The sequence below is a fragment of the Mytilus trossulus genome, chromosome 7 (genome assembly GCF_036588685.1).
Source record: "Mytilus trossulus isolate FHL-02 chromosome 7, PNRI_Mtr1.1.1.hap1, whole genome shotgun sequence".
NCBI classification, from domain to species: Eukaryota; Metazoa; Mollusca; class Bivalvia; order Mytilida; family Mytilidae; genus Mytilus; species Mytilus trossulus.
The window spans coordinates 82,717,392-82,861,570 of record NC_086379.1 but is presented as its reverse complement, the minus strand read 5'-3'; the positions used below and the strand labels follow the sequence as shown (position 1 = coordinate 82,861,570).

Sequence of the window (144,179 nt, the reverse complement as noted above, 5' to 3'; positions counted from 1 at the left end):
CAAATTATTATCAACTTATCACTAGTGGTTCTCTATAAACTTAACTTATCACAAATTAACACATGAAAACTAAGCAAAAGTTTCAGTCAATAGACCACGACTGAGGGGTCGGGGCCAAATAATCTCCATCGTAATGAGATGTTTCAATATTTATACAACTGCATACCAAATATCTTTGACTTACCACTAGTGATTCACCATAAATACAAAATCACTTGCTAATACATTGTTGACTCCGCATACTAGAAACAGCTTACCTATGTCTCGCTTTTTGACTCCGTCAAGCGACACAACAATGAAAGACCAAAATACATACAACAGTACACAAAACATAAAATAAAGAAAGTTCAAAATTGAGCAAAACGGAACCAAACAAACAACCATAGAGATTTCTGGTGATCCGGAAGGGTAAACATATCTGCTCCTTTATTATCCCTCGTAAACGAGTTTATCATAAAGATATATGGACTATACATACCTAATTATATGACAATCTGCATGCATAATTGTTCCCGATGACGTACCCGATGTATCCTTTAAATCATAAGCATCTAACTTTCATAGGGTAGTTTAGAATTTGCTCAGGTAGATATAGGAATATATGGTATAGTTGTCAAAGGTACCAGGATTATAATTTAGTACGCCAGACGCGCGTTTCGTCTTCATAAGACTCATCAGTGACGCTCATATTAAAATATTTATAAAGCCAAACAATTACAAAGTTGAAAAGCATTGAGGATCCAAAATTCCAAAAAGTTGCGCCAAATACCGCTAAGGAAATCTATCCTTGAAAAAAGAAAATCCTTAGTTTTTCGAAAAATTTAACCTTTTGTTAACGGGGAATTTATAAAAAAAATGACCACATTATTGATATGCATGTCAACACCGAAGTGTTGACTACTAGGCTTGTGATACCCTCGGAGACGAAACGTATGAATGCCAATGAGACCACTCTCCATCCAAGTCACAATTAATAAAAGTAAACCATTATAGTTCAAGGTACGGTCTTTAACACGGACCCTTTGCTTACACCGAACAGCAACCTATAAAGGGCCCAAAACATTACTTGTGTAAAACCATTCAGACGGGAAACCCAACAGTCTTATCTATATAAAAACGAGAAACCTTTAAGAACCGCATAAGTTAATGACAATTACTGAACATCGGATTCCTGACTTTAAACAGGTGCAAACAATTGCAGCGGGATTAAACGTTTTTTAAAATGGTATCAATATACTACAGATCGTTTATCAAATCAGTCATTGACCTATTTGCTGATGCTTTTTTCTTCACCATCTTTATAATTTCAATATGTTCCTTCTCATTTTCTTTAGCTAGAATTCTGTCGATATACTCATCCATATTTCTTACAGCTGGCTGAAGTGCCTCATTTTGCAACTGCTTGATCCAATCGCCTGCTTTCTGAATCATTTTATCCAATTCCAAAAGTGACTCGCGCAAATTAACTTTGTTTTTATTAATCATTTCTTTGTAGCCTTCTGCACCTTGCATTGCAACAGAGTATTGCATCTTAATATCACTTAAAGTTTGCGTTTCACTGACAATTTTTGTTTCGTGTGATAATTTTTCTAGTGCGTGTTTGTCGCTGTAGCAGCTACAACTGGTACACTTTTTCCAAGTCATCATTACACAGGTCAAAATTAAACAGTCTAATACTACTTTACAATCATAATGACACGTCGCATTACAGTGTTTGCAGTTCAGGCAATAAGATTGTCTCGAAACAGTAGTCGGTCTTTGAACTTCTTTCGTAATTGTGAAGTTCTTGTTTTTTTCAATATCTACTTCATGTAATTTTAGAGCATTTTCGTCTCTCTTAATGTGCAATATTTCAACTGCTTGATATCTTATTTTTTTTTGAATGTTGTCTAATTGAATTTCTAGACTTTCTCTTGTATTCAGAACAGTTTTTGTGTTTTCAACCGATATTTTACCGATTGTTTGCAGTTTGTCAAAAAAATTCTTAAAACTTGTATTTCTTGCCTTCCATTCACTTTCATTCGATTCACTGTTGAATAAATTACCATTTTTAAATCGGAAAACCATATCTTCTTTATATGGAACTTTGGCTTCAGTTAGAGCGTCGAGTGCCTGTGGTTTTCCTGCTTCTCCGTCATCATTTGTAAGTAAGACAAAAATGTTATCACTTATATCCTTTGCAAAAATCTCCAAAATACTTGAAAATACATATTGCTGTGAATCGGTGAGTCTTTTATCAGATAATTTCATAACCAAACATAAGGCATCTATATTCTGAATTCCTTTCCTAAAGAGATGTTTCACCATTTCTATAATTGTTTTATCGAAATTTGTCCCTCGTACGTCACCAAATCCTGGAGTATCAACAATACATAACTTGAACCTAACTGTTGATCCGTCTTTTCTTGGAATTCGATAACAGGTAATTTGATCCGTCAAACTCATAGACTAAAACGTAAAAAGATAAAATATAACGAAGGAGCTCTACCGCAAAATGATCCGGAAAATAGCAAGAAAGAAGAGTATTATTTTTTGTCAATTATTATTCTTAATTAGGTCTTTTAATAAGTGGTCTTTATTTAAAAAAAGTTGTTGGCATGACACTGGTGGTGTTCTTCTCAAATATTTTATGTTAGTATGATATTTAACCCCTATCGGGAGGATTGTGTCTTATATTCATATGATGAAGACATAGTCTTTCAATCAGTTCAATTAAGGTCTGAAGCTGACATGTCAGTTAACTGCTAGTAATCTGTTGTTATTTATGTATTACTGTCATTTTGTCTATTTTCTTTTGTTACATCTTCTGACATCGGACTCGGACTTCTCTTGAACTGAATTTTAATGTGCGTGTTGTTATGCGTTTATTTTTCTACATTGGCTAGAGGTATAGGGGGATGGTTGACATCTCATTAACATGTTAAACCCCGCCGCAATTTTGCGCCTGTCCCATGCCAGGAGCCTCTGGCCTTTGTTAGTCTTGTATGGTTTTTAATTTTAGTTTCTTGTGTATAGTTCGATGTTTAGTATGACGTTCATAATCACTGAACTAGTATACATATTTTAAAGGGGCCAGCTGAAAGACGTTTATGGGTGCGGGAGTTTCTAGCTACATTGAAGACCCTTTGGGGGCTTTCGGCTGTTGTCTGCTTTATGGTCGGGATGTTGGCGCTTTGACACATTCCCCATTTCCTTTCTCAGTTTGATTAATTTGGCCCTATCTAACTATTATGATTCTAGTGTCACTGGTGAGTCTTTTGTACACAAAACGCGTGTCTGATGTCCAAAATTCTAATCTTTGAATTGCTGATGAGTTAATTAGATATACATATAAAGTGAACATAAAAATAAGAAGATGTTGTATGCATATGATTTACAATGAGACTCTCCACAAGACACAAAATGATTCAGAAATTTAAAAATATACGTCACCGTAGGTTTACATTCAACAGTGAGTAAATCCAATATAGCATAGTCAAGGAAATGACAAATATTTTAGAAATTCCAAACAGTCACATAAACTAGCATCCTAATTTATGTAAATGATAATAAACGAAAACTGATATGTACATTCAACGACAACAACTAAATTACAGGTTCTTGACTTATGACAGGCACGTACAGGATGTGACGCAGCTAAACTAGTTTGAAGGCCTAACCTGGGACAGTGATGTAACGTACAGATCTGTGACTACTGGCATACCACTTTATTTTTAAAATACACTCCGAGGGTTTGAGAGATTTGCTAGCCGCGATGTAGCATTTCTGTACCGTGGTAGGGTACATTAAATATCGATTAGTCAATCAATCGAATAGTTTTGTAAAACGACGAAATATAAATGCATGTCAACAACCTGTTTTTAATCATTGAAGCAATATCGGTCAATAAGCTTTATTGTCGTTCATCTAGTTGAACTATTAGGTCGTCTTAAATGTTTTGATCAACGATGTTATTTATTTTACGTTATCTGTGATTTATTTGAAACGTTTATGGGCACAAAGTAAGTTTTTATCACATATTTGTGTTCTTTTATTATTTTCAAGACAAGACACAGGGATCAAAACAGAAATAAAGATAGAAAACTGAATAAATTCGATATTTGTCATCGTTTTTGTGAAAACAGTTCATATTATGACGTAATTGAAGAGTCATCAGATACAAATCTTTATGTTTTTTTCATTCATATTTCTTTACCCCGTGCCTTTCTAACCAGTTTGTTTCAGAAATAAAGATAGAAAACTGAATAAATTCGATATTTGTCATCGTTTTTGTGAAAACAGTTCATATTATGACGTAATTGAAGAGTCATCAGATACAAATCTTTATGTTTTTTTCATTCATATTTCTTTACCCCGTGCCTTTCTAACCAGTTTGTGCCAATTATAAATAGTCATCAAACATTTCATTTTATTGGGCCTTCACAAACCTAACATTGTTTGGGCTGATGTTTAGACGAGTTGTATAAAATGCAAGATACAGTCACATAAACAATTATATTTATAAGTACGTCTGAACCAGTGACAACTCTACAACAGATTTATCCATCGGATCACCAGCAGTGATGGTGATACATGGCTATATACATTCTGTGTATATGACTCGTCTAAACATCAGCCCAACAAAGTTAATCTGTAATAAATAAAATTAACGGTACCAATTTTCTTGCACCAGATGCGCATTTCGACAACACATGTCTCTTCAGTGATGCTCGTGGAAAAAACATTTGAAATCCTAAGCTTATATAAAAGATGAAGAGCTATAATCCAAAAGGTCCAAAAAGTATAGCCAAATCTGTGAAAGGAATCAGAGCTTTGCTTGAGGGAGATACATTCCTTAATTTATAATAATTTCTTATATTTTGTAACAGCAAATTTTCATAATTTGCTTACGCATTTTTTGTTCTTCTCTCAACTGATTAACTCGCAGTAGGACAAATAGAATAACTGTACACATTTTAAATCAAATTGACTCCCAAATTTTAAAAAATCAGGCTAAAAATAAGGCGTATCTTCTCTAATTCAGATAAGAACCTACGATGTCGCGGTTATGGTCTGGTCTCGATTACGAACTGCATTAACATTCAATATGTTTATTCTTTACTAATGCTCTTCTGACTAATAGTACCAATTTTGAATTGTATATATATATATTTTAATTTCACCTTAGTACATCCTCGAACAGTTTTTAAAAGGGTGTTGTTTTTTTCAATTGATGCATAATTAAAAAAAAAATCAATATCTGTTATTTCATCTGATGTCCATTTTTTTTAAAATACGCTTTTTTAAAATAATTTATTATGTAGTTAAAATTATTTAATAGATTTCGTTTTTTTTTTATTCTAAACTAAGAATGATCATACAAGAGCTGAGTTTCTTGTTTTTAAAAATAAAAATTTCTCCACTTATGAAAAGATTCCTTTTATTATTAAATTAAACTGCTAACACCTATTTGCCTCTTGTTTGATTTTATACATTATTTTTTTAACGTTACAGTGACTGTTCATATCATTTCGTTTTGTTATGTTCGATTCGTTCCACTTGTCTTACATTCCGTACTTGCAGGTACTCCTCTTTTCACCTCTTTGAATTTTTATTATTTGGTTCAAAACTGATCAAAATTAGAAAAAAAAAATGAAAACTGTTTTCAAATTTTGAATTGATAAGAGTTACACGCACCGAAAATGTTTTATTATGATAACGTTGTATGTAAAAAAAAAACACCCAAAAAAATTCTTATTCGGACCTTTTTAATAAAGAGTAACGATCATCACAGATTTAGTTTACAACCATCCTTAACATTTTTGTTGTTTAGTAACGATCATCATGCTCAAATTTTAGAATGTCTATTTAACGAAAAATTTTATGAATCAAATTTTATTTCAATATCAACGCACTGACGATTAGTATGTAAGAGACAAGCGGTGTGGCTCATATAAACTTGTTACTGCACGAAAATCGTAAAAGAAAAACTGACCCCCATAGTTGTCTCCCATTTTCGGCTTACTGTTAATTTGCGTTACGATCATCCGCTTACCAGCTAACCACCAGTGATAAAATATGTCAATGCTTCTACCTGCAATCGATTTTTTAACGCTTTAGCATCTACATATATTAATAATTTTATCAATTGTAATATATATACATATCAGAAAGATTTGTTTCCTTCGAATCGATAAACGAAATTAAGGCGATGCAAGCATTGGTCAATTACTGATGCTTTATTTTATACAACAATGATTAATAAAAATCTTCAATATGACAGACAATAACCAACAACCATGGCTATGTATTTTAACTTCAAGATATATAATAAACTTTTATAAGATAAAAAAAATAATCTTATATACATTGGAGTTTATAAGATATCTGATATAGTTTATAAGATACCTTATATAGTTTATATGATATTTTATATAGTTTATGAGATATCTAATCTACAAGGAAAACTACATTAGATATCTGATATGTCATATAATATTTCTTATTAAAGAGGGACGAAAGTTACCAAAGGGACAGTCAAACTCATTGATTGAAAATAAACTGACAACTCCTTGGCTAAAAAAAAAAAGAGACAAACAGGCAAACAATAGCACGTAAGACACAACATAGAAACATAAAGACTAAGCAACACGAATCCCACCAAAAACTAGGGGTAATCTCAGGTGCTCTGGAAGTGTAAGCAGATCCTGCTCCACATGTGGCACCCATCGTGATGTGTTATTACAAATCCGGTAAATAGTCTTATTCCTTAGGTCACATTCGTAAAAAAGGAAGGGTTTTGCGATTGGAGAATTTCAACTTCACAATTTGGAACTCTTTGTTTAATAACTTCCTTGTGAGCAGCAATCATCTATCAAGAAAATCATGATAGGAAATACAAGCCCGGGAATATCGTATCGATTGGGAGATATATACCCCGTATGCAGGTCTGCTGAGAAATGAAAAGTTCACAATTGGGAAGCTAAAATCATATCTTTTGTCGTAATAGTTTGTTTTCAACCTAACCTCATTGTCAATTTCTAGATGTAAGTCAATGGTGTGAGGCAGACTTAACTATATCTGTAATATCCTTTACCCCTAATTCGATGGGATAGATTCGTACAACAAAGTCACCAATTTTAGAGAAAACATCATCTATATAGCGAAACTGAAAGTTAAAGGATATTGCTAACTTCTTATATTTCTTCCTTAGAAGTTCCTGTATGAGGTCAGCCTCATAATAATAATAAAAAAATAAGTCGGCAAAAAGAGGGGCACAATTGGTTCTAATTGGAATTCCGACAGACTGTTGAAAAACACGTCCTTTCAATCTTAACAAATATGTTGTCATTCAAGAAATCAAGCATCTTCATAATGTCAGTTTCAGAGAATTTTTAGTTTGAATCAGAGTGATTTTTTACAAAGTAGGATTTATCACTCCCTAAGACAAGATACTTGTATCTACGTTCGCCATTCTTTTTTTTAAATGAAACAAACCAAAACCAACTCTTTCAATTTGTCTTTTAGTATAGAATTGGAAATACTTGTGTAAAGTGTAGAAAAGTCACATGCTTTAATACAATTGCAAGACGAGAGATTCTTAGATTGTATGTACTCTAATGTATGTATTCTTTGGAATTTGTTGTATCCCCATCTAATTCACGTCACCTCTAGAATATGCAGTTTAACAATAGCTTTGGAACCCGACTTTGATTGCTGATAAAATAGCTTTTTAAAAAGATATTCCAAGAAGCACTTGGAAGACCCAGCAATATAGTTAATAAACTATATGAGATATTTTGTAAACTTTAGGAGATATCTTATATTGTTTTCTTTAAAAGATATCTCATTACAGATTATTACATGGCATTTTCCATATTGGCCCTGGTATCAGTCCTAGACTCCCATATCAAGCCAGCGGGCTTTAGTCGGGGGCTGATACCAGGGCCAATATGGAAAATGACATGTAATAATCTATTTATCACATATTTTCATGCTGGGGGAAAAAGAAGGCATATATCACATTATGTTTAATATTTTCAACAAAAATAACATTTGAATAAGAAGAAAAAAAGTGAATCACAGTGAAAAAGTAAAGTGATGTGAATGATTCAACAAATATATAACAATAATCTTATTTTTCAGAGTTGTAAATGTTTATTGTAACGATTCCAATAGGAGCTTGTGGAAGAAAAGATAATGTGGAACATTCTCCACTGTTTATTTTTACATTTTGTTCTGCAGATTCAAAATTTACTATTGTTTTGCATACTTTATTTAGTTCAATACTGTCAAAAATATCATCCTCAGGAAAATCTGCAGGTTTGGCTTCCATACTAGTGGTTGAAGTTGGTTCTTGTGGTATAAATCCTCGGCTTCCTGAACCGATATCAGATAAAATATAAGACATAGTTTGCTGTTGCTGTAATGATGCTGAACTATACTCATTGACTGAAGCAACATTCTTATGGCCTCTCAACTGCATGACTGTAGTAGCAAATACAATGTGCAAAGTATTGTTTAACCATATGGTTTTAAGTAGTGCACCAGGGTTGCCTTAAAGTAAGAATGGGGAGTTAAAATTAGGATAATTAAAAAGGTGCACTAGAATAAAATTGAGAATGGAAATGGGGAATGTGTCAAAGAGACAACAACCCGACCAAATAAAAAAACAACAGCAGAAGGTCACTACTAGAAGATGTTTACATTCAATAATGACACTATATAGAAGATTAAATTACATTTTCCAAAGAATTATACCAGTTCACTGTCTTGAAATTAGGATAATTAAAAAGGTGCACTAGAATAAAATTGAGAATGGAAATGGGGAATGTGTCAAAGAGACAACAACCCGACCAAATAAAAAAACAACAGCAGAAGGTCACTACTAGAAGATGTTTACATTCAATAATGACACTATATAGAAGATTAAACTACATTTTCCAAAGAATTATACCAGTTCACTGTCTTGAAACATGTATGACAAACTTTGTTGATGCTGCTTGACATGTCTTATTCTGTTAAACTAAAAGATATTTTTTTTGTATGTACATGCGCAGTTGTTGAAATTCCTTATCTTGAAGAATATTTAGTCCATTCTTTTCCATCAAGTGCCTCTTAATCGATGACTGAGTTTACTTCAGGCTGTCCGGCTCATACTTCTCATTTTTTCGAGACCGGACAGACATATAAAATCTGGCTAAGTACTGATTAAATTCAGGTACAGATATATCCTGTATTGTCAGTAATTCGGTTTTCTATTTTAAACATTCAGTTAATAATTTTACGTCACTTCTAGAATTTCTCTTTGTGTTGTCATTTTTCATTTCTTCAATAAAATTACTGGTATCATCATTTGATACTGTGATAAACCTCCCATCGTCTGCTTCAGTTGCCATCTTGTTTACAAATAGTATTTGATTGAATGGTTACTTGAAGTCAAACTCGGGGGCATGATCCTGGTTTTCGGGGGCTGATAACCAACCTTGACATCTGGCTATTATTTGTCATGCAAAAACGTACATATTAGTACGAAATATGTGATAATAAACTATATCAAGTTTATAAGATGTCTTATATAGTTTATAAGATATCTTATATAGTTAATAAGATATCTTATATAGTTAATAAGATATCTTATATAGTTCTGATAGTTAATAAGATACCGTATACATTTTATACGATATCTTATATAGTTTATCAGATATCTTATATATTTCATAAAATATCGTATATCTTAAAACGATATCTCTCAGACTATATAAATAAAGGCAACAGTAGTATACCGCTGTTCAAAACTCATAAATCCATTGACAAAAAAACAAAATCGGAGTAACAAACTAAAACCGACGGAAATGCATTAAATATAAGAGGAGAACAACGACATAACACTAAAATGTAAGACACATAGAAACAGACCGAGCATCAGACAAAATCCCACGAGAATAACAAATATAACATATATATAACATCAAAACCAAATACATGAATTTGGGATAGACAAGTACCGTGACACGTCTTATCGCAATGTGAATTTACACTCAAAAATAAGAGAAAACAAACAACAATGTAATACACACAGAAACGAACTATAATATTTCAATAGCCATATTCCTGACTTGGTACAGGGCATTTTTAAAGGAAAAAATGGTGGTTGGTCTTTAACCTGGTTTTGTGGCATGCCAAACTTTTAACTTTTATGGCCATGTGAAATAAAACACCAAAATGACAACAAAACACCACAGGACTACAATATAAAAAAATTGACAAAGAATCACACGAACAACAGTCAACAAAAGGCAACAAGTTCAAAATTTTAATACGCCAGAAGTGGATTTTGTCCACACAAGACCTACTAGTGACGCCCAGATATAAAAGTTTGAAAGCCGAACAAGTACAAAGAATAAGATATCTCATAAAGTATATGTATAAGATATCGTATATGATTTTCTTAAAATGATATCTCTCAAACTATATAAGATATCTCATAAAGTATGTGTATAAGATAAATCATATACTTTATGAGATATCTTATAAACTTTAGATGATATCTTATAAAGGTGTTATATTATAAACTGTATGATATATCTAATATAATATATCCTAAATATTTGATATTTGTTATAATTTATGATATAATTATGAAAATTAAATTATATAAGAGATCTTATATATTAAAGGAGATGGATAACTTATATATCAGTATAAATTATATATGAGATATCTTGAAATTCGAATAAATAGTGAAACGACCTGCCATAAACAACAGCCACTGGATAACTGATTTTATGGTCATGGTCAGTTATTTTAAGACCGTAAAGGGATTTAAGGTAGATCATAAGTATTGACTTTTTTTCTTTCTTAAAATTTGCCAAAATGAAGATTTTACTATATAGATATAGAAAGATGTGGTGTGAGTGCCAATGAGACAACTCTCAATCCAAATAACAATTTAAAAAGTAAAACATTATAGGTTAAAGTACGGCCTTCAACACGAAGCCTTGGCTCACACCGAACAACAAGCTATAAATGGCCCCAAAATTACTAGTGTAAAACCGTTCAAACGGGAAAACCAACGGTCTAATACCTTTTTCAAGAATTTAGAAAAAATATGGGTCACCGTGCTACTTTTTTATGCTCGAGTCGTTGAAAATTGCAAATATTTGATTAGATTGTTCATGAGAAAAATTCTAAGAGATGGAATTTGAAATTAATTGTGATGAGATAGGTTTTATTACATGTTTTAATAAAAAAATAAAAATAAAAAATGTTGTCATCAAACCTGTGTTCTTGCTACAGGTAAAATAGAACAAAAAATGCCTATAAGTCGAGTATATTTTTTTTACTAAAAAAGTTATCTCCCCTTAAATGGCTCATTTTGAAAAAATTATTCTAAAAACAAAAAAAGAATAATATTTGTTTAAATCTTTTGAATAATACAATAATTCACCAAGTTTTCTTAATATAGATAAACTGTCTTACCATTTCATTGCAAATTTGTTTCCAAATTTGTAGATTTGGGCAAATAACTAGACCGATTTTGTACTGTGATCGTGCATCAAAGATGGCCGTATACCATCAATCTACCGTAAGTAATTTTTGAATTTTAACTATTAGGGTTTTCCAAGATTGACTTACGGTTTTATGTTCCTTCTTTTTTTCGTCTTCAGTTAGATGAATAAGTTTAAAGCGATAATCATCAACTGGAGATACTCCTGGTATGTAATTAAATATCGCATCAATAAGAGTACTTTTTCCTGAACCAGTCTGGCCTAGAAGCAATATTATTTTTTCTTCGCTATTGTCTTTGTCAAAATCTGAAACTTGAAAAAAAAGTTTGCTTTAATTATGTAAATATATATATGTGATAAAACACAAATAATTTGTTTATAAAAAAGAATTAATCATTTAATCAGTTTATTCCATTGTAAGGATATTCCATTATTTATAAAACATATCGTTTTGAACCTTTCATGGTAAAAATCGACAGTAGAGATAGATATTCAATAGATTTTTAGTGACCCGTATTAAGTATGCATTGTTACTTTTCCATTTGTTACCAAACCGTACCCTAAGTAAGATTCATAGTAAAGTTTATGTCAAACGTTTAAGATACATAGTCCGGTAGTACAGGACATGATTTCAATAACCGTTTAAAATGTATTACAATTACACCCAAAATATTTTTTATTAAGATGAAAATTCAAAAAAATTTCCAACATTTATTCTGTATTGCTTTTAGAGATATTTATAGATTATCGTTGATTATCTCAACGAGATTGATTTTCTCGCTTGAGCTGGTACAGCGAAAGTGAGAAAAGCAATCGAGTTGAGATGACCAATGATAATCTGTTTATAGCTATTTTACCTATAACGACGTTGTCAATTTCAATGTCAATTTCGTTAGCAACGCCAAGTGACCTCCTTAGTTTCTAGTGATAATTTTTCCATATCAAGCGAGAAGCATGATATGAAAATTATCACAAAAAAATATCAAAGGAAAAATGCACAAAATAGCGATAATATCTTATATCATGACTTAGTATAAAGTTTGAACTAATACATGAGAGAGTTTTTAAATATAATTCTATTTGTAATGAAACTTAGTCTAAATTGCACGAAATGTAAAGATCTCCAAAAGCTATTTAAATGTGATTCGAAAGATGTGCATGGGCCACAAATCTAAGCAGTGGTCTATAAAATTTATTGGACACTTTTCGTATAAACCAACACTACCTGCAATCAAATTTAAACTATAACAGTATCTCATAATCTGTATTTTGAAACAACGCAAAATGTTTTTTGCAATTTTTTAAACATGAAAATCCCAATGATCCTGAGTTTTGTTGCTTTCCTATCATATCAGTTATATTTAATTTCAACCAGTTGATTTTTGAATGACATTGACTGAACACTTCTCAATGAATCTAGATGTTGACTATAGTGTTCGAAATACATTATGGTAGAAAAGCTGTTTAGTTAAACAAGTAATTTAAAAACAGCCATTAGAAATACTGCTTACTCATATCACAAAGTCTCACACTATTGCCTAATTGTTGAATGATTTGTGGTTTCATTTGATATATAACAGGATCGCTACCAACTTTATCCGCTGTTAACATCAGCAATTCCGCCATGGACTTGTCTGTTCTTACTTTCGTTTGGAATATTTTTTCGTCGATTCCTTCATGTGAAGCAAACACCAAGATTTCATATTCGGAGTCGGCTTTCAAGCCTTCAAGGACAATAGAACTGTTGGCTTCATTTGTTTCCTTCATTAAAAACCTCCTTGTTTTAGCTTCTTTTAATTTGTACTTGACAGTATAAAAGTCCGCTTCAATTTCTGTGAGTGACTTTGACAATGTTGACCAATCAAGAAATACACTATTGGATGTACATTCTATGTTGAATGGATCTGTGCTTTCAACATTAGAATCCATTTTAGAAGCCATTCTATGTCTTACCTAAAAACAATCTAATAATAAATCATGTCCTGTTGTAAACTATAAAAATATCATAAATGTTTAACTGTATGACAGATATATAATTATATAATACCATAGAAATGCAATTGAACTCCTTATATTACTCAAGATAAATTTCCTAAGTGAATTTAACAATCCAAGGGAGCAGTTGTAATTTAACAATAATACTGGGTAGCAAATGATCATTCTATTCAATGTATCTGTAGCATGTATGCATAGTTTTTAAATACCAAAAAAAATGTTATAAGAATTAATAATTCCACAACTTGTTTCTTAGTCTATAAGTATATCATGCGTTCTTAGAATGTTAAGAAACATCATGTATTTTGTCTGAAAAAAAAGAACCGTTTTACATTTTTTTTTATGTCTAAGATAAGTAAACTGTCTTTAATTAAATTATTCCTAAATTTCAAAAGAGAGGTGAACGATACAAAATGAAGTCATTATATATACCAATGTTGAAATTTTGTATTTGTGTCAGACGTGCGTTTCGTCTACAAAAGACTCCCCAGTGATTCTCTAATCAGAGGGGCATACAATGCAAAATAGAAGCATGACATTTTATAGGCTTGAGCAGTTGAGGTTAGCCTATCGCGTACCTAAGGCAGGTGACGCAAGTCAATTTAGGAGCGCTGTAATTGGATAGAAGGTACAACGTATGTTTTTGTCAATAATTCATGAATAACTGCAGTGTGCATATTTATGATATAAATTTTAAAACCCGTTGCAATATATTCTGGGGAAGTATTCGAAAAGGCTTTTATTTATTTTCAAAATTTGATGTAAGCCCCGTTCGAGGATGATCATGATACTATTTTACTTCAATTTCTAAAACAAAATTATACAGTACTAACAACCACACATTACTGTTTTGTCTAGGTTTTAATTATATAAAGTGGTAAATTTAGAAAATATTAGTGTTGTCGCCAACGGAAGAATAACGTCAACTGTTTTTCATCCAAAATTAAAAGTCGAGAATAAACCAACAACATACAATTTACATACAGTTCAGTGTAATGGGTATACAAAGCTTATCAATTTGTACATGTGTTCGAGCACATACAAACAATTCTATTTTCAAATTCATCATTATTCTTCTAATTATACAGCTTTTTAAAGCCAGCATTTTCAAATGAATTAACGATTAAAACCGAATATCAATTGATAAAATACACAAATAGAACAAAATGCAACGTTTGATTTCTTTTTATAACTTATATCAAGCAATCAACCGATTGTGCGAGCGCTAAGAAAGAACCAACAATTCCTGTTACACTATCGAAATAAATCGTGCTCAGTTCAGTTCAGGTCAGTTTCAGATTATTGAAATATTATCTTGTTCATTGTTGAATCCCGTGTGATGACCTATAGATTCCTAAATTCTCTGTTGTCTAATTGGCAATCATACCACATATCCTTATCTTATATTATCCTGAACCCTGATTTCGGATCTTTCTTTTATAAAGTGTATGGTCATTATATAAGGAATAACCTTAACTGTTCAATTTTGTTGCACCAAATGCTCATTTCGAAATTAATTGTATCTTGAGTGATGGTTCATGCAATTATTATTTGAAAATCGACTTAAAAAGACCAAGTTTGATTTTATACACAAAAGTTTTGTATTTTTTTTTTTTTTTTTTTTTTTTATATTTTCCTTAAGCAGATAACATTTGGATGAAAGGTATTTAAAGGTGAAATCCTAAAAATACCAAACTCCGAGGAAAAATTCAAAACGCGAAGTCTAAACAAACAAATGGCAAAACCATAAGCTCAAATAAAGGCAATAGTATACCGCTGTTCGAAATTAATTAATCGATAGAGAAACAACAAATCCAGGTTACGAACTAAAACTGAGGGAATCGCATCAAATATAAGAGAACTACGACACAACAAAAACATAATATTAAAATGCAACACACAAGAAACGAACTATAATATAAATAAAGGCAACAGTAGTATACCGCTGTTCAAAACTCGTAAATCCATGGACAAAAAAAAAGAAATACATGAATTTGGGATAGGAAAGTACCGTGGCACGTCTGATAGTAATGTGAATTCACACTCAAATATAACAGAAAACAAACGACACAACGGAAACACAACGTTAAAATGTAACACACACAGAAACGAACTATAACAAACATCGTATAAAAATGGCAATGTTAAATAAAACATTAAAATGACAGGACTACAATACAAATAAACGAAAGAAAATATAAGGACAGAGAAACACACAAATAATAGCCAACAAAAGGTACCAATTAAAAAATTTAATACGCCAGACATGCGTTTCGTGCACACAAGACGAACCAGTGACACTCAGATGAAAAACGTTTTAAAGCCGAAATAAGTACAAAAGCTGAAGAGCATTGAGGACCAAAAGTTCCAAAACGTTGTGACCAATACGACCAGGGGTATCCACCTGGGACAAGAACATCCTTATTATTAAAAATGTCATACTTTTGCAAACAGTAAATTTTATAAAATAGATAAACATGATAAAACTGAAGTGGTTACAGCTACAGAATACAAACGGATACATTATAAAAATATGACGTCACATTTCAATTTCTAAAACGATTTCCCAAAATTAAGAAAGATTTTCAATGAAATTCAAAATTAGATTTAGGTATAGGAAAATGTAGTTTGAGTGCCAATGAGACAATTCTCCATCCATAGATTTGTATGCTTTATATAACAATAATTCAATTTTGGATGTAACGCGTCTTTTGATTGGCTGGCGTTATTTTGTTATGAGCCCAGGCATAATTAAGTCACGTGAACATGACGTCATCAACGTTTTTTCATTGTTTTCTACGGTTTAAAATGGAATTTAGAATTAAATTACATGAAATGACTGTAAAAAAAATTCTGTCTATTAGAAATAGGATAAAAAAAAAATGTGGTGCACACTGTTAAATAACCCGTTACGCGCGTTATTCAGTGTGCACTAAGTTTTCTATGTTATTTCTTCATAGACAGAAAAAATATTACAGTCATTCCTTAATTATTTAATAACTGTGAAAATTTATTACTTATTAATACTGGGTAGTAATTAAATAATCAATAGTATTATCTAGCTATTTCGGTGTTTCTTCTGAATCAAACTGTAATATGATATACCGTTGTCCGTCCTTTGTCAACACTTCGGACAATAAACAAAACGCACTCAGTCGAATTTTCTATTGACGTAAATTCCCTTTCGATTTTATAATTTTTAGATTTTTTGTTTCCGAGTTATGGGATTTTATTCATAAAAAGTGGCTGATTTTCCTGTTCTTTTTACTATATAACTCAAAGGTGATTTTAACATTGCCATTTAAGCGGGAGGTTTGGCATGCCACAAAACCAGGTTTAACTCAACATTTTTTCTTTGAATGTACTATACCAAGTCAGGAAATGGCCACTGTTATATTATAGTTCGTTTTTGTGTGTGTTACATTTTAATGTTGTGTTTCTGTTGTGTCGTAGTTCTCCTATATGCGATGCGTTTCCTTCATTTTTAGTTTGTAACCCGGATTTGGTTTTTTTTCTCAATCGATTTATGAATTTCGAACAGCAGTATACTACTGTTGCCTTTCTTTAAACCGTTTTCATGATACTTTAATGAATTGTAAATAAATATATTGGTATGACTTCTTTTTCGATTTAAAAAAAAAAAATCGAAATTTGCTTTTGAAGTATTGATCCATAGAGATGGTTTTCAGGTAGTATTTCAAGTTGATCATTTAAATTCATTTGAAGCCTCATATTTACTTAAACACAATACAAGTTCAGTGCCTAATCGATTTGTGATTTTTAAACAGCGGTATGCCACTGCTGCAATAATTTATGTAAGAGGCTCTGTAAAATAAACTTTAAATTTAGTGCAATCAGTATAAAAGATTATAACAGACTAGTTATGCAATGTACATGTTCCAGACCGTATGAGTATTTGGACTGTATGCGTACGGTCGGACCGTATGTGTATACTTTTACGATCTTGAACGAGCTTGTAGATTTTTTACAATTACATGTTGTGTTCATGCATATTCCTTTCCATTTGCATTTTTCAGTAAAGTTCCTGAATATTAAAAAAAATCTTCCTACATATTAAAATATGTTTACCTCAATGAATTCAATTCCAGCGATTATTCAATGTCATGTATTACTACAGTGACATGTTAAAACAGGAGATTAAACTAACGTGACTATTTTAATAAATAAAACTTTAAGTTTTTATTTCAACCACAATTTAACTTTTTGTAAAAATCGAAGTTATCAGTTATGATTACCAAATGGTGGTGTTGAAATCATCCCTGCGTATATTTTACGGACGCCATCATAAATTGGTTGACTGTTGAATAACCATTTCACAAATGATATTGGAATGTTCCTGACGTCGTCACTACAATCCCCTTCCCTTTCATGTATGTGACCTACCGAATTAGACTATTAACCGGATTATTTTAACATAAGCAACACAACGGATGCCACATGTGGAGCAGGATATGCTTACCCTTCCAGAGCACCTGAGATCAACCCTAGTTTTTCGTGGGGTTCGTGTTTGCTTATTCTTTAGTTTACTATGGTGTGTCATGTGTGCTATTGTTTATATAAAAAAAGAAGATTGCTTGTCTTCTTTCATTTTTAGCCATGGCGTTGTCAGTTTATTTCGATTTATGAGTTTGACTGTCCTTCTGGTATCTTCGTCACCTTTTGTATCTATTAAACTTGACCAACTTTTTAAATTTATGCAGACCATGCGTGAACAGTCGGACCGTATGTATGTTGAAAAAAAGTGAGAATACGGTACGGACCATACGCGTACGGTCCAAATACTTGTACGACTTGAACATGAACACTTACATTTACACAATAAAAAATGTTTAATTAACATACTATATAAGAATAAATCATTTATATCGATCATCCCGGTGGGAAGTAGTCAAGAACACAGTATTATCTTATGTAGGGGTTTCACTCGATAGACGCAATTTTTTATTAGTCTTATCTTCAAGGTTAATCGAGTAAATTTATTTAATAATTGATTTTTACTTCTTTTTTTTTACTTCACACCAAGCTCATGCGGGTCTTATATCTGATCTTATTGCTGTGTCCACAATTGATATTCTACGTATTTCACCTGTATCGGTGTGGACAATTCCATGTTTATATCACATGACATTTCCGCAGGAAGTTCTTCTATTGAGACCATACGAATGGATGTAAATTTAGATTAATGCATATGTATTGTGAAATATAATGTTCTCTGTGTATATATTTTTGATGAATCGATGATGACATTTTCTACAACACAGTTATATGTCAGGTTTATACACATTTAGTCTCTACTCTAGTCTATACTCAAAACTGAAGCCATGTAGTGAACTGGTGAAGACTGAAGGGATACATGTGGTGCATAATCCCATCACATTTCTGAACATTTCAACCAACATAAAACTATTAAATCAGCTGACATATCTATTTTTATTTCATCTAATGTTAGTCATACCAACTGACAAAATCAGCGGAATAATTAAATTAACGGTACCAATTTTCTTGCACCAGATGCGCATTTCGACAATACATGTCTCTTCAGTGATGCTCGTGGCCAAAATATTTGAAACCGTGTATTCGTGAATTCTATGTCTTTGACCAGCTATAGACGATTCTCTATAACAATTAACATTGTATTTTAGGGGTTGTTTACAGTTTGAGTCGTATGGCAAATGTATGTTGGACGATCCATATAACATTGTATTATTCTAAATGACCTACATTTCATCCTTGAAAATGGTACATACCAATTAACTCATGGCATTTACGTGGGAATTCTGCAAATACCATACTGCCATATCGAATTTACAAATTACAAAACAAAGAATCAAGGGCTGTTCGCTCCCAATCATGTTCGCGCCCACTCACGTTCGCCCCCTTTCGCGTTCGCACCCTACACATTTACACCCAAAGTCCGTTGGCACTCTACACGTTCGCGCCCAAATATACTATGAATTATACAAATCGTACAGTGTATCTTCATATCTTTTTTTTGTAAAAATAATAATGATTGGGTCAAAATTGGTTGTGTGTTTAATAATTTGTAAACGAGTTTTTGAAAGTGTATTGCTATAAATATTTAGCTATCATATTATCATACTTGTAGTGTAAAAAAATATATATCTGTTTTTTAACTCGTGAAATTAAACACAAAAACGACTGTACCGTACTATTTTGTACGCCAGGCGCCTGTTTCGTATTAAAATTAGTCAGATGTCCACAAAATTAACTTCATCGAACCAAAGCCTTCTTATATATTGGTTATTTTGTGCTAACTACAATAGGTTTAAAAGCGTATGTTTTACATTTGCATAATAAATGTTGTTAAATTTGAAATAATAAGTTAAGGGAATAACTATGTATTAATGCATTTAGAAAAAAGCAAACGAAAACTCATCAAAAGAACACATTATTATTAGTATTGTATACTATTTAAAAAAGATATACAATCTGAACAATGATTTATAAAATTAAATACTGAAATCATATCGTTTTTTATTCCGAATAAAAGGGAGAATTAAAATGTAAAAAAACAACAAATACTTACCTCTTTGACATAGACACGGCAACACTGTCTGACTTTAAAAATCACTTACAATGCATTATATATGAATGCAAAGATGACGTAAGCCGTAGCTAAGTAATAAATGCACAAGTTGCTGTTTACAATACATACTTAAGACTTTTAATAGATTTTGATATTTGAATATATTGAAGTGATTATTTATTATCTTTCAAAAGAAAATATAAAATAAGCATGCATTATCATGTCGATAGATATATTTTTTGCATAATTATTCAGTGGAACCTTATACCCGTAAACACATAATAACTAATCAGTGTGTTTAATAACATAACGAACGACAGATATAGGAAATAACAAAAGAGAGACGGAAAATATGAAGTTGCCATTCAAAGTCATGAGTCGAGAACTTTCAGTTTGACAACGGCATGGCAAAAAAAAACCAATCAAAGCAATTTACCAAAAAAAGGAACATCTAATGCAAAGTACTTTGCAAAACAAACTCTATCTAATATCGGAGATTATCTCAGGTGGTCCGATAAGATAAACTGAAAACACCACGACAACAAAAAAATAAGACAAAAGATACCAATGACAGTATATAAGACAGAGAAAACTAAAGACTGAGCACGAACCCCACTAAAACACGGGAAGATCTCGTGTTCTTTGGAAAAGTAAGCATAACATACTCCACATTTTGCATGTTCAGACAAAGCCGGTGATAAGTCAGAATGGATTCGATCGGTGAAAAAGGAGACCGGGATTGTAGGTACGACGGTTGGAACATACCAAAGTCGTAATCTGTGAGACGGATATTCAATTACAGTCAACCAAGCCTTAATAGCGTTCATAAATGTTTTGAAATGAAATCAATCCAATAGAACTCTTATTGTGATAGGTTCCTTGTGAGCAACGATCCTCTATGAAGCAAATGCGGATGCGAAAGTTGGTTACTACTGACGTTCAAATATCGTAAATCAATTAAACAAAATAGGGCCATAGTGTTTATATTTATATTTTTGACGTAGAAACAGTCACACTGTCTGATTTAAAGCATGTTAAAGTTCGATTACAATACATTCATATATTCGAATGAAAAGATGACGTAAACCGTAGCTAAGTAATAAATGATCAATCTGATACATATCTTATTTATTCATTGCTAGTGCCTACTTGAGAGTTCAATTTGTTTGTAGTTTGAATTTATTGTAGGGATAATTGATTAGTCCTTCAAGTAGAAAGTTAAGCATTAAGTGCGTATATATCTCATTATCTGTTATGATTATATGGATATTGTAGTATGTCTTATCGGTTGCGGTTAAATGTTTTGATTTTCGGTACACTTTACATGTGTCTTATTTATCAGTATACTTGTCGAGTTAATTTCCATTTTGCATGGATAAAGTATTGTGTTAGTCTAGATAATTATGACGTCGTGACAGCATTAACTTAAGATAACCTTTCAAAACCATCATTAACATGATAACTATTTGTACTAGTATTGTGAAAATTGTAATTTTTGGATCTCATACAATTTAAGGGCATACGATACAGTTTTGATCCCGTATGTACATTTTGATAAATCATCTCCATATAGACTATTTTTTACCGGAATGAATCAAATATGTAAAAAAAAAATGGACCTTCATGCGCGACTTTTTGAGTAAAATAACGTGGAAATTTATTATATTCGCTCAAAATTCGGATTTGTGGCCGAATTTGCCCTTTCAAAAGAAACTCATAACTTTTTAGTTTTATAAGATAAACACAATTTTTTTTTTGTTAGATAATGTGTAATTTTTGTATTTTAGAAGTATTCTAAAAAATTATACATTTTTAATTCAGAAATAACTAATATTTATCAATTGTTCATGAATGAAGGAAAAAAAAACACAACTTTTTGCGGTATATTTATCAAATTTAAAAAAAAAAAGCACTTAATTATAGGAATTTCAAGATTATGTGTGCGTCACTGTGTGTGATGTCCTAGTTGTGGTGTCGTTAAAGTAAGATATGCGGTTTCATATTATTATACTATTATATTTTTTATGTATGCGTTTCTCTCTGTTGAGTGTTCTTGTGTTTGTGTGTACTGTATTCCTGTTATCTTAACATTATCGTGTTTCCCTCGGTTTTAGTTTGTAACCCGACTTTTGAACAGTAGTATGTTACTGTTGCCTTCCTTTACACAGCCAAATATTTGGGGTATTTTAGAAGAGGACTTAAAAGTAATATAGGCAAATATATCGTCCACGTCTTTTTAAACAATATAAATGCAGCACTCTGATAAAATACCATAACACACGGCTGCAATAGGGATTAACAAACCCCAATATTACTGACTTTATAAACTGTACAGTTATGGGAAAGACTTTCATGACAAGCAAAGAGATAAAAATAAGTTAAGCTGTATGGAGCAGTGAATGTATTAGGCATTAAACGAACATATAACAGCTAAACTTTTTGTCACGAGGGGTTTTAACTAAGATTTTTCTGTATCTATAAAAAAAAATAAGAGAATACGGAATCATTAAACGAGAACTTTGCAAGTCATCAAACTTTCTTTTATTGGTACAAACTCAATTCATATCCGATTAGGAAAGATCCTTTGGCTTTTATTAAAAACGCAAACAAATTTATTTATTTTCAATTTACTTTTGGGTTCCGTTTTTTGTATTCTTTTCTTTCGACATGATGAGTTTAAGCCCCATTCCTCCAATGCATGTCCCATGTTAAGAGCATGTAATTCGATGGTTGTGGTTGTGGCTGTTGCTTCATGACTTATTTAATTTTTATTTATTATTGTGCACATATTTTAGGCCGTTAGTTTTTTTCTTGTTTGATTCTTTTTTTGCTCAAGTGATATCGAGCCCATATAGCTTGTTATGCGGTTTTGGGGTTTTGTTCCAAATTGAGGGCTGTACAGTGACATTTAGTGGCTAAAATCTCGTTCATTTAGTTATGGTGTCATTCTTGATCATTCTATACCGTACGTATGTTGCATATTTGCAGTATACTTCGTTAGCATATACCACAGACTTTAAATTGATTTTGTATCTAAATTTATTTAGAGATAATAATTATCCTTCAAATAGAAATATAAAATGTAGTAAAACGTACTTAGTGTTTTGATATATTTGTTTTATAAATGAACAGTGGCCCATTCTTGATTTCAAAAAGGGACAACAAAGTTAACGGAGTTAAAATAGTGAGTGAGTGGCATGAATTCAAGAAGGAACAAGACTAGATGAGTCAACAGGGACCAACAATTCCTAAAAGTTTTGCCGAATAAAGCTAAGGTAATCTATTCCTGAGGTGGAAAAGCCGTAGAATTAAAAAAAAAAATCAAAGTTTTGTTAACAGTAAATTGATAATAATGAACATATCAACGATAAGTCATATCAACACAGAAGTGCTGAAAAAAACATTATAATTAAGCAGGCTGAATACATGAAATAGCGAATGGCTGAAATGGAGATTGAAAAACTCCACCGCAAATTTACATATTACCTGCTTTGCAAAAATTCTTTTATGGCCATTATAATTCAGTTTCTTAGGACTATAATTTTTCAATTTTGCTCATGAAATCATATATATAAGAATTAAATGAATGTCGAAATAAAAAGTTAAGGGAGCTAAATGCTTAAGGGAATTTAGAGTAGCAAATTAACAGTAACTTGATGGAGCATATGCATTGTAAACTTTATCAAGTTGCATAGTATCTTATGTATGTAAGCAACAGAAAGAGGAAATAAACTGAAAAATACTTAAAGAGGCACTAGCTACGAGATGTATAAAAATTAAAAATATAATTTGTTTTTGTTCAATCAATAATAAAAATGAAAAAGTAAAATAATAATTCGCTTTTAGCAGCCAAAATGATTCAATTTTGTCAAATCAAGCTAATTATTATTGATACTGAATTATTCACTTGCAAGTGAATAGGTCGACCTCATTAAATCCGTATTCATTGAAAGTGAAACAAAGGTAAATCATTTGATTACTGATTCGATCCACTAAACATCTTTCTTCTCATTTTAAAAACGATCGACGAGAAACATATATTATTGATCTATAAAATAAAATTAAACAGACCTATAACAATTCAAATGCACGTGTTGGCTTCATCTATTCGTATCTAATCATTAGTGTATTTATGTTTACATCGCTTATAGGGTCATCTGAGGTCAACTCGATATTCAATCAGATGGAGTCTAGACTAAAATACACGCGAAACGAAACTACATATTATTGACCCTATGCTCTGTAAACTGTTTATTTCAAACTTTTGATAGTTTTGATAAACGTTTTACATTTTTATAAATAAAATATTAAAATTTGAGCCAAATCGGTGACCATGAATTTGACAGCTAGTGCCCCTTTAAAACGAATTAAAGTACTAACCTTTTGATGAATTTGGCGCAACGTTTCAGAATTGTATGCTCTTGAACCTCGTTTAGAATCGGCCTCCCTACGGCATTGATTCTAATGTCACTTGTGAGTTTTATGAAGTCGATACATTTGTATAGCGTTTACAATCATTAGCCTGGAATCTTTGATGAGTTTATTTCGGATAATTTTAATTTTCAAAGACCGAAGTTGGAGAGAGGTACCACATACTTTAAAATCATTATAAAAAGCAGATTAATTGAAGAATATAGAATAACAAAGAGTTGTATTCTAAACTAAAACGTACCATGATCCGCCATGTTGGGAATCACAAATGTTTTATTTTAACACAAATAACAATAAATCAAAATCAACCTGCAAAACCATGTTATAACGAGATATTGTCAAAATCTGAAAAATTGGTAAAGTCTTTGCAAATTTTGTTTCATCTTAAATTTATACATTTTCATAGTCTCTATAATTTACTATTTTTTGGTGATTTGATGCATTTGACCAATAGTAAGGTACTCTACTTGAAAGTTGTCGTCGTCAACTAGTGTATAACTGTCGCTAATGTCCCTAAGACTTATAACATTAAAACTGCATTTGCTACCAGTAAATCACATGCTTTGTACTTACATGCGCTACACTCCGGGTGCCAAAATGTGGAGCAGCATCTGATCACCCTTGGGAGCGTTAAGAATGCTATCTTTACTTTATGAATGACTAGAATACTTTAAAAATTTAATTAAATGACAAATATATAGTGTTGATTCGATTAAAAAGAAACTTGAATCTTTTAATTTTGTGCACTGAAACCAAAGAAAGTTTATAGCATATCCTTTTGGATGTTGTATACAGTAAACTATGATTGCACTTCAAAATTCATTATAAAAATGTGGATTTAGCCTGAAACATATTAATGCAGTGGATGGGTATTTTTTGTATTGGGGAATTGTTTTACTCATGTAATGCAGTTCATCATATAATGTTCTAAAATATCTATTTAATATACCTGTATACAGCATAAACCTTCCTTGTCAAGTAGTAGTGTCTATCTAAAATATCGCAAATAAGAATAGAACAACATAATATTAATTACTTATCGCTACACAAATTATATATATATATATATAATAAAGTTCTCATTACAATCTGTCTTCGGTGATTTAAATATTGCATAACTGGTACAACAATTATGTTTGCTAAAGTAATATGAAAATATGTCTGTGTAAAAAAGTAAAATCACCAAAAAAAAACCGAACTCCGAGGAAAATTCAAAACGAAAATGCCTAATCAAATAACAAAATCAAAAGCTCAAACACATCAAACGAATGGATAACAACTGTCATATTCCTGAATTGGTTCAGGCATTTTCTTTTGTAGAAAAAAGTGGATTGAACCTGGTTTGATAGCTAGCTAAACCTCTCACTTGTTTGACAGTCGCATCAAATTCCATTATATTGACAACAATGTGTGAACAAAACAAACAGACATGATAGGTTAAAATGTCAAAAACTAAGAGTACAGCAGTCAACATTATGTTATTATCTTAATCATTTTAAAAACAAAAATAAAATGTAACAAAGCATAAAAGGGCATATAGACATAGCACATTAGCAAAAATGAAAATCGACGGATGCAACATGTAGAGCAGCATCTGCGTAACCTTCCAGACCACCTGATATCCCCCTCAATTTTGGTAGGGTTCATGTTGCTGAGCCTTTATTTTTTCGTGTTGTGTTTTTTCGAACCATTGTGTGTCTGTTGGTCTTTTTTTGCCATGGCGTATTCAGTTTAATTTCGACTTATGAGTTTGAATATCCCTATGATATTTTTTGCTTCTTTTCTCATTCTGATTCCGGCAACTCTAGTTTTATTTATTTTCATTCTCCACTGAAGATTGAAAGAGGGCGAAAGATACCAGAGGGATGTTCAGTATCATAGATCGAAAAACAAACCTGACAACTCCATGGCTAAAATAAGAAAAAGACAAACAGATAACTAATAGTACACAAGATACAACATAGAAAACTAAAGAATTAACAACACGAACTCCAACAAAAAAACTGGGGGTGATTTCAGGTGCGCCGGAAGGATGAGCACATTTTGTTCTATATGTGACACCCTTCGTGTTGCTTATGTTATTACAAACCCGTTAAAAAGTCTAGTTCGGTAGGTCACATTCGTGAAAAGGGAACGGGATTGCAGATACGACACAAGGAATATATCCGATATCATATGTGAAACGGATATTCAACAAATGATGGCGTCCTTAAAATTTATGAATCGATGTGTTCAGATTCACTATTTGTAACTCTTGGATTAATAGCTTCCTTGTGAGCAGCAACCCTTTATCAAGACAATCAAGTACGGGAATATCCTCGTTCAGTATTTTTGTGATTTCACTTTTTAAAATAAGTTTATTCAAATGATCAATAATTTTACCAAGATTGTTTTAAAGGAGTATGTCCGGTAAGGACCGATTTTGGCGTCAAATTTCAAGTTCATCTGACGAAAGATTTTAACCTCTTTTTAAACACTTAAGTGTCTATTTCATTTGTTTCAATTAGTTTATGTGAAAGATTTTAAAAACGATCCGATTCAAACTGAAGTATGAAAAATCTACCAAATATGCCGAAAAATGTCACATTTCAGAGATTTTTGTCAAAGATGAAAGAAGCTGCATCCGTGTTCATCCTCAACCTTTATATATGTTATGTATTATCATCAAATTCAACTTACATTTCAATATTAAGCCATTTTAAGGATGAACACGAATGTGGCCACTTTCGTTTTACACCAAAACCGTGTAAAATTTATCTAAAATGCTAGAATTGTGAGGATTTCAGTAAGTAAGCATGACTTAAAGGTGCTAGTACCCGATACATGTGCATTGAATTGTCAAAAACAGCCCATATTTATGTAGCAGAAGCATTCGTCTGACCAATAAATAGGCTAAAAGTTTATATTTTAATATTTTGTAAAATATTTTGCTATATTTTAGGGTCAAAAAGGGGTCTTACTGGACCTACTTCTTTCTTTGCACGATAAAGAGCATTTCCGTAAAAATGAGGATGTGCTGTTCCGTTTGAAATAAGTTTTCTACAGGTACAATCAAACTTCAAAACCACTGAAATCTTATCTATGGAAGAATTTAGTAAAGGTTATCAGTAGTTTGTTGTAACGAAATCTCTGGCTTAATAATTTACCAGTAATACTAGTACATAGATTGCGTTCGTTAAAATCAAATACATCAGAGAGACGGGCATTGCAAACGAGTTGTGAAATATAAATAAAATTGAGAATGGAAATGGGGAATGTGTCAAAGAGACAACAACCCGACCCAATAAAAAAACCAACAGCAGAAGGTCACCAACAGGTCTTCAGTGTAGCGAGAAATTCCCGCACCCGGAGGCGTCCTTCAGCTGGTCCATAAACAAATATATACTAGTTCAGTGATAATGAACGCCATACTAATTTCCAAATTGTACACAAGAAACTAAAATTAAAATAATACAAGACTAACAAAGGCCCGAGGCTCCTGACTTGGGACAGGCGCAAAAATGCGGCGGGGTTAAACATGTTTGTGAGATCTCAACCCTCCCCCTATACCTCTAACCAATGTAGAAAAGTAAACGCATAACAATACGCACATTAAAATTCAGTCCAAGTCTGATGTCAGAAGATTTAACCAAAGAAAATAAACAAAATGACAATAATACATAAATAACAACAGACTACCGGGGTACTAGCAGTTAACTGACATGCCAGCTCCAGACTTCAATTAAACTGACTGAAAGATTATGATTTCATCATATGAACATCAGGCACAATCCTTCTCGTTAGGGGTTAAGTAACATACCATCATAACATATATGAGAAGAACATAACCCGTGTCATGCCAACAACTGTTTTTAAAATAAATGTGTTTAGTTCCGACGCAAAGACCTTATCAGTGACTCAATATTAACGCCAAAATATGCAATCTTTAATGACTTGACAACAGTATCGTAATTATATCCCTTCTTAATCAGTCTATTCAAAGGTTTTGTAAGTTTCTGAGGTGAATACTGACACCTTTGTGCTTTATAAAGAATATTTCCATACAAAATTGGATGTGAAATACCTGAACGTATAAAAAGTCTGCATGTTGAGCTATATTTACGAATGATGTCTTTATACCGATGATAAAATTTAGTAAATGTTTTGACTAGTTTGTGATATCGAAAACCCTGGTGTAATAATTTTTCAGTAATACATAAATTTCTCTCGTTAAAATCTATAACATTGTTACATACACGAGCGAATCGTACAAGTTGAGATATATAAACACCGTAAGATGGTGACAAGGGAACGTCACCATCTAAAAACGGATAATTAACGATAGGAAATGAAAAATCATCCCTTTTATCACAAATTTTAGTATTCAGCTTTTTCTCTCGTTGAAATCTATAACATTGTTACATACACGAGCGAATCGTACAAGTTGAGATATATAAACACCGTAAGATGGTGACAAGGGAACGTCACCATCTAAAAACGGATAATTAACGATAGGAAATGAAAAATCATCCCTTTTATCACAAATTTTAGTATTCAGCTTTCCGTTAGTGATATAGATATCGAGATCGAGGAAAGGGCAGTGGTAATTGTTAGTATTAGCTTAATTTAAAGTAAGTTCAGAAGGATAAATTTCATTAATATACATACTGAATTCGTCATTATTGAGAGCCAAAATATCATCCAAATATCTAAAAGTATTATTAAATCTGTTTATCAGATGTGGTTTTGATGGGTCTTTGCTTATTTTTGTCATAAATTGTAACTCATAACAATACAAAAAGAGGTCCGCAATAAGTGGTGCACAGTTAGTCCCCATTGGAAATCTGACGATATACGGAATCCCCAAAGCGAACAAAAATGTTATCTAGTTAAAATTCAAGGGCATATATAGTATCAAAGCATGTCTAATTAACATAGTTTTTTTGTTTATTGCTACTAAAAAATGACCTAAAAGAGTTTGAACATATATATTCACATTCTGATTTTTTTGAATGCCCATTCAATTAGGTGTGTGAATTTTTTCTTAATAAGAATGTGAGGCAATGTGGTATACAGGGTAGAAAAATCAAAACTTTGAACAGATTCAAAATCACCAATGTAAGCATGCAATTTATCAAGTACTTCCAACGAGTTCTTGACACTTCAAAAGTAATTTATTCCACTACTTTCGAAGGCCTTATTTGAACAATTTATTATAAGGTTTTTAATTATAAGATGGTGCCAAATGAACATCACCATCCAAAAGGGAAAATGAATACTAGCAATAGAAACAAATAATCGTACCATTTGTCGTACATTTAGTGTGGAATTTCCCGTGTAAAACCGAAATATTATAAAGATGATTTAAGTGTTTAAAAAAATGAAATATCTAAAATTAGGAAAGCACAGTTATTACAGTTTGAATTTGATTTATCTAAAATAAGTGTTTTTGGGTTAATGTCGGTAGAAAATTGAGAAAATTCTTGATTATTAAAGAAAAATAGACATTAAGATAACGGTAAGTGTTGTTAAATTGCCAATTAAAAGCAATTTAGACGCGTCTGTACAGACTTCGGTCATAACATGTGATTCATAACAATACAAAAACGATTGTAGAGGGCAATTGGAGAACCTTCAACCTGTCGATAAACTTTGTAAATATTATGAAGGAGAAAATTAACAGTTTCCATCATCTCATCACACATCCATTAAGTATATTTAGCATATTTACCTTTCCCATTAGAGAAGAAGGCTTTGAATGAGTTGCAACAAATAAATTTGCATTCAGATTTACCAAACGACCATTTAATTAAATAGGAAAATTTGTGTTTAATAAGATTGTGTGGAACTGACTGTAGAGAAATGAGAAGAAAAGTCAAAGCTGAAACATTCAAAAGGACCATCAAAAATGATTAATTTATTCAAAACATCTAAAGAAAGTATTAACTCCAAAAAATAGTTTATTCCACTATTTTCATATTATATTACAATAATTTACGATAATCTCTTTGATAGTAGTTAAGGAACTTTTTAAAAACACTAAAATATTAGTTGTAGAAAACTTACTAGAGGCCGAGATGAAACAATATCCTACTGTTTTTTGTGTGTGTAGTTAAGGTAACAATTACATTGTAAGGATCTTCAGAAGAAGCCTGAAGCTGTGATGTGGTTATGATTTTCGTTAGAGTGTAGATTTTTTTTTAAATTTCATTCTTAAGAACGTCAGTGTAGTATTACAGCATACCACCACCACATTGTTGGGTGCTTTGTATGACGGTAAAACACAAAAAGCTCTTGCAATTTATTTCTTATTCTTATTTTATGGTCAGTTACTGCTCACTGAAGATATCCTGTCTCAAGTGGATAATCTTAAAAGTATAAAAAGTATAAAAAGTACAAACAAGAAGGTGTTGAGATATGAATCTGAAAACGCATCACACACATAGCTGGCATATATAAACCTTGAAATCAATTTCAAGTTTGAATTGTTTTACATGGGTCATATCAGGGCCTTTTATAACCGACTTTGCAGTGTAGGCTTTGCTCATTGTTGAAGGCCATACGGTGACCTATAGTTGTTAATGTCTGTGTCATTTTGGTCTCTTGTGGACAGTTGTCTCATTGGCAATCATACCACATCTTCTTTTTTTATTTTCAGAAATCCTTGTGTAGTTCCTGAGAAAAATGCTACAAAAAATAATTACTGGATGGCAGACTGACGGAGGACAGACAGAAGTAAAACAGTATACCCCCACTTTTTAGAAGCAGGGGTAGAAAAAGATTCAGTAATACAAGATGTGAAAAGGAGAGTTTCCAGTCTACATAATAAATATCTCAAATATCTCAATTCACTATAAACCAGTAAAAGTCTGAAATGGCCTATATCTGTACTAGACTCTACTGATTTTTACTCGACCCAGTCTTAACCATACTCAACTGTACTGATTTATACTTGACCCTTATCTTTATCATTAAAATTAGTCTGAACTTTGTTGTACATAAATTAGTCCGTTATTTTCTCTTTTGAATTGTTTTACATTTGTCATTTCTGAGCCTTTTATAGCGGACTATGGGTTATGGGATTTGCTCATTGTTGAAGGCTGTACAGTGACCTAAAGTTATCAATTTCTGTGTAAATTGGTCTCTTGTGAAGAGTTGTCTCATAAGAAATTATACCATTTCTTTTCTACATTAATCCATTTTTTACCTATACAACTTGCATCACAGGCAAGTTTCTGAGTTAAACAAATGAGCCAGTAATTCAGGAGTTGTTGTTTGTAGCTATAAATGTAATTCTTTTTTTTTATTGTTTTGTATTAAAACCAGGCTGTTTTATTTTCTTGTTCCAATTACTTTATTTTATTTCTGTATTTAATTCTTTTACATTTGTCATGCATGGCTTTTGCAACTTGCTATGCAGTATGGGTTTTGTCATTGCTAAAGACTGTTTCGATACATAATTGGTTAAGGGTGAAAAGTTGTTGCAATGGCATTTAATTTAATTTTTATTTCATTACCTTGAATGTATCAGTCCTATTATTCCATAGCACTTGACTACAACACACAAAATCAACTAATTTAACACAAAACATTACTTTTATTACAATTATTCAGCTGCACATACATACATATCACAATTTAAAAATTTATGGAACAATATGGCTGACATGTATTCAAAATAAGTTGTAAGACTAATTTACCCTAATAATCCAGGATAAGAACAGGTAACCTGTAGAACACATGACATTCCACTTTCTGTGTGAAGACATTTCAGAACATTGTTTTATTAAAATTATTGCACGATTTAATTATTGATTTGTTTGTGTTAGATGTACACCTTTATGTGAATCTGACCCTGAAAAGAATAGAGATTGAATATTGGATGCTTAAAGTCCAGTGGCAAATATTTCATGCATTTCATGACAAGAAAAGAATTGGGCGAGTCTGCTGAAATTATCCTTCCAAAGAAGTCATGTTAAATACATTGACCAACATAAATACTAATAATACAATGACATTAAGAATTTTATCATACTGTACTAGATACTTGACTGAATTTTGTTTTTTTTAATCAAAATTATTTCAACTTGAATAGCATTATTTGCATGAAGGACTAAATCACTTATTTCGTAAAATGTTAGGAGTTTCGTTTAAATATCCTTGATATGCTTAAAAAGGTTTCTGAAAAATGGAACTTTTTAAACAAATACCTATATGAGACAATTATGTTCCATGCTTGATACAGACAAAGCAAAAAATAGTCTGTCAGAGGAAAATATATATAATATATATAACTTCTTCATGTAATTAATGTTTTTATCAAAACAAGTTGTCTCCCTGGAATATCTTCAGATAAATCTATTTTCCATTCCTAATGAACACAATTATCCATGGGGAACTTAAGGCAAAATATGTATTGAGCATAAATCATCCTGAGATTTTGATGCTAATAATTTTAAAACTTTTCACAATTCCTGATATATTTTGGAGAAAACTATAAATAAGTATCTAAAATTTTAAGAGATTGAAAAATCACAAATATAAATGTAGTGCTAAACTGACATACAAAACTATAAAACCAAACTAATTTTTGATGATTGCTTTAAGTAAGTTCAATAATATCATGCTATTGCTGTCAGAGAAGGAAGGTTTCTTCACAATACAAAATATGTAAAAGCAAATAGACGGAGAGTACATTTTTTTTAGCTGACACATGTCAGGTGCGTTATTTTAAACCATTATGGTTACTTTAGATACATCCACAACTACAAAGCGCTTTAATATGCATACAATAGAAAATAAATACAGGCACAACTAACATGGCAGAGGCTCAAATTCTAAATTTGAAGAAATGAGGAGCCAATTTCAAAACAAGTCTATTTTGAACTCCAAAACAAGCCATCTTTTAAATCTTAACTTATTACAAAATTCATTGAACATAAAATAACTGTTTAACAAGGTAACAGTTTAGCAATGATATAAATATGAAATGACGTCAGACATTATGACATGTTTGTTTTGATTTCCTCTAGTTTAGTCAATATTTTCTGTACTTCCTCAGGTTTTATCAGACTAAAGTCAAACAGATTGACCATGTGTAGTATAAAGTTTTGGTAGAGATTTTTCTGTAAGATTTCCTGGCCGTGTAGCGTGACAAACTCCAAGGCTGCAGTCACTATCTGACAATCACTTATGTAGCTGAAATAGACACAATTCATTATTAAATAAATTGAAGTGTACCAATGAAATAAAAATTGCCTTCTAGCATGTAGGAAGAGTTTTAAAGCTATTAAATTAAGTATCTACTAAGGATAATTTTCTTCTATATCCACAAAAAATTACAAATGAGTACTGTAAATTCAGAAATTATTGCGAGGTTTTTATTATTGCGAATAATGCGACTGAGTTGTAAACGCAATGATTAAAACTCGCATTTTGTAATATTTTAACTGAATTAAGCATGACTTTTCTCAAAATTGTAAAAATTTAAATCGCATTCAAGTGTAAAATGACAAAATCGCAATAATAAATGCATGCAATAATTTCTGAATTTAAAGTATCTGATTTTAGAGATTTACATGGAATCATTTTACTCTCAAATTAAAATCATATAAAAGATGTAGCAGGCTAATATAATATGAATATCAACCCTGCTTAGTATCAGCGATACACAAGCTAGATTTTTGAACTTGTAAACAAGAGGCTGTCACAACAACAGCAAACCGGATTTATTAGCATTTATTTGTGTCCTGGCAATTTCACAAGAACCATTACTGATGATTGGTGAAAGTCAAAATCGTCATTATTGAACTTGACCTCTATTTTGTCATCAGTAACAACATATTAAAATTTGAAAAGCTTTGGTTGAATGGTTCATGAGAAAATGCACGGACACGACTGGAAACACCATTTTTCAATCTTTCAAGAACCATAACTCCTGAACGGTAAAAGTCAAAATCGTCATTATTGAACTTGACCTCCATTTTGTCACCAGTAACAACATATTAAAATTTGGGAAGCTTTGGTAGAACAGTTCATGCGTAAATGCGCGGACACGACTGGAAACGCCATTTTTCAATCTTTCAAGAACCATAACTCCTGAACGGTAAAAGTCAAAATGGCCATTATTGTACTTGACCTTCATTTAGTTGTCAGTAACAACATATTAAAATTTTAAAAGCTTTGGTTGAACGGTTCTTAAGTTAATGCACGGACAACATTTGATTGCCGCCCGCCTGCCCGCCCGCCCTGCCGCCCGCCGGCCTAGCATCCCCAATTTAATAACCGACATTTTTGTCACAAAAATCCGGTTAATAAAATGCTAATTGGAAACTGTCATAGGCCTTACTCCTTCATGCTGCATGTTTAGCAGAGAAGCAGCAAATACCAAGTATCAAGTCTAAATGGTTTGCCCTAGCAATAAATTGACCCCACAACCCCCTCACTTGAAGCAACCATCAGTCTGCTGAGATTGTTCTGATGAAACCAACAAGTCATTTTTTCCACTTGTAAAGGGACATAACTGTAGAAACAGTAAAAGTAAAGCCACCAAAATTCATCTTAATCTGTGTTTTGTGGTAATGAGAATTTGATTATATTGTCATACTTGTTTTTCATCACATGAAGATTCCATAACTTCATCAATTCCTTTTCTCCTTCATTCACATCAGTAAATTCGTCAATCATCTACAAAATATATACACAATATTTAACATCAATACATTGTACATAGCATAATTCATCTATCATCTACAAAATATTTACCATCAAAACAGGATCTGATTACATGTCAATCTGAAAAGGTGTGCAACAAAGCAAGTTACAAATGTATTATGTTTTTTTTTATGATTTTAATTCAGTCAAATGCTTGTCTGGTTACTTTTAAGTGTAGTGTTCTTAATTTTTCTATCTGTAATATTGTCTGTTCGTCTTTGACACAATTTATTTATTGTCTACTTACTATCTTCTGATTTTTTTTCTATAATTATTGTCAAAGAAACAGAAATTGTTCTAGATATTCAACAAGTCTTTAATACTAGTAAGCTTGTCAAAATCTGGGATTTCTCCATAATTTCGTGAACCAATTCAACAGCTCCCTTACAAAAGATTCAGACAACAGGCAAATTATTTAAAGACTCATCAACATACTTGTGTTACTAAATCTTTTTCTTAACAAGGAGTAAAGACTGACTTAGATTATCCATTTGTCATCATTCTTAACTAAAGAATAAATGGAAAATGTGTTCTAGGGACATATATGATGCCCCTGCTTGCTTATAATGTTATAAAGGGACATAACTCAAGAACTGTAAAAGTGATTCTACCCAAATTTGTAGTTGATCTGAGTTTTGAGGTAATAAGCATTGTATATATGTTTCATAACAGTAAGTTGAGGCAAACTCAAGTTAGAGAACAGAAACCAACAAGTCATTTTTTTCGACTTGTAAAGGGGCATAACTCTAGAAACAGTAAAAGTGAAATCACCCAAATTCAAACCTGATCTTTGTTTTGTGGTAATGAGCGTTGATAATAAGTTTCATAACAGTTTGTTTACGCAAACTAAATTTGGAGAACGTAAACAAAAATTCAGCAATTTTTCCAATTACAAAGGTGCATAACTCTAGAAAGGTAAAAGCTTAAGTGACGGCATAATAAGCATATTTTAATGTCATTTTTTGTCTGTATTATTAGCTGGAATACAAGATATTTCCCCTCTACCAATGTGATTATTAGCTAACATACTTACGTTTACAGTTTTTTGTCGTAGCCACTGAGGAGTGATTTCGTCTTCCATATCAATCTCTGATGGTTTCACTGGCTGACATGTACCCAGATGGAAATATAACCTGAAGCATACACAAATTACACATGAAGTTAAAGGTTTTATTTCTTTTAATAATCTACGTTTAAATTCACAACTATTGACATGCCATTATAGATTCTCACAGAATCTTAAAATCTCAATTAGCTTTTATATAAGGCTAACAATATACTTTACCTTTAGATCTAATCAAATCTTCTTCTTTATATTGACTGTGGCTAGACAGTCTACATGTTATGACAACTATATATACACCAGTAACAGCCAGACTAGTATATAGAATCATAACGGTGTATTCCACTTATCTTGGAAAGTGGTTTTTCTATTAAAAGTAAACATTTCTTATGTTATAACATTCAAGTTTAGAAATTGTGCACATCCTTCAAGAGATGCACAAGCCTTTAAATTTGTCCTCTTATTCCCACTGGGCCTCATTTCATCAACTTGTTATACTGTATAAACTAAAAAGTTGGACAATTAACGCATTTCAATTTCAAAGGTATCATTATACACTGATGTCCCAAAAATGAGCTCAAGATCTACAGGAATTAAAAAAATAGAAGCCAAAATGAGTCAAAGAGTTTAATTTTCAGGAACAAAACAATAACTCAATCTGAAAGCTGTTGTTATACTCAAGCACTGATAATCAGCCTCTAATCTGCTTGCATTACCAAGAGTATAGACAAATAGAAATGAGTAGAACTTCATTCATGTTTCATAGCTACAAAAGTTTATGCTGGTGAACTAGGATTGAACTTCTCATTGCAAGTTCATTATTTCTCTGCTAATGTGGATTCATTTATTTTCATGGATATCAATTTTCGTGTAATTGCTGAAAACTTGCATATTCATCGATATTTGAATTCAGGGTTTTGTCAATCTGTATACAAAGCCTATTGAAAATATGATATTTGAATTTGTGGTTCATCTGTACCCATGAAACCCATGAAAATTGGACATAATAATGAATCCACAGTATTTGTGTACATAAAAATATCTGTGTGCAAGTGAAATACTTGATTTTTTCTACCAAACCAAACTGAGTGATAAATACCTACTGGAATATATCTGAGTTACTAATAAACAACATTCAGATTTACAAGTTTGTTAATAATCAATCACTACATGTTATAAGTCAAATGTATAATATTTTACAAGTATAGAATGGTGAAATCCACAAAACACCTAGTGCACTCTGAAAAAGAAACCCCCACCAATCCATACAAATTTCAAAACATCTATTTTAATGCACGCCACTTGTTAACAAAACCTGACATCTAATATGTACCTACCTATTATGGCCCTGTGTAATTTGTCTGTTTACTTGATTTTCACATTCCGGTTCCATAAATTCTATCAGAGAATGAGGAGGTCTTTTTGGTCTGAAATCAATCATAGCAATAATATGAAAGGCATTGCCTGAATCACCAGTGAGAAAATAATATTTTATGACACAGTGAATATTAAATTTCAGAAGGTCCTGTGAAAAATAAGACCAAACTTTCTGTTTTTGTGTATCACTTATTGTTAGAGATGCCGTGTCCTGTCTGTTTATGTTACAATGTTTCTTTTGCTTTGTGTTGATCTGATGAGTAAAGCTCTTTTTGACTAAATTCATAGTATTTTCCTAATGTAGTGCTGCCTCACTGTCTCAGGTTAGGTGGACCGTCGTTGCAATTGGTGCATGTTAATCAACTTAATGTGTCATATTTGTTTTTCGTGAATTGTTTTGTTATAAATTTTACCAAAAGTTTTCTCAATTGAACTGATACATGTTTTGTATGCAGTAAGCTTTTAAAACAGACTATATGGTATAGATTTTTGTCATTGAAGTCTTACACTTGCAAGAATTGCATACATTTACATCATTTGAACATTGATGGAAAATTATCTCATTGGCAATCATACCACATCTCCTTATTTTAAAATTTCATGTTGTAGACCAACGGAACATGGATTGACAAGGGAAGAGGGAGATAATTACAAATAGCATATTAATCTTACAAACCTACCTATACACTATAACATGGTGATTGGAGTCCTTCTGACTGGACCCCTCCTACAGAAGGCGTATCCTACATGACTGTAAATCTTATAAACCTACCTATACACTATTACATGGGTGATTGGAGTCCTTTTAACTGGGCCCCTCCTACAGAAGGCATATCCTACATGGCTATGTAAATCTTATAAACCTACCTATACACTATAACATGAGTAATTGGAGTCCTTCTAACTGGACCCCTCCTACAGAAGGCGTATCCTACATGGCTATGTAAATCTTATAAACCTACCTATACACTATTACATGGGTGATTGGAGTCCTTCTTACTGGACCCCTCCTACAGAAGGCGTATCCTACATGACTATGTAAATCCTGAGGATTTCCTACATAAGATCCATCATACTGATCATTTATAGAGACATCTATTCTGGCACCTTTAGGATGTACCTGTAAAGGGACAGAATAATTCAGTTTTACACAATACAAAGATGAGCACCCTTTTTGGTGCATTAAGTAAAAAAAAACTCGTTTTCCAATTTCTTATTTTTTTTATTCATCATACTATTTCATAACTTGTACATAGAATCTAGAATGCTATTTTTTTTGGCCTGAAGCATTATAGATTGCCCCTACATTAATTGTAAAATAACATTTGTCAATAATTTTTTTTACTCCATTCTATAAAGTTAAAAGCATTCTGTTGTTGCATTTTAACTATTCCTTAATTCATTCCTTATTTTATTTTCCTTTGAACTTCAGAAGGTACTCTGCTTTAAAATAAATCTGAAAGAAATTGAAATCATTTAATACATATATATACTTACAACATATATAAAATTAAATCTAGCATGTGACAATCGTAGATGTTTTAATAGACTGTATAAATGAACACAGTTGAGTGAACACCACGGACATTTCATATCGTCCCGTGGATCTGTCTGCTGCCGTGTGTTGTTATTGTATAAAAACTGATAATAAATACGCTGAGTTTTCTTTGGTGTAGTTTGATTGCTCTCTTTAATCTCATTATTCCCTGCAAAGAAAAAATAAACAATTTTTAAATATACAACTGCTTTTTTTTCACAATACTATTAAAGTTCTTATCTATGATTCCTGATGATGTTTAACTTTTAAAAGTAGCTACAAATTAATATTTGATACTATCTCAGTGATTTAGTGCATCTACCAAGAACTATCTTGTGTTGTCGAGACTATCAACATCATGCTAACTAGTAGTTGTGCTTTGTCTATAGACACAAAAGATTGGTAAAGATCTGGCCTATGGTTCACAAGTCAGTAACCTTAAACAATTCTTCTGTTAGAGTGAGGTGCTCATATTCGCCGTGGACACAATTTCGCTGTTTTATGATTTTGAGGTGTAAAAACTTCAAAGGATGGTTGAAATGGAAGAAATAAGCCGTTAAATTATATTTTTATAACAAATATCGATTATTTTTGAAAATAAGACTAGATTTCGGCACTTACGGCAAAGGACCGAAAAATGGACAACGATTTTCAGCCAATTTCCTGAATGACAAAAACGATTTTAAAGAAGCATTCCTTAGTAATTCTTTTGACTGATTGCCCTAAATTTCAGTTTTTTACACCTTTCTAATGGCTGCTATTTGTCTATAGTGAAATTTTTAGATAAATATTGTTTAAAGCTGCAGTTATTTGGTTTTAAATAGATATATAAAAATGGCGAATATGTGTCCCCCGTTGACAAAAAATTAAGAGTTTCAAACACCCTTTAATCCAACTTTTCAGATGATTTTACTCAAATCAAACACGTTTTCAGGCTAAGAATATTTTGCATTTGAAGTTATCTTCATATAGAAATATCAGTATACTTCAAAAACATCAAGACCTGAACATAAACTGAAGAAAACATGGAAAGATATGACGAAAATGAGCACCCCACTGTACCAATATTTCAGTCCATTTATAAGAACTCTAACTTTGACATACTGATTCAAGAAAAGACACATTAGCCAGCAAACTAACATCCCCTGTGTGAAGGAGAAATGCTTATAATGACCTGTTGGTCTAGGTTTTTTGATAACATGCAGTATGAAACATGAATAATTTATTTCTAAATCCGACTGCCATGACCTTGTCCGATTGGTTTCAAATCTTGGATAAGACATTAATACTGGTCCGTAATTGGATATGTCATTACCTGAGTCTGGAGTTGGACTGGAATACTGTTCTGTAAATGGAATGGGTGTCCCTGAGACAGGATCGGACGAACCTGTTTTGTCTGTCCAATGTATATGAAACTCTAATGTTGGACATCTGCTAAAAACTTCAAATGGTTGTAGTGACTGAAAAACAAAAATAATGGATTAAACAATTGTAACTGTTATGCTTTCACCCTTCACAGAAAACAAAATAATCAAGTCTTTTTGTTGTCAGCAATTTAAAATTCTGTGAACAAGAATGTGTCCATAGTACACGGATGCCCCACCCGCACTATCATTTTCTATGTTCAGTGGACCGTGAAATTGGGGTCAAAATTATAATTTGGAATTATAATTAGAAAGATCATATCATCTGGAACATGTGTACTAAGTTTCAAGTTGATGTAACTTCAACTTCATCAAAAACTACCTTGACCAAAAACTTTAACCTGAACATCACTATCATTTTCTATGTTCAGTGGACCATGAAATTGGGGTCAAAACTATAATTTGATATTAAAATTGGAAAGATCATGTCATGGGGAACATGTGTACTAAGTTTCAAGTTGATTGGATTTCAACTTCTTCAAGAACTACCTTGACCAAAAACTTTAACCTGAAGCGAACGGATGCACAGACGGACGCACAGACTGACAAACGAACGGATGCACAGACCATAAAACATAATGCCCCTCTGCTTTCGTAGATGGGCATAAAAATCAAGTTGACAATTCAATAACTTCCCTTGATAGCATGGGTGTATACATGTACCAATGTAGAGTTTCTTCCATTGTCTGACTGCAATTTCAAAATATACCACTCTCAGAAATTATATGCAGTGAGAAATCTTTCTTCACAAATCTCATTTTTTCTACCAAAGGTTTATCAAACAAGAATGTGTCCATAGTACACGGGTGCCCCACTCGCACTATAACTTTCCATGTTCAGTGGACCATGAAATTAGGGTCAATACTTTGATTTGGAATTAAAGAACCTTAGTGAGCACGCTCACATACCCCACATTGTCATTGGAGAAATTAAATAAGTGTAAGAAAAAAAAATTGTATAAGAAAAATTAATGTCCTGCCAATATGCACATCTAAATAGTATGTCCTTATTACTGTTGCAGAAGTACATTAAAGCAAATAAGTTCAAAGGGGCATAACTCCTAGAAAAAAAATTGAATGACAATTTCCCGTCGGTATGCACAACTACATAGTATGTTCTTATTATCTGAAAAGGTTTCGTGAAATCCTGTTGTGTGGTTTGAGAGGAGTTGCGATGACAAACTGTTGCAGTAGTACATTAAAGTAAATAAGTTCAAAGGGGCGTAACTCCTAGAAAAAAATTGAATCGTAATTTCCCGTCAATATGCACAACTACATAGTATGTCCTTATTATCTGAAAAGGTTTCGTGAAATTCTGTTGTGTGGTTTGAGAGGAGTTGGGATGACAAACTGTTGCAGTAGTACATTAAAGTAAATAAGTTCAAAGGGGTGTAACTCCTAGAAAAAAAATTGAATTGTAATTTCCCGTCGATATGCACAACTACATAGTATGTCCTTATTATCTGAAAAGGTTTCGTGAAATTCTGTTGTGTGGTTTGAGAGGAGTTGAGATGACAAACTGTTGCAGAAGTACATTAAAGTAAATAAGTTCAAAGGGGCGTAACTCCTAGAAAAAAAATTGAATCGCAATTTCCTGTCGATATGCACAACTACATAGTATGTCCTTATTATCTGAAAAGGTTTCATGAAATTCTGTTGTGTGGTTTGAGAGGAGTTGCGATGACAAGAAACAGGCCTGACAGACGGACGGACGGGTCAAAAACATTATACCCTCCGCAACTGGTTGCGTGGGGTATAATTAAATTTAGAAAGATCATATCATAAGGAACATGAATACTAAGTTTCAAGTTGATTGGACTTCAACTTCATCAAAAACTACCTTGACCAAAACTTTAACCTGAGCTTCGCACTATCATTTTCTATGTTCAGTGGACCATGAAATTTTGGTCAAAACTATAATTTGGCATTAAAATTAGAAAGATCATATCATGGGGAACATGTGTAGTAAGTTTCAAGTTGATTGAACTTCAACTTCATCAAAAACTACCTCAACTAAAAACTTAAACCTGAGCAGGACGAACGGACTCACAGACGGACGAACGGAGGCACAGACCAGAACACATAATGCCCCTCTACTATCGTAGGTGGGGCATAAAAATATACATTGAAAGTTGATTATGATATCTTTTTTCTCTATATTGGTAACAAAGAAAGTGTAGAATAAACCTAACTGTAGCTAAGGAAAGATAAGGGACAACTGAATGGGCGGAGTCTCATTATCTCATTCATTTAATTAATAACTTTCATCCCAGTCCAAGTGACATTTTGCCAAACTATACTTTGCCTATTAATGGAATAAATGGCAATGAGTTGCTCCTAAGCTTACTTTTCCATCCATGACTGATTCCCATGTAGCCTCCTTCCCATGGTCAGTATGGATCTGATGTAATACGACCTCATACATTCCATCACTTAACTGACACCTTCTCTGTCTGTCATAGATGACAAGATCTGACTCGTAGATATCTAACTCAGTATCAAACCCATTCTTTTGTTTCTTGGATGGAGGTTCATCTATAATAAACATTCAGTACTCATTTTTAAATAATATAAAATTTCAGTCTAGCAATACTGTATTTATGTAGTGCATAGTTGTTGTATTAAATTTCAGGTGACCTTTACTGGGTCAAAATGCAAAATTCATTACAAGAAGATGATAATTTTAGCCTTTTCTTCTATTCTTCAAGACCATATTGTAAACTTAGAAATATACGGTAGCTTGGTTTAAAAGCTAGAACATTTTTACAGATGTTTTTAAAACATATTGTGGTTTCAAAATTTTTTTCCCTCCCGTATTGTAAATTTAATTTGTGCTATATGAGAAGTAATCTTTCTCATCTTAATGTATGCTGAGGTAAAGTTGTGATTCATCATACTGGTTACCTCTGGATAGTTACAAAGCCCTAATACTTCATGCTGACAATTAATGATATACTGACCTTCATCTGATATATCACCATTATGTAAACCATTTGTAATGTTAGGTAATAATTTGACTGAGAGAAGTAATGTAAATGAATGTCCACTGCTGTGAGAGAAATGATGCTGAGGTACTGATATGGTGGACGTCTTTGATAATGACTCGTCTGCGTCAGGGTTTACTGGAATGGTCAGTTTACCAAGGCTGGTCTGTAAAACTGGAGAGGATACATCCTGATTTTAAAAGATAATAATAAAAGGTTACAGTATTATTGGAGATATCAAATAACTTGTCTATGACATTTTGGTGCAACAGGAATAATTTGTAATTTACTTATCATTTGGTAAAAACATTTTGTCCACATATCACCGACAATTTGTTAATATTTTTGAGAGCCATGGGTTACTGATATGGTAACATTGTCAAATCCTAACTAAAGGAAAATAGGATATAATTTTTTCAGTATTCTAAATTCATTCTTAGCTTTCAACAAATCAAACAAATTGTAATGCTTGAGTGGACTAGTAGTAGTACGCATAGCTATAATCAATTTTTTTAATTGTTCTGGTCTTGTTAATTATTTCTCATGCATTTTATCTAATTTTCAATTGCAAGCTGTCTATTGAATGATTAATTTATCTACATACAAGTAATTCTCCTACCTTTCTCTTTTTATGACATATTTTGAGTAATTTAGCTTCAACTTCAGCTTCTTCACAATTCAAGGCTACAATGGATAACACATGTGTGTTAGACAATTTAATCTGACATATGATTGAGATGATTTAAAACAGAGACGTAGCACACAATGTGCATTATGTAATAGTTTATCACCAAACAAAACTTATTTTTTCTATTGTAAATTTTTTTTATTTTGTTTTGTTTTAAAGTTTATGGTATCTATTGAGCTGTATATATATCTTCTTTTCATTGCCGTCACATATTATGACCAACTAGACAAAGTAGAAAGTAAAGTGTTTTTGTTACAATCTGTATATATCAGTTTTAAACATACCACTCTGTGAGAAAAATCCATTGAAGGTCAGATTCAGAAAATGTGATTTGGCTCTGAAATAAGGTTTAGAAAAAGGTTATGAATTAAGACAATGAGTAAAATAAAGTTCAACCTAACTGTATATATAACTGCAATGAGGTCAATTGGATTACTTATCTTTTTGAAATGTCTCTGTTATTTACAGAGTTCATTTTCAAAAAAAACTTTTATGTTGGTTTGGTTATTCAGTCTTTTTTTCTTACATAGGCCTGTATATACAAAGCACATTACTGGTCAAATGATATTGACCCTTTGTCTATTCATAAATGCCTTCTAGGCTTTTTTAGTTTTGTTGTTGGATTGCTGTTTCATTGATACTTCACATCTTCTTTTACTTCTGAACTTTTAAGAATTGGTGTCTGATTGAAATTAACCCCTAAATACCTTAAAAACAAATTAATAAACTGTGTTTTGATCCAATTGGTTTCAATCAATTTTGAGATATGAAATTCTCAGAATAGGTCTGAAAACAACCTATCAGTTTAAAAAAAATTTGGATAAAAAAAACTATGGATTAAACGAACCCTTACACCCCCCCCCAACGCTAATGAAAGAAAAACTTAAGGTGGTACATAACACTACAGGGAGATAACTCTGTTAAATTTAGGTGAACATTTCTTAGAAAAAATATAAAGCGTCTCATTGATGAAATAAGTGTTTGTCAAACTGCTATATATGTCCTATAAAGCGTGTGGTTCAAATATTTGGAAATTTTCATATTTTTTTGTCAAAGGGTCAAATAATAATATTTTGTCCAAATTTTATGAAAAATTAAAAAGACAAGCTAATTCTAATAAATGTGTTTGGTACCACCTTAATCTGTCTTCAATATAATCATGTGTTACAAAAAACTTACTTTTCTTGGCACAATGTCTTTGTCAGTTTCTGTTCTACTGTTGAAAGTAAGGAACTAGATTTAAAATTCTTCCTGAAATTAAGAAACAGTCAAATTATAGGTTAGAGACTACTAATATTTTTATCTTGAAACAGAAAGATTAAAATTGTTCAAATCAACTTGTAACCAAAAATCAGCTGTCATAAAGACAGCAAACCTGGTTTTATGTGTTAAGAAGGTGTCTTGAGGTTAGTTTGTCCTTCTGTGTCTCTTTTTCATCGTTCCAAGGAATTTAACTCTTGGATGGTAATAAAAAGTCAATGTTTTTAAAATTGATATAAAATAAACTAAATTTGTTCCAAAGTTATAAAAGAAATAACAAGCCAACAGTCATGCATAGCAACATATGTTTAACTTCCTTCTAATTCTGTAGATTTGAGAATTTTTCTGGAAATCTATAGCAGTAGATTGAAAAGTCTGATTTTTTTTCAACTTATGCGTTTGAACGTCCCTCTGCCATCTTTTGCCTCTCGTTTCTTGAACTACAAAATTTTAGACACAAAATGTCTTACACTATAAACTCATTGTAAATGACTTTGTATTATTTTTTGTATTGACCTTGACACCTAGCATATTAATTTTGTGTACTCCTGAGCAGGGAACAATTCCCCAAAGTTTTCATGCATATTGGTTAAAGAGTTTTTGAGTTAATGTCTGACATGTTGATGTCGTACTGACATACGGTCAACAGTATATCATAATACAGACATTTAATATCTTATATTCAGAAAAATTTATCCTACTGAAAATTCCATGGGAAATTACAACTGACTTTTTTATATACATTTTATGAAACTGTAAACATGTAAGATAAAACTATTTTAAGATTATTTTACCTTTTAGAGTTGTCTCTTGAACGTCTGTGTTTCATATAATATAATGTTCTTTGTAAAAATAGTGGCTGAAATAAACAATGAAAAATGTAAATATTTATCAGTAATATTAAGATTAAAATAATCATAAATTGTTGAAAATCATATATTATATAAGAACTCTTCAAAAATTTTGTCAAGTCAACTATAATCTTGGTCAAGATTAAAGGGAAATTCCGCGATTTTTTACTTATCATCTAATCATGTTCATCTTAACATAAAAAACACATTTGCAAAGTTTTAAATTTATATTCCTTCTAATAACGGAGAAAATCAAGTATTTGTAACTTTTTTGGTTGAATTCTCGAGTGGGTCGTGACGTATTAGCCCGATTTATTGAATTCTGGGAAAAAATAAAATCTGTTTAACTCTTGTAGCTTATCGACAATATACGTAATTAAAAGCGCACAGCTGACGAATGGTCGAAGTTATTAACCACAATATAAGAATGAACGAAAGTGAATATGCATATATATACCGTTTTGTATTGATTGAATTAAACTCCTATAAAATTATCTCTAGTAAATGTTTTTGAATAAATTTAATTAATTATTGTTGAGATTTTTTTTTTTTAAATATTTATTGAACATTTTTACTGATATTGAACTGAAAATATTTCAATTCTATTTACCGTTATTGTTTTGATAATCATTTCAATGCAACTAATGTGTGAGCAGACTGTGTATATTAGTTTGTAAAGGTCACTGTATATTTCTCGGCTTGAGGTCAATTCGTTTACCTTGTAGCTATTTAGCCGCAGGTGTGAGTTCAAGCGTACACAGGTATAAATGTTGTTATTTGGAAAGGATAAACAGAAAGGATTAGAAAGAGTATATGCTGCCATGATGTTAATACACTAAGATTTAATACACGATGAGAATAAAGATACAATAATTAAATTGTGTAAATTAATTGAAAATAAAATTCTGATTCGTAATTCCGAAAGTGTATAAAAATAAAAGGAAACAATTTTTTATTACTTTCTTAGCGGCAATTGGCGTAAAGATTCAAATATGAAGCAAAAAATAGTAGTTTTAATCTTTAATAAAAACTAAATGCAATATTACCCAATTTAATATACCATTGTACATCTGTTTGATATCATTGAATTTACCGGGGTTTCTTAACTTGTATTCAAATCTGGCTGTGTTTAAATGCTAATAAAACTATTGCAATTTTAAAGTTTTTAATTGACAAAAAAATACAACCTACAACATGCATAATTTTTTTTTAGTTTCTTTTTAACATTTTATTCTTACATAATTAAATTCATTTGACAATCATTTACACGAACTTTTTGTGAAAAGAATACCAATTATCTAAGCTAAGGCATTATTTCTTTTTAGAATTTTTGAGGATTTTTTTAAAAATTCTATGATAATATTTGTGCAATGTTGAATAATCCAAATAAGTAATACAGTAGTTGTAATAAAAGTTATATTTTAGTCATGCATAACAGATATTGACGAATTTATAATAGTTCGTTCATACATCGTTGTTCATGAAACAATCATTATTAGTATACATGTAAGTTTCCTGACGTATAAGAGGATGAGCTCCAGAGAAATCAGACTAGTGGCGTTTCGTTCGTTTGTTTGTTGGGAAAGGAGAGGAAATGCAACCGCTTGTACAGATAAACGACAGAATTACCATACAAGCATTTATAGTAAACACAATCAGAAAGAGTTCCCATCGTTAGACGGGGAATATGAAGGCTTCCAAGAATGAACAAGTGACATGTCTAACTCTGAACAGTTAGAAAACAGGCTATCGACATCGACCGCTTGTTCTTGATATTTGAAACTGCATATATATACGTATACGTTTATGATATAGTGATGAGTTCTTGCGTCTGACAAAAACTAAATTCCTTCATGGTTATATCTTGCCATACGTTTATATTGGTTTGTAAGGTGATTACTCAAAATCGTTATTTGAAAATCCTGTTTGTGAGATGTAGATTCATTTCAATACAGAAATTTCTTCTATATATTTCACAAGTGTATAACACGGAGAAGCTCTGAAGGTTCATTACTCCCATTTTGTTTGGGTGTGAACCATCGATGTTTACAGCAATATCAAAGAATAAGGTGATGATGGCAGAAAGAACTATGGGCATCATGTGGCAAATATTACATGCATATCGGACAATGAGTTGTCAATCTGTATGAAAAGATTTCCAATACAACCATATTATTGAGAAGGAACGTTTACATGCTACACTCTCGTACTAGTATTACAGGGTTCTTGTGGCGTTCACCTTAGACACACATCGTTTAAACGATGTTTTAAAAAAGACAGAACCAATTTAATGTCATATTTCCCTATTTTTTAAATATAACTAAAATTCTTTTATCTGACAAGAATACCCCTATTTAGCGAACAAGTAATTTATTCTTTTTTCTGTTATTGAATACCAAGAAAGAAAATAAATCCCGAAATTAATTTGAAACTTTGATACTCAAAAGTTTCCCAGCAAAATATTCACATCCCCTGGGGATAATTAGTGTTCGTCCAGTGGCATATATAACAATTGTGATGACGAATTCCTTCCTTTGTTTGAGAAAAATATTATTGAAATATAAATCTGTGATTTTCCTAGGACCACAGCTTCAATGAACCAAAGCAAAAGTTATACATCGACCTGTATTTAAATCAAATTGGTTCTCTTCTTCTTTTGGTATACAACTGTAGTCTGATTACATACTGTTGGCATACGTGGACTAGTCTATTTACAACACTTTAACCCCTATTTATTCAAAATATATGTTTTTTTCTTATGTTCAATGTATACACGTATATATTTTAAATTGCGCTATTGTTCCGTAACTTTCTATCCAGTCGTATAAACGAATCGTCGGCAAGTGCGTACATTTTTTTAAATCAATATTTCTGGTTTGTTCCAATCTGTCCTTCACTATTGACAATGACTATATATTACATTTTCCCAAATTCACCCTTGGAAAAAATATTTAAATAGATTTTAATTTCATCAAATCTTATTTTTTGGGTATTATTTATATTTTTATGAATTATATTCTTTACACCAGAAATGTTATTTATAAACAAGCGTATGAGTTTAGTAATGACAAGTAAGACAGAGCTGTATATTATACATCTGATAGTTCAAAATGGAAAGTTATAAGTTATAAGTTATCAGCCGTGTACACTGATCAATACCTGCAGAAGTGAAACGATGCATGAACTTGCAAGCCCGACAGGAAATCGCTTGAATACCTGGACGTGTCACCTCACACCCCTCACAATACCTTTGGAAGTAATACCTTTAGCCATGCTGGTGATCAGATGAGGGAAGATCAAAATATATTTGAAAAAAGTTTATTACTTTAAAGAATTATGAACAAATTAGATTTTCGAAAACAATTTTCACGGAACACTTAATTATGATTTCAACTTTGACTTTTCACCTAATTCCAATATCAACAGTTTAAAAACAACAGACCATGGTATTTTAAAAAAAGTAAGAATATTTTCCGTATCAAGTTAGTTAGTCGGATTAAACAACCGTACGATTGACAAGATATCGACACGCAATTACGACTACATCGGTTACTGTAGTTTTGTTTCTTTGTGGTTTATAGACATATCGGTTTTTTTTCATCGGGAAAGAAGACAAGATGGCGGATCTCGGAGAATTGATACTCTAAATTTAAAACCGATGGTGATCGCTTATCTAGCGGAATAAAACTTTAATATCTATGAATTTGAGCATTTTTATACAGAATGAACATAATATCAATTTTTGATTTTTTTGCGAAGTTTCCCTTTAAGGTATTCCATCATCATGATCATTATGAATATAACTTGTATTTTTTTTACCAAACAATAGTATAGATTATCATATATTTTTATTAATTACTTAAATCTAGATGTTCTTTTAATTTTAGTTTCTTGTTGTGTATAATTTGGACTTTAGTATGACATCCATTATCACTGAATTAGTATACATATTTTTTATGGGGCCAGCTGAAGGACGCCTACAGGTATGGGAGTTTCTAGCTACATTGAAGACCCATTGATGGCCTTCGTCTGTTGTCTGCTCTATGGTCGGGTTATTGTCGCTTTGACACATTCCCCATTTCCTTTCTTAATTTAAGGTGGTACCCAACACTTTCACTAAAATTAATTTGGCTCGTTTAATTTTCATAAAATTTTGTCAAAGTATTTACTTTGACCCTTAAACAAAAATGTAAAAATTTGAAAAAAATTTGAACCAACCGTTTATCAGAAAAATTACACTGGTTATATAGCAGTTTGACAAACATCAATTTTGATCAGTGAGAAGCTTAATATTCCTTCTACAACACAACGTAATTAAAACGTTTAGCTGACTTTACAGAGTTATCTCCCTGTAGTATTAGGTACCACCTTAATTGGTTAAAAATCTGTTCTTAGTGTAATTGGTTTCATTACAAAAAAAAATCTGGATTTAAAAAAAACTGAACAGTTTCAGAATGAAAAAATCCTGAAATATCTATAGACATAATTCAAATTCACTTTATTATTTGTCTAATGTGCATGTCTATACCCACTCTTCTCTTAATATCTGCTAGACTATTTTCTTAGACATCCAATAAAAATACACACTATTTTGCTATAATATCCAACTTCATGATAAGATGTTGTACTGTTGTACTTACAGCAACTAAATGTCTGTTCCTTAAATATCTGTATATCTGTGTTGGCTCTGAAAAAACAATTTATACTTTAACATTTAATTGATTAAAATCCCCGTTAAATGCACTTGACTTAATTGGAAGGATATAGGTACAATACTGTTGTCAAGTCATTAAGGATTGCATATTTTGTTATTAAAATTGACTCACTCATATGGTCTTTGCATTAGAAATAAACACATCGATTCTAAAACCAGTTCATTGGCATGATACTGGTAATGTTCATCTCATATTGTATTATATGATGGATGACACTAGACCCCTAACAGGAGGAATTGTACTTGATTTTCATATGATGAAGACATAATCATTCAATCAGCTTAATTAAGGTCTGGAGCTAGCATGTCAGTAACTGCTAGTAGTTCTTTGTTCATTTATGTACCATTGTCATTTTGCTTAGTTTCTTTTGTCACCTATTCTGACAACTGACTCAAGACTTCTTTTAAACGTAATTTTTTCTGTGTGTATTGCTGTATTCCTTAATTTTACGTATAGGTAAAGGGGGAGGATTGAGACATTTTCAAACCCGTTGTATGTTTGCATCAGTCCCAAGTCAGAAGCCTCTGGCCTTTGTTAGTCTTGTATAATTTCATTTATATTTTTCGAGTTTAGTATGATGTCAATTATCACTGAGCTAGTAAACATTTTTGTTAAGGGGCCAGTTGATACATGCCTCCCATTGCTGTATTTTCTGGCTGCGTTGAAGACCCGTTGATGGGTTTTTTGCATTTGTCCCAATTCAGGAGCCTATGGCCTTTATTAGTCTTGTATGATTTTTTTAAAATTTAGTTTATTTATTTATTTCAGTGTGACGTCCACTTTCACTGAACTAGGGCCTAAAATAAAATATTGTTTGTTTCCCCAAACCCGACCGACCCTGCAAAATTGGTGCTACTCATAAAATTGTCAAAACTAAGTCAAATGTTATTTTATTCATTTTGGATTTTCAGGCTTGCCGGATCGTCCGATAATGTTGAAGCTTTTTGAAAAAATAAAATTATTTCCTACCTACCTACCCACACCTGGCTTGGCAGGGTCTGGATTGGGGAAACAAACAATATTGTAATTAAGGCCTAGTACACACTTTACACCAAATCACTATTTGGTTTGCCATTTCCACATATAATATATATACACTACAAAGGTTATCAAAAAATGTTGATATCATATTAGAAAATATCTGACACCACTTGACAAAGAGATTGTAGTATGACATCAATATACTCTTATCACAGACACTATTTGGAAATCTGTCCTGCTTAACCAACAAATATGTCCGGCTTGAACGTTTGACATCATACAGCCAATACACCTTATTGCTAATCCCGTCCGCTTGAAATTTTCACACATACAACACTCCCTTTTCCATTGTGGCATCAGATATTTTGTTTTATGACGTAAAAACTTTATGGGAACCTGTGTGATATCCAGTAACAGGGTACAAATAGCAATAACAGGGACAAAACTTAAAGGGGGCCCAGTCGCCCATGGCTCCTAGATTTTGAGCTGGGCCCCTAAACTTTCAGTTAAATTTCAGTTCAACATATAGAAACTAATTATGAAATATCTGGTCTGGGCTCCTAGCTTGAAATTCCCAAGTTTAGTCCCTGCAATAAGGTATATTTATACAACAGTCAACAATCACCATTGCAATTGAGGTGTCAGATATTACCTATTTATTGACTTTAAATTTCACTGAAACTATTGTGATGTCCCGTAAGGGTGGACAAATAATGATAAGGTGTATAGCCCCAGTAAGTAAAATACAAACTTGTGCATCTTAATTTCCTCTGGAAATGAGTTTGAAATTATGAAAAATGTATGCTTTATCAATCTAGACTGTTGTCATGGATTTTTTCTGCAAATTATAGTAATATAATTTCTAGCTGTTCAGAATTGCGTCCATAGGTGGCTAAATTGACCCGTAAAATGAGGTAACGCAAATCTTACTAAAGTATCCTATATGGTGAATAGAAAATTATGTGGGATATATATATGATGCAAAATGGAAAGCCTGCACGCATCTTTAATCTATGTTAAAATCACCTCAAGAAAAGTAGTCTACATGTATAATATATTAATCAAATTTCAAAAATTGTTCGTAACTGTGTCCGGTGAGGCTTATTCAAGTGTAGAAGATTACTAATCGCAATACACCTTATCGCTATTTGTCATACCTGTCAACTCACCCGTTTTTTGCGGGTGACACCCGTTATTTTCACCTCTCACCCGGGAGTTTTTCTTTACCATTAACATTACCCGTTTCACCCGGATTTCTGACCGGAATTGTTTCCGGTATTTAGAAGTAATATGACCTTCGGTTTTATCGGTCTTTTTCAATGTAACCAAAAGTCAAAATGTAGGACTTGTTTACCTGAGCTACGTAACGATATTTTCAACAAGCTACAAGATGAGTTCAGTGACTATCAGTTGACTCCATTAGATGAACTTCCACTTTGCACTTCCCCTGAAACTGACATTGGTACATTTTGGGGAGAAATGTCCAAGTTGCATGACATTTTTCTTAACAAGCCAAGATTTTTTGTTTTGTCAAAACTTGCTAAAACATTACTGGTTTTGCCAAACAGCAATGCAGACAGTGAGAGGGCATTTTCTTTAGTAAAGAAAATAGCTACAGAGTTTAGGGCTGATCTTAATAAGGATACACTATGTGCTCTTCTTTCTTGTAAAATGAATACACATTTGCATTGCTATGAACTGAAACCAAGTGCAGTTCTTTTAAAGAATGCCAAGTCTGCTACTATGGAATATAACAATAGTCTGAAATAAACTTGTATACATGTTCTAACTGTTTTATATACATATTGACTATATAAATTATATGTAAACATATTTTTGTTCTTCAATTGAGCCCGCAAAATGTCGTACGCGTTATGACCTGAGATTTTTTTTCTCAATGCAGGTCATGACCTGACTTTTCATTTTCAGAGGTTGACAGGTATGTATTTGTCCACCATTACTGGAAATAAAACAGGTTCCAGTAAAATTTTGACGTCATACAACAAAATATCTGACGCCACAATGGAAAAGTTATTGTTGTATGTGTCAAAAGTTCAAGCGGTCGGGTCAGCCGGGATTAGTATTAAGGTATCCTACCGTAGTCTAAGATCGTTCATCTTGTCAGTTCGTTAGGTATTTGTGTTTGAACTTAACACACGGGGAAACTTCGCATTGATGTCACTACGGTACTTCTGGCGTAGAAAAACAGTGCAAAATACGTTTTTTCTGCACTTTTGAATAAAAAAACATTTCTAAAGGTAAGTTTTCATTGTTGTTCTCAATTATTGCCAAAAAATGCCAATTTTCTTATGCCCGTTTCAATCCCAACTTCCGAATATTTAAAAACATTCTAGAACTTCACAAAATCCCATTTCCGGCCTCCATTGCTTTGAGTACATTCCATTCAGCGTCATCAATCTTGTGGCAGGCAATATAGGTCAAGCAAAACGTATTTTTAGGAATTTAGAAATGACATGCTCCTTACCTCTTTCTCGATTTTCCCGCGAAAAAAGCTCAACCAAAATGAAAGGAAAACTATATGAAAAAACGATGTCCATGCCATAATTTTGAACAGGCATATAGAGTTGGTTAATAAGAAACCATTTACATTTATTTTTCATAGAATTTTCTTTTTATTCATTATAAAAAGATCGATATTCTGACCATCATGACTGTATGTAAATATTCATACAAAATTCCCTTGATGTCAAAAGGGATGGCAAAAAAAGAGTTTTCCTGTTGAATAAAACCCAGAACTATTGCAAACTATTTTGAAGCAATATCCCAGAAAGAAATAACGTAATTGCTGTAGACTGAAAAATCCCCTAATTGACAGTAGAGCAATGTGATTGGATATAACGAACTGACATCACGTGATTTTGACGCCATTGAAATTTTAATGTAAACAAACAAGGTCAGAAGGTTCCGTATGGGACATCATTGTACATTTAGTTACTGACAAACAATTACGAGTTATCAAGCTTGCCAATGCATGGTTATAAAAAATTAAAGCTAAGTCTACAGAAAAAAAAAGAAAAAAATAGCCTTAGTATAACGACTTATCATTACACCTGGATATATATTGGCAGAAAAATGTTTTAATGTGGAAATTAAGTAGCACTCAAAGGGAGATAATTTGAAAAGAACAATAGAGGGATAAAACAGAAACTGTGGATGTACCGATCCTGAAAAATAAAAGCATCAACCGAGCAAATCGTTTTTGGTGATATCATAAATACTAAAATAAAACAGGAAACAAAGAGTGAGAGACAAGAGATTTACACGAGACAATAAAAATGAGCATTTTACACAGAACAATTACGTTAAACAATATTATATACTTTCAAAGGCCTGAAGAAACATCTCCCTATCTGCCTGAGATGCATCTGATTGATTATCTTCATGTTTTTGTTTGTCTTTTTGTCTTTTCTTGGGTCTATTTTGACGCATTGTTGCAGATGTTTCGCGGGAAGGACAAAGCAAATGTAAATGTAAAATTAAAACCTACCCTGGACGGAACAGTTATTTTTCCGGATTTTTTTAAATGAAAAATAGTACTACAGAACTAATATTGTAACATATACACCATTGTATACAGATTGGCTTGTGGTGAATCATATCTTTATGTAATATTCATGATAAATAAATACATATAAGTCTTGTTTGCTGTAATTCAATTTTTACAAATGCAGAAAATAAAATCTTTCTTGTAACTCAGTAAAAAACACATGACTATCATGTGATTATGAATGTACTTTCCCTTTGCTGAAAGACAGGATGGAGATTACACTTACATTTGTTCTGGTTGTGGTATTTTGTTACAGTGTATCTTGTGGTAATAAGTTCATGTATTTTAAAATGTTAAAGATTTGTTAATGTCCGATTTTTATTTTTACAAAAAAATCTTTCATCTTTGATAGTCATGATCAGTCATAAAGGTTCATGTGGATCCTTTGGCTATTAATATGGCTGCATTTTCACCTTACAATTTACTCTGAGTGCAGACACACCTGTGTATCTGCAAAAGTTTTAAGGCATAGCATGCCCTAGATAAATAAATTTCAAACATGTTAGTTTTCTGTTCGAATTGAATTGTTTTACATACTATTAGTCATTTTGTCAGTGGTGTGTCCAAAAATCTATAAGTGGTGGCCCACTGACTACCTAAGAGGGGCCTGCTCCTGTTATGCTTTAGTGATTCCCTATATAACCAACCAAAATTTTTCAAGAAAAGGGGGGCCTGGGCCCTCTAAATCAGCCTCTGTTCAGGGCCTTGTATAGCTGACTATGTGGTATGGGCTTTGTACGTTGTTGAAGGCCATACAGTGACCTATAGTTCTTAATAACTGTGTCACTTTGGTCTCTTGTGGAGAGTTGCATGTCTCATTGGCAATCATACCACATCTTTTATTTTATATTTATGAACAGGATATTGAAGTGCACTTTTTTTTCATTCTTCCAGAAGGTGCCAAAATAAATTTAGTTGGTAAAAAGGTTTGAGAACTTCCCCACAGGTAATAACTGGAGTGAGCTGTTTTGATTCATGGGCAGTAGATGCCTGACAATAATTGATGATTTAAACTAGCTGTGTAAATGAGTGGACCATATCAAGCGAAACTCAACTGTTTGTAAATTTTATCATCTTCTGCAGTGACGAAAAAAAGCTTGTGCACTTCAAAATCCTTTATTTTTTAAAAAGTTATACTTTACTTTCAGGAGAGTACAATTATGGAAGTGTGTACTGTTCAGCCAAAAAGTGTACTTATAAGAAAGGTGTACTGGATTACTCTCATTCAACAGCTGTAGGAGTATACAATGATACATTGATGGAGACAGGATGGGGGATCCTAGATATTATTTCAGGCAATGGAAAACCAGCTGATGATATAGACATAATGTATGCTGCTGGGTTTATAGAGGGAGCACTAACAGCCCCGTAAGTTTATCTTGGACAGGTCATCTCTACCGTTTTATAATATATATGAAGTCACATGTATGATGACACAATGTATTTAGTTATGTACATCACTGTTAACATACAGTATTCACAATAAACTTTTGAATCCATAGGCCTAAAGTTAAATTTACTCTAATTTCAGTTAGAATCTATTGGCCTGCAGACCAGATTTTTACAGGCCTGACATAAATTTTACGAACCTTGGTAGGTGGGCCTGTGGTTCAGCTTTAAGACTGAACATATGTTGGTGTCTTTCAGGCAAATCTACCAACATTATATAAACATTAAGGATATTTGTTGTCTTTCAGGCAAATCTACCAACATTATATAAACATAAGGATATTTGTTGTCTTTCAGACTATTGTACCAACATTACCATAACATTAAGGATATTTGTTGTTTTTCAGGTGAATCTACCAACATTATTTAAACATTAAGGATATTTGTTGATGTGCAGGCGATTCTACCAACATTACCTAAACAGTAATGATATTTGTTGTTTTTCCTGCAAATCCACCAACATTACCTGAATTAAAGACTTTTGTCTTTTTTTAAATTCAGGCGAATCTACCAACATTGCCTATATTAAAAAGTGTTTTTTTTTTCAGGCTAAACTACCAACATTACCTAAATTAAAGATTTTTGTTGTTTTTCAGGCGAATGTACCAACATTACCTCAACATTAAGGATATTTGTTGTTTTTCAAACGAATCCACCAACATTACCTGAATTAAAAAGTTGGGGTTTTTTTCAGGCTAATCTACCAACATTACCTTTACTTAAGGATACTTGTTGGTTTTCAGCAAATCTACCAACATTACCTAAACATTAAGGATATTTGTTGTTTTTCAGGCAAATCTACCAACATTACCTAAACATTAAAGATATTTGTTGTTTATCAGGCGAATCTACCAACATTACCTAAACATTAAGGATATTTGTTGTTTTCTCATGCGAATCCACCAACATTACCTGAATATTAAAAATATTTGTTATTTTTCAGGCGAATCTACCAACATTACCTGAATATTAAAGATATTTGTTGTTTTTCAGGCGAATCAACCAACATTACCTGAATATTAAAGATATTTGTTGTTTTTCAGGCGAATCTACCAACATTACCTAAACATTAAGGATATTTGTTGTTTTTCAGGCAAATCTACCAATATTACCTAAACATTAAGGATATTTGTTGTTTTTCAGACGAATCTACCAACATTACCTGAATATTAAGGATATTTGTTGTTTTTCAGGCGAATCTACCAACATTACCTGAACATCAAGGATATTTTCCTGACTGGTATGTCTACTCAAGCTGTCAATGATCTCAAAGAATTTCTCAAAACTCAAGATAAATGGATGAGAAAGCAGATAGAGAGCAATACACCAAAAGATCCATTATGGAGACATGTTGCCATGATAGTAGCACAGTATGATGGATTGGTTGATGGATATAAAGCTACAGCTGACCAGGTAACATATTCTTTTTGTATGATGTCTCATTTACACAAGCAAAATTTGCTCACATGAATCTAGCATGATCTAGAAATAAGCTTGTACACGAATCTCGCATGAAATTTATCACTTGAATTTCACATGAACTTTTTTGAAAAAAGTTGCTTTCACATGAGTTTCATTTATAAGCTCTTTTGAGGTGAAATCACATGAATTTGAGTCTGAAAAAACGACTTAATTTATCAGACTGAAATTTTTTCCAAAAACAAAACAAAAAAAACAATAAGATATTGGTATTTCTTATGACTTTAAGTTTTAGTTTATTCTGCTTTAGGATTTAGAAGTATTTGCATTCCAAGTATTGAATGGAGCAGGAGATTTGATAGATTTAGTGAAGGCATTAAACCCAGCCTCTGTACCAAACTGGAGAGCTTTTACTCCAGCTGAAGCTAGATCATACGTTCAAAGAACAGGCATGTGCTCAGCCCTTATTAAGGTATAGTATAGAATAGAATAGAAGGAAATCTTAAGTCTTGAAGGTTGACAGAGGTTTAAATGTGCCATTCATAATGAAAAATCATTTCTTACAAAAAAGTTACAATTATCATTTTATATATTCAATTTTTATTTGATGATATTTTTAGAAGTAAAGAATTTTGTTATATAGTTGGTACCAACAAAAATGTATGGTCCTTATCATCAACCAATATTGAACTTGTATCAATTGCTATTCTTAAACCTACTTTATGAATGAGTTTATATGAGCTAGGCTACAATGTGAATAGTTCTAAAATTACTTGATTACAGGTTTTAGGAGCTTATGAAGATATTTTTATGTCGCATTCTAGTTGGTTTGAGTACCAGGCCACAATGAGAATATATAAACATTACAACTTTAATGTAAAGGACTCAGCTTCATCAGCTAAAAAGATCTCATTTTCAAGTTATCCAGGTAAAATATTAAGCTAAAGGAAAATGTGTAGGTTTAAACACATTGATATATGGATCTTGTACCTCCATTTCTTATCATAAAATTTAACCTGACAGCAATCTGTCTAAAATGCCTAGTAATAGTAATGTAACAGAATTACTAGATTAATGAATGTGAACTGGTTGTCTCTGATTGTTTTATCTTCATACCTTTATATAAAGGGCCCGTGATAGATATAGGAAGATGACCCTGTCATAGTTTTCACATCTATCACATTACCATATTGACTTAAATTTATGTACAGTACTCAATATTCTTTTCACAATCTCAAATAAATTCTAAATATGTATGTTCCATTCTCAATTTTATTATTATTGACACTTATTCATAAATTTGCATCTTTAACCATAAGTTGAGGATATTACAGCAAAAAAAAAACACATTGAAAAATATGTTTCTGAGAAACAAATAAATTTTATTTTCATTATATGCCATTTTATTCAAAACTCTGATTTCATTTTAGGTTTTCTGGAGTCATTAGATGATTTTTACTTAATGAGTAGTAATATGGTCATGTTACAGACAACAAATAATGTCTTCAATCAGACTCTGTACAAACTTGTACAGCCACAATCTTTGTTGGCATGGCAACGAGTCAGAGTGGCTAACATGATGGCATCGTCTGGTAAACAATGGGCTGATGTCTTCTCTATGTACAATTCGGGTGAGTTAAATAAGATTCAATTTGTATTAAACTTAGAAACAATCTTAATTTAAACTTTTCAAAAGTTTTAGATCTACATATTAGGGAATATATATATTAAAACACAAAAGTATTGTCATTTTATGTGTATTTTTGGCCAGGTTGAATTAAGTCCAATAGCAACCAGCAAAAGCAGCTCATAGTATGATGATGTTGGTCAGAGGGGTAGAATAGAATAGAATAGAATAGAATATTTTAATATTAAAGTGCAACCTGAATTACAACAAAAATTACATTCATATATACAAGTAATTTTCAGCCAGCCAAATAGCCTTATGATGCACTGTACATAGAGACAGACAATGAGAAACCCAGATCTCTGGAACTTCACTACAATATTGCACATACATTGTAGTTTTGCACCTGCTATAATGTATTTGCTTGAAGAATCTTTTTTTCATTTTTTCCAGACTTTGGAACTAAGTCTTTTTTTCAGAAAAAGTTGTGAAAGAGAATACAAGTTGTGTGTAATCAATTTCTCCTACAGTTGGAGACCAACAGCAATACCATACATTTTTATCAAGACAACCCCATTTATTGACATAAACTGCAATATATTTTGATTAACATTAATGTTCATTACATAATATAGGCCTCATATTCAGGAATAATAAGGATTTTTTAGATAAAAATCATGTTGTAAAGTCTGATTGTATTAATTGTTTTTTTTATATACAGGTACCTATAACAACCAGTACATGATAATTGATATGAAGAAAATATCACTTGGTAAATCTATAGATGATAACGCCCTCTGGGTTGTTGAGCAGATTCCATCCCTAGTCAAATCAGCTGATACTACCAGTATTCTACGAACAGGTAACATCACTTTATCAGATTTATGTAGATACGTGATATTTAAGATCATTATTTAGAATAACAAACTTTCTTTGAATCCTCATGAGTACCACTTAAATGGCTACAAAACTTATTTATTAACAATTAAACTTACTATTGAAACCAAAATTGGTCATGTAGAATTTAATCTTTGAATCATTGAATCATTAGCAAAGAGTGACAACACACAAAAGAAGAAATGCAAGAACTATAAGTAATATCCTACAAATATTGTTGAATCTTCAGTCTGCTCTATTATCAAGTAGTAACATTCTATTTGAACTAGAAAGTTTTTGCAAAACTTTTGTTTACACACATAAGAAATGTTTTAGATTATTGGTCTTTGTTTGGTAGAAGGAAAAGGTATTGATGCAGACTGAATCTACAGAGTGTATACATTTTCTATATCTGTTTAGGTTACTGGCCATCCTACAATGTGCCGTTCTTTGAAGAAATATACAATATGAGTGGGTATCCTGGCTATGTGGCTCAGCATGGAACAGAATTCTCATATCAACTTGCTCCCCGAGCCAAGATTTTCCGTCGAGATGAAGGAAAGGTTGTTGATCTGATGTCAATGAAGAAAATAATGAGATACAATAGTATGTTAAGTCATTCTTACTTCCTCATTCAATGTGTGAAAAATATTTTCATAAAAAAATAATTCACTAAATAAGTAAAAAGAATATTGTGTACCAGAATATTATTAAAGAGGACATGGTATGATTACCAATGAGATAACTCTCCACCAGAGACCAAATGCCAATTATAGGTCACTGTTGCCTTCAACAATGAGAATCAGTCACATATAGAAAGTGGAAGGGTTATACATATATGTCAAAGAAACAGCAAAAATCACAAAAATAATCAAAAGACTTAAGTCTTAAATAAAAGACAAATGCTTATACATTTTGTAAGATCACATATTTTATAAAATTATTAAATTTTGTGATTGTTGCAGAGTTTTAAATTTTTAAATTTTTATTACCATGGTTTTTAATATTTACAGACTACGAGAATGATCCTTACTCTGAAGGTGATTCCTGTAATGCCATCTGTTGCCGTGGTGATCTAAAGAAAGATAATCCTCGTCCAGATGGTTGTTACGATACAAAGGTAATTCTATCAGAATATACAGTTTTTTTCTTCATTGAAGGTTGTATTAAGGTGGTACCCAACACCTTCACTAAAATTAATTTGGCTCCTTTAATTTTCATAAAATTTTTACAAAGTATTTACTTTGACGCTTTGACAAAAATATAAAAATTTCCAAAAATTTGAACCAAGCATTTTATTAGAAAAATTACACTGGTTATATAGCAGTTTGACAAACACGAATATTGATCATTGAGAAGCTTAATATTCCCTTAACAACACAACGTAATTAAAACGTATAGCTGATTTTACAGAGTTATCTCCCTGTAGTGTTAGGTACCACCTTAATGCAGTAGAGAGTGTATAATCTTTTGTAAATGGTCATTTCATAAAGATCGGATTAAAATGAACTTCACTATTTTGCTAAATTGAAGTAAGTTCAAAGATAACTCAATCTAGAGCTATAAATAAACATCTCTCTATATAAATAATTGATTTGGTCGTTTTACAGTAACAGTAAATAAGAGATAACTTTCATTTACTCCTTATTCAGGAATGTTTTTATGCCCCACCTACAATAGTAGAGGGGCATTATGTTTTCTGGTCTGTGCGTCCATTTGTCCTTTCGTTCGTCGTCCGTCTGTTCGTTCGTCCGTCTGTTACACTTCAGGTTAAAGTTTTTGGTCAAGGTAGTTTTTGATGAAGTTAAAGTCCAATCAACTTGAAACTAAGTATACATGTTCCCTTTGATAAGATCATTCTAATTTTAATGCCAAATTAGAGAATTTATTCCAATTGCAGGGTCCAGTAAACATAGAAAATGATAGTGCGAGTGGGGCATCCGTGTACTGTGGACACACTCTTGTTTTTTAGAAGAAACAAGGAACATGATTTTTATGAGTAACTTATCATGTGACATGTTTCACTAATTTTTCTCTGTAAATTGCAGGTTTCAAACCTTGCCATGGCAATGAATTTCACAGCAGACATAATTAATGGACCAACACGTGGAACAGATTTACCTGTGTTTGTTTGGTCAGATATCTATAAACAATCTCATGTTGGTTTACCTGAGAAATATGACTTCAACTTTATTAGAACTGCTCCAAAATGGAATGTTTGAATTTGCTTTATTCAAACAGAGTTTGACCTGAACTTTACATGAACTTCACCTCTTGTCAGTCAAAAAAATAGAATTATCTCCCTTTCTTAATGCCAATTCTTTTTAAGGTTAAATAACATTTACAAAGGTTATATGGTAGAACATTAAACAAATTTTAACTTGTTTCCTTATTTTAAATTAGTATTTCAATGAATAATTTACAAATAAAGAACTTTGAATACACACATAACATCAAAGTTCAGGCAAATAGTCAAACACACTGAAAATGAAAGAGAAAATAGAAATTGCTTGAAAATTAATTAGATTTAATGATCTATGCTTAATGTCCAGCAGCAAATATCACACTCTAGGTCAAAATATAATAAGAATGGTAGAATAATAACAGAATTAGTTGAATTTAAGTGGTCATTTTGTCAGGCTGACTTTGAAAACAGAGCTTCAAGATGTTATTCTTGAGAAGAACATGTTATAGTGTTCTTATGATAATTATGTTATCATGTTAAATAAAATAAAATATAATCAAATCAAGTGTATTGTACAAAACTGGCTTCCATCCTATTGTACATTTATAAGTTCACAATTTATAATGTCAACTACAGTTTTATAGTAACACACACATATATATGTTAATCAATACAACACACACATATATATGTTAATCAATACAACACACACATATATATGTTAATCAATACAACACACACATATATATGTTAATCAATACAACACACACATATATATGTTAATCAATACAACACACACATATTTATGTTATTTTGTAAAATGTTTTTAATAGACTTGCATTTGTAATAAAAAAAAATATTATATAGATTATAATTTTGTTGTAAGTCACATTGATGAAACTTCCTCTCTACAGCATTTAGCATTTTCAAAAATGTAGCAAGATTTTTCAAAGTATTTAAATTATTTGTATAAAATAGGCTCGGGTTGTTGTCTCTTTGACACATTCCCCATTTCCATTCTCAATTTTATTATTAATGTATCTTTTCCCTTTCAGTTCCTTTAGCACCATAATGGTAAAATATTTCTTCCTATATCAGTTATGTTACAAATGTTATAACACTGTCACATGATGTTTTTAATTCCAAGTATGTATTATTCAAATAGCAAACCGACATTTAACAAAGGGATTGGACTAAGACAAAGCTCATACAAAATCTATTCCCATACAAGATGGATTGAACAATCATATCAAATAATATATTTTTTATATTTCACTGAACAGTAGTGATTGCAGCAAGTCAAGGGAGGCAATATCTTCTTCTTAATTTTTTTTAATATATGATAAGTAGATATTAGTGAGTTCTTAGCAATTCTTTGCTTTAAATAATTTATTTTTAATTTGTGATTTTCAATCTGTTAAACAGATTGAAATTTATTATTATATATTATATTTTTGTATTAGAAGAGGATATGCACCTTGATAGGATTTCTGACATATAAGTGAGGGGGGATAGGAGGGATTCTGATCCCGAAATCCTGGACTTAAAAAAAGGGTCAATCCTGAAATCCTCAGCTTAAAAACACCTGATCCGGGAGTCCCAATAAAGGTCCTATCCCCCCTCGTAAGTTCTTGCCTTAAGAATGAGTATGAATTGAATGATTTGATTACGAACTAGACATTGTCTCAGGAACCATCTCATATATATATATATAGGACTGAAACGTCAGGGCTGACTGTTGAAAATGATTATTTTTTTTAACTGTTTTGTTTATTGATATTATTTGTTTTTGTGTGATTCATGATTTGTATTCCACATTCCACAGCATTATGGCCTGAATCTAATTAATGAACATGTGCCACTGTTTCTTATTTGAATAAATTTGTCAGAAAAACATTAATTTATGAATCTGTTCTTTGATGGAGTTAGTTTAATGCAGTGTCAAGTAGAAGAGGATTCTAACTGACGAAGCTTCCTCGTTAAATAAAGATTATTGTTTGTTATTTTTGAAAATTTAATATAAAACACGATGTACTATGTTAGCTTATGAAACAATGTTCCACCAGACACCAAATGATGTAAGTTTTTAAAATAAAAACAACAATAGTATGGTCTTCAACAATGAGTAAATCTAGTAGCATATGGCAAGCTATAAATAGAACGCTAAATTTGTAAGTCATATGTGATATGGATGCTGATAATGCCCTTTTCAATGTAAATTGATTATAATTTGTATTCCTTTTTTTTAGGTTTTTGAGCGTGAGTTCCTTAAGGTTCCACTAAAGTCAAAATATAGGACACTTCATAAACATCTTAACTTTGCCTGTATTTTTCAACCTATAATGAATAAAGTCATAAACTATGAGAACATATGTTCATTTAAACATACTTTATATATACACATTGTGTAAATTGTAAATAAACTTGAAATTGTTATGTTGTGGCCTAACCGGTTGTTGGGGTGAACACTATATTTTCAAAAAAATCTGCAGGCCTGCAAGACGACTTTCTTTGCTTAAAATTGGTATGGACGAATACTGTTACATGTAATGCAGGGCAAGCGGATGCTGATTTGTCACATACATATGTTTTAATGGCATATTTGTCCAATTTCTGTATTGTACCTTCACTTGCCCTGCATTACATGTAATAGTATTCGTTTATACCAATTTTAAGCAAATTAAGTCGTCTTGCAGGCCTCCAGATTTTTTTGTTAAGGCCTATTTATATTCCCAGATTTTGAAAAATTTCTTCACATTATATATTCCTTGGTAAACAGGATTTAAACTATAGGTTATCTTAGCAAAAACAATGGACTGAAATTTGTCCACTTTCACTTTTGCTTACCCTACATTGTATTTATTTGAATGCAATTTATAAATTGGACATATCCCTGTTCAGAGGTATTGATTATAGGTTTTCATAATTTGGATTTGATAAGGACAAGACATTGCTATCAAAACCAAAGGGTAAACTTATATATTATCTTATTATGTCATTTATGGAAACATTAAAAAATAGAAGCCAAAATATTCTCCCAATCATTGATTTCAACACCAATTTTGAAATACTCTTAATAGCTATAGAATTGGTCAGTTAAGAGAAATTGCAGAGTAACCTATACCGAGGCAAACAAAAAGCAAATATAATTAATGAAGAAAACATTCAATACTGTTGACAAATCCATTTAAATGGTGGTCAAGTGCTCATGTCTATGGCCGTTACAAAATCATTAAAATAGCTGTCATATACTAATTTAAATGACTGTCACATACTCATTTAAATGAATGTCACATACTTATTTAAATGACTGTCACATACTCATTTAAATGACTGTCACATACTCAATTAAATGACTGTCACATACTTATTTAAATGACTGTCACATACTCATTTAAATGACTGTCACATACTTATTTTAATGACTGTCGCATACTTATTTAAATGACTGTTACATACTTATTTAAATGAATGTCACATGCTATTTAAATAGCTGTCACTTACTCATTTAAATGGCTGTCCCATACTCATTTGAATGGCTGTCGTATACACATTTAAATGGCTGTCGTATACGCATTTAAATGGCTGTCATATACTCATTTGAATGGCTGTCACATACTCATTTAAATGACTGTCTTATACTCATTTAAATGACTGTCACATACTTATTTTAATGACTGTCGCATACTTATTTAAATGACTGTCGCATACTTATTTAAATGACTGTCACATACTTATTTAAATGAATGTCACATGCTATTTAAATAGCTGTCACTGACTCATTTAAATGTCTGTCACATACTCATTTGAATGGCTGTCACATACTCATATAAATGACTGTCGTAGACGCATTTAAATGGCTGTCGTATACGCATTTAAATGACTGTCATATACTCATTTGAATGGCTGTCACATACTCATTTAAATGACTGTCACATACTCATTTAAATGGCTGTCATATACTCATTTGAATGTCTTTCAAATACTCGTTTAAATGGCTGTCATATACTCATTAAAATAACTGTTACATAATCATTTAAATGAACGCCATAAACTCATCTAAACGGCTGTCACATACTTATTTGAATGACCATCACAAACTCATTTAAATGGCTGTCACAAACTAATTTGAATGACTGTCTCATTCGTTTAAATGGCTGTCACATACTCATTTAAATGGCTGTTAATTACTCGTTCAAACTGATGTCACATACTCATTTAAATAGATGTCAAATACACATGTAAATGGATGACACATACTCATTTAGATGACCGTCACATATTGATTCAAATGGATGTGACATACTCATTTAAATGGCCGTCACATACTTATTTAAATGACCGTCAAATATGAAATTTACTGAAAAAGAAGGTTGTGTTTGGTTTTGGTGGTTATGACCCAGACATGTAGAAAAGGGGGAGAAAACAAATTTTTCTTATTTTTAATGTAAATTGCCTAATTCTTGACCAATTTCAATTGTGTTTATTCAAAGTCTTGAATTCTTGAAGTTCTTGGACACAAAATTGAGAATGAAAATCGGGAATATGTCAAAGAGACAACTATCCTACCAAATACGCTGAATTAATTGTGTATTTTCCTATTATCAATTTGGTCCATATTAAGGTTAAGATTCAGGATCTGAATTTAAATTTAATTTAGAATCTTAGGGTTCTTTGATATGCTTTATCTATACAAGTACAAACATTATTTCGATTTTGAATTTTTGGCCCTGTATTTAAGTTGGTCCACACTTAAGTCAAAAGGATTCTTAATTAAAGTTTGATTTTAACAAAAATGAAAAGTCTTTGGATTTTTTGTTTATCTAATGAATCTCTGAACACGTATTTATTTTATGATTTTGAACTCAGTTTTTAATTGGTCAAAATTGGTCCAAAATTGAATTTAGAATAATTTCAACCGCTAAAGTTGAAAAAACTTTATATTGGGTTCTTTGATATGCTGATTCTGATCATGTATTATTTGGCCAATTAAAAGTAACTTTCTGTCCGAATCTAAAATTTTAAGTTCTTAATACACATTCAATCTGTGTTAGGAATCTATGCTGTGTCAAATATTCAATCATAATCAAAATTATTTTGAGTGAAAATATTGGGAACGTAAGACAGACAGTGCCCGCAGAATTAATGTTAAAAGACTTTATTTCAGATTAAACTATACAATAATTAGCAGAGAATCATACTTCATTGGTACATAGATCAGATAACTTAAGATAGGATTACAAGGTATTAAAAAGCTGGTACCAGGTGTGGTTCTTATATATATCTATGTAGACAAACAAAAACAAGTAATCATCAAATAAATTATGATAAATGAAGTGCATTAATTTGCAACCTGATGTCCAATTGACCAAACCACTTTGTCCTTTTGTTTATGATTACTATACAGAAATTTCAACAGTTTGTAATATTTCTTATAACTTCTGTTAATATAAAGCTAATCCGCCAGTCGGGCCGCCAGTATGATAAAGATAAAGTCATCTGATAAATAAATTTCAAACATTTCTAATTTTCTAATTTAACAACAGTTTTCTTTTAGAATAATGAAAGTTAGCTTTCAATCGACAATAACTAAAATTTATGACATACAACAAAAGTATTCGTGTAGGTGTATTTGTTTGTCTGAATTTAAAATCCCAGTTACTAACAAAATGATATTTATAGTTTAGTGTGTTAACTAAGGTTAACTAAAAATAGACTAACAAGAAAACCTTTTGAATGTGTATTTCCGAAAATCTGTATTAACTGGCATAACATGATAATCATTACAAGACCACGCTACTGATTCAGGTAGGGTTTATAGTTATATATTTTTGACGACAGAAACATTGACAGAGTTTCTAAAATGTAGCCGTAAAGTGCGTTAAGATAACCCCAACATGGTCGATCCTTAGCGACATATACATTTCATTAAAACAGATATGTGACAGCGTTACTACATATCAATCGTTTAAAATCGAAAGTTAGAACTTATATACTTATTTAAAGTTACCAATGTGCCACTTGGCTATAAGTACTACAAGTCAAGTGGCACATTGATAGTAAACATGTATATTTAGAGTATATATGATTGTAAATTGGTATACATGATTATGATACATATAGCGAAGATGCATATAAAGATACATACGAAATCTGGTATTTATAATAATAAAGGAGGAGGGACTATTGGGGATCAACATAGGTCGTGTCCTGAAGAACCGCGCACATATGGTATGCACCTGGGCTTCTTAAAAATGAAGCTTTCAGTGGCCAGTCGTGTGGTCTAGCGGGACGGCTACAGTGCAGGTGATTTGGTGTCATGATATCTTAGTAGCATGGTCTCGAATCCTGGCGAGGGAAGAACAAAAAATTTGCGAAAGCAAATTTACAGATCTAACATTTAAGAGATAACTGTATTGTATTTGAAGCTTTAAGGACGTCCATCGGTAGTTTTACTGTCGCAAATTTAGTTTACCTGGCGACGCGGAGCGGAGAAAGGTAAACGGGTATTTCCGACAGTAAAACTACCGATGGACGTCCGAAAAGCTTCAAATACAATACAGTTATCCCTATTCTAATGCAAAACAAGTTTATAATTAAATTTCAATCATTATTTCACTATAAAATCTTCATTAAAGAAAATTCCGCGAAAAGATGTTATCTTCCTTGGTCCCTACACTAGGTGACGTCATAGGTATGCTTCTGCCGTCAAACATAAACACCGGGCGTTTTCTGGCTTTTGTGCCGCTTCAGAATGTAATAAAATTTGATAAAAAGAAGATTTGTAGGCGCAACAAGTGAGTTTTTTGTTTATTATTGTAGAAATAACATGTCAATACATTCCGAAATTCAAAATGTCGGCTTCCTTAGTTACAGACAAGGAGATAGAGAATTTTACGCTTGCTGTAATCCAATCAGAACAATTGTTACAAAATAATTGCATTAGAATGTTGGGTTGATGTTTAGACGAGTTGTATATAATGAATTGAAGACAATAGTTTTTAGTTTGATTGTTTTCAGTTAGGATTTTCAGAGTAGAAACCGTTTTATTAATTGTACTTTTTGCAAGTTTGATTTTTATCGCTAATTTTCAATATAATTATGTTGAAATAAAGCTACATTTTCGTCTGCTAAAATTAGTTAAATTTAGCATTATTTTCCAAAGAATTTATAACTGTGTAGAAAATAAACTCATCATAGATACCAGGGCTAAATTTAGTATATACGCCAGACGCGCGTTCCGTCTTAAAAAGACTCATCAGTGACGCTCGAATCCAAAAAAGTTTAAAATGCCAAATAAAGTACGCAGATGAAGAGCATTGAGGACCACAATTCCTAATAGTTTTGCCAAATACAGCTAAGGTAATCTATGCCTGAGGTAGAAAAGCCTTAGTATTTCAAAAATTCCAAATTTTTGTAAACAGTTAATTTATAACTATATTAAACCATATCAGTGATAATTCATGTCAGCACAAAAGTTCTAACTACTGCAGTTGCGATACCCTCGCGGAAATAAATCTCCACCAGCAGTTGCATCGACTCAGTGGTAGTAAATAAACTCATCATAGATATCAGAGCTAAATTTAGTATATACGTCAGACGCGCGTTTCGTCTTAAAAAGACTCATCAGTGACGCTCGAATCTTAAAAAGTTTAAAATGCCAAATAAAGTACGCAGTTGAAGAGCATTGAGGACCAAAATTCCCAAAATTTTTGCCAAATACAGCTGCTAAGGTAATCTATGCCTGAGGTAGAAAAGCCTTAGTATTTAAGAAAGTTAATGGCAAATCTTAACGGTAAACATAAAAACCTTCAATAGGTCAGTCTAGTCAATTAGAGTTCAAGTAAAAGTCGTCTGCACGTGCAGGTGTGGCTATTTATTTTACTTACTTTGTTTTAATCATCTCTGAGAATCAGACTCAGATTAAATTAGTGTGAAATTTTATGTCTAATGTTCAGACGTAGACAGATCGTCTTTATCATAAAGTTAACATCGAAAGCAATGTTGTAAAATTGTATTACGAAAATGATTGCATATATTGTAAATATTGGATTAAAACGTATTATTGGTTATTACTGGTTATTAACACACATTCGTTAGTTATATGATATGAATATAATAATGCTATTGGTATACCATTATCGCCGAACTCCCAAATCCCAAATCGTCGAACTTTATGTAAACAATTTATTCCACTGCAAATTTCGAATCGTCTCCGCAACATATACATGATGTACACAGCCATGTATCACCATCACTGCTGGTGATCCGATGGATAAATCTGTTGTAGAGTTATCACTGGCTCAGACGTACTTATAAATATAATTATTTTCTGTGACTGTATCTTACATTAATTTGTAGAATCCTTTACTATAGATGATTAAGCTGATCTGTAAAAGTTACATCTCCATGCCTTATATATATACCATGTACTGTAGTACGACGCTCGATTAAAACTGACGTGGAAAGGTAACACCAGGCCACCAAAAGCTTCATTTTTATGAAGCCCAGGTGGTCTTTTGGTCTAGCCGGACGGCTACAGTGCAGGCAATTTGGTGTCACGATATCTTAGTAGCATGGGTTCGAATCCCGGCGAGGGCTAAAGCAAATATACAGATCTATCATTGTTGGTTTGATGTTTAGACGAGTTGTATATGCATAATGTACACAGCCATGTATCACCATCACTGCTGGTGATCCGATGGATAAATCTGTTGTAGATTTGTCACTGGTTCAGACATACCTATATATAAATATATAAAACGTCTGAATAGTAGTCAACGATTTTCCCCACGAGGGCGCTGGGTCGTTACGAGAAACGATACATGTACACAATAAATAAATTATATAAACGCCTTAAATATATATATATATATTTTGGCCTTTCAATCTTTGATGTCATAGATATAAGACAAACATAATAAAGTTCGCCTCTTTCTCATTTTTGTGGTATGATGAGATCAAATGAAGTAGATGTTAGGACAACTTGTTTAGTGAGAATGTTTCCTATTCAATTACAATGTAAATAACATTTCAATATTTTGTACACGAAACACCGGAAACCAGTCCTTTATCATTAATAAACCTACTTGAAATAGTTCAATTTACTATATAACATTTTATATATTGAGTGAAATTTCACTAGCATTTTATAATTCGTAGATAAATAAAGGCAACAGTAGTATACCGCTGTTTAAAACCCATAAATCCATGGACAAAAAACAAAATCGGGGTAACAAACCAAAACCGAGAGAAACACATTAAATACAAGAGGAGAACAATGACACAACATCAAAATGCAACACACACAGAAACGGACCAAGCACCAGACAAAATCCAACGAGAACAACAAACATAACATTAAAACCAAACACATGAATTTGGAATAGACAAGTACCGTGTCTTACAGTGATGTGAACCAACACTCAAAAATAAGAGAAAACAAACGACACAACGTTAAAATGTAACGTTTATGTTTATCATTGGAGTGAACATGATACATATGAATCAATTGTGTAAACTGAAGATTTTTCTGTAGTAGGTTTTTCTGTGTATTGACGTCATGGCTACAGCAGACGGTTCGTCCATTACTACCTCTCCTGGAGACAGTACATTGATGGTTGTGGCATTAGACTTTGGTACCACATACTCAGGATATGCATTCTCCTTCCGTAAAAATCCTCACATGATTTTTGCTAACCAGCAATGGGATAGTGGAAAATACCACCTTAACTCGTACAAAACACCAACATGTGTTGTTATCCGCAAAGATAATCCAGAAGAGTTCTACTTTGGATATGATGCTGAAAACGAATATGCAGAAATCCAAACAGACAATGAGACGGATAAATATTTCTTCTTTGATAGATTTAAGATGCAGCTTCATTTACGAAAAGTAGGCATCAAATTTATTATCTTCTTTTTCATTCGTGTATATATTTCTGCAAATAATTACAAATAATCTGGTTCTTCATTCATTTCTGTCAATATACTTAGACTAGATAACATATGATTCTACTGCACAATAATAGCATTAAATTAACGTAAATTACATATTTTTCGAATTGATGCTTAGCGGGCTGATATGAAAAGGTTATCACATGCTTCGACTGTTATCACATGCCTTTCCGTAACGTTATCGTATGGCATTCCGGTGATACTCGACAAACTCCGGAAAATACACCTTAATGCTACGTAAAAAACATTTCTAAGTAGAGAACAAAGCAATTATTTGGACACTGGAAAGTATATTGTGTAAAATAGTAAAAAACAAAAAACAAAAACAAAAAAATATTATATAAATGTATTTTTTTACAATTTTAAACATAATTTAGAAAGTTACTTTTCCAGTGTTCATTATGCATATAAATAATTGTTGAATTATTATTTTTGCCGATTCGTTCATATTCAAATGTTTCTCTTTTCTGTTGAGGCATATGATAGAAATATTGCATATCAAATGGACTAAATTTTGGGTCCAACGTCCGTGAACTTTCACTTTTTGAACTTCTGTTTGGGAACCACGTTAAAGGTACAGCGATAAGAAAAATGCAATGTAATAATCTGATAATATCATTGATATTAATGGGGTATAATAAAGGGAAAGGATGAGGACCGAATATCTTGTTTTAAGATATGGTACATATTCATATTTCTATTTTTTTCCGTAAATTAACAAGTGTATATGATATTGATAATCTTATTCCAATACTTCCAGGATGTATCAGAAGGCATGATGATTCATGATATAAGAGGAGGCTCACTTCCGGCTATTGATGTCTTCTCCACGGCAATTCGAGCTCTGAAAGACCACGCTCTTAAACATGTCGAAAAAGGAGGGAATCATATAAAGTTAGAGGAGATTAAATGGGTTCTTACTGTTCCGGCTATATGGACAGACAAGGCAAAAACTTTTATGCGGCTATCAGCAGAAAAGGTATGAAAACATTACAATATATATATATATTGAACCGAAATAATTAATGAAAGGTTGATTTCTTCGTTTTTAATTCCAAACACATAAAACATTTGGTTGTGAGCATCAACCATTATGAACTATAGTAGCATTATTTGTCGGTACCAAAGCGATGTTTATCTGGTGGTCGAACATGAGTATACATCATTCCATGATCTCATGCATCACAAAAAAGCCTACCAGCTGTGGAAGTAAATATAAAGATGTAATGTACTACATCAAAAGATAAATTTCATGCATCCCAAGCATTTTTAGATTTACCATCATCAGAAACACCCAAAACCAAACATTTAAAAGCCAAGAATAAAACCGAATCAGTTGAGAGATATTTGACCAAAAGGACATACAATTATAGTCAAATCCATCCAAGGTAAACTTTTCTGGAGGAAGTGGAAACCTTAGTTTCTTAATATTTTACGGAATTCATTAACGAACGACTTAAGAACAGTTTGTGATCAATCATACCGAAGTATGAATAATGACATGTTTTTTTTTACAATTTTCATTTGTTGTTTGCATTACCTCCAGTCGCAAATATTTGATGCATGTTAAGGACAAGAATGAATTAAAAGTAAATACAATTTGAATAAGGTAGTTCTTGTTATTGGGGTCAACTGGGAGTAACGGCGGGAAATTTGAAAATCTTCTGTAAATAAGGGGGCATAAATTATGACTTGTGAGTATCAACAGGACAACGACGCACCTTTCAAAGTGTTATTGAAATGGTTTTTAACGTGCAGAGAGCGTGGTACTTTTTCTATACGAGGCATCGGATTTTCGTTCTCTTTCTGACCTGACTTGGCAACTTATTTGTAAATCATGCACGTACACACTTATGCCTCACTTTGACAAGAGATTGATGTCAGTCTGAAAAAGACAAAACGTTATCATATTTCTATACCGTAGTCCTCCTTTGGATTCTGACAAGAAAGGAAAGACGTATCTTTTTTATATATATCTTGAGTATGATTTTAAATATTGTATTGTTTTAGGCTGGAATATCTGGCGACAGACTAGGTATTGCTTTAGAACCAGAGGCGGCTTCTATTTATTGTCAGCATATCTATCGTAAAATGGATGACGAGTTGGGGGCCATAACTGGTCCTGTAATTGTTAAACAAGGTGCATCTTACTTAGTAGTTGATATAGGAGGTAAGTTGTCCATATTGGTATTACAATGTTACTATAAAAGTTTTTGCATCTAAGCTGAGTTGTTGAAGTCGAAGGGGATCGAGGTGTTATTATTTGAGTTGTTATTTTTTGAAATCGATATCGGGGTTACATTTGTGCATTTTTGTCGAGCCTTCGACTTTAGTCGAAAAAGCGAGACTAAGCGATCCTACATTCCGTCGTCGTCGGAGGCGTCAACAAATATTCACTCTGTTGTTAAAGTTTTTGAAATTTTAATAACTTTCTTAAACTTTACTGGATTTCTACCAAACTTTGACAGAAGCTTGTTTATGATAATAAGATAGTATCCCGAAGTAAATTTTGTAAAAATAAAATTCCATTTTTTCCGTATTTTACTGTAAATGGACTTGTTTTTTTTCTGCGGGGAAACAAAACATTCTCTCTGTGGTTAAAGTTTTTAGAATTTTAATAACGTTCTCAAACTATCCTGGGTTTGTACCAAACTTGGTAGTTTTTGGGGGGTTCGTGTTGTTTATTCTTTAGTTTTCTATGTTGTGTCATGTGTACTATTGTTTTCTGTTTGTCTTTTTCATTTTTAGCCATGGCGTTGTCAGTTTGTTTTAGATTTACGAGTTTGACAGTCCCTTTGGTATCTTTCGTCCCTCTTTTGGACAGAAGCTTGTTTATGATTATAAGATAATATCCAGAAGTAAATTTTGTAAAAATGAAATTCCATTTTTTCCGTATTTTACTTATAAATGGACGTATTTTTTTTCTGCGGGGAAACATTACATTCACTCTGTGGTTAAAGTTTTTAGAATTTTAATTACTTTCTTAAACTATCCTGGGTTTGTACAAAATTTGGACAGAAGCTTGTTATGATCATAAGATAGTATCCAGAAGAAAATTTTGTAAATAAATAAATCCATTTTTTTCCATATTTTACTTTTAAATGGACTTAGTTTTTCTGCGGGGAACCATTACATTCACTCTGTGGTTAAATTTTTAAAAATTTTAATAACTTTCTTAAACTTCCTGGGTTTGTACCAAACTTGGACAGAAGCTTATTTATGATCATAAGATTGTATCCAGAAGTAAAGTTTGTAAAAAGATTACTCCGTTTTTTCTGTAATTTACTTTTAAATGGACTTAGATTTTCTTACAATCATAAAATAGTAACAAGAGGAATATTTTTTTTGATTTTTCTTCATTGTGGTTGAGCCTGCGATTTACAGCAAAAATAGGCGAGACACTGGGTTCCGCGGAACCCTTACAAATTTTTAATGATGTCGTTGTCATAAGTAATGAAAAGATGTCGATATTAGAGTAAAGTTAATTAAGTTGGAGATATGTTATTTATTCAGGAGCCATATTTGTTCCTGTAATTGCAAAACAAAATGTATCTTTCATAGACGGTTATATAGGAGGTTTTTATCAATATAAAAATTAAGTTATCGTTATCCTACTTAGTTTGCCGATGCTGTAGGTAAGTTTCCGATATCGGAGTTATTGTGTCGATATCGAGACTGTATGGCGTTATCGGAGTTTAGTGTTATGGATATCGAAATTGAATATTGTAAGTTGTCTTTGACAGATGTTGTTTGTTGAACTTGATGGTATTTATCGGAAGTAAGTTGGCAATTGTTAAATCTTCTGACATCAGACTCAGACTTCTCTTAAATTGAATTTTAATGTGCGTATTGTAATGCGTTTACTTTTCTACATTGACTAGAGGTAAAGGGGGAGGGTTGAGATCTCATAAACATGTTTAACCCCGCCACATTTTTGCTCCAGTCCTTAGTCAAAAACCTCTAGCCTTTGTTAGTCTTGTTTTATTTTTATTTTTTGTTTCTTGTGTACAATTTGAAGTTTAGTAAAAAGTAAAATCACAAAAATACTGAACTCAGAGGAAAATCAATTTGGAAAGTCCATAATCACATGGCAAAATCAAAAAAACAAAACGCATCAAAAACGAATGGACAAGAACTGTCATATTCCTGACTTGGTACAGGCATATATGGCGTTTATTATCACGGAACTAGTATATATATTTGTTAGATGGCAAGCCGAAGGACAACTCCGGGTGTGGGAATTTCTCAATGCATGTTGGTGACCTTCTGATGTTATCTGTTCTATGGTCGGGTTGTTTTCCCTTTGACACAGTCTTCCCCATTTCCTTTCTCTATCTTAAAACTTTTAGAAAAACTAAGGATTTTCTTATTCCAGGCATAGATTACCTTAGCCGTATTTGGCACAACTTTTTGGAATTTTGGATCCCCAATGCTCTTCATTTTTGTACTTGTTTGGGTTTATAAATATTTTTGATTTGAGCGTCACTGAGGAGTCTTATGTAGACGAAACGCGCGTCTGGCGTACTAAATTATAATCCTGGTACCTTTGATAACTTTTAATATTGTAGGTAATTGTTAATATGCATAGTGAGTTGTTGATATCGGAGGTTAGTTGTCGATATTAGAGCTACACTTTGGATGTACTTTATTAATATCGGAAATACGTCGCTTGTATCGGAGGTACTTATTTTTGATATCAGTTGTAAGAACATAATAAATCTGGATCATCTACACATTCATTAAACATAAGGTCTTTCATTACCGCATTCATATTGATATCATATAATAGCTTACTTATATTTAGTTTTTACTCTGGTTGATATCTATGTCATTATCTTATCTTATCTCCTTTCTACACTATTTTGGATGATGAAATGTGAATGTATGTTTGTTTTTCTAGGTGGAACACTAGACATCACTGCCCATCAGAAGGAAATTCACAATAAGGTCAGGGAACTTTGTAAGCCATCAGGTGCAGCTTATGGAGGGACTGCTGTAGACAGAGCTTTCATGGAAATTTTCGAGAAAATCGTTGGGCCTACAGTGATAGAAAATCTTAAAAAAGAGTTCACCAGCAATTATTTTGATTTAGTCAGAGGATTTGAAATGCTAAAAAGAAAGATTGGAAATCAGAAGAGCTCTAGACCAAAAATAAACTTTCAAATTCCTTTTGCAGCATTAGATACTTTATGTAAGCGTTTCTTAGAAAAATCTTTCCCTCAGACTTTAGAAGATTCTGAATACAAAGATTCGCTGACTTTAGTTTCAGACAAGTTACAAATGGAAAAAGAACTAGTAAAAGATCTGTTTAAAAATACTACAAATCATATAATAGAAGAAATTAAGATGACATTACGAGAGGCAGAACCCGCCGATGTTACACATTTCCTTCTCGTCGGTGGATTCTCGGAGTCGGATATAGTTCAGAATGCAATAAAGGGAGCATTCCCTGACAAAGAAATAATAATACCCGATGACCCCACCTTAGCAGTTGTTAGAGGGGCGGTTCTATTCGGCCACACTCCAGACTTTGTTTCGTCCAGATTTACCAGATATGCATATGGACGGCGGATACGTCCAAAGTTCGACGAATCAAAACATGACAAGAAACGAAGCGTCAAAACAAATGGACTTTTTAGATGTAAAGACGTATTTGACCTTTTTATGAAGAAGGATACATTCTGTTCTGTAGGGACGATTCGTAATTGCCAGTACCACACGTTTGAAGAGATGCAGAAGAAGATTACTATTGCTGTTTATGTATCTGATCATGATGATACTCAGTATGTCGATGACGAAGGATGTGAGAAACTTGGGGAGCTTGTAGTCGATATTCCAAACCCAACGAGAGAGAGACGATATGTTGATGTAGAGTATCACTTCGGGGGGACAGAACTCACTGTTACAGCTAAGGTAATAGGCACACAGGACGAGCTCAAGGCTGGGTTTCAACTTATCTAATGTCAGAATGCCATACGTATAGCTTCTTCAGCATTATAACATATAGTGATATTAAATTAGCATAATAAAAGCTCTTGTATCTAATCTGTTATTTTGTTTTGACAATATGAGTTTATGGAATCAGTTTTACCCTCCACCCACTAAAATAAAAAATAAACAATACTTATGTTATTAGTAATTTTTTAAGATCACCCTCAAAGAATGAAGTATTGAGTGTTTTATCATTTATAAGAATAATAATGGATTTCATGCAAAGCTCTGATTCCTTGTCTTGCCTTGGCTAGACCCTTTGTCTTAGTTGGTTTATAAGGTCTTTATTTTTAGCACGTCTAACCCCAAGAGATCATAACGAGGAAAACCAAGAAAGGAATCGAATGAAACATCGGTTCATGCGAGGACGAGAACCTGAAATGATAAAAAGAGTGTCTATAGCCCGATAATGTTAGAAAAGAACTCTGCTATCTTTAGAGCTATTGCCGCCCAAAAGATAAATTTTAAGTTTTTTGTTAATTTCCTTGCCTTTTCTCAAAAACTAAGCTAAGTTAAAAGGTTGAATATCAAAAATGATCGTCATGTTCTTAATTATTTCTTTACACCTTTTAAAGATAGTTCTTTTATTTCATTAAAATTTTTGAAATTTAGTGAGTATTTAAAGCGTTTTCCCCAGTTTTAATTTGTTACCCCGATTTTGATTTTTGTCCATAGATTTACGAGTTTTGAACAGCGGTATACTACTGTTTCCTTTATTTACCCTAACGTTCGATTGTTTGGCTCGAAATTTTATTGAAACCATCAGACGACACATCATAGTTCATTTGGAAAACTAGGAAATTGTCGACCAAGATTTCGGGGGCTAAGTTTAAGTCTCGAAATTGTAACTGATTTATTGGCCTACATATTTATATTTATTTAAGGCTGTACCTTACATTACAGGGATATATCTCTTTAAAATAAGCTAAACGTTTTAAAAACGTCATGATGTTAAGGGAATATTAAGCTTCTCCATGATCAAAATTACTGTCGGTCAAACTGCTATATAACCAGTGTAATATGTCTGATCAAATGGTTGGTTCAAATTTTTTAATTTTTTTTATAATTTTGTCAAAGGGTCAATTGAAATACTTTGTCTAAATTTTATGAAAATTGAACAAAAACATGCTATTTTCGTGAAAGTGTTGGGTACCACCTTAATTGTCTTAATTACCACGCCTGTTATACTGCAACATTTTTGTACAACGGAAGTAAAAAAATAAACGGGATAAAAATATATGAGACGCATAAATACAGGCAACAGAAGTATACCAGTGTTCAAAGGTCATAAATCGATTCAGAGAAAACAAAACTAGTTTACAAACTAAAACCGAGGGAAACACATAAATTATAAAAGAAAAACAAACGAACGACAGGAACACTGAAGTGAATAAAACAAAAATACTGCTAACATACTTAGAAACGAACCATTTGATAACATTTGTCATATTCCTGACTTGGTACAAGAAATTTAAGAAAAATTGTGGGTTGGACCTGTTTTAATGGCTAGCCAAACCTATATGACAATTATAATAATTATCGCTGAAATGACACATTACATGACAAAATTACAGCACAAACACACGCAAGAATATTCATCACATTAATCCTTGAATTTAAGTAGCCATTTTTTTCTTCTAAAATCATGGGGCCACTATGATCATAGTGATTAATCCACATCTCTGAAGTTGCAACCCTTATAATAACTGATATCACTATATCATAAAATAAAATTGAGAATGGAAATGGGGAATGTGTCAAAGAGACAACAACCCGACCAAATAAAAAACTACATGACTACTAGTATATCAATATTGTATGTAGGTGTTATATTAGTCCGAGATTGATCTTTAACGCGCAATGGTTGTTTTGTTAAACAAGCTTTGGCCGTGTGACATCAGACCTTTCAATATTTAAGTGAAATAACAAAAATACCGAACTCCTACCAAAATTCAAAAATCTTTAATCAAATGGCCAATTCAAAAGCTCAAACACATCAAACGAATTGATAACAACTGCCATATTCCTGACTTGGTACAGGCATTTTCTTATGTAGAAAATGGTGGATTTAACCTAGTTTTATAGTAAGCTAAACCTTTCACTTGTATGACAGTCGCATTAAATTCAATTTTATTAAAACGATGTGTAAAACAAAACAAACAGACATAATATGTAAAAATGTCAAAATAGGGGTACAGCAGTCAACATTGTGTTATAGTCTAAATCAATATAAAATCATAAAATATGTAACAAAGACACACAATAGTGTAAATAGACCTAGCACAATAGCAAATTTGTAAGACAGGAACACAAAAATGTACCATAACACTATGCCGATATGTACAGAGCCACGACATATGTAACAGAGAAACACAAAACGGCATATAAACAAAGCACATTAACAAACATGTATGGACGGCAGCACAACCTCGGACAAGTGTTATATTTAAATGTCATGTAAAATTCTATATGTTTTAAAGATTTCATTTGTTATATGTTTATCCCCCTGCTTAAAATACTAAAAATGTTCATCTATTATATTGAATAAAGTAATTTCAATAGATTAATAACAATTCAACCACTAAAAACAGACTCATTGTCCGAGAATATATGATGGAAAAACCAACTAAGATTATATATATATCGAATGGAAAGTACTTTTCAACAGAATCACCTATCTCAAAATAAACATTTATTTATAAGTATTGGGAATCAACAGTCTATATATAGTTATACACAAGAAGGAAAAGTGTAATTTCTAGAAGGACAACTACGCACGTCTGTATATTGTAGGTAAGATAAAATACTGCTAGTAAATATGCATTTTCATATAAAAAAAAAGGAATTTCTCAATTGCTGGAAAGGGAGAGTTACAATAGTTAAATAAAAATGTTTGAGCAATGTATGCGATTGATCTATTATTGCAAGTCTGCTGCATTCCAGCTTTTGATTTTTTAATTTTATAAGATACTTTCTGTTTTGAATTTTCCTTGGTGTGTGGTATTTTTTCTATCACTTTTGTTAAGCTATACTCCCAACAGATTGATTAACGATTCTATCTCATTACTCGTAAAGGACCAAATATACACTTATGTCGAATATTTCTATGAACCAAACCGAATGAAAGTCAATCTTGCAGTTTTTACATTGTCGGTTTCCACTTCAAACTTATATATTTTTTTCTGATATTTTCTTCATGAAACTTCCAGCAATAGTACACTTATGTTACTTAATATATGCATTCGAATAAGTAAGTGCAAAATAAGTAATTTACCGAACAAAATAAAAACAATGGTCTACTAATATTACATACGAAATTCAAATTCATCTTTTTTTTTTAGGTATGATTAGCTAAGATAAGATTATCACCCTTTGAATTCAAAACATGACAATGTTAATAAAAAATACATTTATATTATATAAATACAGTGTAACCTGCCTAATCAGACACCTGAGTAATCCAACAGCCTGCTTTAACCGACACATTTTCATGGTCGAAAAATACACCTATCCTTGCAGACAAACCCTGAGTATTCCGACTAACTTCTTAATCCGACCTTTTTTTTTTGTCCTCCATTGTGTCACTGTTACACTGTCCATTATATACTATGCTATTTTGGAGGAGGTGATATACGTGGACGGGTTTTCTATTAACTCGTCCCCTAATTTAGACAATTTTTTATAAAATACAAAGTGGTACACAAGGTGATATAATCATTTAGTATATAATTTAAGTAATATGCGTTTTGTTTTTAACTGCAGCGAGATAAGATAACTGTTTACATATGATTCACATGTGAGACATGTACATAAACAAAGTGCATGTTACATATTGATTTAAGGAAAGGTCGGGAGTATGTCAATAAAACAGAAACACAAAACAATAAAAGGTCAACATAAAGTTTGTTTAACAGATTAAACAACAGGTGTTTACCAAATCACATACCCGATTGAAAAAATAGAATGACATCGAATTTAACAGAATATCAAAAATTTAGCGCAAACACCAAATCTTCCAACCAATATGAACATCGGTAAACAAAAATGTTGTAGTTTCTTTTTTTGCGCACACAATGCTAAGCGTGGAGTCTATAATACATTCATTTTCAACCACATAATCGATTCTACTACTGGTGGAGGTTTTATCGTCGATATACCACCAGACCAGTAGTCAGCACGACTGTGTTGACATGAACTATCATTGAATTGATCATTATTTAAAATTACCTGATAACAAAACTATGAATTTTCGAATTACCATAGCTTATATGGCAAAACATTTCGGAATGTTAGGTCGTCAATACTTTAATTAAATTGGCTTTTGAATCTGTTGTTTTGTTTGCGAAACTAATGAATCTATTTTAGACGAGATGCCCGTCTGACGTACATATTTTTTAGCCTGTATCTATGATGAGTTTATTCATTTTTTTGGACAGACACGTGCACGCATGGTTGTGTTTAGATTATTTTTTTCTGAAACCTTGCCCTGTAGGCTTAAAAAAAGAAGTACAGAAACAGATGGATATTTTAGTCCTTTTAGTATGCTCTTCATCTTGGTACTAAACTGACCTTTTAACTTTTTTTTCGAGCGTCACTTATTGTCGCATGGATACGAAACGAGCGTGTGGCGTACAAAATCAAAAACCCGATATACAATAAACGAGTTTCTCCCAAACCTATGAAACGGGAGAGGGCAAAAGTTAGTTGGTTAAACAGTTGAAATATTGATTGTTGATCTTTTACTCGATTTGAATATCTGTCATATTAAAAACTTTTCAAATTCTTTTTTAGTTCTTTGTTTTTTGCATCACTAGTAAGGAAATGAAGCTATGTTCTTGCTTGTGTTAAATAAAAGTGCCCATAGACTAAAACCTAATTGTAATTTTTACAGATAAAATCAAATACAAAGTATTTCTAAATTTAAGGTATGTGAAACTGTGTCGAGTGGTTAGTGAGGAAGTGTTAAATTATCAATAAACTGTTTGTGTTTCTTTAATTTTAAAGGTAGTGAAATAATGGCGACATCATCCGACAATACTGCACCGGATGCTACTTCGAGACCACTTATTGTAGTAGCATTAGATTTTGGAACAACGTATTCCGGGTATGCTTTTTCTTTTATTGATAAACCTCATGAAATACTAACCAATCAAGTATGGAATAGTCAAAAATACCACCTGGCGTCCATTAAAACACCAACATGTTTGCTGATAAACAAGACACAAAAAGACGATTACCGGTTTGGATACGAAGCTGAAGATGATTATTCAGACATGCAGACAGAGGAAACAGGGGAAGCTGACGAGTATTACTTCTTTGACAGGTTTAAAATGGAACTTCATGTACAACAGGTACTTGTTTAAAAGTTTCTGTTGTCTAGTAAAAGAGGGACGAAAGATACCAGAGTCAAACTCATAAATCGAAAATAAACTGACAACGCCATGGCTGAAATGAAAAGGACGAACAGACCAAAAATAGTATACACGACACAACATAGAAAACTAATGAATAAACAACACGAACCCCACCAACAACTAGAAGTGATTTCAGGTGCTCCGGAAGCGTAAGCAGATCCTGCCCCACATGTGACACCCGTCGTGTTGTTTATGAGAAAACAAATCCGGTAAATAGTCTTATTCGGCAGGTCACATTTATGAAAGGGAAGGAGATTGTAGTTACGGCGTAAGGAACATATCCGATATCATTTGTGAAACGGTTATTACATAACGGTCAACCAACTCGTGATGGCGTCGCTGGTGCTTGTTCACTCATTAGAATTTTATGCCTGTTTACCACAGTTTTTATCAGTTTCAATGACCAAAGTAAAACAAACCACACCCGTTTATTTTTATCGATGATTCTGATGTGTAGCATATGTGTTCTAAGCCTTAATTGGAAATTCAAGTTATTAGTTATACAAGTCAGTAATGGAAATAAAAAAGGTATTTATTTGTAGTAGGGATGCCAAATCATTACTATATATATTTTACGGGGTTCATCCACACTTATATTACAACAAAACGTGTGATTTCATCTAACGTCAAAATTGGAAACTGGCACAAAAACAAGGGAAATCGACATTTAAGTTTGTACAATTTCAAAAAAACTGGGTGGGTAGTTCGAATTGTTCGCCAGAAGCAATATGTATACAAAAGATATCAAACATACCCATCGATATTATAGGACGTTTCAGAGCAAATGTTGTTATACGATGTGAAAGGCCAATCTCTATCAGCGATAGAAGTGTTTTCAACAGCCATAAAAGCACTCAAAGATCATCTAAGGACTAATCATATAGAGAAGAATATGAGGGACATCAAAATGCAAGATATAAAATGGGTATTAACTATTCCAGCAATATGGAGCGCAAAATCAAAGCTCTTTATGAGACGATGCGCAGAAAGGGTAAGAAAAAAAACCCAATTATAATTAAAGTCTATTGCATTGGGATTTTTATGTTATATCTAAACATATCAATTTTATAACTTCACGTTGTACATATGTAAAATATATTTCAAATATTTAGGGCTATTTAAAAAATAACTTTTCTCTTATTCTCGGATATTCATTTATATATATATATCGTTTCATCAAGAAAAAAACGACGATACCTGATGTCTTATACAGAAAGAACACATCTTTTTGCAGATCATTGGTTAATATAGTCTACAAGTCACGTGAGAAACATATTCCACATCGAATCTCGTGCATAACAATATTTCCCAGTAACGGAAGTCAAATGTTAGATAATTTTTGAAAGCGGGCGGTGAGCCTCAAGTTTTTACGTTTGAAAATTTAACAGCCTCGAGTGGAGACATTTGTTCTACATTTGGTTTATAATCTTACATAGATAAGCAATAAACCTAGATGCTTTAGTAAAGATTCGTTTCATGTATCGAGGAAGCTTAGCCATAAAAGAATGAAATTAGCGATTAGGATGAACTTTATAAATATAAACGTCTGCTGTTTGGAACTATTTTCCTCTGTCGTATTTGTTTGTTTAATCAATCGACGATGTAACAATGATAGCTATGTTATTGAGTTACGTAAGATGAACAATTTCTCATAATTAGTAGCTTTTTAGGCTGGTATACAGAGTAACAGACTATGTTTAGCCTTAGAGCCTGAAGCAGCGGCGTTATATTGTCAGCATCAAAAACGCACTATTGACGAATATGAAGTGAGAAGCATTGCAAAGATAGACCAAGGATCAAATTATTTAGTAATTGATATTGGAGGTCAGTATTCTTATACTTGAATTCAACAATAAAAAACTAAGAACAATATATTTCATTTCGTTTGAAACTCGATTTTCTCCCGTTTGCTACTTGTAGGACTTATATAGATTGAAACTATAAAAACAGTTCTTAAACTAGTTCTACAAAAATAAATATTTATAAAGTTTGATGTTAGGTACATACATGTAAGACACGAGAAAAAAAATCGGTGGGTTTTATAGTAATTTATTAAAATTGGAATTTAAATTATAAGTATCGAAAATGCTCACAACGTTTCGAAGTTAGTTACATTGGTTTATTTATAGATGCTGCTATGTTTATTACATAGTATTTATATGTTGTTTGAATTGAAGAAAATCTGTGCAATTAAGTTAACTAATATTGTATTGCAAGAGAAAATTATATGTGAATATGAGCAACTAATCCTATGTCTGTGTTTGTCCTGTTTATAGTCAATTTAATTTAGAGTTGAAATAGTTTAAATTCGGGCATTCAGGAAAAGGGAGAATTAATTTTTATTACCAGACCCCTAAAAAGATCAAACAAAACGAATCATTAAACCACCCAAAGTTTCTGAGATGAAACTCGGGGTAGGGGTCTTTGTTTTTAGTTTCTGAGTGGTATCTTCAATTCGGAATGTTAGCAACCTTGTCGGTTTTTTTAAATTTTATTTTGCCAAGGGGTTGTCACTGTTTACATGACTTTTGGGTTTAAATTTTCACTGTGATATTTTCCACCTTAACTTAGTCAAATTTGTCCTTTAAATAGTATTTGCATTGTAGATAAAAGACAATGTACTCACTTTCACTAATAAGAGTAAAATAATGTCTGTGTTTTTCAGGTGGAACCATAGATATTGTAGCACACAAGAAGTTAATACATGACAAAGTTGAAGAATTATGTTCAGCATCAGGTAACCACTGCGGAGGTACACGTATCGATCGGGAATTTATGGAAATGATGGAAACTATCGTTGGAAAAAATGTGATGGAGGGACTTAAAAAGGAATATACTTTGAATTATTTAGATTTCATGCGAAACCTTGAAATATTTAAAAGAGGTGTTGGTAATGTGAAAAAGTCAACAATCAATATGTCTATACCACTAACGGTATTAAATGATCTCTGTAAAAAATTTGACAAAGGATCATTTTCTGAAGCTGTTAGTCAATCAGCTTATAAAAACGATTTGAAAATCAAAGGCAATGTACTACAGGTCAAAATGACACTTGCAAGAGAAAAATTTAAAAGCATAACTGACGAAATAGTGAAAGAAATTAAAAATGTACTCACACGTGTTGAAGGTTCGACGATTGATACGCTTTATGTTGTTGGCGGATGTTCGGAATCAAGTATAATACAAGAGGCTATAAAGGATTCTTTTAAGGACAAACGAATAGTTACGCCCGAAGAACCGACCCTCGCAGTTTTAAAAGGCGCTGTTTTATTTGGTCATACACCAGACTTTGTTTTATCAAGGGTAACAAGGTTTGCATATGGACGACGTATACGTCCTATTTTCAACGAGTTGGAACATGATACCAATCGAAAAGTAGAAAACGATGGAGAGTTCCGTTGTATAAATGTCTTTGATCTCTTAATGAGAAAGAATACACACTGTGCAGTGGGATGCACACACTCAATAGAATATCACACGTATGAGAGAAACCAGGCTAAGGTAACAGTCGCTGTTTACGTGTCGAAAAATGATGATACTAAGTATATAGATGAGGAAGGTTGTGAGAAACTTGGGGAGCTTGTAGTAGATATACCAAACCCAACAAGTGAAAGACGATATGTTAATGTCGATTTCCAGTTTGGTGGAACGGAACTGGTTGTCACAGCTACTGTGGAAGGAGAAATGACGCCGTGTACTGCACACTTTGAATTGATATAACCAGTTATAAGAAACCATGTTTGAAAGTAAGAATGCAGTCAAGCAATGCTGCCCATTCCATGACAAACATTCTGTTCAAAAATAATATGAACTAGACTCCCAAACTAGGTTCATTTTAGAATATATGATACTTATAGATGATTGTTGATAATCTGAACGAGATTGGTTTTCTCGCTAGAGTCGGTACAGACCAATGATACTCTTTCGATCGCTATTTTATCTACGACACCATTGTAAATTCATGTTAATTGCATCAGCAACGCCAAGTTTCGAGCGATAATTTTCCATCTCAACCGATTAGCATGATATGAAAAATTATCACAAAAAAGATCAAAAGAAAAATGCACAAAATAGCAATAAATTAACTTTCTATTAGTTAATCCTTTAGGCATCTTCTCAACTTTGTCTGATTAAAGGAATTTCAAACTTTGTATTAATACCTTAAAAACGGAACTTGTCAGTTGAAAATTTAGTTTAGGTTAGTATGTGTTTTGTATAATATGAAATGAATTCTTTTAATTAGTTTGTAGAAGATAATGATTATCTCTCTTTAAACGAAGAAAGACATTGTCATCTTTGTACAAACTTAAGATATATAGTTCAGTGTTCAAGGCTCATAAATCAAAGTGATTGGTTTTAATCAACTTGTTTAATAGTCCGTTCATTGTTTATATAAACCGGCACTTATATAAGTTTGATCCTAACAATTATTAATTGATTGCGTGATATGATGTGTCTGTGCCTTAAAGTCATAAGAAACCTCAAATTAAAAAAAAAATGCATATGTTTTTTTATAACTAAATGGAGAGTTTTCATTATACAACTTATGTACATATACTTTTTTCTGAGGGAAATTCTTTAATTTGTCCACATTTTGTAGAAGTTTACTTATTCTTTATTGCTTGCTTCCAGGAAGCAATTCGCCGACATATTTTCCGTGTGCATAGTGACCCGAGCGTAACCCTCCTCGTAAAAATCCGGTGATCGCAATACGCATGGATCTGTCATTGAAATAAACAAATACCTGATTATACATGTTAAACACGTGCTCAATACCCATGCTTTTTTGTGATTTGTTTACTATAATGTGATAATCGATAAAACTCGGCTTCAAAACACGGCATTTAATGAGCAGCCATATTTGTTAAATCATAACAAACAGAGAGAAAACAAATTGACAATTTTATGATATATTTGCGAAAATAATGATCAAATCGTGCACAAAGGACTAAGTTTATGATATATACATACATTGGTTCAAGAATTGGATAAAGATTATTTTTCACAACTCACTCGTTTAATATGACTTTAACTAACTAGCGACATGTTTTTACAGTCTTAGATCTTTAAACACTTTAACAGTCGTATTATTATCGATAATATTACCGATTTACTTCTATTTCCGACTGTGACATTTTGTCTGACTACTGGTTGACAAGGCGGATGACACATACACAGCAAGAGACGCGGACCAAAAAATGTGTGTCTAGATGTTGTATAATGCATGTTGTTTATAAAATTTGTGTACTTCGAAGATCAATTTAGATGTTGTTTCTTACGGAAATAAAGTACTATTATTTCATAACTTCGTCGTTTTGGGATTTTTATTTTGATAACAAGCTTTTGAATATCTCTGTTAAAGTACGTTATGGTTTTTCTAGACTCGGCACGTTTAGAACTTGACATACCATAGTGTCGCTTTGGCAATGATGTCTTTGGCTCTTTTTTGCGTTAAATATATGTCTTAGTTATATAAAAAAAAGAAGATGTGGTATGATTGCCAATTAGACAAATATCCACAAAAGACCAAAATGACACAACATTAACAACTATAGGTCACTGTACGGTCTTCAACAATGAGCAAAGCCCATACCGCATAGTCATCTATAAAAGGCCCCGATAAGACAATGGTAAACAATTCAAACTGTATATCTCACATACTCTTTTTTTGTCTATATATGCAATTTCGTTTTAATGTTGACATATTTGTTTGTTTGATATCGATTAGGATTGTCAAATGCAATGTTAACTGCTTTACCCCTATTCTTGACATTTTGATTCATTGAATTAAATGCGACTGGCATGCGAGTGAGAGGTTGAATTCAACACTCAAAGATATAAAAAAACAAATAATGTTGCTAAGTATCTAAACAATTAACAAAATTATTATTTACATGAAAAACAAGAGTCTTTAAAGAGCCTGTCACTCACCTTGATATATATTCATATTCAACAAATGACACTCTCCAACATCGTAGATGACAAACGTATTCAATAATGTTTGTTTTGTTGATCTTGTATTGCTAATCATTTAGTTTGTTATTTTCTGTTATTTTTTTTTAGTTTTTTGCTCAAAACTCAAAAGAGGGTAAGAAAAAACAAAATTAAGGGCAATTATTCCTTTGAAGAGTGACAGTCTACTAACTATATCGACATAATTTGACTTGGGAATAGTCTAAATCTTGTCTGGCTAATCAGGTTTGCTCTTATCTCATATAAGACACAATGCAAAAAAATAAATTGTTAACATGGTCATTAAAAACTTCATTAAGAATCCATCGAGGGATTTCCACATTTATGTGTTATTTGTAGTTCTTTACGTGCTGATAAAAGGTAAAATCACAAAAATATTGAACTGAGAGGAAAATCAATTCGGAAAGTCCATAATGACATGGCAAAATTAAAGTACAAAACGCATCAAAACAAATGGACAAGAACTGTCATATTCCTGACTTGGTACAGGCATTTATAAATGTAAACAGTGGTGGATTAAACCTGGTGATATAGCGCTAATCCTCTCACTTTGATGACAGTCTCGTCAAGTTTCGTTATATTTACAATGATGCGTTAACTAAACAGACACAATAAATAAAATAGTCAAGATATGGGAACAGCAGTCATCATCGAGTAACAATTTTAAAAGGAACAATTTAACAGAACACAAAAACATCTATCTACAAACACATTCATTGATTTGCGTGTCTGACGTCAGAAAATTTTAAACGTCACATACATTTGTCTTTCAAAGAACATACAAACAATTTTAAAATATAACGTATGCCTGTTTAAGTTTATATTCATCAATAATTTTTTTAAGATATACGGGAAAACGCAAAAAAGTGGAAAAAAATATTATAAAAGGGCAATAACCAATCCAGAGCCACGTGACGATTTTAACTAAAAAACTTTTAACCGAAGTTTGGTTATAATTAGCTATGCACATTTAGCGGAGAATATTTTAGTAAAACGACGACAGCGGACGACGACAGACGACAGATGCCAAGTGATGAGAGAAGCACACCTGGCCCTGTCACCTCATTACCTGTATTTTACTACGATTATACATATAAGTGGTTCACTTATATACAAAGATAGTATACACCTATTGACTGGGTTTGAAGTTTGTTGTCCATGAGATACTAAAGTCGCTCGTTGATTATCGTTTACTAATCCACTACTTCTTATCAATTCTCTTATACTGAAATTACAATCGAGACAAACAGATTCCACCGTTTACAATACTGTGGATTCATTAATATTCGTTGGATACCAATTTTCGTGGATTTCGTGGGTACAGGAGAACCTCGAATTGAAATGTTCAACGAAATTCAAATTTTGTAAAGGAATGAGTGAAGACTTTGCCAAAACCCCGAAATTAAATATCCACGAATATGTAAGTTTTTCCCAAACCACAAAAATTGGTACCCACGAAAAAAAATGAATCCACAGTATCAAGAGTTTGACGTTGCCAAACATAAGTAACCAATCAGAGTAGTCAATGACATCATTATCGTCCAATAAAAGATAATCATGAAAAAGTACGGGAAAGATGATTGTGAAACTATTAATCGGGGTAATAGTCTTTGAAGCTATTGACTGGCAAATGGCCTGTGGAATGAAATAGCAAAACTATTTCATTATTTTTTACATAAAAAAACCCACTGAGGTGTAATAATATATTTTAAAGCTTATCAAACAGTGTTTTTACTATAGTTGTTACTCTGATGCCTTCTTTTCACATACAAAGGGCACTTTAAACCGACAAACACGATCATACCAATTTCCATATTTTGTATTAATTAAGTAGACGACACAATCTGCATTGGTTAATTTCTTTGTCATGTTATCTGGCTCCGCCACACCCCAATTATTATACGACATAACGTCGCCTGTAACCCATTGAAATGTTCCTTCTATTTCTCTGTCAATGGCACCAATCCACCACTCTGATGTACCTAAGGATAGATAAATTGAGAGTTAATTGTGCTCGAACCACCACTGTGAGGTACCTAAGGGTAGATTAATTGAGAATTGATAGAAATTGATACCCTCCCGTCACTTACCAAAGAGGAAATCATGGATAATCATAAGTCTGTTCTATGTTCCTTTGGAATTGCAACCAAAGATGAAGAACTGGATCTTCCATCACTGTATTGGATACCTAAACTACATAAGTGTCCGTACAAACAACGGTTTAGTGCTAGGTCTTCCAAGTGTTCCACGAAACCTCTTTATAAATTATTAACATCTATTTTATCAGCAATCAAAGACGGGCTTCAAAGTTATTGTTAAACTGCCTATTCTAGAGGTGAGCAGACGTGAATCAGACGTGGATACTTAAAAAATTCCAAAGATCTTTTAGAGTACATACAATCTAACTCTCTTTCATCTTGTAACAGTATTAAAACATTGACTTTTCTACTCTTTACACAAGTATTCCACATTCCAAACTAAATGACAGATTGAAAGAGTTGGTATTACTTTTCTTCATAAAAAAGAATGGCCAACGTAGATACAAGTGCCTTGTCTTAGGGAGGGATAAATCCTACTTTGTAAAGAATCACTTCAAACAAAAAATTCTCTAAAACTGATATTATCAAAATGCATGATTTCTTGACTGACAACATATTGTTACGTTCGGAGGACGTGTTTTTCAACAGACTGTCGGCATTCCAATGGGAACAATCTGTGCCCCTCTACTTGCCAACTTGTTTCTTTCTTATTATGAGGCTGACTTCATGCAGGACCTTTTTAGGAAGAAAGATACGAAGTTAGCAATATCCTTCTTTTCTACTTTCCGCTATATAGATGATGTTCTTCACTAAACAATTCAAAATTTGGTGACTATGTAGAACGCATCTATCCCATCGAACTGGAGATAAAGGATACTACAGATACAGTTAAGTCGGCCTCATATCTTGACTTACATCTAGAAATTGACAAATAGGGTCGGATGAAAACAAAACTTTACGACAAAAGATATGATTTCAGCTTTCCAATTGTGAACTTTCCATTTCTAAGTAGCAACATTCCAGCAGCACCTGCATACGGGGTATATATCTCCCAATTGATACGATATCCACGTGCTTGCATTTCCTATCATGATTTTCTTGATAGAGGGTTGCTGCTTACAAGGAAGCTATTAAACCAAGAGTTCCAAATGGTGAAGTTGAAATCATCCCTCCATAAATTTTATGGACGCCATCACGAGTTGGTTGACCGTTATGGAATAACCGTTCACAAATGATATCGGATATGTTCCTTACGTCGTAACTATAATCCCCTTCCCTTTCATGAATGTGACCTACCGAATTAGATTATTTACCGGATTTGTAATCACATAAGCAACACGACGGGTGCCGCATGTGGAGCAGGATCTGCTTACCCTTCCGGAGCACCTGAGATCACCCCTAGTTTTTGGTGGGGTTCGTGTTGTTTATTCTTTAGTTTTCTATGTTGTGTCATGTGTATTATTGTTTTTCTGTTGTCTTTTTCATATTTAGCCATGGCGTTGTCAGCTTGTTTTAGATTTATGAGTTTGACTGTCCCTTTGGTATCTTTCGTCCCTCTTTTATGAAAGGGAAGGGGATTTTAGTTACGACGTAAGGAACATTTAAACTAAGGGTAAAAATAGATATCCTTGTTCAAATGAAGGATAGCATGGCCTATCACATAGAGTAGGATTCACACCAGAATGCAAAATAAGTGTATACTTACCGTATATTAATCTGACATACGCTAAAAACGCTTTATCTTTGGTTTTAGTATTTAAAACAATTAAGCCTCCACCATCTTTTACACATTGTTGTTGTGCTTCCTCCCAAGACCTTGGAATTTTGTATAACTTTATACTACTTTTAAATCCATGTATATGACTGTATCCAATCGAACTATTACTTCGACTCCCAGGAGGAGCTGAATAAAAAATAAAGGAATGTTTTATTTTTATCATTAATACTCTACTCCAAAAGCAAGTACAGCTTTTAGGATTATGTGCATTTTTTTACCAATATTGTTTAGTTTTTTTTAAATTTTGTACAGATAAAAATTGTATCAATTAATAAGTAAAGGGGTGTCTCCAATAATTTGGTTTGATATATTTTTCCCTAACGTCAGCCTATTACTAGTATTACATTCCAATAAAAAATGAAATTCGACTTCAATAGAACTTGTATTACAATAAATACATAATCTATCTTTCCTGTCAATATTATAATTGCTTCCTGTCTATATATTCAAATTATGTGCACAAATACGGTATTTACAAATATATATATTAAATTCACTCGTTTGTCTAAGTAAAATTGTAACGTATGTGTACAGAAATTATTCATATAATTGACATATGTTTGATCTTTAAAGAAAGCATTTGCTTCCCAATATAAAACAGGGACGAAAGATACCAAAGGGACAGTCAAACTCGTAAATCTAAAACAAACTGACAACGCCATGGCTAAAAATGAAAAAGACAAACAGAAATTTTTTATAAATGTTTCAACCATTCTCTCTTTTAATTGTCTCAAACAAAAATCTACATTATCTACCTTTTGACTTAACAAAATAAAGTTAAAGCCATATTTACCCCAAAATATTTATTATCTTACAGCACCAATTCTGCTTATTATTTGGTTTTCTATTACAGCTACTAAACATTTCATCATAACAATTTTTCAAGATGCAAATTATCTGTAATTATAATGTTATCAATATGCAATTGTCAGTAATTAATAATGTTGTTATCCCATAGTTAACCCTTCTATATTCTCTCTTTAAACATAGATATTTGTATTTTGTATTTCGCAATTCAATTAGTGAATTCAGAAAGGTCAAAACATTTGTATCCCTGGACAGATTGGCCTGGTGATTAACATCAGTAATGCTGATAGTTTAACTCTGTGTATGCTTACCTGCATCATGATTTTCATCTGTAGAAATACGCTGGTCATTAATCCCTGTAGCGAAATAGACTATAACACCAGACAATACACTTCCAAAACAAAGACCAACAAGAAACCATATAGTATACTGTTTTTTAGAATGATGCTTTCCTTGTGTGGTGGTACTCTGGCTGAATTTCAAGTCATCATAGGTTGATATATCACCATTATTATGATGTAAGGCCTCGTAGAAGTTTAGTTTGTTATGCGATTTTTCGTTCGAATGGTTTCCAATTGTTAAATCATTAACTTCTGCTACCGAATTATATGCTTCGTAATCCATTGTTATTGATGGAGAGAAAAACCGTGAAATGACCACATATAATTTGTACTGGGTAAATCCTCCGGAAGAAAGGAACATCAAAATGATGAGTTGTTTGATCCACTTAGAAATACACTTACTGGGATACTTGAGTTGCGTCATTTACATTTATTTAGAATTTAAAATGGATCAATATTTAAGTAAGTAAGTAAGTAATTAGTTGATAACAGTGTCATAATCTGACATACTACAAAAAATATTGTACATCAGATAAAATCAGCTTAAAAATATATAAGATTTCTGCCTTAATAGACACATGAGACACTTTTACCTCATGCCCATTAAGTGCATACACAATTTAAAACACTTTTCAAAATAAAAAAAAATAAGATTTTAAAATCGTCCTGTTTCAGTGGAGAGTGGTAAGGAGCCACAACGAAGGTTTGAGAACGTTCTATGATATTCTATAAACTTGACAGATTTTACATAACTGCTTGGTTGAAAGTAACTGTCTTAACGTCCTAAGTTTATTATCATTCTTTCCAAAGTTTGCACGGTCCACTTTGAACACCAATTGTTGACTACATTTTAAATTTGCTGTTACAAAATGTTAGAAATTATTATAATTTAAGGAATGTATCTCCCTCATGCAAAGCTCAGATTCCTTTCACGGATTTTGCTATACTTTTTGGATCTTTGGATTATAGCTCTTCATCTTTGAAATAAGCTTTGGATTTCAAATATTTTGATCACGAGCATCAAAAAAGAGACATGTATTGTCGAAATGCGCAGCTGGTGCAGAACAATTGGTACCGTTAATGATATTTTTGAACATCATTTGAAGGGATTCTTCATCTGGTGCTAGTACTACAATGTCATCAGCGTATAACATGAAAGACAAATAAACGAATTATTGATCGGGATACCAAGATTCAGATTGCTTATTTCATCGACAAGATGGTTTACATACGCTGAGAATAATTAGGGATATTTTGTAGCCTTGTTTTACACCCATATTAAGCCAAACATGTCGGTCATATAGCCGTTTACTTTAACAACATAACAAACATCTACATACAGCTTTTGTTATCCTTTCAGAAACGTCTTTGACATCGATGAAACAAGCAAACATTGAATGTTTTCTATTAGTTATAATACTTGATATAGAGAGTATTAATGTTCGATGCAACCACAATCTTTTCTAAAGTTGTTCATTGGCTAAGATGTATTTTCTTTTAAACAGAATGATAAACGTGTGTTAAGAATATTTGCATTTATCTTAACGGGAATTGACATCAGGGCTATCCCTTGATAACCTAAAGGGTCACGATAATCTCAGGTTTTACTATTGGATTAATGTGTATATTTGTTCCAATTCGGAGGCACAACTCCATTGTCAAATGCATACTTCATAATCTTGAATAGAATATTCACACACGAGGTGTTACGAAGAAATTCGGCACATTTTGGTCGAGTCCGCCGGTTTTATTAAGCATTGGTCTATATTGCTCCATTTTCTAGTTGATCTTGGACAGTACATAGAAAATATTGATGTACTTACACTCAGTAATATTGAATACATTTTCATACTAGCATTTCCATGTATCATATACTGTATTTATATCTTTATAGAAACTACTTTATGATGTTAATACCTCCATTAATATTGAAAAGCGCCTGTCATTAGCTATTCCTAGTTTACCAACTTTCTTCCAACAGTCTCTTGTGTTAAGTAAGATTAAGTAGCTCTTGTTGTTGGCGCATTTGTTTACTTCGGTTTTTCTTCCTCAAAAGTTAATCGAACATATTTCTCGATTTCTCGCACACGTTTCTTTTTGGTACCACATCCTTTTACATTTCATCATATTTTTTCGTGTTCGCATGTTTTATCCCACAGTTATTTGAGATTCTAATTCCAGTATGATTTGCATCGTGATTTTTCTTTTGACTTCCTGTATTGGTTATCGCCTTCTGATTTTTCAACTATCTTGGATTTCACTGCATCTGAAATAAGTTCAATAAGTTGGAAGTTTTTGAATATCGGAGTAAGACGCTTGCGGTGTTTTTATTTTGTTGATTAGTCTATTCTCTCTTGAAAGGAGCAGTAAGAACCGAATGGTCAGGTATTTGGTTCATGTCTTGTAATTCTAATTCGTAAGTAATACCAGACATAATTTTAACACCAAAGTCAGTGCAAATGAATATGTATATGAGTTGTTATTATGAAATCAACCACCCATTTTTTCCACTGTTTTAGTTTGTATCCCAGATTTTTTAAAAGTGCTTTTTAATCATATAGCTCTACAACTTTTTCGGTTCTTATACATCCTGACTATCAAATATTCGGCTTTAAGCGTTCTTTCCGATTGGAAATCAAGAAGAGCGTTACGGATGCACGAAATAATAACGCTTTACTTCCATGGAAAATATAGGATTTCATCCATGGCTTACCTGTGTTTTTCATTGTGCAGATTGTGGAATTGGGTTGATGTGGTATAATGAATACCTTTATTGCTAACCTGCATCTAGATATTACATTTGAAATGAGTATATATATCAAAATAACCAGGCTTATAATTTAATACGTCAGTTCATATTTCATCCATACATGATGTATGGGATATTATACATTTATTTCCTGCGTCTGAGGGAGATATGAAGATTTGTTCACCCAAGAAGCTTCATATTTCACGAGGGCTCTGATCGCGGGAAAAATGTTTTTTTCGAGGGAGATAAATCTTCATAACTCTCGAAGCAAAGGGAAATGAATGTTTTACTCTACTACTTACTACTATGTTTTTTTTTTAAATATCTAAATATAAGATATCAATTTGTCTAATATATAAAAAAGAAGATGTGGTATGATGTGCCAATGTAACAACTATACACAAAAGACCAAAATGACACAGACATTAACAACTATAGGTCACCGTACGGTCTTCAACAATGAGCAAATCCCATACCACATAGTTAGCTTTAAAAGGCCCCAATAAGACAATGTAAAACAATTCAAACTAGAAAACTAACGGCCTTATTTATGTAAAAAAAAAAAAAAAAAACAACAACAAAAAAACAGCTTGTTTAAATAACTAAACACAATATGAAAATTGATCGATATACAGTACGGTTCAAAATTAAATTAATGGTCTTTTCTTTTTAAAGCTGGAATGAATTTGAACACGGTAATGACCTTACTAATGCTATTTGAAAAACAAATCGTCATAACGGCATGTACATTAACCGCGCGTAACGTCAAACGACGAGATCCCAATCGACAGAGTGGATAACGATGTTCAAAGGAGAATATGAAGTTTTATTCAATGACACGTGCGATAGTCTCAACCAATCTAATATTGATTTAGCTATCAATATGTACAAACAGTGGAATAATACCAACTCCATCTTCATCTTCATCTTTTTCTGGTTACATTCTAGTCCATTGCTAGCTTGTAGCTTAGAGTGATATATTCGGTGAATGGGATAGATGAAACATAATCTATATACCGTTATATGACGGTGCGCTTTTCGCAAAACATTGGTTGGGACAGTATGTAAACTCATTACATATATCAGGATTAAAATTGTTCTTCTACAAAAGACTCACCAGTGACCCTCGAATCAACATATATAAATGGACCAAATAAAGGACGAATAATCATTGTACTTGTAGTCATGTGTGATAGTACTACATATCATCATCTTATACTGACATCATAATATTACAGGACGCACATGTGCGTACTTAATTTTGATTTTTTAATAGCAGTTTTCGATTTTAATTGATTTGATTGATATTCTGTCATTTCCTAAAAGAAGACATATTACTAGATGTGTAATATATCCCCAAACTTGTTTGTTTAGACACCTGTCTTGTTTACAATATTTTATCTTTTTTGTTATAAGTGATCCTTCAAGTTAATGCCATTTGTACAATGTGGTGTAATTCAGTTATTTCATCAGGTTGATTGATTTCATTCATTTTGGTTTATTTATGGTTGTTTTTGCTACTTTTTGCTGTTGTTTAATAAATCAATATTCCAGCTGTTTTTTTTTCTTATATCGCTATATACACAAGAACTGATTTTTTTCAGGTTTTCCCAGGAAAAATTGTGATTTTTAAGGGGATCTTTTTAGGACGACTTTATGATTTACGTATGCTGCTTTATTAAAATACGAAATGATTAATTTTGTGAAGAAAAGTTATGACACGGTATAGAAGAAGTATAATGTAATATATATAAAAGAAAATATAATCTTAAGCGTTATGAATTCTATTTGACGTGTGCCGCTATGTAGGAAATCTGCTAATTTTTTCAAACACTACCTTCAAAGATAGAAAAAAATGAAGATGTTATCTAATTTCCAATGAGACAACTTTCTACAAGAGACCAACTGACATAGAAATCCACAACTACAAGTTATTATACAGCCCTTGAGTTGTGAGTTTACTCACACTGAACTGCTATCAGGGTCCCCATGGATTACAATAGTTCTATGTTATTGTACGGCACTTCAGTAGTGAGTATACTCACACCGAACTGTTATCAGGGTCCCTATGGATTATAATAGTTCTTACCTTCAGTAGTCTCGGTTATTGTATAGGAAGGTATATACTATGAAAATTAGAGCGCGGGGCTATGCCCCAAGCTCTTATTTTCATAGTATATACCTTTCTATACAATATCCAATTTAGCACATATTTACAACTTGAGTAATCCTGTAATTAGTCTATTGACATGTTTTGGCTGATTGGATGTAGCTCATTTACGTAGTTTTGTAAATTCTAGAATGTAAAGAAAGTAGCTGCTGATGTAAGTATGTGTATTGATATAAAGCGTTGTTTTACAATACATGTACTTATTTACATGGTAAAATGACAAAATGAATTGACAAAGAGCAGACAATTCTTAAATTGCAGTGAAAGCTTTACATTCTTGAATTATTTTTTTTTAATTTCGTATAAAACCTAAAACTATCTTGAAAATGCTTTTGAATGAGTACAAGCAGTTGGATCCCCCTCCTACATCTTTGGTTGAAATACATTTTAAAAATGGCTGGATCTGCCCCTGGTAATAATGTACTCATAGGTAGTCTAGTGGATAGTTTTTATGAAATATTTGTCACTGGACATTAGGCAACCAATTAATGACTAAATATATCAAATTGCTTTATTAATAATTTCTCTTCAAAGTAATTGCATGGAAGATAAAGGATTACAAATTTTAGATTGAGTTGTACTTTAATCAAGGTATAAAGCACCATAATTATTACTCTTTATTTTAATGAAAGAAACTTTTGTAATTGTCAAAACAAAATTTAGATCAAAAGATTGATTAGTAGGATGTTAAAAATCTGTTTGAAAACTAATTACAAACTATTTAGTTAAATTTGTAACACAGAATTTATTTCAAAATAGCCAGTAGCAATTTTTGTTCTAATATCTTGATTTCAATACAATGAAATTTTGCCCTTGTGGTCATTCATACGTAGTTACTTAGTACACGGTAAAGTATGTACTATGAAAATTAGAAGGCAAATTCAAGCAATTTGATTGGACGAGAAGTTGTAAGTATGTGCTAAGTGACTTTACTCACCCCGAACTGCTATCTGGGTCCCTATGGATAACAATAGTTCTTACCTTCAGTAGTGAGTGTACTCACACCGAATTCCTATCAGGGTCCCTATGGTTTACAATAGTTCTTACCTGCAGTAGTGAGTGTACTCACACCAAATTGCTATCAGGGTCCCTATGGATTACAATAGTTCTTACCTGCAGTAGTGAGTCTACTCACATCGAACTGCTATCAGGGTCCCTATGGTTTACAATAGTTGTATGATATTGTACGGTACTTCAGTAGTAAGTATACTCACACCGAACTGCTATCAAATGACTCGCCACTGACGTTCGAATAAAACAATTCTGAAAAGGCCAAAATGAAGTACGAAGTTGAAGGGCATATAGGACCATACATTCCTAAACGTTTTGCTAAATACAGGTTATGTAATATATTCCTGAGGTAGAAAAGCCTAAGTATTTCAAAAATTCTAAGTTTGGTAAGCAGTTAATTTATAATTATGACTTTATCAATGATAATTCATGACCACACAGACGTTCTTACTACCGGGTTGGTGATACTCTGAGGAAGTAAAAACTCAACCAGCAGTGACATCGAACCATTGGTTGTTTGTTAACTCATCATAGATACCAGGATTGAAATTTTGTATTAGCGCCAGACACGAGTTTCGTCTACAAAAGACTCACCAATGACGCTTGAACGCCAAAAAAAGTACGAAGCTGAAGAGTATTCAGGACTAAAAAGTCCTAAATGCATGATAATTATTAACTCTGTTAAGTCTGCATTGAGGTCTAATAGAAATAACAGTCATGCATAGTTAAGTCGCACAATGAAGTTCATACTCGTTGCTATTCAATAGAATGAACTGATATAATAAAAGGAGATAAATGTTCCTTACCATGAGTAAACCAGTATGTTACAGGTTGATGCATTGTTTTAAAGTCCCTGATCTCCTGCGATTTTTGTTTTAAAGAAATAAGACCAGGAAGTTCTTAGCTTGTCGTGTAATATATATGTACGATCTTACAAAAACAAATAATTACACATATAAACCAATTTTAATCTGAATTGTTTATTTAGATCTGAACAGCTTTTAAAAAAACTGAACAATACATAATAAAGGTAATACTCGTAATAATTGATATGTTCCTTGGGTTTAGTTTGTATCCCGGGTTTGTGTTCTCTCGGTCCATCTCTGCTACAAACTGAACATTTCTGGCTCAAATGGAACATATCCCTGAGACTCAGCAAAAACTCAACATAATGCTCTTGTCCATAAAACTAATATATGACTTCATTATGTACTAAACTTAGGTTATCCATTCGTTTGTTGTGTTTGAGCTTTTCAATTTGCCATTTGATTAGGGACTTTCCGTTGTGAATTTTCAGTAATTTGAGTTCAGTATTTTTGTGATTTTACGTTTTTTTATTCGTCATATAAAGTTTAAAATGGATGAGAATATTATGACATCAAGAACTACTGCGCATTTGATGTAAAACAAACTGGTGATAAATGTTAATCAATACATCAGATGTATATTAGACAATTGCATCCGCATTCTTTTTCATTTAAACTATTCCAAAAATTAAATTTAAATCATTGTATGTATCTATATATATATATACACATTATTTCATTGTCTGGTTTCCTCATATATGTCCCCATAAAAAAATTAATTTGCATGAATCTGCATCCGGTAATAATTCGAGGAAACAATTTAAAATTCAAAGCTATTTTTCAATGATTTACCGTAGAAAAAACAATTTCGGAATTAATTTCCATTGAAGTGAGTCGTTGAAGTCAACAAAGTTGTCCAGGAAATATGATGACGAACAGTAGTAAATAACTTAGGATTATTATATTATATGCGTAAAAGAAAAGTTAATTTTCAAAGGAGATTCTAGTAACGTCTGCATGTATTCCAAATATCGTGCATTTATATTATAGATCAATAGAGGAATACGTCTTAAAATGTGAATACAAATATAAACTTTCTTTTTAATGTTTATATACAATAATACTGAACTCCGAGGAAAATTCAAAAAGGAAAGTCCAAAATCAAAAGTCCAAACACATCTAACGAATGGATAACAACTGTCATATTCCTGACTTGGTACAGGCATTTTCTTATGTAGAAAATGGTGAATTGAACCTGGTTTTATAGCTAACTAAACCTACCTCTTATTGCAAACTATATTAACAATTACAGCAAAATAATTCGAGTGTGTAGGTAAAGGATTTATCTTGAGTAAGCTTCCCTGCTATCTGAACCATGAAATTCTTATTGATTAAGGTACCACCTTCCCTTGTACAGCGTCAATCTACATATAAGTTAAGTAATAAACACAATCGAAAGTAAAAACTGTGCATACACATTAATATTCCTGGGGTTTGTGTTGCTTATTCTTAAGTTTTCTATGTTGTGTCATGTGTACTATTGTTTGCCTTTTTCATTTTGTGCCATAGCGACAAGCATGTTGAAGGTGTGTTTGACATAATTCTAGTCAAAACAATAAATTATTATTTTGAGAGGAACATTTCAAAGATTTATACGACTTAAAATTTTTTAACACCTTCTGGAGTACCTTCCCATTAAACCACATATCAAAAGCAAAGACACGTATAACCTTATTACATAAACAAACATATATAACAAGGCTATACACAGTTGTGTTTTTATTCATTTAATCCTAATGTAATATAGAATTACACGTGTAAACAATACACATATAAATGATCAGAAGTTATTAATTTAAATGGAATTGAAAAATGAAACATATCTTTACGGTTCATCATAACAAACGGACAAATATGGCTGTAATTACATGCCAAACATTACTCTGAGTACAGACTTACCTGTGAAGTTGGAAAAGTTTAAATGCATGGCATCGACTAGATATAATAAAATTAAATGCATTGTGTGTTTCATAAGGATATAATCTGTTTTGGATTTTGATGGCATTTATTTTCATTCATGCAAAAGGTGTGAAAATTAACTAAGTTGTAGTACAACTATGAGATGCTCCCTCAGGTAAAAAAACCGGTTTGTATTGTTTTGACTGTCCTTAATTGACATGGACAAGAGGTATCTTCACAACTATAGATGAGTTAAAGTGTTTATCTGAATCAGTGAGTGGACAGTATCAAAGTAATTCAGGTGTTTGTTTATTTTTACACCTTCTGCAGAAAGGAAGAAAAATGTCCATCATAAACCAAGAAAGTTTTTATCTTTCTTAAACACAAAATGCATTTAACATTTAAATATCTAGTGGATGCTAGGCATTAAAACTTTTCAAACAGCACAGGTAAGTCTGTACACAGAGAAGTTGAAGGTGAAAATACGGCCATATTTATCTATTTGTTATGATGAACCTTAACCTGAAAATATATTTTGAACCAACTTGTAAAACTGGTTTCACAATATTTATGTATTGTTTCTTCTTTTAATTGATTTCGTGGGAAACTATTGACTCCACCCACACAAAGGTGTAACTATTGACTCCACCCACACAAAGGTGTAACTATTGACTCCACCCACACAAAGGTGGTACATGAGCTAATAATGATTTCATGGTTCAACTAGCAAGAACATATTATCTTTACCTACACGTTTATCATCTTTACCTTCACACTCAAGTTTATTATCTTTACCTACACACTCAAGTTTATTATCTTTACCTACACACTCAAGTTTATAATCTTTCTACACACTAATGTTTATTATCTTTACCTACACACTCAAGTTTATTATCTTTACCTACACACTCAAGAACATATTATCTTTACCTACACACTCATGTTTATTATCTTTACCTACACACTCATGTTTATTATCTTTACCTACACACTCAAGTTTATTATCTTTACCTACACACTCAAGAACATATTATCTTTACCTACACACTCATGTTTATTATCTTTACCTACACACTCAAGTTTATTATCTTTACCTACACACTACTCAAGTTTATTCTCTTTACCTACACACTCATGTTTATTATCTTTACCTACACACTCAAGTTTTTATCTTTACCTACACATTCAAGTTTATTCTCTTTACCTACAAAATCAAGTTTATTATCTTTACTTACACACTCAAGTTTATTGTCTTTACCTACACACTCAAGTTGTTTTGTTGTAAACATAATCTTTTTATTCTTCAAACAGGGGTCGACAGTATTTGACAAAATAAACAAACAAAACGGAAAGACAGAGAACACCAAAAGTATTAAGACTTACAAAGCTCCACAAAACACTACACTGGTTCTGAACATGCATGACATACTCCAACAAACAATCAATCAAAACTAGACAAAGAGCAACAGATCAGTAACACTAATCCACAAAATAATAATAATGAAGAAAAAACACACACAACGCTACCATAAATCAGCGGGTGATATCATTCCATCGAAAGGGTACGCAGAAAGTGCTTCACATTATCATCCGTTCTGTTACTCTAAGTATACACATATTCATTGAAACATAATTTGATGATGACTCACTAGGAGAAGACAGAACGGATTTCTTTTTTGCAACGACAATTGGGACATTTTCAATGTCATCAATGACACAGATATTACACTACGGTCAACCAAATCAAAATGGCGGCCGGAAAACCGTTGATTTTTTTTTGAAATTACATCATACGTTAATCTTGAAGGTCATTCATTAGGAAAGGTTAATCAATACACCAGCTGTTTATTAGACAATTGCTACCGTATTCTTTTCATTAAAACATTTGGAGAAATAAAATATACATAAACTTATCATCAACGTCGCCCCCTTGTCAAAAACGTAATAATAAATCTATAAGAATAATTGATTTATGAGAGTACAATTTATTAGCTATTTCAACAAATCTAGACTCAGATTAACGATTTGTCTTTGTTAATTTGTCTCAATGAAATACCATTGTAGCTGAGCTGAAGTGTTTGTAAAATCAACAACACTTACAATATCAAGAATGAAATAGCAATTCTACCTGCAACATATTTATAAGAAACAGAAATAAAGGGACAAAACTCAAATAAGTTAAATAGTATCATAAAATGTTTTACCTACTTTTATCCAAGCGTTCCTAATGACTCGTTCTTTGAAATGCACGTCTTGTTTTACAAAATTTCAATCATGTTATTTATCTCCCAAGTATGTTAAAAATTCTTACTTATACCCTTTTCAGTTATTTGCATTGCAACGTAATTAAAAGGACGATCAAGGTGCTGAATAACCAGATAAAGCTTTTATTGTTTAAATCATTAGAAATATTCCTAGGAATAACAAGAAAGCAACAACAACGACACGACATGAATATGACAGCATAAAGTCTCCAACAATATCGGTTATCAGACAACATATCATAGTCTACAAATATTGTAAACAAATTATGCATATATACCACCAAAGATCTGCAATCGCAAATAAAAAAAATACATCAAAATATGAATGATAAAATTTCATGAATAACCTCTATACAATGCGTGCTTTCATTATGTGATCATAAATGGTACCCATTAGATACAGGTCTTGGTAAGATTTATTCAAAGTTCAAATTTGAAGTTGGTAAGAAAGCACGAAGGCGTTTTAAAGGCAACAGAAATTGATGACTACCCGATAAATTAACTTGACTAACAAAGATTTCTACCCTTCGCAAATGGTTTGCTTATTGAATACTTGTTGATCACTTGAACGTGTTTTGTAATATAATAATCATTCTTAAAAATATAACAATCACCTGTTTCTTTTAAATTTAACAGTTTCATAGTTTTGATATTAAAGCGAATTAATAGGTAGTACTAAATGATATTTTTAAGATTATTTCAAATGTAAGGATTTGCATACACGTTCTGCATATGAAACTATGATTTGCAAGGAAACGTTGTTGAAAATTACTTGTTAACGGTGACTTGCAAAAACTAAAATGACATAAATACTGAAATCAAAGTAAAATTGTAATCGGGAAGTCCCTTTTCAAATGACAAATTCCCAAACACATCACACGAATTCCTGACTTGGTAACGTATCCTTGGAGTTCAGTATTTTTGTTACTTTTTACAAGTCATTTCATAAGTCAGAAAATTTTAATTTTTTATTTTACTCGTGGTACAAAGAAAGTTTTGGTTAAACAGAATGTTATGTTTGAACACTCAAAATAGTTCGGGGAATTTTTTTTGGGTGAATTTAAAATAGTCTTAATTTTCCATTTTACATAACCACAGTGAACTTGCTATGTAATCAAATATGCATTAGAATCAATATTAAACATTTATGGTGTGATCTCGATCAGATCTGTTTCCTGGTTGTCTTGATGATGATAAAGTGTTTTAATTTTATTCACAAAATTTAAATATTTAATATTTTATATTATGTGACAAGGGTCAAATATAAGGAATTGCGAAATAATTTGACAAAAATTGATGATATATTGTTGTTTTTATCTTTATGATCTTAAATGTAAATATATAAAATGCTACAAGATCAATCAAATATTTAATTTTTTGATTAAAGTTGAAAACAAATTAAAGCATTATCAAAAACAATATTCATAACTTGTGTTGAAAACGACGGAAAAAAAAAGAAAATAAAAAAATTGAGTTATACCACACATCTGAAAGAACATGTCATTTAAAATGGAGATAATCTTGGTGTATATTGATCAAAGAATAGGGAAATTTGTTTCAACTGTTATATCAGGCACAAGAGAAATAAAATATAAGAGTGTGAAAAAAGTACTCTTTCAATAAAATTAAAGTCGGCATCTATTTCAACAAATGGAAAACATCAAAGCAATATGAATTATGTTAATCTTTGGTATAACGGTTCTTAACAGTGATGGAAGTAGACATGAAATATAACCCGTATTGACGTTACATAATTTGTTGTTAAAGTAAATATATTTCAAATAGGCAATAAATAATACAATCTAAACAAACTAAAACTGAAGTCATAATCAGAAAATTGAAGGCATAGTTCTGTTACGATTCAGCCACATGTATGAGACGTTAATGTCCGAGTGATCACGAATAGTCATTGTTATCCAGTCGATATAATGATGTATCTTTGTGTAGATACCTGGATACTGAGAATTACCACAGTCATATCCAAATGATACGATGCCAACTTGTACCCATTGGTCTCCCGACCTACAGACTAACGGTCCTCCTGAATCCCCCTTTAAAAAAGAATAATTTTAATTGATATTTCTAACATACATTATCAGTACATTAAAAATCAAAATATGGTTACATATGAATATATAACCTTTATGATTAATGGTATTAGGTAGAGTAACAAACAACCCAAAAGAAGACGTGCTTGTGGATATAAAACAGGTAAGATGTATGCCTAACATGAGACACTTAATTATTTATTTGTTAACGTCTTGTTATTGTTTACTATTGAGTTCATGGTTAAAAAGAGGGTATTTTTTTATCTTTTGTTCAATTTAGAAAAGATAATGAATTAAAATAAAAAATTCAAAGTACATCTCAAATCTAAAAAATAACATGTAAAACATCAAACTTATATTGTGTTGAACAATTCTTGTCACAGCCTTCTCTCGACGCGATATAACCTTTCTGTGCTGATGCGACGTAAATCAATCAGTAATCAATCAATTACAGCCGTCGCAATGCAACATTAAATGCACATGTTGTCGTGAACTTAAATTGGTGAGGTAAGGTCTTTTTATTGATATGTATCGTTAACATTTACCATTTCCCGTGAACTGAAATTGGTGAAGTAAGGTCTTTTTATTGATATCTATCGTTAATATTTAACATTTCTCGTGAACTGAAATTGGTGAAATAAGGTCTTTTAATTGATATCTATCATTAATATTTAACATTTCTCGTGAACTGAAATTGGTGAACTAAGGTCTTTTTATTGATATCTCTCGTTAATATTTAACATTTCTCGTGAACTGAAATTGGTGAAGTAAGGTCTTTTTATTGATATGTATCGTTAACATTTCTTACCCGACATGAATCGTTTCCGTCGCCGTCTGCAGTGGCACAAATGACAGATGATTCTATAGAGACTGCAGACTTGGCATAGTGACCATCAGGAAGTGAACTGTATCTACGATGACATTCATCAGGTGGTAAAATTGGAATTCTTGCGTGTAGGGGGAGCTTTACACCTTTGCCAACTAAAATGTATTAATTGTTTTTGTTTAAAATGTGTCCATTTTAAATTAAACATCTTTGACTGTTTGGTCCTCAATACTCTTTAACGTCGTACTTTGTTGGGCCTTTTCAATTTTGTTTTAGATATATTCGAGCGTCACTGATCAGTCTTTTGAAGACGAAGCGCACGTCTGGCACAAATACAAAATTTCAATCCTGATATATATTATGAGTTTATGAATGTTTTTTTATCATTATCGTGTCCTTTTTTTTATTTAAACTGATGCATAATATCTACGTATCTGAAGTTTTTGTTTGACTTAAATAACGATGTCACTGGTAAAGCAGGACATGACTACTGTGTCGATCCCCTTCGAAATTGACAGTTGTTTTCCATTCTTTCTGTTGGTTTATATCGTTATTTGTTTCGCTCAGTTTGTTATGGATTTCCCCTTTTTGGATTTAATTTGAAGTTTGGTATTTTAGTTGTTACATTATTTTTAATACAATTCCATAAATCAAATAATTCCAGGTCGAACTGATATTGAGAGCCCAGGTGGTCGTGTGGTCCAGCGGGACGGCTGCAGTGCAGGCGATTTGGTGTCACGATATCACAGTAGCATGGGTTCGAATCCCGGCGAGGGAAGAACAAAAAAATTGCGAAATCAAATTTACAGATCTAACATTGTTGGGTTGATGTTAAGACGAGTTGTATATACATATTGTACACAGCCATGTATCACCATCATTGATGGCGATCCGATGGATACATATATATATAAGTACGTCTGAGTCAGTGACAACTCTACAACAGATGTATCCATCGGATCGCCATCAATGAAGGATCTTTTTAAATCAAGTTTGCCCGTTTCCAAATATTTTATATCTTGACCGCAAACACCGCATCTTGAATCTCCGCAAGATTTTATTTCAAAGTCACTAGAATGTCATTTTCAATTTAGACTTGTTTATATATATACAGAGATGTTTTCTTACCCACAGTATGTTGTCCCCATCCTGCTGCTACACAAGGTGTCCCTGGTGGAAAGGAATCATAGGCGTCTAAGCACACAATATTCACATAGTCAGTCATTATTGCAGGGGATTTTAATTTCAGCAAAGCAATATCTTGTAAGATTGGTTTGTCCACTAAAATAAAATATAGATAACATATCATTGTATATTCAGTTTTGATTGAGAAGGTACATAGTAGTTTTAATATTTATTCAATGTTGATAAAAGTGAGATTCTTTATTTACGGATTCCGTAGTTTCAGCTATTAATTTGAATATTTGTTTATATGCGATATTTAACCACCATTTATAACGATTCGAAACTGCTACAGAAACATTTGAATAGTAGTAATTTGACGAAAAACAGATGTGCACTTACCGCCGATGCTAAATGTGTTATGTTTGATGATGTAATCAATCTGTATGATCTGTTCTGTCCCGTCATATCCGGTCTGGCTGTGTTCTCCAACAACCGCCTGCCAGTTTAGAGGACTAGACGAACCTGGTGCTACACGTTCACTGACAAACATTAATTACAAGTATATAGTATTATACGGAGATTACATTGATAAAGGCATATATGATTCAATTTTTGTTCCCTTTTAGAGATGTAAGATAACAAATTCATTAAACTAAACTTTAGAATATAAACTTACGTTCCTCTCTTATGCCACACTTTAGAAGAAAGAAAACTATTCATGTATAAACAAAGATTGAATTTATGTTCAGGTTCTGATTTTAATATCTTTGTCTCAAAATTCATTAAACCTCTACAAAACTCACTGGTATCTTTTGAGGTATAATTTTATACTGAAATTAGTGGCAAAAGAATGTTTTAAACAACTAACAAATAAACTATAGCTCGAAACTATATACAGTAGATCCCAAATTTAATGATTTTTTTTTCAAACATGACAAAACATCGCTTGTTTTTTTTTCTTTCTGTCAATGAAAGTGCACCAAAAGCAATGCAATAATAAATTACCTACTCAAAACAGTGTGCTGCTGACAGGACCCATTCTGGGTGAATCAGAGAGGCCCCACAAAGGTGTGGATATCCAGAATTGTTTGAAAAGGAATGAAATCCCATGAAATGTAGCGACACCAGCCATGGCCACTCACCCGGTACAGAATGGATTCCTCCAATCACACGTTTCTGTCGAATATCATGGTGATAGCGAGATGTTCCACATCTGTCTAGTGGTTCTATTGTAAAAAGTAAAATCAAAATTAAGTAAAACATTGGGTCAATGATACTTTGAGCCTCTAGCGATATTAAAAAATAAAATATTACTTTCATCAACAATAATCGACTGTTTATAAAGAAAATTTGTCCAGTTTTCTAGTTGTTTATGATGCACAAATAACGTTTAAACTGAACATGAATATCGGAACCTGACAATAGATTCCATAAAAAAAGTGTCCATAGCTATTTTACATCATAATATTTTGCAAATTATAAACATGATAAAAAAGAAAGTCTAAATTAATTTAATTTGATTAGCAAGTTCTTAATGGATTAATGATGTTTAAAAACCAGTACACACACAACTCTTGCCTCTAGTTAGAATGAAAATGAGGTGGAAATTTATAAGTCCAGCTAAGCCATACGAAGATGTCTCTTTAACATTGGTAAAGTAGTCGAATGACAGACTTCCAAAAGCTAATATTTCTAACCCTTTCCGACTGGGGAATGCTATGGGTATCTGTTTCCATGTACAGATTTGTTAAGTCCATTGACAAAGCTTTGTCAGTTTCTACAACATAATTTGATTAGCCAGGAAATTTTTTTGTGAGGATTTTCTTATCACATCGATATCAATGCTAAAAGTTTAGAAAAACAAATTTAGCCATCTGCATTTCAATATAAGTGAATTAACTAAATATCCAATTACTGCTTTAAGATGCTCATAGCACGATTTCAGATTCCCAAATGTGAAATTGTCATTTCTATGTAGTAACAACATTCTAAATAGAACTTGTTTAGAATCGAAGGTGTAAACTATCAACTTACCATCTCTGTTAAATATGCCTGAAAAAAATACATGTTTTGTTACAATTGAAATAATAAATATAGTAATTTAAAGATAAATTACAGCCTAGGCATTTAGACTCCAGTTGATTATTGTCTCATTGGCAGTCCTAGCATATCACCTTATGTTTAGATCTTTCGCACGTATTGTACCTTACGTAGATTGTTTAAGTGAATAAATAAACTCATCATAGATACCAGGATTGAAATGTTATATTTACGCCAGGCGCACGTTTCGTCTACAAAAAACTCATCAATAACACTCGAATCAAAAAATGTTAAAAAGCCAAAATAAAGAATAATGTTGAATGTAAGAGTTGAGATCACCCCCATTTTTCGGGGGGGGGGGGGGGTTGCAAAGTCTTTAGTTTTCTATGTTGTGTCATGTGTACTATTATTTGTCTGTTTGTCTTTTTCATTTTAGCCATGTCGTTGTCAGTTAATTTTCGATCAGTGAGTTTGACTGTCTGGTATCTTTTGCCCCACTTTTACAGTTTTGGAATAGTATTTTAAATTTGTGTTGACTTTGTGAATAACATAATTGATGGCTAGTTTTGTTTCCTTCAATAAGAATAACTAATAAAATTGAGAATGATCGAAACGGGAAATGTGTCAAAGTGACAACAACCTGGCATATAAACAAAAGGCACAATCCACCAATGGGTCTACCACACAATGAGAAAATCCTGCAATCTTTTAAAAAACTGAATTAAAACTTACGACATCCACTGAGGTAGACATGAAAACCCGTTGTATCAGAAGCATTTCTGTTCCCAGCACTGATTCGTAGACACATTGCTCTGATAGGATGTAAACTGAGATCTACCATAATCTCATGGCCATAAAAGGAATGGAATATCTAAAACAGCAATTATATATTATACACAGACTATAGACGGAGATCATCCACAATCTCATGACCATAAAATGAATGGAATTTCTAAAACAGGAAGTATATATTATACACAGACTATAGACGGAGATCTACCACAATATCATGACCATAAAAGGAATGTAATATCTAAAACAGCAAGTACATATTATACACAGACTATAGGTGGAGATCTACTATAAACGCATGAACATATAAAAGTGAATGGAATATCTAAAACTGGAAGTACATATATGTAATACACAGGCTCTAGACGAAGATATACTTCACTCGTGATTCTAATATGAATGAATTATTCAAAACCGGAAGAATATGTACACAGGCTGTAGACGGGTATATACTACAATCTCATGCTTCTTAAATTAATGAAATATCAATACCGAAAGTACATATATGTCATTTACAGGATGCAAACGGAGATTTACTACGATTTCATGGCCATACAAATAATGGAATATTTAAAACCGGAAGTACATGTACCATATACAGGATCTAGCCGGAGATGAACTACAGTATCATGATTATAAAATGAATGAAATATCTAAATCCAGAAGAACATATGTGTTATACAGAGGCTATAGACGGAGATCTACTACAATCTCATGACCATGCAATGAATGGAATATCTTAAACCGGAAGTGCATTTGTATTTTAAAAAAGATTAAGACTTAGAACGACAACAGTCGGCTGGCCTGATATTTGAATCCGGAAGTACACTGACTCGTAGACCCATTTGTCCGACAAGATGAAATAGTAGAAAATATAGACTACAACAGCAGCTTACTTTAGGTCTGCCATTTTCTGCGATAAGTTTATAATCTGTACATGTTCTGCTGTATGATATGATGTATCCATGGTCATTTACGACACCCGGAAGTATAGATAACGCCATGACGATCTGTTCTGATTGGAACTTGGTCTCAAATTCACCCGTCCTACGATTTATATACCACAATGGACGTAGCGGTTCAGCACATTTCCTGGCAACTATCAAAAATAAAACATATATTTTTATTATTTGATTATATACACTTCAGTAAAATAAAAGAAATGCGACTAAAACTTTAACGTCAATAAAGTTTTCAGTAAGTTTTAATAATTTCAGACTGCCATTCATCCCTTTATTTATACTTGTGCTCTTTCCCCTTTGAAATCCTGTATTTGCAAACGAGAATATCAAAGGAAAAAGTATGTTGAATTCTAAAAAGCCAAAGTGTTGAAAAAACGTAATGATTTTTTTTCTTTAGAAAACAAATTAAAATGGCCACATCAAACTTTAGAGATAAACTGCAAAAAGAAACAACTTTTTGGCAAGACGTTTGAGAATGTATTATTATTATTAAGTATCTACAAGCGTTTTTTTTTAAATTATTCTTAAATCATTCATAAATTATTAAGAATGGGGAAAGCATTCTCCGACGTCTTGCTAAGTTTTTAACGTAAACTCACCACAACCATATACCTCCATTTGCATAGCTGTTGTATCGCCGTGACGAGTAACTGGTATTACACGTATACATTTGGCAGTAAACACGCGGTCAAAAAATATAACTGACAGCGAGTTTCCATCAACATTTCCAGGGAATATCTGAAAAGTATATCATATTATTGAATATAAGTTATTTGTGCAGACTATTTGCGGAACTTCTCGCTACATTGAAGACCTGTTGGTGACCTTCTACCGTTGTTTTTTTATTTGGTCGGGTTGTTGTCTCTTTGACACATTCTCCATTTCCATTCTCAATTTAATTATGTTTTTATGTTTGATTAAATGGCACATAAATGTAATATTATAGGTGTGTTAGGAAACGGGGCAGTGTAACGAAGTATCTCCAAAAATGCGAATTGAAATGTAAAGCAGTAAAAAGTTTAAGCATATTTCTTTATATTTGAAATTGAAGAACATCTAGTAGATGAGACATGGATGTCCTCTGTTTCCTATTATATAAGAACACGACAGAGTTTAGCATAGGAATACTAGATACAACCTATATTACAATATACGTCATGCAATACAGGTTTCAATCATGCAATTTTGAAAAAAACAAATCGTGTTCATTATTGAAATAAGGAGACAATGGGACAACTATCCACTAAAGTTTAAATGAAGTGGATCAAAGCATTGTATTTTTGAAAGTTGCATACAAAAATAAATTGATTAAAAAAATGTATCAAGTTAAATATTTGTAGTATTTAAATGTCTGCTCTTCTGTATGAAAATACTTACCATATACTGATCATCACTAAAGGGAATAAATATATCACAATCTAAACTGTAAGTTACGTAAAGGGAGGTAACCCAAAGGGAATGTTTCAAATCTCCTTGAATTGCCAATCCTGAGACGAGTATTGGTTCAAACATACGAACCTATAATATAAAGATTGTTTACAAATTACAATATTCTTGATTAAATAATGCTGATACAAGTATGGGTTATTCAAATGATGTCACATGATTATTTCACATCTTTTTCGCAATTAGTTTTTCATAATCATAATGAAGTTTGTTTCATATACATTATCATTTCACATATTCTGATACAATTATATTCCTAAGTTCGTTTGATTTTAAATTCCATTTGATGGGACCTGTTATGACCTGAAGTGCGTTTAAAACTTGTTCAAAAATGTATATACACGAGTCCTTTTTCATGCTTTCACCCCCGGAAAGTTATATTAAATGTTTATGATACTAACTGTTGACTATAGTCTCGGTTAATTAGCCGATGATTGTAAGGTCTTTTATATCCAGAAATAAAATGCTCTGTACCATATCTATTAAATTAGCAGTAGTACATCAATTTCATTATATATAACTGCGAGTCGACATAATACTTATAAAAAATATCACACAAAGAATCAAAGATAGATATTTGGGAGACGACAATTGCTTGTAATAAACTGGAATCAGCTTGTATTACGCCACACTTAATGAACGTAGTAGTCAGTGGCCAACCAGCATATGCTTTTAACATAATGGTATATACTGAAATGTAGCAAACACATTTTTAAATGAACAAATTAAATTGGAAACGTGTAGAAAAATCTAATTGTATTTTCGTTTTCTTACTTGTATATGTATGCAAGAGAAAAGAACGTGAAATGGTATTAATTGCCGTTATTTACATAATCTGTATTAAAATATTTAAACGTATACATGTAATGTACTTCACATTAAGTTTAACCACATCACCCGCAAGAAATGACCCTGCAACATTAGCTCCGGTAAATAACGGATTTTTTGCCTAATAAATCACACATGGTACATGTAACATCATGTTTGTTCAGTAAGTTGACGGATTTTCTTTTAACTTTTAAAGGTTACAAAGCCTTGAATAATCAAAAGAACAATTTTCAAAAGCCATTATGCGAGGGTCTGAATGGAGTTTCCGGTATAGAGTAAAATTAGCAAAAAGTGCAGAATAATTGGCAAAAAGTATAAAGAATGGGAAAAATAGGACAGAAAATAAAGCTAAGAATAATGGAGTCCTGAAATATGAAGAATAGAGAATAAATGGCAACAACTGTAAATAAAAAACTCCAACAACAAAAAGGTAAAGAATATATAAATGAAGAAACCGCCATCAGACCCTCTTACATCAGTCAAGACATGTTATGTTTCTTTCTATAGAGCACGTGCATGACATTCGATCATTTTGTTTATCCTTCGGTCGTTATCCGAACTACACTTAGTCAAAAGGGGTAGGCGGTGAGTATAAAAAAAGTTAAACTTCGCCACATAATCCCAAGTCATCTATATCGTCAGTTATGAAATTTCTGGTTTTTGATTTTGTAAAATGTGGTATGCAAAGTAGATCTTTGATAGCTTCTCTACTATTTATTTGCAAAATTATTTCAACTCGATACGATTTAAAGTTTAACAATAAAAACAAATGGATCAATATAAACCAATTTAATATAATTAAATTAAAAGTTTCATGTCGATGGCAAATTTTATTGAAAATATACGAAGAACGAAGAACATACATCCGTATTCAGTGAAAGACAATTTATGAATTTCAAGACAGCCATGTGACGAGCGTGTATTTTTTTTTTTTTGGTATACATTTTACATCATTATATAAGATAGTGTGCTTTTACACGTGATCACTTTTAATGTAGAATATCCTACATCAGAATAAATGATCTCGGAGGTTATTTCTTCGCTAGACTTTAACAAAACGTGACAAAAAAATCCTGTAAATGTTAAGTCCTTAATACTTTTCTGGGTCGCTTCAGATTTAAATTAGTCAAATAACTCTGAATATCCCATTCGCATGCTACATGTTTACATAACTATATATATATATAGGTACAGACAAAAGTAGAACAACTGCAGTTATAGAACTTTATGATAAGGGTAACATTTTTGGTAGGATACAGAGGTGTATTTAAGGGGCATCTCTGGCACCTTTCGTGGGGAAAATTTGGTTGATCATTTAGGGAACTACTGGAGCGGGTCCCTCTTATTAAATTTAGTGTCCCCCTTAATAAAATGTTCATGGTCCGCTGAGATACATATATATTCGAAATTTGTTTGACATGTACACGTATAAAAATTGCGATTTTTATCCAACGCAATCATAGGTTTGAACGTAGTTTTCAATTTAGACTCGTTTATATTTTTTGTTTGGGCATGTATCATATTTTCCCTCCGGTTTATATGATCCGTTCATCCTATATTGACTCTTAAATTCAAGAGTCAATCTAAAATTGAGAGTAAATTATATGGCCTTCCAAATACCGTTTCGATCCCTAACATCACTGAAGCTTCAAGAGACATATATCGTCGAAATCTAGATCTGGTGTACTAAAGAAATATTGACACCGAATGTTTGTGGCACAACATCGTGGCCACAAGTTAACAAAAAAAAATTTCTGTGACGTATTAAATTTATATTAAGATCTATTTTGTTACATCTTGTGATCAATTTTATTGGGCAATCGCCAATGGCAGTCAACAGGGTTAAAGAACATCAGTTGTTCGACCTGTTAGTCAAATGCGTTTTGTTTAAATATACTTTTCCACTTTTTTGGTCTTTTGGAAAATGTTGTTTGTGCTGTTTTTAGACCCTTCTACAACGAAATTTGTTTGACATGCACACGTATAAAAATTGCGGTTTTTATCCAACGCAATCATAGGTTTGAACGTAGTTTTTAATTTAGACTCGTATTCCATTCTTTTGTAACATTTTAAGTTTTAACAGCAGTACAATGAGGAATGGATCCACGGTTAGGAAAAGGAGAAGTTATTTAAAAAAAATGATAGAAATTTTAAGCCTTGGCAAATATTTATTTTTAAGGATTTGGTTTGCCGCAACAAAAAAAAACGAGTAAGATGATCCGTTTTTTATTTCCATTTTTGGAGCGCATTATGAAAGTATTTGGATGCTTTATTTTGAAATCGTTAATTTTTTTTTATCAACTAACACAAAGTTTTTTTCCATGTATAATCCTAACAAAATCTCACAATGTTGCACAACCTGTAGTATGAAAAAAGGCTCATTGACTCTGCTTTGATTAGTATTTTTTGCTAGATATACAGTAGTTCATTCGCTTCTGGAGTGTATAAATGAGTAAATTTGTAGTGCGTTGATTACTCTTTTATTTGTTTATAAAAATCTAAGCCTTCTAATTTCTAAGAAAAGCATGAATCTGAGGTAATCATGGCATTTCGCTCATAAAATAGTAGACAGCAATTTGAAAAACAATCGTCTTCAAGTGTGTAACGTTAGGTGACACAAGTACCGTGCGTCGTTTCATTTTTTTTTTAAATAGTATGATACACAATAGTTTGACAAAGTATAAACATAATCTTTGGTTTTAAATTCAGATCTATCTAATCAACCTTAAAGGGGCAAGTTTGATAAAAAAAAATAATACAGGTTATATAAATGTTAGAGCAATTTCTTTGTTTAAAACAAATGACAATTTCCACCTGTATGACGTATTTTGATTCATAAAAACTATAACATATAGTTGTCAGTAAGGTGATAAACAGATGATGGCCCATTAATAGACAAATTAATGTGATGGTTTATAGTTCAAGTCAAGCATCTTATACAGGTAAAAAAAAGTTTGTCCTTAGATTACTACAAGCAGGGTTTTTGAGTATCAATCCTGTTAACTTGTGCACAAAAGTATAGTAAAACACAACTGTTTCTTCCCTCATATAAATAGTTGAATCTGCATTTATATTTGGTTACATAATGTAATTCACGTTAACATATATTCAATCCTTTACTGAACATTTCATTTCTTGTTTTCCAATTGAAATGTGAGAGTGTCAACCTACTGATAGTACTACTGATTGCAACTTTAAAATTATGGGGTCTTAATGTTATGCTTTGTTGTAAAATTGTGGCAAGCCCATGTCCGATATAACTTATTCTGAGGGTTTGAACTGTTAGCGATTTTTTTTTTAACTATAAAGATATTTCTTTTACAACCTGGTGGCATCGTTAATGGTAGCTGAGCATGTCCCAATTCTACAGGTCTTAGTTTCTCTCAGTCCCTAGTCCAGTGGATTATTGTCTTACTTTTAATTACGGTCGTAGCTTACATATTTACCTGTACAAAAGTGGCGCTACCTAGTCCTGTGGCATACCAGGATGTGGGACTATGTAGTCTGGTGTTGGTGGCATTACCTTCGGTGGCACTGACAACATATCTTACTAAGTGGCGCTTTGATAAATATGTTAACCCTAGAGGTTTCTGGCAGGATGTATCTTCGTTCTGTTTTTGAAAACGCTGTAAGATTAAAAAATGTAATTAATAGTTAGTGAAAACTAATATTGCATAGATAAATTAAATTCTTTCAAGGAAAGGCGAATGATACCAAAGGGACATTTAGACTCATGAGTCGGAAAGAAACGGACAACGCTATGGTTATCATTCCTTTAACAAATGTTTAAAGTAAAACAAAACTTAGAAGTTAACAATTATCATACGTCCATTCTGAATAAGTTAGAATAGCATGTATGAATTAAATTCTTTAAAAGACGGGCAAAAAATGACAAAGGTACATTCAAACTCGTGAGTCGGATATAAACTGACAATGCATTTCTTCAATTTCAGTTAAAAGTAGAACATATCTTTGAAGTTTACAATTACTAAAGTATTACTTGATATATGACCGTACGTCCTCAGATAAGTTAGAACAGTACAGGAGTGAGTCATGGATTATTTGCATGCATAGACTGATGTATAACGTTTAGGTTAACGTTTTAGAGTTCACTTATAATTCATAAGAATTTATGGTAAACTTTTACATATTTCAGTGAAGTCAGATGTAAATTCGACAACGTAAAACCGTTGTAACAAATAAAAGCGATGTATAGTATTTTCTATCAGTAAATACACATTTTGTATATTCCACTACAAGCAGTAATGGTAACAAGGCCTTAAGATAACAACTGTAAACACGGGATTTGGTCGCACTTTAATAGGGTTTTGCTTATAACATTGTTAATATGTATCTGACAATGAACTGCTACAGAACTGTAAAAATGGTTGTTGGCACTGTAAAAAGGTTGTGTTTATTACGCAACTTTTTATTCGGATACCCTAAAAAGAATCTAAATATAGATTCATAAAAGATCTGTGAAACTTTTCATCTGAAATTTACATCAACCTTAAAAAAAGATATGTCTCAATATTTTGTTTGAATTTGAAAATTTAAATGTAATTCATTTGACCAAGCTTATATTCAAAATACACCAAAATTTCACGTGAAAAAAATATCATGTGATTTTTACGTTCAAATCACGTGAGTGTTACATGAGATTTGCGTGAAACTCACATGAACTGATGTCACGTAAGTTTCACGTAAGATTTACCTGAAGCCATTATGTTTGAAGCACAGACTGTGAACAAGAAAAGCACCAATCAGTTGTTTTTATCTTTGAATCAGCTAACTATTGTACGACTGTCATGTAGGTTCACAAATAAATCTTTGCACTTGTGACCACGCTTACATGTTGATCAAGCGGTAGTGTAGAGGAGATGTAATATGTTTGACAATGAGACAACTATCCAACAAAGGTCAAATAAGGTTGACGTAAGCTATTATAGGCGAACCATACGGCCTTCAACAATGAAATAGATCGGCTATAAATGACCCCTACATGAAAAAGGTAAACAATCCAATGGGAAAAACTAAATGTTTAATATAATTATAACAAAACAATAAACAAAAAACAAATATGACAGACAACGACAGCCACTGAACTACAGACTCCTGACTTGAGACATATAGAATTTGGAAAGGTAAAACATGTTTGAAGGTGCAAACCCTCCAACTAACCTGGGACAGTGTTGTAACAGTATGTTATAATCCAAAAAATCAATATTTATACCAATGATAACAATATTCAAGAATCTACTTACAATGCTGATTCGGTATCTTCTTAGAATAATGTTATTGAAAGATTGGTAAGTTTTCCTGGATCGTATTTAAATTTCCAGATTCGGTAAACAACATCACCATAAGAATAAGAATATTCTATAGTATTCTGTTAGAAATATAGTCAAACTTGCAAACGGAAATTTTTAATCTATAGAAGAACTAGTAAAAGTTCCAATTTATTTGTGGTCACGTTCGAATTTTTTGGAGAAAAAAAGGAGAAAAAAATTTGAACGTGACTACAAATTAAGTACATGTATAACAATCAAACCCATACCATCCTCTACTTGGTGGGGAGGTGGCTGGATTGTTATACTTGGCAAACTTAACAAATCTTTAAATTCCTCTCCTTCTTTAAATCACATTAATCTGCATATTTTCCGATGTTTTCTAACATTGATAAGACAAAATCATTTCCGATGACCCTTGAACTATAAGAGCTTGAACCAGCAGTAACGATCATATATTTTTTTTATAAAAGTTATCTTATTCCATACACCTAAACAATACAAAAACACAAAATGTGCAATGCATGTGTAATCATATGGTCAAAAATGAAATGTAAAATTATGAAAAGCTAAATAAAATTAATTATACTGGATAAATATTATTAGTCTGTCATTATCATTTTGAGCAATTTTCTTTATAATTAAAAATAACAAGAGCAAACAAAACTAACAAGAATATTAAAAGAGCAAACCACAGAACAAAAAGATTTATAAGTATGAAGCAAACGAAACAAAATAAATAAGATGGCTTACTTATGTCATGAGTTGCTTTTTTGTTTGATTTGTAAAAATAATCGCAATAATCAAATCGTTGGTTTTTCGTTTGAATAAGTTTACATTTTGCCATGCGGGGGCCTTCTTTGTGTAGGTTTTGTTTGTTTTTGAAGGTCATTTGGTGACCTACCGTTATTCGCGTTTACATTCTCCGCATTTGAAATCTGGTGGATAATGTTGTCATCGAAATTAAGGAATATCGCCTTAGTTTATGATAAAATAAGATATCTTTTTAAAAGATATCACGTTATGGTTAATTTCAGAGATTTTTGACATCGTATTCGTCTTGAGAAAAAAAATCCTTTTCCCTTTCCCTAAATTTTCTATATCCTATAGTATAATCGATTTTCAAATTTTTTTTATTTTTTTTCTTCTTACTTTTAGCTGTAATTGCATATGCATTAGTTTGTATTGTCTCTCGTTTGTTAAATCGATATTACCGAAACTTTTTGTTCTACTAAAATGACTGAGTATAAAAGCGATTATAAAATAAACACATCCAATCTCCCAAATGCAATAAAAATCATGATTTGAATATATTCTTTACTGTCGTCATGAATAGTGTAGATTTATTAAAATATAGTTCAATAAATACATTCATTTGATATTGGAATGTGATTTATATTTCATTGTTTACAGTTAATGTCAAGTCAATATAAAAATTTCTAATAAACAGACCTGAAACGTTTATTTAAAATTCAAAATTTTGCATTTGAAAAGTACTAAGTAACAGTCAAGGGATAGTTTCCTTTTTAAAAATGAAAATGTGGGATTTAGGGGGAGTGCCTATAAAAAGGGGGATCCAGCTATTTTTGGTTATTTTTACGTAAATAAGAAATAAGCGTAGAAACGAAGTCCCCCCTTTTTTGGTACACATTGTGTTATAAGTAAGGTTTTAGGGAATAATCATTTTACATGTAACTATAATATTTTTATAAATGAGATATTAGTAAATGATGTTAAGTTATGTAATATCTGTCCTGACAGAATGGTTGGAGGGCATGATAAACAAATAATTATAATATGGCCTGTTTATGGACAAATTAATATTCTTACCTTAGAGAAAGGATATGAATGTATCCGTACACAAATCTGTAGTAAAATAAAGGCCTGGAAGATTAGTCCCATGATCAGAGGCCACTAGAGTCGACTTCCTCCATATCTGGTATGGAGGTTATTTAGGAACATAACATCCAAATCTTTTTTTTTAGTGTTCTGGCCTGGTCTTTAATTGATAATACATGGAAAATAATGGATTACGGGGAAGTTAACAACGGTTAATGTTGTTGTCCCGCGGCCATTTACACCATGTTACAGAACAGACGTTACTGTTATTCTCATTGGTTACTGCCATGTGTGAAGTGCAGTCATACATATACGGTGTCCTTCAGGATTTACGCTCTTTCAATCACAAGTCATATATATTATAAAACTTATATATGTTGTACATCAAATGCTATTCCACAGATCTCTACACACAAAGCATGTTCATATCATTAGGATTTATTATTTTATTTATACGATTGTTTGAGAATTACAGGCTTCAGGTAATTGACTAGATAATGAATTTATATCATTTACGTCAACGTGGTGGCGTATATATACGGTGTTGTATTTTTCATTAAAAAAAAGTATCAAAAAAAATACCTAATATCAAGATAAATTGAAAAAAGGTAGTCCATTAAAACTGGCAAAAATTAAAAGCTAGAGTTATGAACTAACCTTGAGCGAATGGAAAACAACTAAAATTGTACAGGCATTTTTCAAATGAAAATGGTGGGTTAAACCTGGTTGTTAAGCTATCGATACCACCCACTTGTAGTATGCCTCGTTCACACGAACATTTAATTCGAATTGAATTCGAATCGAATGCGAATCGAATTCGCTAATCGGGTTCACACACTCTTCTTCTTTAATTCGAATTGGCTAATTCGAATTACCCAATTCGAATTCGAATTAGAAATACGTTTTTGTTGATACGAATTAAAAGGTAACCACCCACTTGTATGACAATAAATGATTTTTTTTATAGTATCGTTATATTGACATAATTGGACGAGTAACCCAAAACAGACCTAAGAATAGTATATATGTTCCTGAACAGACCTGTATTAATGTGACAACAATTTGGATCAAGCAACCGAAACTGTTTAAAAATTCATGACAGACATACAACACAACTGACTAAAAGTTCAGGCAAACATACAAATAAATCTAACAGTCATAAAATTTGCGAACTAAACTTTTACATGTGTTGACATGAATATCCATAATGTGGTCATTTTCATAAATTTTCTGTTTACCAAACTTTGAATTTTTCGAAAAACTAAGGATTTTCTTTTCCCAGGCAAAGATAACCTTAGCCGTATTTGGCACATTTTTTTGGAATTTTGGATCCTTAATGCTCTTCAACTTTGTATTTGTTTTGCTTTATAAATATTTTGATATGAGCGTCACTGATGAGTCTTATGTAGACGAAACGCGCGTCTGGCGTACTTAACTATAATCCTGGTACCTTTGATAACTATTTTAAAACTCTTATAATATCATATTTGTAATTTGGCTTGTTTGTACAACTTCATTATGTGTGTTAGTGTCTACGTTCGTTGGAGTCCTAATATATTGCAAGTACTCCCGTTGTATAAGGTTAAATGTTCATAAATGTCCAGCTAATTTTTGTTCTTAACTAAATTATGAACAGTTGGTGTCCGTCACGTTTTGAGTTGTATATGTATCGTCAGATTAAAAATACTAGCTTTTCGTAAGTCTCATTCTAAATTCATGATATGAAAAGGGTCACCAAATTGATTTCTTGATTTACCTTTATTTGAAGTCCCCCATACATTTGCATTTCAATGCCAAGATATTTTAAATGCGTGAATACACGATGAGCTATATGACTTTTAAAAAGGCACATACACATAAAAGTCTAGTTCTCCTGCGTTCATCTTTGTTGAGGTACCGGTAGAATGATTGATTGCCAAGAGATGCATGCTTAGTATGAAAATAGAAATTCAATTCAAGTTTATTTCATCAATTAAAGAAACAGAGAAAAGGGGCACACGGACGATTTTCAAAAAGGCTCAGTCTGAAAAGTACTTTAAGTTAGGTAGTTTAATATACGACATTTGATTAACAAAATCGAATACTTGCAAAGCCATCATTATTCACAAAACACACTGACATATATTCATTTTATAAATATGTATATACATGCTAAATATGATGATAGATATAGGAAGATGTGGTGTGAGTGCCAATGAGACAACTCTCCATCCAAATAACAATTTAAAAAGTAACCTTTTTATTCTATTTCATTATTGGGGTGCTGTCTAATTGACATACACACTACAGTTTCTTGTATATATTCATATACAAGATCAAAATGTTCAAATATAGTTATGAAATTGATTTATACTAAAAGTAATAGGGGTAATAAATTACAAGATTGACACTCTTCACTGAAATACATCAAAAATATAATACATATATATTAAAAAAAAACATATGATATATACGACACGCGTTTCTAGAACGTTAGACGAAACATGTTTCCGAAACAGCCTTGGTCATGTGATATACGAAACGTGCTTCTGTAGCAGCCTTAATCATATGATATACGACCCGTGCTTCTGGAGCAGCCTTAATCATGTGATATACGACCCGTGTTTCTGGAGCAACCTGTATCATGTGCTGTACGACAACAGCCTTGATCATGTGTTAAACGACAAGTTTTTCTAGAACGGTCTTGGTCAAAGGAAACATTCCTTTTTGGAACGGTAGTCCATTAGAAGAAGACCAGTTTGATACTATATGGACGCTTGCTGAATAAAAGTTTTTATCGCAATATAGCATTATATTTATATAGGGTTTTTGATTTGCAGTTGTCAAATAAACTTGAAATACAGGATACAACATATAAAGTAAACTACATCTCTCATCTTGTTTTACTTCAATAGATTGACAATGCGGGTCGGTTGAGATCAACAATTTACCACAAACGAGGTGATTTTAGCTTCCCTATTGTGTACTTTCCATTTCTTTGGAAGAACATAGCATCAGCACCTGCAGCCATATGGATTATATCTCACCCAGTCGATACGATCATCAAGAGCTAGAATTTACTATTATGATTTCCTTGATAGATACTAGTATTTGATGCTCACAAGGAAGTCATTGAACCAAGTTTTCAAAGGGCGCAAAGTTTAAATCATATCTTCAATATTTTACGGACGCCATCACTAGTTGATTTCCTATTTGGTTGACCTCTTTAGAATATAAAGTTTTTAAGGTGATATGATAATTCTGTGGTAACTACAATACTGTTATCTTTTCCTCGAATGTGACCTATCGAATAAGATTTACCACCGCGTTTTCTTTTTGTATATGACGGCAACACGACGGGTCTCACACGTGAAGCTGCATCGTCTTATCCTTCTGGAACACTTGAAATAACTCCTAGTGTTTTAAAGGGGTTGGTGTTGCTCTTGCCTTAGTTGTTGTATGTGTAATTCTTTGTTCATTTAGTTCTTTAATGCATGCCGCGTTGTTTATAACGGTAATAGTTCTGTCTATCCTTGTCACGTCAACACGTGTCTTAATTTAAACGTTTCACACTCGGTAAAGTTCAGTGAATTAACATGAACGGGGGTTAACAATTGTTTTAATATCTCAGAAATAGATGTGAGCTAGTCGATTAACAGTCTGCATTTAACATAAGAAACAAAACGGGTGTCATGTATTGAAAAGTGTCTGCGAAACCATTAGGAGCACGAAGATCAACCACGGGTTTTTATGTGGGTTTCATGCTGATAAGTTTTTGGGCATTACGTTATCGGGTCCGTACGTCCGTTCGCCCGTCCGTTCGTCCGGATTCAGGTTAAAGTTTTTGGTCAAGGTAGTTTGAAGTTGAAGTCCAATCAACTTTAAACTTAGTACACATGTTTCCTATGATATGATCTTTCTAATTTAAATGCCATATCAAACTTTTGACTCCAATTTCACGGTCCACTGAACATGGAAAAATAAGTGCGAGTGGGGCATCCGTATTATAGTATACCATGGACACATTCTTGTTCGTTTTTATATTGTGTAATGTTGTTAGCCTTTTAATCGGTTTCGTTCTTTTGCCATGGCGTTGTCAGTTTGATTTCCACTGACAAGTTTTAAATGTCCCTTTAGTATCTTTTGCCTCTCTTTATAAATTGTTGCATGAGCAAACTAGACCTACAATTGCATTATGTACATTGTAATTTTTATTTATATATAAAGTCGAGTTTAAAAACATTATAAACATTTGCTAGATATGTTTTTTTAAATTATTTTAGACATAGTGGGATGATAAATGTACCCTTTGGAAATAAATGAAAAACCGGATACCGGTATATGCAATAACAAATTACGCTTAATTAACATTCGCCTTGGAACTATACATAATGCGTAATCAGGTATATCATTTGCATGTTTTAAAATGGCAGGTACAACATAGGTCAATGAATCACAAAGGATGTTTGAAATACTTCTCTTTTCGCTTTGACCCATCTAGTCTCTCACTTTTCTTCATAGCTAGTCTGGCATGAGGGTATGAGGATATGGATGTGGTTTACAGAATAGAGAAAATAGACAAAAAGTGCAGAAAAAGACAAAAAAAAATAAAGAAAAGAAAAAATGACCAAACGTGCAGAAAAAGACAAAAAAATAAAAAATAGAGAAAAATAGGGTAACAAAAATAAAGAATAGAAAATAATGGGGTGCAGAGATATAAGGAAACAAAAAAAAAACCAGAAAAAATGTTTTAAGAATTCAGACCCCCTCCCTCCTCAATGGTATCTTTCTCATATTAACTATAAATGTGAAAATCAACTAATGACTAATTTTTATAAGAACCCAACGAAACATGTTTCTTTATAATTAATATATATCCACAGGATAAACGTGTTTAAAAATTTCCAATGAAGATAATGACAAGTGAACTCACTCTCGAGTAAATCAAATATTTCCGAGTCTTCAGTTATAACTTCATACTAAATTTACGACAAAGTCACATGAATTCATACCTAAATTTCTGATAAACGATACATTTTTTTTATAATTGTTTTTAATTTTCAGGTCTTTGCACATCTTCAAAAATGGACATTCTTCTTCTTCAACCTTGTAGGCCAAAACATAAATCATGAATGAAATACATTTTGCTTATCACGTATCGCTTATCAGAAAAATGTATCGTTTATCAGAAATTTAGGTATGAATTCATGTGACTTTGTCGTAAATTTAGTATGAAGTTATAACTGAAGACTCGGAAATATTTGATTTATGATAATTTTCTGTTTTAGTTTTCTCTTTTTTTCTACAGTGTCTTGTTTATACCACAAAAAAGGTATAAATAAGTATTTAACATTATTTGGAGTAATCTAACAAATGCAGAATTGTTAACTACTTTGTTGATCTTGCCCCGACTTGACATTAAAGGGCAAAAACTCAGTTGTTGCCGTTTGTTGCTGTGTTACTTTTTTTCGTTCGTTTATTAGGCCGTAAGTTTTATCGTTTAACATTTGTGATTTCGGGGCATTTTATAGCTGGATATGCTGTATGGGCTTTGCTCATTGTTGAAGGCCCGCGTACAGTGACCACTATCTGTTAATTTCTGTGTCATTTTGGTCTCTTATGAAGAGTTGTCTCATTGGCAATCATATCACATCTTTTTTTTTATACTAACTCCAATAAAGCGTAGATTGACGATTTCCGCAATTCGGCTTATTCCTAGATTAATATTGCTAACCATTCTTCTATCAAAATTTCTATCTATCCATTATAAAATTTAAGACAGTAGGAAAACACACGAAAGGTATTTACTACAAGCAGTTCAATCAAACTAACGCACCAAAAGAAATCAAGAAGAAACATTACAAAAATCAGTGACTGCCAGAAAAGGAATCCTATTTCCCGCTTTCCGCGACTTTCACGTTGCAGGGGAGACAAAAGAGCAGTTAACCTGTATACAAGAAATGAAGTACATTGTATAGCAGTCTTGTAACCTCGATATCATACAACTACCAATCATTTCTTGCTATACCCCATTCAAGATAAGCACCTTACATCTAGTGTTAGGACAACACTAACACAATCGTGAGGGTACAGTGGAAGCCAGGGTCTCGACTACTTTTGCTGTTGTCGATGTTTTCAGTCACAACAAAGATGGAGATAAAATTATTTAAAACTTATCCTCTAGGTACTATCTGTTGTTTTTTTTAGTAACTTCTGTCCAAGTTTGGTACAAATCATGTTTTTTTACAAAGCTTACTTCTTGATACTATCTTATGATCATAAACGAGCTTCTGTCCACGCATTGTAGAAATCCAGGACAGTTTTAAAAAGTTATTAAAATTTCAAAAACTTTAACCAAAGAGTGAATATTTCTTAATGCGGCCGACCACGCCAATGCCGGAATGTAGGATCGCTATGTCTCGCTTTTACAGCAAAAGTCGCAGTCTAGACAAAAATGCAGCAACAGTCATTCAAGAGTTCAAAGCCCAGTTTCAACTTATAATATACCATAATTTAAAAAAAAGATCGAGCTGAACAACTCCAACAGATTAATTGTAAAATTGATATTATCAATGATGGAATATTATGAATGTTAAAAAGGTTACCATACCGTTTTCATGAACAGAACAAAGCTTATCATTTCGGGGCATTTTATAGCTAACTATGCGGTATGGGCTTTGCTCATTGTTGAAGGCCGTACGGTGACCTATAGTTGTTAATTTATGTGTGTTTTAATTTGGAGAGTTGTCTCATGGGCAATCATACCACATATTCTTTTGTATAATATCTCCAATAAAGCGTAGATTCACGAATCCCGCAATTCGGCTTTTTCCTTGATCTTGTATGCTCATCATTCTTTCCATCTATTATAATTTTCAGGACAGAAGCAAAACACACTATAGATTAGTAATACGCTGTTGACACAGATATGTATCACCACTTTATATCAACTAGTAGATCAATGTTGTTTTTACCTTCCAATTCAGTTTGATTTTTAATGATGTACACAGTTGACTGTAGATCCAGAATAAATCCTTATGTTCTATCCCTCATTTTGGCTTATATTAGCCACTGGACAATTGATTATCAGGAATCAATAACAAATCCTCTCTATTCATTATTAATTTCTGAACATTTGTATATATTAATTGTTGCAAGATCTTCCTCCTGGGTATAATTGTAACAAAGTGAGCATTGTGTCTTATATTTGAATAGTGTTTCTAGTTGATGTATAGCTTGCTGTTCAGGTTGAGCCAAGCTCTGTGTTGAAGACCGTACTTTGATCTATAGTGGTTTAATTTTAAAAATTGAGACTTGGATGGAGAGTTGACTCATCATGATTGGCACTCATACATGTACCACATCGTCTTATATATTATATATGAACAATGTAAGTTATTTACCATATACATACATGATTTACAAATGTACATCGAAATGAATATTATATGCATGTACATATGTACTACAAATTCAAAAATTATTGAGACATAAAACTATGTGATTTTTAAAACAATGGACCAAAATTTGAGATTAATTAATGAGATTTCAGAAACAAACAGCATACAGATATACATGTATGTATCAGAAGTATGCAAGTTCTTATTATTGCAGTACTCAGTTGTATTATTTGCATAAATTTTTTCTTCAATTTTAACTATGAGGATTTTCTCAACTGTTTAATTTATGAAGTTAAGGATTTTCTCAATTGTTTGATGTATGAAGTTAATGATTTTCTCAACTGTTTTATGTATGAAGTTTAGGGTTTTCTCTACTGTTTTATGTATGAAATTGTATGAAGTTTAGGATTTTCTGTACAGTTTGATGTATGAAGTTAAGATTTTCTCAATTGTTTGATACATGAAGTTTAGGATTTTTTCAACTGTCATGACTGTTTGATGTATGAAGTTAAGGATTTTCTCTACTGTTTTATCTATGAAGTTTAGGATTTACTCTACTCTTTGATGTATGAAGTTAAGGATTTTCTCTACGGTTTTATGTATGAAGTTTAGGATTGTTTGGAGTATGTTTGTACTACTGCCATTTAGCAATCATAGAACAGTTTAGAGTTTTTCAACAATACATGCATATTTAAATTTGAAATAATCATAGGCTTGGATTTCCTCCAAACTAAAAATTGTATTCTTTGATCTAAAATGTTATAAATGTCATGACAAAAATAGAAATGAAATACATGTATTTAAACAAATGTTAAAGGGTTCTTCCTGCACATCAAAATGAGTTTAAAGTTTGTTTATAGTCAATCCACAAATTAGTAATTTGCAAAAGGCGATATAAATGTGGTCAATTTAGAGCTGGACTTTTTGTAAATACACTTTTTACCTTAAATACCGGTAATGTACATTTTACATGTAAACATCAAGATGTCTTTTTATTGGTGTTGGGTTGCCATTTTTATTGACATACAATGTATATTCTGCACTTTTTTTTATTCATATCATTAAACAAACTCGCATGCAATAATGAATTAGTATGACACTAGACATGTTGTACACAAAGTATTCCTATATTCATTGCTTGATTTTGATGGCCTAACTGCTTCTATACATGTATATATGAATATATGTTATTTTAGGCTGATTCCTAATGCCATTGTAGCAAAAAGTGTATTTCAGCCTGAAAGGATCAGAGAACATTAAAACATATATACCACACAGTAAACACATTAAATTTTCTGGGACTAAATAAGTTTTATTCACACGATTCCTATCACATTGTCTCCCTCATCTTGTACGAATTCGTCCTCCACTCCCATGACTCCGTCAGCACCTTCCGGTAAGTCTATTTTTAACAATGGTTTTTGAGGTAAGTTATTCCGTGCCTGAAGAATAACTCCTAACAAAGGAGGAAATGGTATAAGTTTAGGTACATATTTTGTCTCTTCAAATACATCTGTTATCTGACAGAATTCTGCTTCCTCCTCTTTTGGAATAAGTTTCCAGTCTTTTTGATGTGGTTTTTCCACTTTTTGAATTCCACATTGTTTCCCTCTAAATATGCATTCTCCCCACACTTCCCCTTTCAGTAAATTCTGAAAAACATATAAACTGAACAATTATTTTGAAAACAAAAAAATCTGAACATCTGCAGGTTGATGGTACAATGTATGATATATTCTAACAATTATTTCAAAATATAAAAATTGAAAATTTGTAATTTGTTCATTGTTGATGGTATTCTAACCATCAATGGTACTCAATTAACTGTCAATCTAGTTTTTGTACATAATTTGTTTGTATGTATCTCATCAGCACAAAATTGATGTTGTTTTAGGAATAGCTCTAAAGATAATATTATTTGTCATGTTTGATGTTCTTCAAAATTCTTTATCAATATGATTTTTCAACATGTTTCTAAGAGGAGGAAAGATAATTGATTCTGGTTGTGATGTTTAATAAAATCATTCAATTCTAAAAAGTTTTACAAGATACATGTACTTTTTGTTCTACAAATTATTCAATGTCATATTCCATGTATTCAAAAATTAAAAAAAAATTAAATAGGAAGATGTACATGTAGTATGAGTGCCAATGAGATGTTCATTATGATTAATAAATCGACCTACAAATGTATATGCATCATTCAGGTCAAAGGGAGATAAATGCAAATTATCATTTGCAGCAGGAATATCTATAGCTAGATATAAGATGATGTGGTATGAGTGCCAATGAGACAACTCTCCATCTAACATGTGTCCAAGACTCAATTTATAAAAGTAAACCTTTATAGGTTAAAGTAAAGTCTTCAACACAGACCCTTGGCTCTAATATAACATGTTTAAACAAAATCACAAATATGTATGTCCCTCCTTATACATGTTATACAGTGGATATTTAGTTAAACTCAAATCTGATAAGTAAGTAAGTAAGTAATGACTTCATTTAAAGAGGGTGACTCAATTAGCTTTCACTAATCTACCTTGAGGCCCTCACAAAGAACAAACAGTACAAATATTACAAAGCTTACAGTTTCTAACATATTATGTAAATGCACTATTCATAATCATGATAATAACTATAAATTGTCTGTAGAACAAGAGAAAAACAAATTCATAACATACAAATCATTAGAATATAAAATTTGAGTAAGATGTTATAAATTATTTATAGTCAAGAAATCAATACATTACACTTGCAAAAATAAAAGTCAGGACGACAATTTAGGTAAAAAAAGTCAGGATAAACTAAAAAAAAAAGAAGGCAGGACCAAACAGAGTGAAAAATAAAAAGGCAGGACAAAGATTACAGCTAAAAAAAAAATGCAGGACAAAATGTTTCATCCTAGCCCCCCCATAAAAATCAAATGGTAGCTCCCTTAAATCCAAAAATTTCTTATTTCTAGATAGCAGTGCCATACGAGAACATAAGTTTTAACATACATACATAGTCAATTCTGAGGCTGTATTACCAGAGCACACTTTTTGTTAGGGCTGTCTGACATGAGTGGTTAGATCGAAATCAAGATTGTGCCTCATGTAATCAGTCAGAGCTCAGACATAAACAAGTCGATTTTTGTTTTTGACTTAAATAAATCGAAACATATATTTATTATAAAAATGTCATTTCAATTTAGACTTATCTAAGTCAGAAAATGACAGACTTGTTTAGGTCTATTTATGTTGGTGAAAAAACATTGTTACTTTGTGGCCAAACTACACCACCTATGACAGCAAAAACCTGTATGAGAGTTCACAAGGACTTGAGCTTTCTATATTTAATTATCTAATTGAACATCCTTACTAAACACAGATGTTTTACCTCATTAAGTGTGATTCCAGGTGGTTGCATTGTAAGGTTAACTAACATTATCTCCTATTTTTTAGACTCTCATTCATATTTTTCTTTAGAAGACAAAGCATTGGCTTTCAATGTTGTCATTATTTGATTTAGATGCATGACCTCCTTATAAATATGCGTGGGTCTTGAAGTTAACCAATTTTGATCACTCATGGACTTGTAGGAGTCGATATTTGCAACTTTTTGATTTAGGTCAATTATTTCTTGTTTAACAATATTGGACTTATTCAAGTCGTATTTTGTCTTACATTAAAGGGAGACAAATCCTAAAACTTACAAATTTAGACCTCTATGAGTCAAAAGCAGATTCAGACTTATTTATGTCTGAGCTCTGACTGGTAATACTTTATATTTTGACAGATATAGATAAATTTACATAAATGAAGAGATAAATGAAAAATGAACAGATTGATGCCCGATTTATATAATCCCAAGGTCGTCAGTCGGCACCAGAAGCGATGAAGCAGCACATCTATTTTGGGTGGGCAAATATCCACTTTTTAGTATGGGATGAGCTCTGATGTACAACGGCCCCAGCTTGTCTGGCAAAACAGCTGTTGGGCTTAAGAGTAAGAGTAATCTCAAGTAATCTCGGACTACATAAATATCAAATCAGACTAGTCAAGACAGAAAAATATGATGTATTAATATTATATGTTATTCTCAATTTAACTTATCGTTGAATTGTATTATATCACTATGTTGATAAAAATATTAAAAATGTGGCCGAAATAACTTTTGGACGAACTGGTAATGTGGTCGACTCGTAAGTATAATTTTTATGAAGGTCTATGAACATACCGGTTCGGAGAAATCTGGTTTGACATTGGTTAAAATGTAATAACATTTCTCTGGAAATTCCTTCTCCTCTCTTGTACGAACAACAACTCTTCCGACACCATTATTTCTTAAATTTGCTGCAAACCAAAAGAGTGAATTCCCTCGAAAAAAACTTTTTCTCCCAACAAATCTAACTGGCATGTTTTACCGGATGTTTACCTGGTAACTTGACCATACGAACCAGGAACCAGAGAAAAATGACTAAAAGGTAGATTTAATTCTAAATAAGTAAGTAAGTAACTTTTATTTAGAGTGACGTCGGCACATATATACATCACAGACAAAACATGAGCCCTGGTGAGCTATTTACGGGAAGCACTAATGACAGGACGATTGCCCGGATGGTGACAGGACGGTTGACCGGACGACATATAAATAGTCATAACTTTTTTGTTATCCGATATATTTGTTTAATATTTGTAATATAGCGTATATCGGCGAGGGTGAATACCGTCCGATCAACTTTTTTTTGAGAAAAACACGTTATTTTGCAATCAAGTTTATATTTTCGTATAATATATTTACAAATCTCACAGATTCCTGAGTTTCATGGACAAATATTGTAAAACAAAGGAGATATTAACATTTGTCGTCGACCAGTTGAATATATCTATAGCGCGGCGTTTTGCATTTGCGCCGATCTGCATTTCATTTGCGCCGATTTTTTCTTTCATTTGCGCCGATTTTTGTTTTCATTTGCGCCGATATTTTACAGGTAAATAACAGGTAAATTACAGGTGAAATGGTATAAAAAGATGTGGTATGAGTGCCAATGAGACAACTCGCCATCCCAGTAAAGTTATTTTCATTTATCATTAAAGACCTCTTCCGTTAGCCAGTTGTACATATGTTAAGAATTGTCAATCATAACATGTATATAACTGTGGTCTCCTGTTTAAAAACAAGAAGTAAAAACCTAAGATAAAAGCACTTTGTTTTTACTAAAATGACGAATTAAAAATATATGTACAGCATTCAAATCCATAAAAAAAGGAATACATTCAAATCATAAATCTAATCTTGCAGAGTATGTATAGGCAACACATCTAATATATTCCTTTCTTATGATTTCGTCTCTTCTTTATTTGGCGTAATTGTCGATAACGAAGGCAAGAGTTTCAAATGGTGAGCTTGAAATCATCCCTTCGTTAATTTTATGGACGCCATCACGAATTGGTTGACCGTTATGGAATGTGTACTTGTACGTTGTCTAAGAATGGATGACATTTGCCATCAGAAGGAGCAGAGCGTCAGACAATGTCAAACGTGAAGCAGTCATCGATTTCATTTAGGGAAAGGAATGGTAACCCGAAACATTGGGATAGCCAGTTACCAATTGCAATGTCACTTAATTTATCTTTATACTCTGTGTTCAGCCAATGTAAAAGCATGAACTTACATGTAACTTACCTGTAAATCCAATTAGGAAAAATATAAAATCGGCGCAAATGAAAAAATGAAATCGGCGCAAATGAAAGAATGGAAATTTTAAAAATCGGCGCAAATGTCATACGCCCCTATAGCGGTATATTGGCGAGTGTGAATACCATCCGGTCAACTTTTTTTGCTCAAAAATAATTATTTTCCCTCTTTTTTTTTTTATTTTCATCAAATATAGTTTAATATCTTTCAGGTTTACAAATATTAAACAAATATATCGGATAACAAAAAAAGTTATGACTATTTATATGTCGTCCGGTCAACCGTCCTGTCACTATCCGGGCAATCATCCTGTCATTAGTGCAACCCGCTATTTACCGACTTTCACATAAAAAATCATGCATCATCATGCAAATACTATCAAAATGAATAAAAATGAAAAAAAAAACCAAACATGCAAGCATAATGCCGAAAGCAAGTCTATTTGATCTGTAACAAAGTCACTCGACTCAAAAAAGGTATATCGGAATTTTTTTTATTGAGACGAGTGCCTGTGATCTGTGAGCTCCCAGAGTCAAAGTTCATGTGGCAGGAGCCTCTATGTGCATTGAACGGGGGAGTTAGCAAACCACTAGAAAATCATAAAATAATAACAAAGTCTCTTCTGGTGCGTCTTTATGAAATCTCAGTGTCAGTGTGTAATTTTTAATTCTCAGTGTGTGTTTTGCAGTGTTTAAATCTCACTGTGCTTTTTTGTAATTCTCAGTGTGTAATTTTTTCGAAAAATTGTTCAAACATAGTTTTGACGAGAACGGCTTGCCATATGTCTCTGCACAGACTAAGGATTTGTGTATTAGCAAGTCTTACTATAGAAATCCTTATTATTTGATATAAATTTGAACACTTAAATACATTTTCCAAATTTTTATTGCTCTCAGTGAACCAGGCTAGAAAATCTATCTTTTGTGGAAAAATGGGCTGTCACAAGTATATTGGAGACTGTTCAGGCTGAGTTAAGGAAATCAGGTCAGCACACTAAATCCAGCTTATAATAATAATTTGAGAACGAATGCATGTATTATAGCTTTATTTTCTTATTCATCATATTTATATTGTTGTTGGCTCTGATTATGACAACAATGTTGCGTTTCAACTTTGCCGGTGTTCTGGCAATCTCGTTTTTATATGGAATTCACTGAAAGTTTCATTAATTTATACTTGCTAAAGGCTCTAAAGAGCCTGTGTCGCTCATCTTGCTCAGTGTGCATATATATATATATATATACGAGTCTAAATTGAAAACTACGTTCAAACCTATGATTGCGTTGGATAAAAACCGCAATTTTTATACGTGTGTATGTCAAACAAATTTCGTTGTAGAAGGGTCTAAAAACAGCACAAACAACATTTTCCAAAAGACCAAAAAAGTGAAAAAGTATATATATTTAAACAAAACGCATTTGACTAACAGGTCGAACAACTGATGTTCTTTAACCCTGCTGATTGCCATTAACGATTGCCAAATAAAATTGATCACAAGATGTTACAAAATGGATCTGAATATAAATTAAATACGTCACAGAAAAACAATTTTGTTAACTTGTGGCTACGATGTTGTGCCACAAACATTCGGTGTCAATATTTCTTTAGTACACCAGATCTAGATTTCGACAATACATGCATGTCTCTTCAGTGATGTTAGGGATCGAAACGGTATTTGGAAGGCCATATAATTTACTCTCAATTTAAGATTGACCCTTGAATTTTAAGAGACAATATAGGATGAACGGATCATACAAACTGGAGGGAAAATATGATACATGCCCAAACAAAAAATATAAACGAGTCTAAATTGAAAACTACGTTCAAACCTATGATTGCGTTGGATAAAAACCGCAATTTTTATACGTGTGCATGTCAAACAAATTTCGTTGTAGAAGGGTCTAAAAACAGCACAAACAACATTTTCCAAAAGACCAAAAAAGTGAAAAAGTATATTTAAACAAAACGCATTTGACTAACAGGTCGAACAACTGATGTTCTTTAACCCTGCTGACTGCCATTGACGATTGCCAAATAAAATTGATCACAAGATGTAACAAAATGGATCTGAATATAAATTAAATACGTCACAGAAAAACAATTTTGTTAACTTGGGGCTACGATGTTGTGCCACAAACTTTCGGTGTCAATATTTCTTTAGTACACCAGATCTAGATTTCGACAATATATGTCTCTTCAGTGATGTTAGGGATCGAAACGGTATTTGGAAGGCCATATAATTTACTCTCAATTTAAGATTGACTCTTGAATTTTAAGAGACAATATAGGATGAACAGATCATATAAACCGGAGGGAAAATATGATACATATATATATACAACATTGTAGATGAGAATATTATTCATGACAATAATCTCTGGTTTGTTAATCTATCTTGGATTTTGCTGATCATTTACTTTGTTTAGTTTCTATTCATATTCTTTAGTTTTTGCTTAAAACCCCCAAATGGGCGGGATTCTTATAACTATATTGTCAAAATTTGAACTTGTTTGTAGATCTTGCCTTTTGATCATTTTGTGATTTAAAGTTTTCGCTATTTTTACAGTGTTAGGCCGTTTGGTTTATCGTTTGATTTTTTTACTTTGTCATTTCGGGGTCTTTTCATAGCTGACTATACGATATGCACTTTGCTCATTGTAGAAGGCCACACACACAGTTACCTATAGTTGTTGATTTCTGTATTTTGGTCTCTTGTGGAAAGTTGCTTCATTGGCAACTATACCACATTTTATTGACACATTGATTTTTAAAACTCTTTAGATACACATATGATGATTCTGGCCAATTTTGGATTTTGGTTCGGTAGTTTGAGAGAAAAATATTTTTGTAAAAATTAACGACGTAGACCAGAGGCAAATATTTATAATAAATTCATAATATTTATTTCTAGAAAACTAATATTTATAATACATATTTCTAGAAAAAAAATGAATAAAAACAAAAGAGTTTTTTTGATCTTACCTTGCAGACTAGTTCTATAAAACAGGACAATTTCTTTAGACCAAATCTAATCATGGTTTTGACTGAAATGGTAATACAAGGATACCATCGAAAACACTTCGTTTTTTCTTCTTCTTTTCGGGACAGGAGATTTATTCAAAAAGGATTTGAAATCAAACTTTTTGAACCAAAACCTATGCAACTGCATTAAAAGTTCACCTACCACTCATAGCCTTCATACACGAAACACGATATTGAATACAACATATCATAAGATTGATTAACCGGGATCAAAACACTAATTTAGCGAATTCCTCAAAATAATATTGTTAACATTTTACCGACAACTTGGTACTCAGAAATAAAACTTTACTTAATGCTGATTGGACAACCTAACAGTTGTAATTATTGTCTTTAATTTAAAAAAAAAATCAATAAACATATACAATATTTGGGCCACCTATAAAAAATTGATATCGACTTGTAGCACAGGAACAGGGCAACAAATTCATACCAGTAGATGTATGGTTTGTTGTAACAACTTTCGGCATTTAGCACACTCCCGGAAATCTATGACAGTCTTGAAAGTCACTTCCGTTTGATGAATTGTGGACAAACTATACATGCGACCACTGTAAATAGCTGCAGAAAGTTAGCATACTGCCTTGGCAACAAACTTATAACACCGAAGTTGTGCTATACCGATAAACTCGCCGGTATTTTTGAAAAAACGGAGAAAACGATAAGACCCAATAATGTTAGCGGAGGTGTCATTTTGTTAGCGTAATCGTAAACACGCACACCTTAGGTTGACAGACGTTGCGGCCATAATATTTGGGCCACCTATAAAAAATTGATATCGACTTGTAGCACAGGAACAGGGCAACAAATTCATACCAGTAGATGTATGGTTTGTTGTAAAAACTGTCGGCATTTAGCACACTCCCGGAAATCTATGACAGTCTTGAAAGTCACTTCCGTTTAATGAATTGTGGACACACTATTCATGCGACCACCTATAAATAGCTGCAGAAAGTTAGGATACTGCCGGGGCAACTAACTTATAACACCAAAGTTGTGCTCAACGGATAAACTCGCCGGTATTTTTGAAAAAAACGGAGAAAACGATAAGACCAAATAACGTTAGCGATGCTGTCATTTTGTTAGCGTAATCGTAAACACGCACACCTTAGGTTGAAAGACGTTGCGGCCATAATATTTGTGCCACCTATAAAGAATTGATATCGACTTGTAGCACAGGAACAGGGCAACAAATTCATACCAGTAGATGTATGGTTTGTTGTAAGAACTTTCAGCATTTAGCACACTCCCGGAAATCTATGACAGTCTTGAAAGTCATTTCCGTTTAATGAATTGTGGACAAACTTTTGTGGCCCTTTATAGCTTGTTGTTCGGTGTGAGCCAAGGCTCCGTGTTGAAGGCCGTACTTTAACCTATAATGGTTTACTTTTTAAATTGTTATTTGGATGGAGAGTTTTCTCTTTTTGGCACTCACACCACATCTTCCTATATCTATATACATGCGACCCCCATATAAATAGCTGCAGAGATTTAGAATACTGCCGGGGCAACTAACTTATAACACCAAAGTTGTGCTCAACCGATAAACTCGCCGGTATTTTTGAAAAAAACGGAGAAAACGATAAGATCAAATAACGTTAGCGGAGGTGTCATTTTGTTAGCGTAATCGTAAACACGCACACCTTAGGTTAACAGACGTTGCGGCCATAATATTTGGGCCACCTTTAAAAAATTGATATTGACTTGTAGCACAGGAACAAGGCAACAAATTCATAACAGTAGATTTATAGTTTCTTGTAACAACTTTCGGCATTTAGCACACTCCCGGAAATCTATGACAGTCTTGAAAGTCACTTCCGTTTGATGAATTGTGGACAAACTATACATGCGACCACCTGTAAATAGCTGCAGAAAGTTAGCATACTGCCGTGGCAACTAACTTATAACACCGAAGTTGTGCTTAACCGATAAACTCGCCGCTATTTTTGAAAAAACGGAGAAAACGATAAGACCCAATAATGTTAGCGGAGGTGTCATTTTGTTAGCGTAATCGTAAACACGCACACCTTAGGTTGACAGACGTTGTGGCCATAATATTTGGGCCACCTATAAAAAATTGATATCGACTTGTAGCGCAGGCACAGGGCAACAAATTCATACCAGTAGATATATGGTTTGTTGTAAAAACTGTCGGCATTTAGCACACTCCCGGAAATCTATGACAGTCTTGAAAGTCACTTCCGTTTAATGAATTGTGGACAAACTATTCATGCGACCACCTATAAATAGCTGCAGAAAGTTAGGATACTGCCGGGGCAACTAACTTATAACACCAAAGTTGTGCTCAACGGATAAACTCGCCGGTATTTTTGAAAAAAACGGAGAAAAAGATAAAACCAAATAACGTTAGCGATGCTGTCATTTTGTTAGCGTAATCGTAAACACGCACACCTTAGGTTGAAAGACGTTGCGGCCATAATATTTGTGCCACCTATAAAGAATTGATATCGACTTGTAGCACAGGAACAGGGCAACAAATTCATACCAGTAGATGTATGGTTTGTTGTAAGAACTTTCAGCATTTAGCACACTCCCGGAAATCTATGACAGTCTTGAAAGTCATTCCGTTTAATGAATTGTGGACAAACTTTTGTGACCCTTTATAGCTTGTTGTTCGGTGTGAGCCAAGGCTCCGTGTTGAAGGCCGTACTTTAACCTTTAATGGTTTACTTTTAAAATTGTTATTTGGATGGAGATTTGTCTCATTGGCACTCACACCACATCTTCCTATATCTATAGACATGCGACCCCCATATAAATAGCTGCAGAGATTTAGAATACTGCCGGGGCAACTAACTTATAACACCAAAGTTGTGCTCAACGGATAAACTCGCCGGTATTTTTTGAAAAAACGGAGAAAACGATAAGACCAAATAACGTTAGCGGAGGTGTCATTTTGTTAGCGTAATCGTAAACACGCACACCTTAGGATAACAGACGTTGCGGCCATAATAATTGGGCCGCCTTTAAAAATTTTATATCGACTTGTAGCACAGGAACAGGGCAACAAATACATACCAGTAGATGTATGGTTTGTTGGAACAATTTTCAGCATTTAGCACACTTCCGGAAATCTATGACAGTCTTGAAAGTCACTTCCGTTTAATGAATTGTGGACAAACTATACATGCGATCCCCTATAAATAGCTACAGAAAGTTAGGATACTGCTGGGGCAAAGTCACTTTTATCACTTAAGTTGTGATCAACCGATAAACTCGCCGGTATTTTTGAAAAAACGGAGAAAACGATAAGATCCAATAACGTTAGCGGAGGTGTCATTTTGCTAGCGTAATCGCAAACACGCACACCTTAGGTTAACAGACGTTGTGGCCATAATATTTGGGCCACCTATAAAAAATTGATTTCGACTTGTAGCACAGGAACAGGGCAACAAATTCATACTAGTAGATGTATGGTTTGTTGTAACAACTTTCATTATTTCGCACACTTCCGGAAATCTATGACAGTCTTGAAAGTCACTTCCGTTTAATGAATTGTGGACAAACTATACATGCGACCCCCTATAAATAGCTACAGAAAGTTAGGATACTGCTGGGGCAACTAACTTTTATCACTAAAGTTGTGATCAACCGATAAACTCGCCGGTATTTTTGAAAAAACGGAGAAAACGATAAGATCCAATAACGTTAGCGGAGGTGTCATTTTGCTAGCGTAATCGTAAACACGCACACCTTAGGTTAACAGACGTTGTGGCCATAATATTTGGGCCACCTATAAAAATTGATTTCGACTTGTAGCACAGGAACAGGGCAACAAATTCATACCAGTAGATGTATGGTTTGTTGTAACAACTATCGGCATTTAGTACACTCCCGGAAATCTATGACAGCCTTTGTACGATATGCATGTACATATATACCTCCCTTTATTTTTTTTTGAATACGGATGTATCGCAAAAGCATTCACCGAGACCTATAGACAATACTAAGGAAAGTGAATTGTTGTACAAAGAATGAATAAACAAAAGATCATACAATTATTTTTAGTAATAAGAAAACTAATAGTTTTCAAGTATTTTATTCATGTTCCTGGACAAAAGTCGACTCTCAATTCATGCAAATCATTTTCCCAGCTCCTTCATCTTCCTTTGATCATTCTCTGTTTTGTCATGTTCTTTTTTATTTTGTTGAGAATTCAACATTACCGACAAGGAGTCTATTGCACCATTAACTGATAATCTATTCTTGCGTTTTGATTTGTTGCTGTGAATTCTGTCGCCTTCTTCCAATAGTTTGTTTGGTAACATATTTATGCTGTTGCCTTCTTCTGGTAGTTTGTTTGGTAATTTATTCGTGATAATTGATGAAGCGAGCCTGCGATCGCGAGACAGGATGTTAGCTAGATGAGAAGAAACAATGATCGCCTGGGATTCTCTAACATTTACAAAAGCTAATCCTCTACATCTA

At 32.3% G+C, this 144,179-nt stretch overlaps 8 protein-coding genes across 10 annotated transcripts; 3 read left to right on the top strand and 5 right to left on the bottom strand.

The window, feature by feature from the left end:
• Nucleotides 1–1,236: 1,236 nt before the first annotated feature.
• On the bottom strand, nt 1,237–9,377 carry LOC134726721 (uncharacterized). The gene is made up of 3 exons (XM_063591138.1): nt 9,323–9,377; nt 8,252–8,535; nt 1,237–2,448 (listed from the first exon to the last, which is right to left on the bottom strand). Exons 1-3 carry the CDS (start codon nt 9,375–9,377, stop codon nt 1,237–1,239), a joined length of 1,551 nt encoding a protein of 516 aa, XP_063447208.1.
• Nucleotides 9,378–32,036: 22,659 nt separating this feature from the next.
• On the bottom strand, nt 32,037–55,574 carry LOC134726000 (polycomb protein suz12-B-like). The gene is made up of 15 exons (XM_063590351.1): nt 55,396–55,574; nt 50,999–51,045; nt 46,302–46,366; nt 45,427–45,498; nt 44,532–44,584; nt 44,179–44,243; nt 43,536–43,749; nt 42,923–43,110; nt 40,468–40,612; nt 39,113–39,321; nt 38,578–38,735; nt 37,576–37,665; nt 36,209–36,308; nt 35,069–35,148; nt 32,037–33,660 (listed from the first exon to the last, which is right to left on the bottom strand). The coding sequence occupies exons 1-15, from the start codon at nt 55,502–55,504 to the stop codon at nt 33,465–33,467; spliced, it is 1,791 nt and encodes a 596-aa protein (XP_063446421.1). The 5' UTR covers nt 55,505–55,574; the 3' UTR covers nt 32,037–33,464.
• A 199-nt stretch (nt 55,575–55,773) lies between these two features.
• On the top strand, nt 55,774–63,891 carry LOC134725999 (phospholipase B-like 1). The gene is made up of 10 exons (XM_063590350.1): nt 55,774–55,889; nt 56,771–56,990; nt 58,265–58,484; nt 58,801–58,962; nt 59,274–59,418; nt 59,921–60,121; nt 60,839–60,979; nt 61,414–61,599; nt 62,007–62,113; nt 63,042–63,891. The coding sequence occupies exons 1-10, from the start codon at nt 55,832–55,834 to the stop codon at nt 63,213–63,215; spliced, it is 1,614 nt and encodes a 537-aa protein (XP_063446420.1). The 5' UTR covers nt 55,774–55,831; the 3' UTR covers nt 63,216–63,891.
• Nucleotides 63,892–68,849: 4,958 nt separating this feature from the next.
• Nucleotides 68,850–79,185, top strand: LOC134725998 (heat shock 70 kDa protein 12A-like). Of its 3 annotated transcripts, none has more exons than XM_063590348.1 (5): nt 68,850–68,986; nt 72,720–73,073; nt 73,896–74,114; nt 75,146–75,305; nt 78,036–79,185. In XM_063590348.1, exons 2-5 carry the CDS (start codon nt 72,741–72,743, stop codon nt 79,094–79,096), a joined length of 1,773 nt encoding a protein of 590 aa, XP_063446418.1. In that variant the 5' UTR covers nt 68,850–68,986; nt 72,720–72,740; the 3' UTR covers nt 79,097–79,185. The 3 variants fall into 3 exon arrangements, with proteins under 3 accessions (XP_063446418.1, XP_063446417.1, XP_063446419.1); XM_063590347.1 differs by having other exon boundaries at nt 68,853–68,986; nt 72,717–73,073; XM_063590349.1 differs by lacking the exon at nt 72,720–73,073 and having other exon boundaries at nt 68,895–68,986.
• Nucleotides 79,186–84,134: 4,949 nt separating this feature from the next.
• LOC134725997 (heat shock 70 kDa protein 12A-like) lies at nt 84,135–89,789 on the top strand. The gene is made up of 4 exons (XM_063590346.1): nt 84,135–84,477; nt 85,310–85,531; nt 86,211–86,364; nt 87,206–89,789. The coding sequence occupies exons 1-4, from the start codon at nt 84,142–84,144 to the stop codon at nt 88,258–88,260; spliced, it is 1,767 nt and encodes a 588-aa protein (XP_063446416.1). The 5' UTR covers nt 84,135–84,141; the 3' UTR covers nt 88,261–89,789.
• A 2,413-nt stretch (nt 89,790–92,202) lies between these two features.
• LOC134726720 (C-type lectin domain family 11 member A-like) lies at nt 92,203–95,901 on the bottom strand. The gene is made up of 3 exons (XM_063591137.1): nt 95,448–95,901; nt 94,258–94,455; nt 92,203–92,495 (listed from the first exon to the last, which is right to left on the bottom strand). The coding sequence occupies exons 1-3, from the start codon at nt 95,899–95,901 to the stop codon at nt 92,257–92,259; spliced, it is 891 nt and encodes a 296-aa protein (XP_063447207.1). The 3' UTR covers nt 92,203–92,256.
• A 10,236-nt stretch (nt 95,902–106,137) lies between these two features.
• LOC134725996 (uncharacterized) lies at nt 106,138–123,935 on the bottom strand. The gene is made up of 12 exons (XM_063590345.1): nt 123,622–123,935; nt 119,950–120,129; nt 115,607–115,747; nt 114,829–114,967; nt 114,164–114,366; nt 113,208–113,346; nt 112,470–112,487; nt 111,445–111,661; nt 110,835–110,974; nt 110,439–110,591; nt 109,293–109,465; nt 106,138–108,487 (listed from the first exon to the last, which is right to left on the bottom strand). The coding sequence occupies exons 1-12, from the start codon at nt 123,691–123,693 to the stop codon at nt 108,266–108,268; spliced, it is 1,797 nt and encodes a 598-aa protein (XP_063446415.1). The 5' UTR covers nt 123,694–123,935; the 3' UTR covers nt 106,138–108,265.
• An 8,105-nt stretch (nt 123,936–132,040) lies between these two features.
• LOC134725995 (small ribosomal subunit protein mS34-like) lies at nt 132,041–135,458 on the bottom strand. The gene is made up of 2 exons (XM_063590343.1): nt 135,228–135,458; nt 132,041–132,661 (listed from the first exon to the last, which is right to left on the bottom strand). The coding sequence occupies exons 1-2, from the start codon at nt 135,405–135,407 to the stop codon at nt 132,326–132,328; spliced, it is 516 nt and encodes a 171-aa protein (XP_063446413.1). The 5' UTR covers nt 135,408–135,458; the 3' UTR covers nt 132,041–132,325.
• Nucleotides 135,459–144,179: the final 8,721 nt, after the last annotated feature.

Bases quoted from the DNA above. Each gene is read 5' to 3' on its own strand.
- LOC134726721 (XM_063591138.1), bottom strand. From the start codon at position 9,377: ATGGCAACTGAAGCAGACGATGGGAGGTTTATCACAGTATCAAATGAT. The intron at 8,536-9,322 runs GTAATTTTATTG...TCTTACTTTAAG, and splicing joins AGTATCAAATGATGATACCA to GCAACCCTGGTGCACTACTT. The intron at 2,449-8,251 runs GTATGCAAAACA...TTTACGTTTTAG, and splicing joins ACAGTATTGAACTAAATAAA to TCTATGAGTTTGACGGATCA.
- LOC134726000 (XM_063590351.1), bottom strand. From the start codon at position 55,504: ATGCGTCAAAATAGACCCAAGAAAAGACAAAAAGACAAACAAAAACAT. The intron at 38,736-39,112 runs GTAAGTATATAT...GTCCCTTTACAG, and splicing joins GATTTAATTTTATATATGTT to GTACATCCTAAAGGTGCCAG. The intron at 35,149-36,208 runs GTAAGTATGTTA...TATATTTTGTAG, and splicing joins TACGACAAAAAACTGTAAAC to ATGATTGACGAATTTACTGA.
- LOC134725999 (XM_063590350.1), top strand. From the start codon at position 55,832: ATGGAGATTACACTTACATTTGTTCTGGTTGTGGTATTTTGTTACAGT. The intron at 59,419-59,920 runs GTAAAATATTAA...ATTTCATTTTAG, and splicing joins CTCATTTTCAAGTTATCCAG to GTTTTCTGGAGTCATTAGAT. The intron at 62,114-63,041 runs GTAATTCTATCA...TGTAAATTGCAG, and splicing joins ATGGTTGTTACGATACAAAG to GTTTCAAACCTTGCCATGGC.
- LOC134725998 (XM_063590348.1), top strand. From the start codon at position 72,741: ATGGCTACAGCAGACGGTTCGTCCATTACTACCTCTCCTGGAGACAGT. The intron at 73,074-73,895 runs GTAGGCATCAAA...CAATACTTCCAG, and splicing joins TGCAGCTTCATTTACGAAAA to GATGTATCAGAAGGCATGAT. The intron at 74,115-75,145 runs GTATGAAAACAT...GTATTGTTTTAG, and splicing joins TGCGGCTATCAGCAGAAAAG to GCTGGAATATCTGGCGACAG.
- LOC134725997 (XM_063590346.1), top strand. From the start codon at position 84,142: ATGGCGACATCATCCGACAATACTGCACCGGATGCTACTTCGAGACCA. The intron at 84,478-85,309 runs GTACTTGTTTAA...TCGATATTATAG, and splicing joins TGGAACTTCATGTACAACAG to GACGTTTCAGAGCAAATGTT. The intron at 86,365-87,205 runs GTCAGTATTCTT...TGTGTTTTTCAG, and splicing joins TTTAGTAATTGATATTGGAG to GTGGAACCATAGATATTGTA.
- LOC134726720 (XM_063591137.1), bottom strand. From the start codon at position 95,901: ATGACGCAACTCAAGTATCCCAGTAAGTGTATTTCTAAGTGGATCAAA. The intron at 94,456-95,447 runs GTAAGCATACAC...TTTTTTATTCAG, and splicing joins AGATGAAAATCATGATGCAG to CTCCTCCTGGGAGTCGAAGT. The intron at 92,496-94,257 runs GTAAGTATACAC...ATCTATCCTTAG, and splicing joins GTATGTCAGATTAATATACG to GTACATCAGAGTGGTGGATT.
- LOC134725996 (XM_063590345.1), bottom strand. From the start codon at position 123,693: ATGGGACTAATCTTCCAGGCCTTTATTTTACTACAGATTTGTGTACGG. The intron at 115,748-119,949 runs GTAAATATGTAA...TTTATATTATAG, and splicing joins GTAGCGCCACTTTTGTACAG to GTTCGTATGTTTGAACCAAT. The intron at 108,488-109,292 runs GTAAGAAATGTT...TCTTTTTTAAAG, and splicing joins ACGGAAACGATTCATGTCGG to GGGGATTCAGGAGGACCGTT.
- LOC134725995 (XM_063590343.1), bottom strand. From the start codon at position 135,407: ATGCCAGTTAGATTTGTTGGGAGAAAAAGTTTTTTTCGAGGGAATTCA. The intron at 132,662-135,227 runs GTATGTTCATAG...TATGTTTTTCAG, and splicing joins AACCAGATTTCTCCGAACCG to AATTTACTGAAAGGGGAAGT.